At 42.5% G+C, this 121,951-nt stretch overlaps 1 protein-coding gene across 2 annotated transcripts; it reads left to right on the top strand.

Annotated features, from left to right (window-relative positions):
* Positions 1–1,693: 1,693 nt before the first annotated feature.
* On the top strand, positions 1,694–76,699 carry PAX3 (paired box 3). Of its 2 annotated transcripts, none has more exons than XM_059855256.1 (9): positions 1,694–1,870; positions 2,740–2,975; positions 4,382–4,508; positions 5,163–5,297; positions 51,812–52,017; positions 62,138–62,303; positions 63,380–63,594; positions 74,388–74,634; positions 75,167–76,699. In XM_059855256.1, exons 1-9 carry the CDS (start codon positions 1,786–1,788, stop codon positions 75,199–75,201), a joined length of 1,452 nt encoding a protein of 483 aa, XP_059711239.1. In that variant the 5' UTR covers positions 1,694–1,785; the 3' UTR covers positions 75,202–76,699. The 2 variants fall into 2 exon arrangements, with proteins under 2 accessions (XP_059711239.1, XP_059711238.1); XM_059855255.1 differs by having other exon boundaries at positions 4,379–4,508.
* Positions 76,700–121,951: the final 45,252 nt, after the last annotated feature.

Raw genomic sequence — 121,951 nt, 5'->3', positions numbered from 1 at the left:
GGTGCGGCATCGTTCCCGGGCAGCACCCGGTGTTTGGGTCTGTTTGTGTGCATTTGAAAGCGAGGGAAACCACTCGGTTTGGTGGCCGGCGCGTGGGGCTGGAGAGAGCGGGACCACGGGCCAAAGCCACCCCAGCGTGCTGTGGGTGTCGGATCTTCTGCGGACCCCTCATCCCCCACTGCGGAGCGGAGCTCGGTACAAACTCCGAGTTTCTCCGGGGGCCCCTCCGTGCTACTGCCGGTGCCTTGACGGCCGGTTCGCTCATTATTAAGGCTCCGGATTTCTGCCCAAATAACGCGAACCCCCGCCCACCCTGGGCCGGCCCCGCAACGATCGTCCGGCTCGTAAAGGGAACGCGGACTGGGAGCCCAGAAAACATTTTTCCTCTTCATTTCAAAGGAGGAAACCTGAGTGATTCTCATCCTTTTGATTGATTAAGGTCTTGAATAACTTGAAGCTCGGGAGTGACAGTTCCTGAATAGACGATTGCAAATAAAGAGCCCTGTGGAAAGCCGGGCTGGCACTTCGGAGTGTAAAGGAGGCGAGTTTGCTGGCACTTACCAAGTTATAAATAAAAGGCCGTGCACAATGGTACCTTCTCTAAGGACAGACAGTCTTTACAACACTCCTGGCGTCATATCCTGCTGTGGGCACTCCAGCTCCGAGGCAGACTTTACCTCTTTTATTTTTCCAGCAGTTTAGTTTGAATACTACAATAAATTCCTGGGAACAAACGCCTGTTAGTAAGACTTTAACATGCACCGCCTCGCACCCATGCACATATAAACGCTCACGCACACGCGTGAAACGCAGGGACACCCTCGTCCCGCTGGTTTTTAAATGCAGACATCCCCACGGAGATCTCACTGGCAGCTCTCGCTCTCAAAACCGTGAGCACCATTTGTTCCAGAGATGTTTCTTCTGGACGGAGAGAGATTTCGGTTCAAAGTAAATAAGTAAAAGGAAAGAATAAAGCAAGAAGTATTTTTTTTCTTTAAAATGAAAGAGATTGTTGCCCCCACCCCACCGCTGATGCTCGGGGAGCCGAACCAGGAGAAAAAACGCTTCGTGGCAGCCAGGCAGGGGCTGTCCCGCGGAGTCCCTCAGTGACACGGGGTCCTGAGAGGTGCGACGTCCAGGCCGGCCCGGTTGGTGCTTCTCTCCCGGGGCTGGGGCGGCCGTCGGGGTACCGAGTAGATCCCCATCGCCGGCCGCCCTCTGCTTGCGGGGAAAGGGTCCAGAGCGGCTCTGCCCGCGGGGTCAACGCGGGGCCGTGCCATGTCCTGCCGTGCCGAGCCGAGCTGCGCGGTGCCGGTGCCGGTCCGGCCGCGCCGCCGTCGCGCCGGCCGGGGCGATGGGCGAGAGCCGCCGCTCGCCCAATCAGCGGGGGGCGGTGCGGCCGGGCCGGACGGCGGTGGCCAATCGCGGCGGCGCCGCCGCCGAGCCGCGCCGGGCACGGAGCCGATAAATGCTCCCGGCCCCGCGGCCGCCGCTCCCCGCCGCACCGGGGACACCGCCGCCGCCCCCCGCCCCGCCACCCGCCCGCCCTCCCCGCGCCCAGCCGCGCCGCCCGGCGGGGCTCCGGCCCGGCCCCTGCCCTCCCGGTGCGGGGCAGCGCGGGTCACTGACAAAGGGGCAGCGGCGGAGCTGCCTCCTCCCCGCCCCTCGGCGGCATCCCCCACCCCCTCCGGGACCGCTCCTGATTCGGCGGGGCCCGCTGACAGCGCGGATCTCCCCTAGATCAGCCCTCACCTGGATATAACCCTGCCGGCCGCTGCCGCTGCGATGACAACTCTGGCCGGAGCTGTCCCCAGGATGATGCGCCCCGGGGCCGGGCAGAACTATCCCCGCAGCGGGTTCCCGCTGGAAGGTAAGGCCGCGCCTGTGCCGCTCCCGGTCGGGAAAGGGATAACCATTCCGTGCCGGGACTCCGGAACAAAGCGGCACCCCCGGCCCGCCAGAACCGGTGCACGGAGTCCTCCAGGGCAGCCGCCCGGCTTTCCCCTGGTCTGTCAGAGCAGGGTTTGTTCCAGGAGGGGGGCGGCTCGGACCGCTGCAGCCGGCAGCTCCGGCCTCGCACCCTCGAGCGGCCCGTCCCGCGAGCGGCAGGAGCCGAGCGGGAGGTCGGCCGAGCAGCCGGCCCCGGTTCTCTTAGTGGAGTAAAGGGTGGTGATATGGGGAGCCCAAAGTTGGGGGAAAAGTTAGGAAAAAAAATTAAATTCGGGTAAAAGCAATGGGAATCGAAAGGAAGTTTAGAGGCATGGGTCGGCCCCGGGCCGCTGCGAGTGGCCGCTCTAAAGGTAGCGGCGGGCGGTGTGAGGGCCCCGCGGTGCCGGGACTGCCAGGCCCGTGCCCGAGGGAGGACGGGCGGCGGCCGCAGCTCCCACCGCCGCTCCCGGGCCGGGCCCCGCGCTGCCGGGGACACTGCGGCCTTCCCGCAGCGCTTCCCCGTTCTCCGCCGGAGTCAGGTGGGCTCTGAAAGCCGGCTCCGGCTGAGAGCAACAGGTGAAGCCCGCGGCCGCCTCCCTGCCCTGCCCGCCGGGCCGGCGGCGGAGTCTCCCCGGGAGCTGCGGGACGCGGACGCGCAGCGGGGCGGGCGGGGGTGAGTTGCTTTATAGAAAAGCAACGACAAAAAAAAAAAAAAAAAAAAAGTAACAACAACAACAAAAAAGACGCAGCAGGATCCGAAGGAGACGTTAACACCATTTACCCCCCTGCCTCCCTTCCCTCCTTTTCTAGTCTCTACCCCTCTAGGCCAGGGCAGAGTCAATCAGCTCGGAGGAGTGTTTATCAATGGCAGGCCTTTACCCAACCATATCCGGCACAAGATAGTGGAGATGGCCCACCATGGCATAAGGCCCTGTGTCATCTCCCGCCAGCTGCGAGTGTCCCACGGCTGCGTCTCCAAAATTCTCTGCAGGTACCAGGAGACGGGCTCCATCCGGCCGGGGGCCATCGGCGGCAGCAAGCCCAAGGTGAGCCTCTACCGCCCGGAACCGGGCAAACCCCGGTCGCGGTGGCAGGGAGAGAGTTCCGACCGGGACACGGCCCAGGCTGGTCGGCACAGGGGTTTCCTGTCGGGACGGCGGCCCCCGGGAGGGCCGGGGGGACCGTGCGAGGCCGGGGGTGGGCGCAGACCCTCATAGGACACAGCACCCCCGCCGTGTCCCCGCCTGTTGCTCTCAAACTTCCCGAGGTTTTAGAAAATATTGTTGGAATTCTTGGAAATAATATACTTTTAATTAAGGAAATGCTATTATACAAACACACATACAAAAAAAACACCACCACCAACAAAAAAACCCCAAACGAAAATAGGGCGAAAAGGGCGGTTTTTTGAGTGCTTCGCTTCCCAGAGCCCCGCGTGCCCCACGCGCATTTTCCCCGCAGGAGCGCAGGCAGGCTCGGGGCTGCGGGACGGACCGGGATGCGATCGGTCCGGTGGTGGAGCTGACCCAGCACGGCTGGATCGGGCCCTCCCCGCTTTTGTTGAAAGTGCAGCAAAACGACCTGTATTTCTGTCGGTCTCTTTACTGCTCCTTCTCCTGCTCTGTTTACTTTTTTTTCTCTGCTCTAGAGCTGCGTGTATTTATAACTACGCCACCGAAAAGTTTGCGCTAGCAATAACGGAGACGAAATTTTTTCCCCAAGATTAGGCTTCTCCTTCTCAAGCTTTTCTTTCCCACTAAAGCCAAGTAAAGGCTTGAGTTTTTATTGGAAGTTGTTGCTAGATTCTCCCCCCCCCTCCTTCTTTGATTCTTCTAAAGTAGCAAAGGGATGCCCGAACTTTTCCTTTCCGTGTTAGGAGCAGAGGTAATTTTTTGTAAGCGTGCTACTCAAACGTAAGGCTATTGCCAGCCGGGAGCTCGTTCTTTTTGTTTGGTTTTTAGATTTATTTTTTATTCTACCGAAGAAAAATGCCGGTACTTCTCCGCGTTTTTATTACGCTGTTTTTTGTTTGGAACTGCAAACTTTGTTCAGCTGAAACTTTACTGACCTGGAACTTCGTTGCCGGGAGTCCTCCGCTGGTCGCGACCTGGTATTTTCTCGGCCGCACGGCAGCCGGTGCTGCCTAATTCGGGGTTTTCCATGCCGCAGGCTCTGTCCCACCTTCCCGGTAACCCCGGAGGGTTTTCTGGGACGTTTCGTTTACCGCGGAGTGTGTTCGTTTTATGCTGCCCGTTATTACCTTCTGTGTCCCCTCTTTCTTTACTCTGCCCGCTTTTGGATGTTTTATTTCGGCGTTTCTAAGCGGGGCCGGTGTCGGCTCTCGCTGACAACGGCGCGGGCGGCTCCGAGCGCCCCGGGGCTCTGGCGGCGGCAGCCCCGGCTCCCCCGGCCCTACAGACTGTGCCCGCTCGCCTTGTCTTCACTGAAGCAGGTGACGACGCCGGATGTTGAGAAGAAAATAGAGGAATACAAGCGGGAAAACGCGGGCATGTTCAGCTGGGAGATCCGGGACAAGCTGCTGAAGGACGGCGTTTGTGACCGCAACTCGGTGCCGTCAGGTACGGAGCGAGGGGTTCGCAGTGTCCCGGCGGGTCGGGGGCTGCCCGGGGAGGTCAGCGCGGTAGTCGGGTGAGCCCCGTGCCCTCTGGATCGGAGCCCCGGGCCGGAGCGGTGCCCACGGAGCGGCCGGCGTTAGCACGCGGTGCCTCCCTCCCGGGAGGATTCCTGATCTCGGCGGGGTGTTTTCAATTAAATTGCAACTGCATCCCCCTCCCCTCCTCCTCCCGACGCTTCCCCGCCGTCCCCTCCGGGCTGCTGCCGCAGGAGGGCTCGGAGCTTGCCGGAGATGCGGAGCTGGGGAGCAGCTCCCTGTGCCGGCGGGGTGTTTGCGGGATGGGGCGGGGGGCACGTGGAGCCGGAGCAGTGTTTGTGAGGGCTCCGAGGGTCTTTATCACCCGCCATGCGGGCTCGGGGGAAAGAAAGATTCTTGGGAGCCGCTGTGCCCGTGCTGGAGCCCGGTGCGGGACGGTGCCCCGTGAAACCCCCGCGGGTACGGGAGTGACAGGCTGCCTGACCTAAGTCCTTACGGGCAGTGGCCGAGGGACACAGGCCAGTGTCTCTGAGGGGGGACTCAGCTTCCCGTGCTGGCCCGAGAGCCACGGGGGGCTGCTGGGGACGAGCCGGTCACAGCTCTGCACTCCCCCTCCCTGAAGTGAGCTCCATCAGCCGCATCCTGCGGAGCAAGTTTGGGAAAGGCGAGGAAGAGGAGGCTGAGCTGGAAAGAAAAGAGGTGGAGGAAGGCGACAAGAAGGCCAAGCACAGCATTGATGGCATCCTCAGCGAAAGAGGTAAAGTCCCACTTGCCCCTGCTTGCCGTGGAGCCCTGTGATGGCCCATGCCAGTCCCAGGTGCTGGTGGCTGTCACTCCCCGTCTCCCAGAGGCTGTCCTGGGGGCAGCCCAGCAGGAAATGTAGGGCAAGTGATCCCTGCCAGCCTGGCTGCCACATCCCATCCTATCCCACTCCCCAGCAGAGCGACCCTGCAGAGTGCGGGAACGGCGCAGGGGCTGGAACAAAGATGGGAGGCACTGCTGGTTTGGTTTTCAGTATCCAGGGAGGGTTGGGGCCGCCACAGAGCCCCTCACCACAGCCACAGAGCCCCTCACCACAGCCGTGCAGGGGCTCCTCTCCCAAACCGAGCTAAAAGCTGCAGCTGCATAGAAGGGGCAGTTGTAGCAAAAGCCTGCGGAGCCTCAGGTCTCTGCAGTCTGAACAGGGCAGGGAGACACATGGTTTGTTTTTTCTGCTCTTAAAACTGCTGGGAAGAGCATGTGTTGGTGTTTGGCCCGGGACTGCGAGGAGGTTGCAACCTGAACAAGGCGGAGGTGAAGGGCTGCTGCGGGGGGACAGCTGCTGCTCCTGCTGAAGCCATGCCTGGCTCCCGGCCGGGCCCGGGTGCAGGGGCAGGCAAGGGCTCGGCCGGGCCGCCTGTGTGTGGAAGTCGCTGCCCAGCACATGCACAGGCGCTGGAGAAGGCGAGACAAAAGTACCAAATGAGCTGGTCAAACATTTGTACAACTTTTCCAGCTTTTACAAAGAAGGCCTTCTATACACAATCTACACTTGGAGATGAACTTGGAAAACAAAGAGGGGGGAGTCCATTGAAACTCACACTTTGGCTTTGCACAGACAAAGCTTCAGCTAGCAGCAGCTTGATGTGAACAAAAGAAGGCAACCTTTTTATAATTCAAGGAGAAAAGAAGAGAAAACAGCCCCACAAAAGGCTGAGAAAAGACATTATGGGCTTGCAATGAGGGATGAATTATTCAATGAGCCCCTAATAGCTGATGCTCCACGCAGTTTTATGGACTCTCAAACGTGGAAAAAAATAGCTGTTTTTAGAGAGAAAATGTTTATAGCATTTCTAGGCATCAAGGGATGCTGGTGCTGCGCAAGGACAACAGAAATCTGTTATTTGACAGTAGGACATGTCCTTGTTTCTTTAGAACAAACCCCTAAAACCTCCTAAAACTTAGTTTTCAACTGTTATTAAAACTTTCAGGGAGGCCTCATCTTCTGTGTGTTTGTGTTTGCAAGGAGGTGTGTAATACAGACACGCAGAAGATGCTAACAAAATTAGGGATTTTAAGGCAGAAGGCACAGTTTGATTGCCTGGTCTAGTTGCCCCCGTATGATGGGTCCAGAGTTCCCTCCAGCATACTCTTCAAGAGAGGATTTTTCAAGAGGGATGTGCACCAAGGAAAAATAGCTAAATTCAGTGCCCTAGTTGTCTAGCTTTGCTGCCTTCTTCAATTTCTTGACAGAGATTAGAAACAGAAGATAAGTAAGCCTTGATAATATCACCGCTTTATGGAAGAAAGAGTCGTTAATAGAGACAGCAAGAGAAAAAATACTGTTATCGATACAACCCATCCTTCTGTTTCCCTTTGAAACAGTCTTCCTGTTCTTTGCCTCTCTGCCCTTTAAAGTGGGGCTCCTGATTTATTATAAATCAGTGTCTGGGTGCCTGTCTGCCTTCCACCAGCCCAGGGTAGCCCCAAAACTCCTGCAGGAAAGCCACTGGGGCTGGTGATGCCTTGCTGCAAGAGTGGCTCGCTCGTGCCTCCCAGCACAGTCGCAGGAGGAGGCTGCGTTCCACCTCCCGACATACCCTCTCTTTCACTTTCTGAGGATGTGAATGTCTAACTTTATTTGTTTTGAGTTCAATCAGTAGCAATTTTCCCCTTGATTACACGGGGTAGTGTAGTCCTCTCCTGCCCTAGGCATGCAGGTTTTTGCTGCGTGAACGTGACCGGACAGTTCTGTGGAAACGGCAGCTTTGGTAATCCCATCTGTTCTGTGACAGTGGCTGGGAAGGCTTGGCAGTGTGAGGGAGAGTGTGCTCTTCCCCACAGCAACGCCTGCTCCCCCTCCCCGACTAGCAAGCTGTTGCTTAATCTCATTACTGGAGTGGCTGGGATGCTGCAGTGCGAGCGGTGCTGCTGCAGAAAACATTTGCCACCCTCGTGCCCTGCACGGAGTGTGCTTCTATAGCCACAGCACACCAGTGACACCATTACAAGAAAAGAATCACCATAAAAGAAGCCCACCACTACTTTTTGTACCTGACCAACAAAAAAAAGTTCTGCTTCAGCTCCATTGCCAGCCGAGGAGCTTTGATTTCACTCCATCTATAAAAACAATCCTGGTCTGTTACTAAAATAACTGGCAGTGCTCCTAAGGATTTTGATGCCACAGGATCATATTTGCCAGCACCCACCAGCTTGGCTACAAGGCCTGCTGTGGCAGAGGCTGCCCTCTGGCAATGCATCTCAGATGCCCTTCTGACACTTGGGTTGTTTGTGGAATGTCCAAAGGGTATCCATGTGCTGGGCAGCAAATCCCTTGGTGCCAGCTCAGAGCTGAGTGCTCTGTGTTACAGAGGAGAAAAAAGCATGGGGTTTTGTGCAATATGAGGAGTTTTTGTAGCTCTGTTCTTGGGGGCTTGAGGTATCTCAGAGTTTGGGTGCCAGGCAGGGCTGTGGGATAGGTCAGAAAGTGACTGCTGAGGCTGTCCACGATGGCTTTTCTGCTCGGGAGCACACATTAGTGCTGGACTTTTGCTGGCGCTGCCTGAAATCCCCTCCACACCATGGGCATTTGGGTGGCTCAAGGAGTGGCATTTTTTCCAAGAACAAGGACAAGAGTTGTCATTTTAATGGTAGTTAATTCAAGATTTAGGCAGTATTTACAGCAGAGTGGGATTAGAGAGAATGGAAACATAATATTAAAAAAAAATGTGTGATAGAAACAGTGAATCATTGAGCTCTCTCCCACCACATATATGGGTGTAGGTAAGCTTTTGTACGGCTGGTGTGATTCCATTTCATCCTCTCTTCTTGGACACTTACAAGTGATTCTCACACTGTTTACAGATGCCAAATGTGCAGCCCTGTACGTGCTGTATTTCAGTGTTTCTACCAGTGTCACCCCCAACTCTGATTCTGGGGATATATTTAAAGAAAACTCGATTGTCAGAGTGCGTATCAGGAGGCTGATAGTTCTATAACAGCATAACAGAAATACAGCGTATCTGTATTTCTGCACACGCGATAATTTTTGTCTGAAAGGCACGAGCCATAAATATAGAACACCAGAAAGTTTTGTGCCTTTATGTGGCACATCAGGGCTTATTTTTAGCATAACCACTACAGAAGAGGGGCTTGCTTGTACCTTTGGTGGGAGTTATGTGCAGCATGGTTTGCTGACTAATCCGATAACTCCCCCCCTCCATAAAATAGCTGTTGTTTTCTGGCAGCACCCAGCGGCTTTCAGCACTGCAGTGATGGGGCAGAGCTGCTCCCCGGGCTGCTGTGAGCAGGCTGGGGAGGGGGCTGGGGCTGGGACCCCCCCTCCCAGCCTCAAAGGGGGCCTCTGTTCCCAGCCAGCGGAATTGGCCCCCGGGCCCTGTCCCGGCGGATCCTCCCCCAGTCATGCGCGCCCGTCCAAAAAGGGCCCTACTCATCCCAAGCCTCTACCCTTGGCTCTACTGAGAGCAATTCAGGCTACAGCAGACTAAATTGCCTCCTTTATTTTCTTCTTACTTTCATCTTGGACCAAACCCTTCCCCCTTTCCCTCCCCTTCCTCTTTTCTTTTTTTCTGTGTGCCTGAGGCTCACATTAATACAATTTCGGCACCACCCCTATTTTAGTGTGTGTATGTGGGGAGTTTGAGGGGGTAGGAAAAAAAAAAGGACCTTAGCACAAAAGCCCTGCTCAGCAGCTCGAAAGTTCAAGCTGCTGCTGCCTCTCTAGCTGTGTGATGCTTTTCCTGTTTGTGAGTTTTGGGAAACATTTTTGCTTTGTACTGTAATGGAATTAGAGGACAGATGCTGACTGTAAATGGGACACGCGACTACCAGCCCCTAGCTTAAATATTTAGATGCAATGTTACAATTACTGACTTGATGCAGGAGGCTTTGAAGTGGTGGCACATGATCTAAAGGGTAGCTCAAGCTAGATGGGCTGGCAGATGTTTTGATTAGGGTTGGTCAGTATCACGCAGCCAGTTATTTTTAGATTGCTAAACTAATAAAGACACTTTATTAAGGGAGTAGATTAACTTGGAGGCACCAGATATCAGTTTGAGTCATTCATTTCTACATAGTAGACTGTTGGATTAGTGGCTGGAGCATGGAATGAGTCAGATGCTGAGTTAGAATTTGGTTGCAGGGGTTGTCTTGGTTTTTCTCTGGTGTCCTGTCCCAAAGTGCAGTGGTAGGAGGAGCACTCAGGTGCTGTGTGAAATGCTGCTGCAGGCTGAGAAGCACAGTTTGTTCCCCTGCTCAGTTTTCATGGTAAAGATTCACTTATTGAGTGAGATGTGATGGCTGTGGCTGCCAGCAGTTATCTACTTGATAACTGAAATTTTGTGCAGTACTACATATTTGGTCACTAGCTGGTCTAAGAAATCAACTCGTGTCACTTGAACAGTGTTGTTTCTGGGGCTCTCAGAACTGACAAGAAAATAGTACTTAATTAAGAAAAACTCCCTACTGAGTCCCGAATTTGGCTCAAGGGAGACAGTGCCAACAATATTTTCTGTCTTTTTCCCCTTTTCTTTCCTTGTATCTTAATAGTGAGAGTCCAGGCCTGGATAGAAAAGCCAGGTATCGCACAGATGCAAATTGGTGCAGGTGATTCCATGCAAACCCAACACAGCTTTGTTTCTTCTGCCTGACCCATCATCACTGTGGGGTTCTGGGCCAGGCTTCTACTTCAAAATAATTATTCTGAATAAATACTACTACTACTACTACTACTACTAAAAAACAATAGTAATAATAACAACTGACGACCTCAGCAGTGAATAAATGACTTCACCATCAAGTGAGAGTGTGATGCCCCAGCATGCTGAGCATTTTTAGAAAGGTGCTAAATGTTTGACTTTAGGGTGACTTCAAAGTGGAGTTTGCTCTTCCAGAGCTGCCGGGAGCAGCCCATTCCCTCCTGTCTTGAAGTAGGGGATTTTGAGGAGAGTGCTAATTGTCAGACTAACTGCAGGCTAATCGTCTGACAAAAGCACCAGTAATATTTCCAGCTGTGGGAAGAAAGGGTGTTAATCTAGCAGCGACTCTCTGAAGTAATATATGTACACATCATAGCCTTGGCTTGAAATCATGATTTTATTAGTGGCTTTGAATGTTTTGCCATCTGAGGGACGCTTTCTTCAACTTCGGAGTCAATGCCTGTTCAAGCAAAATTGCTGTGGGCATCCTTTCCAGTTTTCCTAATTGCATGTATCTAGAACAAAGCTGCATGCTATTTCAGCAAATGTCAGGATTGCTTCACACACAGCAGTCGATTAAGTTGAATTTGTACCCAAGTTAGCACCTTATTTGGTTGCTTTGAAAATCTCCATCCATTAGACTAAAAGGGTGTCATTCCAGAAAGGCAGAGGCAACAAACAGTTGGTTGACTTTGGTAGGGCTAGGACTTCCTCTGAGAGTGTGATTTTTCTGTTTGGCTTTCCAGATTCTCCTGTGATTGCAGGATCTGTGATGTCAGTAGGAATTTACCCTAATAGACATCAGGCTTTTCTTGGCACCAGCTCTGTAATGCGCTGAGGAACTGCAGCTCGGGGGAAATCCTCAGGTTTGGGATGTAAGAGGGTTTTACTCGCTCCAGCCCTGCAGATGCTGCACGGACTGTGCCGAGGAGTCCCCTCAAAGGGCCTATTCATGTGTGTTACGCTGCTCACGTGGGCTGGGACAGGCAGCAATGGGGCCCAAATTTGTTCTATTCTGTCAGTAAAAAGTACCCACTGCACCAGAGTGGGTCTTTAATCCCGAGAGAAACTCAGGCAAAACTCACACTGAGGGCAAGGATCTTTGTGTCTCAGTTTACCCCGAGGTAGCAGTGGAATCAGAAGACAGAGAGAGGTTTTAATTAGACAAAAAGCTAATTAGCAATTAATGCTGTAAGTAAAAGCCAATACCGATAAAATTCTTAAAACAAATAATTTCCCGTGTCTGAGTTTGAATAGTGATTCTCTGTTATATAATGCAAATACAATACTTTTATCTAAGACTTTTTTTTGGGAACGCTTAGTTTAGTTTGGGTTTACTTATTGATAAGGGTTGGAACAGGCTTTAGGAGAGGGAAACCAATAAAGCTGATAGTGATAAATTATCATGAGTCCCCAGTGCTGTGTAATAAAACTGCATTGGGAAATGAAGCAGAACTACAAAGTGCTCTCTGGTTAATTTAAGAAGAAATTGAGTGAAACACAAAGCAATAAATCAAAGCAAGCCAGTCAACGTGAATTTCTCCATGTAAATGTCACTTTAAATCCTATGCAGCAACATATGCAACATATGTGGCCAGAGAAAGTACAAAATACAGAAATAAAAATGCAGGATACTTCCAAGTGGTCCCTGAACGCTGAGCTTTCTGGCTAATAAAAATGATGTACAGTAATGTAATTCACAAGACCTTGTTTAGCCTAGTGTGAATGTGGCATTTTACTTTACTTGCCCTGGAGTACTCCTGCCCCATGCTGTTAAACTAATTCAGTTTAAATCACTCTGCCTAGAAAAAAGCGAAGCCTAATGAAATTAAAACTCACTGAGGACACATTAGGGTTAAAGTGTGTCATGTGCTGAGATTATTTAGTTAGGGGAGCTTGATGTAATTGTTGACAGGTCGTTTATTCATCCTAGTAAATAAAGATTCACGAACTATTAAGAATGTGCATATATAACTAGTAAGACAGTAAAAGGCAATTAAGCAGTCAGTTTAATGTCTTATCTTGCTGGTTGCCCTACAGTTGTTTTACAACTCGGAATTAAAATTTGAAAAGAAAGTTTTCAGTGTCCCTGGCCAAATATTGATTAAGTAGTTGTTTGCTGATGCCATTGTGGCACATAAAAAGGCCAGTGGTTCTGCCCCTTGTTGTTCATCTTCCATTGTTGCTGATTCTTAACCTCGGAGATCAAAGGAGGATCATTTCAGTTTATCTGTCCTGGAAAATCCTCCTTTGCTCCTAAACCAGTATGGATTAATGGCCAAATTGTCTTTAATGAGATGTGAAATTTGAATGGAATCCTTATTTTGCATGGTCTGTTGAATGTATACACTGTATGCTCTTACAGTTTTTTGGTTTTTTTCTTTGACATTACTGGATTTGATTTTGTTTTAATCACTTTATTTTTAGTACACAGCTCATTGAAAGGTTAATATTGTAGCAGGTAAAATACAATGTACTTAACTGAATTTTACTAAAACTATTTTTGTTGCATGTAATCTTTTTGATGAGTGTAGCCTAAAGTGGAAAAAAATGTTGTCTTCGAATACCAAATCACACAGGATAAATAGTCCAGGGCTGCCAATAAAAGAAAGGGAGCTTGAGAAGCCAGCCTGGGCTCCCAGAATATAGGGGACACAAACAAGCTTGCAACATTTGTTTGGTCATTTTCTTCAGTTTGGATTTTATGGCCCCTGCTTGCCTCAGCTAGAATAGTTGTGCTGTGCCTTCTCCCAAAAAAAGGGAAGTTGGATTGACGAGGCTGCGCAGAAAAACAAGCAAGAGCCCTTGAGAACAATCAGTTCCTTGTTGCATGGCAGAAAGCTATATTTATTTCAGAGACAGTAAAATGTATCCCACCACATCCTCAGCACAAGAGGCTGTGCAATCTGGATGTGTTTTCTTGTTATTATGGTACAAGTTTTCATCTGAATTGTGAGGTATGGGAGTGTTAGACCCAGGTCCCATTGCAACCCCCAGACACAGTTTATGAATTTAGCTTCACAAACAGTGGTAAGAAGCCTGGTGAAACCAGAAAGCCTCTCCTGGTGTTGCATTTTTAGGTGGGTAGGTGGGTCTCCTCTGCTGTTGTGAAAAATAGCTGAGTAAAGGATAGAACAAATTTTTAAATAATTTTCTCATTGCCTTTCTTAAATACATTCTGCTTCCATTCTGTCTGATACTGCTGATTAAAATATCAGTCCGTGCATGCTTTGCAAGTGCTCAGCTGCTTTAGGAGACATTTTGTCCCAGAGTAGGAGCCACTACTCTGTGAAAGCATTTTAGATACAAATTTCCTCAAAGTCTGTGAACTCATTTTTGTTTCCATAGAGAGCTGTGGTGAACACAGTGAAATCCATGCTATATTTTGATTTTTTTTTAACAGATATTTGCCTGGTTGTAGACTTTCTGCCAAACACGATCAATGTTTATATCATGCACAAGCCCATATAAGGACCAGTTTTAAGGATTTTTATATTTATGATATGCCTCGTGTTGGATGTCTGATCTAAAAATGACTATGCAGTAATTTCTTTATCAGATATATTGTCACATAGATGGCTGTGCTTTGAATAGTATGAGCAATAAACTGTCTGTGGCTGACAATTCTGCAAGCAGACAGCTTATTCAGACCCTGTCAAATCTTATTCACCTTACTTAAATGAGCAGGACTGTTCATGCCAATATAATCAGAATCTCTTCCATGTACTAGCCTGGAAAAGCAATAGCAACCGCAGCCCTTTTGGCAAAATTACCCTGCACTTTGTTAAAAATGTAACCCATCTACCCCCTGCGAGGCAGTAGCACCAACCATACTCAGTGTAACCAAATTGTGCTTAAAACTGGTTTTCATCTCTGTTTTTAACTGTCCCGGGAGGATGGAGAGGAGTACGGGCAGGCTTTACAGAAACCAGGCTAGCAAGTAGCAGGGAATGTTTCCACAGAAAATCCGTTTTTACTGAAGATGGTGTGGCAGGACTTCCTTTTCATTGTGACCTAAGGGCTGGCTGTTTGATCTGGTGTGAAGTGCTGAAGGGTCAGAGCTGGCGTGGGGGGATCTGTGCCCCAGTAAATACTCTGACACCTACCCAGCCCCTCCTGTCAGGCTGAGTGCTGAGAAAAAGCTTGCACAGAACTAGCTGGAAGTCAGGACTCAGCTGATTTCACGAACAGCAAAATAAGTTTTTTTCAGAAGGAAGGTGTTTTAAAAAAACAAAAGGAAATGGAAATTATTCAGCTAAAGAAAATGGGAAGTGAAATACATTGTTTCCCAATGAAATCCTGAAAAGTACAGATTTTGAAAAAAACCCCCAAACCTCTGGAATTTCATTTACCAAGGGATAAAACACGTAACTCCACTGCAGATGGTGAACTGATGCTGTTGTGTGAGTGAACGCTGAATTAAATTATCAGTATTTACATAGAAGAAGAGATACTTCCAAACAACTGCTAGCTAAGGAGTGATGGTTTAAGTGAGCAGTTATCAAATCTTTATGGAGTGATGTTATAGATGGAGATCTACTAATTTTTTTCTGCAGACTTTTAACACGTGTGGTGCAGAGAAAGGCATCGTGTGTACCTCCCTTGCTGCGTGTGGTGGCTATTCCCTATATGGTACATGACTTCACTGTGTTCTTTGTCTGTGGAACTGGAAAATAATAGAAGAAAACATTCAGGAATCTATTTAAAAGATTATACAATAGATGTCACAGTTAGGAAAAAGCCCTGTGGGTTCATCCCTGCTTTAGCACAGTTGATTTGACCTGCTCTCTTTTAAATCAACAGGCTGAAGCAAAACTGCTCGAATATTTGGCAGCTACATAGAAAACCACACAAACCCCTGTTGCTTTAGTACCCACAACTTGTTTTCCAACAAATACAGTGTTGTCTTTTGAAAACCACTTAAAGCTAACTGCTTGTCTACCTCTTCTGAACAGCTCTGAGACTGGTGTGAGCTGCATGTTGTGTGCACTGGGGCAGGGGCTGAAGCAGCCAGAGGCACTGCAGGGTCTCAGGATGCTCACATGTCCTGGTGAAAATGCAAAATGGCTGCATACAGCAGACGTGTTTTCAGTCTTTTTGTTATTTCTTTCTCTATGTTTTAAAAGTTTCTTGAGACCAAATGGTACTGGGGTTTACATCAGAACAGTCCTGTGCTCTCAGCAGGGCTGTGCAGGTTACTTAGCATTGAATTTGGCCCCGCATGAAAGTTTAATCACATTCCAGATTTGAGGGAATACCTTCACTTTCTCAGACTTAGCATGACCTTACTGGGCTAAACATCTATTTCTGCTCGTAAAGAAGAGACCTGACACAGCCAGTAAGTGCAGTTAAAATGCTGCAAGCAGAGCAAATTAAAAAAAGCTGCTTTAGAGAATGGCACTTAATTTTTCTAACATATGATTTAGCAAAAAAAAAAAAGAAACAACCCCCCCAGCTCTCTGCTGTAAGGAGCTCTGTAACCAATCTGCTCCATCAGTCCTGGCAGGGTGGGAGGCAGTGCTGTTCCCTCTGATTTCTGGCTCCTCCCTGGCTGAAGGGTATCAGGAGGGGAGGCACACTCTGTCCCCATATGCAGCATTCCTGTCCTTGGTCCCAGTCGACACAACAAATGAAATTTTTGGAAGGACACCATGTAATTTGAATGGTTGTCAAATCTTATACTATGATGGGTGTAAAGAGGGTTTGTCCCCAGGCTGTAAGAGGCCACTTAGTCAAGGAAGAACTTATATCAGAATTCAATGTTACTGTGCTTCTCCTGTATTGGCAGTCAAAAAGATGGAGTGATGATTGATGACATAAATATTTCTCTTAATCTGATACCAGAAACAGAATTTTCAGCCCTGGAAGACTAAATCAGAGACAGAAATTTAAAGTGAATGTTAAAAAATCATAACTATAGCTAGTATCTGAATTCTGGTAATGATAGTTATAAATAAAACACCCTAGAAAAGTGTTATGAGGGGGGGAACAAAGGTCCTCCGGGTGATGAAATTGTAGGGGGAACTCACTTGTTCCTATTCTTGAGTGCTACCATGCAGAAAAGTGACCCCTATTAAAGAAACAGGCCAGCTGGTGCTAATTGCTTGGCTGCTGGTAGCACAGGGAGGGCCTGTGCTGCAGTGGCTTTCCAGGATGGCAAAGGGGGAACCCCTTTGGGTGCACTTCTGTGTTGCTCCTCCTGTGTCAGCCTCGGGGTTTCTGTGGAGTGCTGGGCCCTTAGGGTGCCTTGGGCCCCTTTTCAGGGCCAGATCCTTTGGCTGAAAGAGCCATTGTGCTTCTCTGAGTGTGAGCTGAAGCAGTGAGCAGAGTCCCTGCAACTGAGAGCTGGGTGCAGGGCTGGCTCCCAGCCCAGGTGGGAGCTGGGGCTGCCCTGCTTCCAGCCCAGGCAGCTCCTCACTCTGCCCTTTTCTTCTGGGAGGCTTGCAAGTGATTTTTTAATATTTATTGTGAGGTTTAAAGCTTGCACAGGACCGTTGTGCTCTCGAGGTGCAGACAGTGGGGGCACAGTGGTGCTTTGCAGGTGGTGACATTCACTGTTGGCCTCAGGTCCCTGGGATTTGGGCTGAAGGGCTTGCTCCCACCCTTGCAAAGCTGCTGCTGCTTTGCTGCTGTAGAAAAGGGGCTGCCCAGCCCATCTTTCCATAGGCTTTGACTTTCTTCTGACTGGGCTGTGGTGAGTGTGGTTCTGTGTCTTTGAATTGGGCTAAGGGATCTTGTTTAATACCCCTTTTGAGTAGGAAGGAGTGATCTTAGTGATTAATGTGCTTATAAGTAAGTGTACCCCTATACAAACAAGAAAAACGTGGTTTTGGCAAAATTGGTGCTGGAAGAGTTGGCTTTGGTTTGAAGGGGAGCTGGTTGGAGTTGGTACAATTTGCTCTGTGTTTCTTGCAGTGACTTTCTGCCTTGCTTGTGCCTGGAGCCAGCTGAGATAGGACTGCTTGCTCCTTCTTCCCTCTTACGGGTCTCTTGCTCCTTGTGTTTAAATTTTCTCCTTGTGTCTGTGGTGGTTTTTTCTTTTTGTGGTTTTTTTTTCTGTTTTGGTTTACTTTTTTTTTTTTTTTTTTTTTTAAGAAATGGGACCAATGATATTTTCCTCCCTCAAAGATATTTCCAAATGTCTGGTGTCCAGGAATCAAAAGTGTTCCATAGGTTCAGCTGTCATCATTCATCTGCTGAAACTGCAAATCCAGATGGAATGATACTTTAGAATGAATGTTTGTGGCTAGATAGGATTGCAGCCTGTCCTTGGAAGAGCAGTTGGGCTTTCAGCTTTGGGGTTTGCAGAATTGGGGAACACCAGGGGTTGTTTGTAGAGGGGACAGTGGGTCCCCTCTGCTCCAGTGGCCCGTGGTATGAATCACTTAACTCACCAGAAGCACAGAGCAGCAGGGGTGTGCTTTGGTGAAGTGGTAAACACTCTGCACCTTTATTTTTAGTAGTTTTATTACTATTCTTTTAAAGCTAAAGCAGATCAGTAGCTAGTGTGGTCTGGGATTAAGTCCAAAAATCTAGAAGTGCTACCTCAATTTACACTGGGGCTCTGAACCACCACGTGTTTACTGGAGTACAGCAGGAATTGGTCGATATTTTTTGCTGGTTTTGCTGAGTCTCCCATGAATACCCTGCAATTCTCTCAAATATGTGGTGTGAAAAATCTATTCAATAATATGTATGAATAATCATTGGTTCTAAGAAAGTATTCAATGCTTTTTGAAATTTATGTGGTTGCGACTGGGCACCCAGGTCTTGCACTGGTTTCTACAACTGCTCTTGCATTTACTTAAAGTGTGTACTCCCTGAATAACTGTTAAAACTTTTTTCCTTCTTTTCAAATTATATTTATTTTTTTACTGTTGTACTTGTTAAAACAGAAATATGTACTGAGCAGAAAAAGGAGACAACAATCATGCTTTAAGCGTTCTTTTGTTGTACATTGCCAGTATTTATAGTTTAAAACTGTAGCTTTCCATTCCTATGCAAGAGAATGCATTTCTCAGTGGGGGGATTTTGTGTTACACAGGCTTGCTAGAGATAAACTACTTTGGTTTGATTTTAAACTTTGATTAAATGAAATCTGTAATTTATTTTATAAGCCTTATTATTGGCAAAGAGAAATAGTCCAGCAACTTGGACATGAAGTTATGAGACAAAAAATGCTGGGAGCCAGTTGCAATTGGTAGACTGGCTTAAACTTGTCAACAGGTCTTAAACAAAGAAAAGTTTTAAATCTAAAAACTGCAGTACAACTTGCAGTAAGGCAAGATTTGATTTCTAGAGTTGGTGAAACAAATATTTTTTACTGATTTCTAAAATTTCAAGGAAAATTGTATTGTTACAGTCTATTCCTTAAACAGTAAATTTATAGGTTGGTTTTGTGTGTTTTTCTTCTTTCTTAGCATCACTAATTCCTCTAATTAATAGTGTCAAGCATGTGAGATTGCTCATAAATCTGAAAAAAGGCCTATTGAATTTAATAGTGAGACTTGCATTGTCTTTAAAGAAATTTGGTCAGACCCTAAACAGAAAGGTTTTTTTTTTTTCCCCGTCTCTCTCTTTGTTTTTTCTTCCCCCCCTCCTCTCCTTTCCTTGAGGCAGAAAAAGTTTTGAGTTTTTCTGAGGAAACTGAGGAATTCTAGCATTCCTGGGCATGAGAGGAGAATACTGATTAGAATCAGGCAGAGAGCAAGCAGGTGCTGAGCATGTTCATTGCTTAACCCCCTGCCCTGCTCCTGCATCCCTGCCTGACCCAGCGCTCAGACCCTGCAAATAGCAGCAAGTTGCCAGATGTTGGAGATGTTTTCAGTAGGGTGATTATTCACCAGCTCTCCTCTAAAACCAGGGAGTTCCTACAATGCCTGTATTTCATGTTTAAAGCTGGCCTGGGGGAGCCACGGGAGACAGTGCTGAGGAAAAATACTGTATTTCTGGCAGTGAGAGCTGGCTGTTCTGTTGCAGGCTGCTCTGTGGCATCCTCTTGCAATAAACTAACAAGCAGAGTAGATTGCCTGAGAGGGAGAAAGCTGTCTATTTTGTTTTATTTTTTTAAAGAACAGAAAAAGATTTTATGGGTTAGAAACAGTGCCACCCTAAAGAGAGGTGTGTTTAAAAGTTAAGACTCGAACGCTTTTGTCTGGAGAATAATACACTTGGAGTAAAGAGCTGCACAATGGAAGTCTTTTCTTCCAGTTATGTGTGGATGAGCATCAGTCAGCCAAGGAAGAACTTCAAAGGCCAATGTGAACACTTGCTAGGCTCTTTCTTTCCTGACAGGTTCTTCTTGAGGTGAGATGGGGAGAGCTGTTTGTGCTGGGAGCTGGAGCTCTCCTCCTGCAATAAATCATGTGCAAACTGAGGTACCCAGCCTCAGCCATCTCTGTCTCCAGATTTGCCTTTTTGGAAGTTGCTAAACCATCCCATTTCATGAGTCTTTTAATGCTTATTCATAAAGAGGTCTCAAATTCCACTTCTGCCTTGCTGGAAAGGCACCATGCCAGATGGAGGGGGAAGATGATCCATTTCTCTGCCTCCAAAAATACTCATTATTGATACACTGTAATTTGCCTTTAAGGTGGAAAAACAGCCCCAATGTGTTTTAATAGAAGTGGTCCAAGGGTATGACTGCTGGGCATTAAAACAGCAACGGAACTTCATGTCTGCAAGAAGACATGGAGACATGTCTTCTGTGTCTCTCTATGGAAATTGTCAGGGTTGGTAAAGGAGATTCCTCTCTAATATGGGAAAGAGAAACTCCAAATAGCATCCAGAGAAATCTCTTCAACTTGACCTAATAATTTCATTTTATGAATTTTAAAATGCTTTATTTTGGTTGGAAATTTATTTATGTTAAATACTGCAGTCTGGAGTAATTTATCTCATTTTAAAATGGGTTTCAGGAGCAGTTTTAGTGTTACCTGCTGTGCTCAGAGGCACTACTTTAGAGGTCTCTGTGTGTCACATCAGTCTTTGCTAAAGGCAGAGACACAACAGAGAAACCAGAGGATGTCTGATGGAGGAAGCAGCTCTTTTGAGTTCCCAGGAGCACAAAGCAGAGCAGTCTGTACTGCAAGCCCAACCAGGGCTGATGCTCCTGCTGATGCCCACAGTGCTATTTGCTTTCTGGGGGGTGGGGTAGGGAAGGCCAGGCCCCTTCTGAGACAAAAGAAACCCTGCAGCATCTTGTCTGTAATATCTGAGAAATGCTTGCCCAGGTGAGTGGGTGACCCCTCTGCCAGCCTGTGGCCTTGAGCAGTGTGTGAGCACCCCTGGGTGCCACTTGTGCTGCCACAGAGCCAGGGCTGAGCAAAGCTGTGGGAGCAGAGTGCTGGCTGTCCTTCCTCAGGAAATTTGTAGCAGTTTTTCTGAGGTTCAGGGAAGGGCCACGTAGGATGTTCTCAAAGTGTTTGTGGTGCAAGCCTGGATTTGGGACTTCACTGCTGTGAAGACGAGGCTCTGGGGTTTTTGTGTCTTTTCTCTGTGTTCCTATCCTGATCATCCAGCTCTGCCAGACTTAACATTTGAGTCCCTTTCCATGACAGCCCTCATTCATTTAGCTATGCACAAGGAAGGGAAGAAGAACCAGTAATTATGAGCAAGCTGGCAATACTGTGTTCCAGTAACTGTTTCATGGTGTGTTTGAGCTGATGGCTGCAAGAATGGAAAATAAGTCTTTGGGATGATGTGGAAGATCTCTGCATGCTCTGTCTCTTGGCTTGAGCTTGCCCTACGTGCTCAGGCATCCTTGGCTTCAGTCAGGCTGTTTGAAGGAAATGGGGTTTCTCTGAAGGTTAGGTTCAAAATAAATGACTTGCCTGCAGCAGCAGCAGTTGTGATATTCTCTAGGAGTGCTTTGCATGACTTATCTAGACACAGTCTGTGAGCTGCTTTGAAGCCAGCAGTGGAAGGTGGCAGAAAAGTCAGATTAGTGTTGGCTGGCTTAAATTTTCTGTATAAGTGTTTGCACACATACTGAGAAAAAATTCTTTAAGTGAAAAAAAGATGGGTTCCCACTGCACTCATGATTTCAGGTGAGTTCAGTTTCACTGCTGAGAACATTTCATTTAGCAAAGCAAAGGGGTGTTTCACTCAATAAAGACATGCAGTTGGGGAAAATGGTCATTTGAAACAATGGGACTGTGTAATAAATTTCAAATGTACAATCCTGCAACCAATTTTTTTTTTCTTCCTTTCAGCATATCCCATTGCCATCTAACTACCTGAAAATCAACTATATGAACATTCACTTACATTGAATTTTAGCTTTCATTTCAGGAAAAGGGTGAAAGAAGAAATAGGATTTAGAGATGAAAACAGGACAATAGAATTGAATTTGGTACAGTGTTGTCAGCAGGATTTTAGTTTTTCAAAAGCAAGGAAAAGAGGAGCATTTTGGATTTTTGTCATGTTGTGGGCTGACAATCTTAGACCATTATAGGTAGTAGTCCTTGTTTTGCATCAGCTGTACATGGCTTAAAACGTATTTGGGAAATGAAAGAATTTGGTTCCTGCTTTCCTGGAACAATTTTAGACTCTTTCAATGTGAATGGAATGTTTTTGACCATGAAAATGTCTCTGTAGTCCCATCTCCAAAGTGCTTTTTTTAATAAAAAAAAATAAATGTCCTTTGACTTCCCTGCTGGAAAAATTCTAGATAAATTCAGGGTGTTATTTTTTACCCTATTCTTCATCCAAATTTAAAGCAGTCCCTGTTTGCTAAAGATTGAGATGGGGAAAGTTAAGGACCAGGAGTAGATCTTATTTTGCTGCCACTTTTCATCAGATGTTCATCAGTTGTGGAGTGCCACTGGCACTTGTAGAATTAATCTCTAACGATACCAAAATAGAATATAAACTTGAAAGTTTGTCTGACAAGTTTCTGTTACACAAATATTCAGGAAATGTTTGGGCATTTATCTGTCTCTGCCTTTCATTGCATGGGGAGGAGAGCTGGGTAAGGAGCTCAGCATCAGCTTCAGTCCATGTAGATTCAGCCATTATCTCCTTTCTCCTGTATATTTCTGCAGTTGCTGTGTATCCCTGATTTGAATTTTAGTAAAAGAAAAATTTTTAATTTCCTTTTGTTTATTTTGATGGGTTACAAAGAGTAAACCAACATAATCTGAGGTATTGTCTTAATGATTCTTGTAGAACAAGCAATAGTGGGCTGAGGAATTACAAATTTGTACTTTCAGGTAGATTTTTCCAATAAACTGTCAGGAAATAATGGTACAGTATAGAATATGTTTTTAGATCAGATCCTGGACCATGCATCAAATCAGAGTGGTTCCTTTGTTGAAGTTCCTTGATTTCCAGGAATATAAGAGATCTCAACTTGGCTAATGGAACATTTTATAGTTGGAATAATTGAGAACTCTTTCCTGAGCAAGGGCATACAGAATGCACAGCCAGATATTGGATTATTTGTGTTGTGAGGTTAAGTTAGTTTTCTAATTTTTCTTTGGGGATAATAGTTGCTCTTTATAGAGAATCTCGTTCTATTTAATAATATAAAGCAAGTTATGGAATCAACAACATTCTGTTTTGGGGAGAATCTGAAAGATTTCTGGTCCCTTTTAATACAGCTTCTGTAATAATAAGGTGGTAAAGCAACTTTAGTGTGATGTATGTGCCTACTGATATCAATGCATCGTGAAGGAATATTGCAGATTTTGAGGAATGATGCTTAGCAACTTCTGCTTGTTCTGTGTGTGCGTCACATTTCACACACATGGTGCAGATACACACAAACTGTGAAGCTGGCTTTCAGAGCTAGGTCTGCCCAGGCATATTGTTTGTGCAGCCAGAAGAAATTCGTGTACTTGGTACAAAAGATGAGTTTGTAACTATTTAAGCCAAGCTGTACCTCTTTTTATTAGTAAAAGAATGCAAATGGAGGATTTTATGCAGATTAAGAAGCGTTTCTTTTACTGCTTAGAGGGCTTGCTGTCAGCAGCCATTAAAGCCTCCAAATTAAAATAAAAATAAAACAAACATAGCAACAAACAACCCCCTCCAACCCTCAAATTTCAAACAAAACCAATCCTATGGATATGCTCTGTGTGGTAGATAATTTAGGAAAGTAGGTTATATCCTCAAGACATTCCTCTGGCACCTCTCCATGTGAACACTGCTAATATCCTTTGAGTTACTTGGTGCTATTGTCTTTCTAAACACTGTTTGGAGGTTGTGCTGCTCTGGAGATCTCAGAATTGTTTTTTTCTGCTGGGAAGATACGAGTCCATTGAATGTGAAACTCTGTCAAATCGTGACAATTATGGCAACATTTTGTTCTAAAGAAAACAAGAGGAAGAATTCAGACTACATAAAATCACTCTTTTCAACATTTGGCAGAACTAAATATTTTTGTTCGTTAATTTTAAAATTTTGTTTGTAATTTAAAAATTTTTATTCTTAGGAAATGAAGATTAAAGACTGTTTATTATTATGAATGCTTTTAAAAAACAATTTTCCTCTGCAGTTTTCTACTGTTGAGACATATTTAGATTTCTCTTAACCAGAAGGAAAACAAATGCTGAGATACTCAAACCCTTTGGGGACAGTTTCTTACTCCACAAAGTCTCCTTTAGAGGGCTGGCTGAGAAGAAATGTCAGAAACCATCTTTTCACTTTTCCTTGCCCCAGCACTCGGGCTCTGGTTTGCCCAGGTCACTCAGCCCGTGGGATGAGCAGAAGCTGGCAGCCTCTGTCAGGATGAAGGACAGGAGGGATTTTTGTGGTGCTGCTGAGCAGAGGGAGAGCCGGCAGCAAGGACCCAGAGTGTGAGCTCTGCCTTGCCCAGCTGGGACAGTCCCTCAGAGCAAACAAGAGGCTGTCACAGCAAACAGTAGGAGCACTCATTTGCACCAGAGCAACAGATTCTCCCCACCCGTGCAGTGTTAGTATTGAGCAAATTTGGTTTGCACTCAGCTTAAAAAGAAGTGATTTATGCAATAACTGTGATGGGTTTTTTTAGTTTGTTTTGCAGAGTTTTATTAACTTAAAATCGTTGGAGCTGTTGAGGGAAATAGCAGAAAACTTAGCAGCAAAGCAGTTAATTATGACTGTGCAGTGGTTTGGAATAGAGACATGAATATTAATTCTTTTAAAGCTGCTTGACGTATAAGCTGAGTTTGATTGGGGCTGCTTCTTTCTCTCTCTCCCTTTAGCATTCCTTCATTTTTTCATTCTTTTGTCCACTTGACACACAGCCTCTCTAAAGTGGTTTTGCAGAAACTGTTGGCATGATCCCTGAACAGTTTTTCCGCGGAGTAAATTGCTTCCCCAATGTATAGCCCGACTTTTAATTAAAAGATCTGTCTACACTGTTTCAAACAGATGAAGGAATATCTCTTGGTGTGAAGGTGTGAGTGGAAGGACAGGCTGGTACTGACAGCGCTGACCACCTCTGTGGCTTTTGGATGTTGGGGGTAAAGAAGGTTTGTGGAGAAAAAGATGTGGAGTGTGTTTTTTTGTTTTTTTTTTTTTTTTTTTTTTTTTTTTTTTTTTTGTTTTTTTTTTTTTTTTTTTTTTTTTGCTTTGGTAAGATTTCTGGGGCTGCCAGAAGTTTTCAGTGAGGCTATACTCAGTGCTTTTGAAATTTAAATACAGGTTGAGAAATGAGTTTTATTAACTCAAGTTATGGGTGCTGCCAGTCTTCTGCAGGGGTGGGGGGGGGGGTAAGGAAAGAAAGGTGTAACTTTAAGCACACACTGATTTGTTCTTATTACATAACAAAAGTCTATTTCTTTATCATGTTATCATTCAGTTAATAAAAATTAGCTACAATAACAGCATCAACTTAGAAACCCCTCAAAGTCCAGGGGATTTTCTTTCACAATGAACATGAATACTGTTCAGAAATACAAACAGTCAAAGGATAACTTTAGGTCTGAAAGAGAAACCTGGCAAGGGTAATTGAATAAGCCTGGATCTCCTGAATATGTCATGGTGAGTGCAGTCAACATGTCATAATTAGGTTTATTGAGGGCCATTCCAACAATCTGCTTCTATTCTTCCTGCCTTATTGTCCACAGCTAGGCAAATAGCCAGGGGACAAAAGGAATCAAGTGCTGACAAAACATGAAAGAGGAAAAAGATTTAGCTGCTTTTATCAAAGAAACTGAGAAGGACTTTGTGTAAATAAAGTAAGTAACTGGCCATCCTGCATTTAGGCAATGCCGTTTTCATTAGAATTAATTCTTGACATATTGGAAGGGTTCCAAGGGAAGGATTTCTACTTCTGACAAGTTTAATTTGTAAATTAAAAACAGTTGGTTAAACATGAGCTGCCATCAACAAAACTTAACTAAAGCCATACATGGTCAGTCCTAAGCAGGTGAAAAAGAGAATTACTTTGAAAACAAAGTATTCCCCAAAATTATGCAAATTCTTAAAATCTCATAACAAATGTTTTCTATTGAGACCTTCAGCAGAGAGCTGTTTGGAAATCTTTGGATCCTGTTTATTTTGCCATTTAAATCCTGTTAGCTTGCAGAGTACTTGCTGCTGCTTTTTAGGGTGGGTAAGAAGAAGAGACCTCAAGGTCTTGAGATCTGCTGGAGTCTAATAGTGGGGAAAAAAAAAAGTAGGGCTGATGCAAAATGCCTGTGCTTTGGGTAGGAAGTGAAGAAGAGCTTTTCAGGTGGGTTTCTCCTGCCTCTCCTTTAACTCTTCAAATGGTGATTCAAGGGATGGCTTTGGGCACAGGGACAAATGAGGTATTCTCTGGATTCACACATGGTGGTTTGGTTAAGAGCATCTCAGCACTGCTGTCCTTGTCTGGGAGCTGCTCCTGAAGAATCCTCCTCGTACTGAAGTCAATGTCAGCTTGCTGCCTTGATGGGAGAAGGATTGGTCCCTCTGGGCTGAGCACAGGCCAGATTATATCAGAGCATGTGCTTTGGGGCCATTCCAGTGGTCTTTTAAGATTAAAGAATTAACATATGGTCACATTTTTGTTCTACTGTACAGCTTTTAATTTTCCTTCAAGAAAATTAGGTTGTGTTGTATGTGTGAAAGCTAGACACTGCTGTTCTATAACTGTCTGAAGTGTTTGTTTTCTGAAAAGTCTGCCACTGAACATTTCCAGACCAAAAACCTCCAAACCCTTTTGTTAATTTAGTCTTAAGGTTAAGCAGATGTAGTTTGAAACTTGTAGGGAAAAAAAAAAATTGAACACACATAAATCCCTTTCTTCAGAGCTTTTGAATGTCTTGAAATTAAATAGGAAGACTGAATTTTATGAAATAAAAATTCAGTACAGAAAACTTCATAAAATGTGTCCAAAGTCTTTTGGTGCTTCCTAGGACTCTGTGCAGTTAGAACTAGCAGCTTTGGGAGAGCAGCTGTCCTGCTGGAATGCTGACTGCACAAATCCATTTATCTGGGTGCTTTCCCTTGGATTGGAGTTTTGCTGGAAATTCAAACTTGTCTTTGAGTTTATGTTTTCTAAGATTCAATTTAATTTTCAGCTTCAGTGATCTTTCAAGATTTTTCTTTTTGGTTTTTTTTTTTCTTTAAAAAAATATTCCAGACTTGGTTTCATTGATCTTCTGTCCAGAAACATCCTGGGCTCTTACAGACAACCTAAAAGTTTTGATATGATATCTGGCAGTTGGTAGGGCTTGAGCAGGAGATGAAGGAGGATGTGCCCATCTGCATCAGGCTCTGCATAAACCCCAGGAGTGGTGGAACTCTTAGTAGCAAAGTGCAGATTATCTGGCTTTTGGGACTGTATTTCCACCCACAGGACATAGATGGTAGGGGAATGCTGTTCTTCAAAGTTTAAGTTGGCTGCTTTCAGTCAATTCCCTGAAGATAAGATTAAATGGTGCTTATTAAGCTCTAAAGAATTTTGGTTTATTTTTTTCAGTTTATGTATTTAATTTCTCCCCTCCCTCCTTTTTTCTTTCTTTTTTTTTTTTTTTGTTTAGTAACAGTAATAAACCCACAGCCAGTATTAAATTACTTTGTATAGGATTTACTACTGAAGTTGCAGATAATAAGAAAAGCTGGATAATCAGACATTCAAGTGTAGTGGTGAAGCTATTTACATGAAAACCAAAACCAGAAATAATATTATAAATGACAAAAAGCAGAGAATAGCTGAATCCAGTTATTACAAAACGGTCTTGTGGTGTTTGTCACACAATTTTCAGGAAAATATTGTCCAGGAGCACGCATGCCCCAGGCAGTGCTGGAAGGACAGCTAATTGCAGGGGAGCAGGGCTGGTTGTGTGCCTGCCCCTGTCCAGTGTGAAGTGGTTTGTCTCTATGAATGGCTCTGTTCTGCTTTGTATCAGCAAAGAACTGATGTAATACAAAACAAATCCATTTGCTTATGTTTCAAATTTTATGGTGGTTCTTGATAATTCAATAATGATAATGACAATAATCAATGGTCCCTTTGCTTCACAAAATGTAGCGATTTATCTGTTTTTATGGTAGTGAATATGTAAGATGGCTTGACTAATATTTTTCTGGCTTGCCCAGCATTAGGCTATTCTAGAACTCCTATTATTGTAACACTGTGTATGTTTTATGTAGTGATAGAGGCTGGAGTGACAGATTGGACAAAATACAGAATAAATTTAATAGGGAAATAAATTTTCCCCCAATTTAGTGTTGGGGGGGTTAATGTATAAGGCTAAAGCAATTTACCAAAATTTGAAAGATGGAAAGCATCTAAGCTATTTGTTTTGTTTTATTGGGTTGATTCTTAACATGTTCCAAATGGAAAGTTTATGTATTCTTGTTGGAGACTTGTGCTATAGCTTTGCATGTGTAATTTATACATTATAGTCAGGAATTATTGTGGCACTTTGCTGTATTTCTAGACTGTGTGTAACGAGTAAGAGCAGTTGGTATCAAAGATCTCTACAGGCTGTAAACCCCATGGTACTGCTAGTTAAGAGAGGACAGTCTGTGTGTTTGGTGCTTGTTTCAATAATGTAATAATTGTGTGTGTGTGTGACCTGATGAGGGCCAAATGCAGGTCTCAGCTCCTGTAATGGCACCATAGCATCTGTCACAGGTGAGATGCCTCTCCCCTCCTGGTGGCAAGGCTGGGGCTGTGCCCCTTGGGAGCCCATGCTGCCTCTATCTGAGCCTCACCTTTGCCTTGTGAAGCAAACCAACCTGGTGGCACCTGGCTGGGCCTGCTGCTCTGCCTTCAGTGGGGCTGTGGCATGGAGGAGGCTGCTGGGTGCATGGTTCAGAGCAGTCCCTCAGCCTGGAGCAACCCTTGGGAACAGCTTATCCATCTCCAGCCCTGAGCTCCTGCCATGTGTCAGGCTGCTGCACAACTTGCTGTCCCCACTGCATCCACAGCCTTGCTCTGAAGTGCACTGCAGCTGGGAAACATTGCTGTTCTACAAGTGAAGGTGGCATATAAATGATTATTTCTAAAGGTACTGTGGCACAGTTTTACTGCCAGTGCCCTTCTGAGGCTGTGATTTCTAGAAGAGGAATTCAAGTGGGGCAGAATGTTTCATGTTGGTAGCTAACAGTGTAATCTAGCCTGATGTACAGAGCTGCCTGTGAATATATGAAGAAAAGTGAAATTAATAATGTGAAGTATGGAAAATATAGGGAAAATAAATTAGCTAATATTTTTTGAAAAATGTGTTAGAAAATATAACACTTCTGAAACAGAAGAGCATCAGGTGTTAGAGGAGCACTGTGGAAGTGGTGTTTAACATTAACTGAAACAAATCTCTGACTTAATCCAGAGTTTTGGGGGTCTTGACTAATGTTAAAGCAAGATTGCAGACCAGGGTAGCTCAAAAAACCCCATCCAAATTTCAGTAGTACCATTAATTTAATGCAGTGCAGTTGAGCAGTTTTTTAGCAGGCTGGTCTACATATGGCTTTGTATTCCAAAAAAAGAGCAGTTTAACCATGCTGGTGCTGGCAGTGAAACCTCCAAATCTCTTCTGTCCCTCTTCTGCAGCTGAGACCTTTTCTTCTGTTGCATGTTTTTCATTACTGTGCTGCTTCTCTTTCCCTTCATAAATGCAAGATGCTTTTCCAGAGTTTGTCAGTACTGAGTTTCCAGCTGGATGTTTAAGGTCAAAGTTCTCCACGTTCTGGTGAGTAAGAAAGATTCTGATCCAGGGTTGGGGTGATGAACACTCTTGCTAAGCAAGGCAGGGTAGCAGTGGAGGAGTAAAAAAAATAAATCCCAGGAAGTGTTGGTGAGGGAAAGTCTCGTGACAGGTTGCACATAGAATTAGGCTTGAGTGGATGCAATATTAATGAAAAAAAACTTTTTGAAGAAGCGGGGCTAAAAATGTGGTATGTTTTTCCAGGTTGTTTGTAGTCCTACAACCTTGTTAGTTATGGGAGATACCAGCACAATTCCTGGTGTGAATGCACTCATAAGTCACTTTTGCACTGTTATGAGTATAGCTAATCCTCTTTCATGGGGGAGTAATTCTTCTGCAAGGAAACAACCTTGTATTTGTTAAGTAAATTATTTCTGTGTAAGGAGACGTCTGAGTCTATAAATAATAAGTCAGAATTTATAAAGAGGACACCTGGGAACTTCTTGTTTCTGTGTACTAGCGTTGTGGTTGTAATTATATTGCATTATATTTTATGTTGAAGCTGCTCATTTCAATTTTATATTCTTGCTATTTTAAAGAGAAAAAGAAGACTTCATAGGCAGAATTAAGAAGTTCAATAAGTTTTCCTAGTGCAGCTTTTTAAGTCTCAAATAATCAAAACTTATCAAGTCAACCTGACAAAATCCCCAAGTATTGTAATTTAAAACAAAATATACGAGACCTTTAGGCAATTAAGAAAGTTGAACAGCCACACATTTTAACACGGTACTGAATTAATTAGGAAAATGTAAATCAGTAATAATTTAAGTAAAGACTTTTTTATTCCCTAGGCACTAAAATGCGAACTACTGAATATGCTTTGTCTCAGAAAAAGAAATAAGCAAAGTTAACTTGCTGATTCCTTTTCTTTGTAACCCTGGAAAAAAACCATATTAAAACTATTTGTTTCTTTGGTGTGAGTTGAAGGGTGAAAGTTTAAACCCTAAAGTGGTTTTTTTTGTAGAGGGTAAGGGAAGCAAGCAGAGGCTGAGCTGGACCCCAGCATTTTGCCAAGGGTTAAAGCCTTATAAACACAATGGGATGTTGATGCTTTTTTAACACATTCAGCCATATTAACTTATTTTCTGTTGTGGGGATGTTTGCGTTGTTTTTTATTTGTTTACTCTTGTTTGTTTGAACTAATCACCACTTAAGTAAAAGCCTCACTGCCTGCCCTGCCTCCTCTTCACCCAGCATTTAGCCATGGTGACCAGTCAGGCATAAAAACGTGCTTATCTGCAAATGAATGGCAGCTCTTTGCTTCATTAAAGCCTCTTTCTCTTCTGGCACTCGCATTGTGACCCTTTGATATTAATTCAAAGGGCAATTAAAGAATGCGGCCCATCTTTGAAGTAGAGCATTCAGGGCAAGGAATGGGATGAACCTGGGACTCTGATGGACTGTGCACATTCAACAGGCCTTTTCAAGGCAGTTTGAAGTGACTCAAAGAAAATGGGCAGGAGAAGGTCAAAGAGAAAAAAGGGGCTAAAGAAACAGTCTGTATTTGTTCGAAGTATTAGCCAAGCAAACTGCAAATAGCAACAAAATGAAACAGTTAATAGAGCAGCCAGACAGAGGCATGTCAATCACTTAACTTGAACAGCATTGGGCTAACCAAGGCTTCAGTCCACTGTGTTACCTAATTATCTTGGGAAAGCCAGTAGCTGGAAGTAATAGTATTGTATTTCTTTCTGCTTACTGCTCAGAAAAGGTGATAAATACTCACAGCTTCATAATTATTCAACGTATATACATAAAGAGTGGTGGGTTGGTGGATTGTAGGCAAGCTGCTAGTAGAAAACCAACAAAAAGCCCTTCTCGATTAACCTGAGATGCAGAATGTGAGCATTAGCATGTTTAAAATCGTGTAAGGGTTTGCTTATGGAGCGAGCTAAGACACGCATGGTTTCCTCTGGAACAAACCTTAAAGACAAACACATTTACAGACCTTGGAGCGTTGTTTTCCATCTTTCCTCCAAATATAGTTTTAAACCACGCATAATGTGAAGGGTCAGACTTTAAACCACAATAAACAATGAGATTAAGAGCCAAGACAGCAACTCTCCTAGCTTAGCATATGCTGTTTTACCTAAGCGATGTAGCACACATGGTATGAGATTCCTGCCTTATTTTGCCCTAACAGGGTAAATTAAGGACAAAGTTTCACATTTGCCTCACGATTTTTTTTGGTATTGTTGGTTAAATTATCCCCATGGGGCTTGATTTTCCACTGGCCCGTATTTGCATATGAAAAGCATTTTATTTTATTTTATTTGCCCAAATGGATGTGCCTATAAACAGGCATATTTTAAAGTCCTGGCGTAAGAAGAGATTCCTGAACTTATCTTCATAGTTGAATTAAATTGTCAAATTATTGAAACAAGAAAATAATAATGAATTTGAAATGTGAGAAAGTGTTCTGGCCTTGATCCAGATGATGCAGAAGATTGTATAGTAGGTCAGAGCAGAAGTGTGTGGCAAGAACCATCTTGAAATATGTGAAGTTTTGCAACATTACCGAGCTACTTGCATCTTGGAGGTGCTTTTTTGGTCTTGATATTTTTATCTATCTTTTTTTTTCTGTCTGTTTTTAATGTGAATGCATTTTAATTGGAAAGAGTGGCTGTTGCTTTGTACTGGTTAAATCTACTGCACAGGTTTGCATCAGTTTGCGGGTTCTGCTGTGACCACCTTTGTGTAAATGTAACTTCAATTTCCAGCATGATCCTGTCTGGTGGGATACCACTTGTGTTCACAAGCCCTAAGCTGTGTAGCAAAATTGGGTGGTACATTTGGTTTAACATGGTAAAGGATTTGTAGCAAAAAGTGCTCCACGCACATGAAATGGACAATATACAATATGACTTAACGCATGTTAAAAAAATACTCCATCAACAGCTGGTAATGGTTTACTGTGGAGGAGAAGGAAGAAATAATTTTTTTGTTGCTGTTGTTGAGAAAACAAAAGCATTGGCACAGTCAAAAAAATCACTTTTGTTGAGATCTTGCATGCTAAATTTTAACCAGAGGGACTATTTTTTTTTTCCTGGCTACATTGCACCCTCCTTTGAACTTCAGTCTAACAAATAATCTAAAAGGCTATTCAGTGCGGTTGTGCTTGCATGAAGGGTTGTGCCATCATACAAGAAGAAATATCATCTTTTCTTTTATAGTGGCCACTGCATTTTCTTTTTAGGAGCAGAAAAAAGAGGAATTCTTGTATATGTTAGGCATAGCACTGTTTTGAAGTTACATAGTAATAGAAAAAATGGCACTGTGTGAACACTTCACTGTCTAAGAATTCCAGCTGGAATAACTGTACAGAACCAATGACCGTTGCTTTGTATGGGTCCCTCCCGATGTCCATAGGGTTTTATCTGCAGTTCATTGGAGTCAAAGCCATAAATTATATTAGTTCAGTTTTAAAAGATTCTCCTCTTACAGGAGGGATAAGGCTTTATAACGATCCCTCTGATTATATAAAGACTGAAAAAATATCATTTCATCAGCTGAAAATAGAGAGGATTTCTACAAGAAGCATGAGCTGGTATAAGTTGCCTTGCCTGTATCTCCAGCTGGACTTAGACCAGGATCCTTGGCAGTGGCAGTCCTGTTAGGTGTAGCTGACTAGTGGGCTGTTATCATCACTCTCCTTTGCTTTTAGCTGTTTCCAATATTATCTGAACTTCATTCTTCTGCTGCAAATGGAAAGTGCACTGTTCTCACTCCCTGGAGTAGCTGTATTTGCCCAGAGCAAGGAGGGTCAGTGCATGTTCCAGAGGGGTGCTTCCCTCTCCTGCTGGATAGTATACCTGTTCAGTGAGCTCTGCCAAGGTAAAATTGGGAGGGTAGGATTGCAAAAGGAAGCAATAGTCTTCATGTTATGACCAAAGCAAAAGAAGGATGGGTGGATGGTGTCAACTGAGCTGACAAAAGGAAACAGAAAGCACTGAAGTCCCTTGACACGTGTTATCTCTTATCTGAACATACTGCAAACCCCTTGGGGTTTGAACACCCTGTTCTGAGGAAACTTGGAGAGTTGGGATATCTACCCAAATCTCATTTGCATGAGTTTTGGGGAGCTTTACTTTCTCCTTAGATTTTGGTTTCAAACCAAGTGAGCCCTGGCTGCAACATGCCTTGGTGGGACAGGTGCTGCAGCCAGGGCCTTGCTTGGAACAGGTTTTCTTTCTTTGTTGCAGTTGTATCTACTCATGGTTTTGTCCTACAGAAACCTGTCCAACTGCCTGATCCAAGGGAGCCATCAAGCCCCCAATCCTGAAAAGACTATTCCAAACCTCGCATTGTTTGGGGTATACTCTCTTTTGGATGGAGGAAAGAGCATTTTAGGTTTTCTCAGATGTGCATAAGGATTTAATAAAACTCCCAATCATTGATTTTTGCTGCTTGCCTGGTAGAGTTTCCTAGGTGCTGTGTGTGATTGAGTCCTCTCTGTTCATGAGATGAGTGTGCTTTGAGGCTGGACACTGCCCTGAGCCACCCCTGATTGTCAGCCAGGGGACCTAAGATGTGGTGGGTACTTGGGATGCACTCCTCAGGGGGTAGTGGGATGCTTGAAAGCATAAAATGTATCTATTTTCCCCACTAGCCACTATGGGGGCTATTTCCCCACCCAACTAAACTGAAGTCTAGTTTAACTGTGAGGCAAGAGGTAGAACCAAAGCATCTTTTCCATTTAACTGGGGCCTGTTTTTCCTTGTTGGTACAAGTGCCTGATGTATGTCATCTATGATTTCTTCAGTGAGTGTAGGTTTGTGCTATGTGGATTTAGCTTTATAAATGCAAAACTTAAAATTAAGCTGCTTTTCCCAAAAGCTCTGAGAGAAATGTTTTTGCCTAGCAAGAAAGCAGAGTCAGCTCTTAGAATATGAGGCTAAACTGCATTTTCTGAACAAAAATAGAAGGTAGTCTCTTTGCTTTGCTAAAACCCCTTATATGCCATGTCCCAGGGCTTCTCCTGGAGACTGGAGGCCTTTTATTTGCTGGTGCTCCTTCCCAGATGCTGGTTGCTGTAGTGCTGTGTGTACAACGTACACTCTATATATCATCTAAGCACTGGAAAACCTTCATTCCCTTTGTGCATTTTCTCAGGCCTGATGTAAACCAGGCAGAAGTGCAGCAATTCCTGCCATCATGTAACATGATTCCAGGAATTGGAAATTTCCAACTCTGAATGTACCAGGAAGCAGCAGCACGCCCTGTGCCGGCGGGGATGGGCTGGCGGTGGGCTCCTCAGCCTCTCCTTCTAGTGCACAGTGTGTGTGTATGGCTGCAAGAACAGAGGGTACAGAGGGGAGGAATAGATGTCAATATAAATGGATCTGGTTTTTTTTACTGTAGACTCTGAAAGTTCTTCCAGGAATTAAGTGTAAAACCACCAAGTGTTAGCTAGAAAGTGCTTCTGAGTGCCTCAGCTGAAAGGCTGGATCCTGCTGACATGGGAATCTATGGAAGTTTTGCCTTTGGCTTTTATGGCTGTGGGACTGCATCTGAAAAATGCCATAAAGTGATCTGAAAAAAGATGTGAAGCTGCAGAAATACACAGACTAACCTGAAAAGCATGAAAGGAGGCTTTTTAGAATATATTATCATTCATGGGGAGTTTTTTTTGTAATGTCCAAGTGCTTGAGCATTACTGGGAGTTTTACAAAGCTTGGAAACAAAAGATTAAACTCTAAAGGAGTATTTTAGGTTGTTTTTTTTTTAATCTAGAAACCCACTACTTGAAGAAAACATCAATTGTACTCAAATTCAAATAACAACAAATAAAGAGGCAAGAAATGCTTAATAAAACATGCCTAAAATTAATTATTGCTAGAAAATAAGTTTTTTCCACTTGAAAACAATTGACAGGGTTTAGGAATCAAGTCTGGGGTCAAAGGGTCTTGATGGCCAAGTCAAAGGGCACCCAGAGATGTATATTAATGCGTGTCAGCTTCTAGATCCTAGAGTCAAGCAGAAGTTCATAAAAGAAACAAGGCATCTTAAGAAGAAGTGTTATTAGCAAACATCAGGTCAAAGTTTATCTTTGGGTCAGTGTGTATGAGAGGGTCATCCATTCATGCTCCTAACACAGGCGATATCCTTAAAGCTGCCTTGGTGCAAGGTGTAAAGGGAAAATAGAAAAACTGTGAAAACTTGGTGATTTATTAGAACACTTTGCAAGACTAAGACTTAAATTGAGCATCTTTAATGGAGCAAAGGGAAATAGGAATTTTATTTCAATTACTCTTGGTAGTGTTTTTTGTTCAATTCTTTTTTAAATCCAAAGATAAAACTTTATTTTTGTAGGGATGTGTAGGATTCTCAGCAATGTCTTTGCACTCTTGCCTGAGTCAGAGTTGATGCTATAGGGGACAGACACGTCTTTCTTTTGAAAGGACCAGTATAGCCAATGTCAAACCCTTTGATGTGGAGGTATTGTAAATCTTTACACGTGATCCTTCCTGGAAGCCATGGATTTCCTAAGAAGCGTGTTGACCAGTTCATCCCATTTACAACGCTACTTCTGCAGCTCTGCTTTCTCCTCTTCCCACCGCCTTGGGTGTGGGAACCCCGGCGCCCAGGGCAGCCGTGGCCGGGGGCGCTCCGCCACTCAGACCTGGAGGAATGCTCCTGCTGTGCCGCAGCACACAAAGGCTGCCTACTTGCTTTGACAAGCCCATGCTGCAGAAAATCCTTGCAATCTTTTGTGCTGCGTGGTGTTGACTTATTTTAGTTCCACGCTAAGATGCTCCCCATTGAAACAAGCTAAAAAAAGAAAAAATGGAAAACAGTTCTTTTAAAAACTGTTGTTCTGATGCCTTTAGGAGGCACTTTGCCTGACTTTCTAAAGAGAAGTGTTTGAACGGTGCAACTTTGCTTATGCTTTGGAGGAGAAGAGAATGGCATGGTTATAGGAATAATAAATATGACTGTTCACTAAAGCCCATTATGTTTGCATTGAATAGTGATTGGAATATAATGTGCAATGATAACTGAGTATTTCTGGGAACCAGTGTGACAAGAGGTGACAGAAAAGAGATTATCTGTTGGACTTTTATTTGTATGGTGTGAATATTGTAGACCTGAATTGTGCATTTAGTACACATGTTAGCACTGGAAAGTCCTGGGTTCCAGAGACATCAGCAAAATGTAAAGCCTTGGCATGCTTGGGAAAACAGTCATGTGCTTGCTGCTCTTCAGTGCAGTTATAACAGAAGAGTCCCAGCCTCTAAATTAAGTTTTTCATTAAATCTTTCTGAATTTTGTGTTGGTAAAATATATGAGGAAAGTCTTAAGAAAAAGCCTTGAGCTGTAACAGTCAAACTTTGATGTTTTTTAGACAAAATGCTTTTCCTGTTGGCCCGTGGCAGTTGGAAAAAAACTGACTTTTTTTGGGAGCACTTATTATTTGCTAGAAGTTTCTTGACTCCAGATGGAATTCCTGGTTGGGAGTAAGTGCCTGTCCCGTCTGCTATGAGCAGGGCATGTCTCTGCATTAGGAAGAGAATGTGTTTCCCTGGCACTGTGGTGAAAGCTGTAACCAGACCTCTCTAGGTCCTCCAAGTTCCTCCACTTCATCTGTTTAGCTACGCTCTACTCGGTCTTTGGAGTGTGGGAGAGTCAAATTCAGATGCTTGTGGCTTATTTTGGGGTGTGTGTTGGGTTTTTGTTTGGTGGTTTTTGATCTGTCTTCTTTCAAGCACTCATTGAACCTTCTGAAGAGTGGAAACAGAGAAGGAGCTACTGGTTCCTAGACTGTTCAGTTGGTCTCCACTCTAAAGCACCCTGAGTGAGTGCCATGACCACATGCCTCTCCCTGTAGAAGACAAATGATTCCTTCTCTCTTTCCATTTTTCACCAAAGACTTTAACTAGATTTTGGGGTTTTTTTCTGCTAGCACGGAATTGGGAAGGCAGGGGAGAAAGCTTGGAAGGAGAAATGTGAAATGAAGAGAAGGGCAAATATTCCCTTTCTCACCAAGTTGCAACCATGGTCTGAAAGCATGAAATGACATCAATTGGAAACATACCCAAAAGGCAGAGCAGCTGAACCTTTGCTGCTATAATCTGTCATGGCTCCACCGAAGTTAATTTGAAAGTCTGCCTGTTCCCAAATAGGTGCTAAGGCCTTCCAGTGAATTGTGTGTTACCACAGGAAATCATATTAAAGAGAATGGCATTTTGGGAGTCACTAAGTCATTTCTTCTAATGGTAGCTGCATTGAGTTTGATATAAGCTCTCAGGAAATTTGTGGTGTTGACTTTAACTTTGTGAGAATATCTTTTCTGCTAAACTGAGAGTTGAAACTCTGTGAAATACTTTGTGCTAGAGCCTGGTCCTGACAGAGTTCTGCTAAAAAATTTGAACAGACTCCTGAAACCATGTTGTATGTGTGGCACAGAATTCAGGAAGCCAAATGTTTGTGTGGTGTCTTCATGAACTCCAAGACTAAGGAGGACTGTGGCAGTCTTTCTTCCTTCAGTGTCTTAGCAGGATCAAATTCACTTCTAATTCTTTCTCCCTAATCCTGGTTGCAAAAATTAACCAAGTAACTTGAGTTTATCATGTTCCTAATGAAGATTATGGCAGCATTAATTTATTACAAGATGGTGCCCACTAAAATAATAAACAATTACTTTAAAAGAGGAAAACAACTGAATGCCAATTAAGACAAGCATCAGAATGACAATGTTCCATTTTCCCACTGTACAGAGAAGGATTTGTGGCCAAGGGATTACTTTTGAAATTGTTTTGAATTCTGCCCTTTAATTTACTAAATGAATCCTTCTTAGGAACTTGATTGCTAATTCACTTTAATTTAGAAAAGCCCCACTGTCTTTGGATGTAGGCAGAGCCCTCAGGGGTCTATAAAACTGTCAATAGGGCTGTTAATTTGGCTTTTCTTTTTTTTTTTTTTCTTATGGCTTAAAGCTTAATTGTGAGAGCTGGGAAGATGACACGGTTTTGGTTTGCAGGGACTCAGTGTCTCATGGGTTTCAGATCCCATCAGAAGTCATAGGAATCCTCCTGCTGCTGCATGCATGCCAAGCTAGCAAAGCTGCAAAAATCTGGGAGGACCAGGGGTTTGCTGAAAGTGAGTCCCACCTGGTTTTCGTGCTGGAATCAGAGATGGACAAGAACCAAGTCAGTCAGTCTAAATGTCCCTCAGCTTTGGGTGGGTCTGGATCCTGATCAGGATCTGAACTTTTTGTGCCTTAGGCTTGTCTCTAATTGAATCCATGCAAAACCAGACATTTCACATGACTTTGATGCAAAACCATAAATAGGCCCATTTTTTATTCAAAACCAAGTCCAGGTTTGCTTAGAAAGATCACAAACCTCCTACTGAACCTTGATGGTCCCAGATTATAATGAAAATTGAAGTCTCCAATGCAATAGCATTCCTGGAGGCAATGATGCTTGATATTTGTCTTTCTACTTAAATGTGTTACTGTTCAGAGGCAGGCAAGGATGTCCCACTTGCTGCAAGTTGGACTGAAGATGGTCTAGACCCTTTCTTACACAGACCCTGGTTGTAATTAGATTTCTTGGGTTAGATCCCAATCAAAATAATCTTAATGGCACTTCTAGTGGTTTTGTGTCTTATATAGAACAGTACAGGAATAATTCCAAGTGATATGGGATTAAAAATGCAAAACAAAGCATGGAAGCTTGGATGAGATTTTGTTTGGATTGAAACACTTTTTGCAAACTCTTTTTCTGAGCAGTCAGATAGGAAAAAACCCCCAAAACTGGATGTTTGAATTTTGCAAAACAATTTTCAAGTTGAAGGTGACTTTCAAAAAGTGCAAGGATTTTGGCAATACAAATTCTAGTACCTGAGCAGAACAGCATGACTGCTACTTAATTTTAATGACAGATGCAGGCTCTTCTTTGAAGATCCCAAATCGGAGCATTCACGGTGAAATTATCCACTGCACATATCAGCTAATCCATTTATTTGTGATCATGTATGTTAGAATTAAGTGGATGTTCATCAGAACACAGCCTGGGTCAAAGTTTGTTTGTAAAATATTGTTTGCAACTGCCCTTAGACTGTGATTTGGAAAGTCTGATTGGAGTGTCTGAATAGGTAATTGTCACTGAAAACATTAGAAATGTTTCCAGGCCATCTGTCACTCAGCCACTTGTTGTTATTTGTATTTCTATGGTAAACAGGAGTCCTGCTCATGGACTGCCACTGTGCTGGGAGCTGTACCAACACAGATCTTGGGATTTCTCTGTGAAAAGAACCTAATGATGTAAGCACATGAAGGTGCACAGACATGTTTAGACTTTTAAGCAGAGATGGAGGATGTTGAGCTCTATGATGAGCGGTTGTTTCAGCTCACTGGTACCCAAAAACTGCAGCAGGTGATGGCAAGCTGTCACAGTAGCAAAGCCCCTCTGGAATTCCTGTCTCATTTGATGTCTATTGAGACAACAAATGTTCTAGGCTTCTGCTGTGAGCCCAAAGGCACATTTATATGCTACCAGGCACAGAAGAACGCTGATTACTTGGCCAACAGTAGATGAAGGCAAAAAGTCCACTACCCTCACAGGGTAGCCCTCTTGCATTTGTTTCTGTGCTTTGTGATCCCCTTGGGCAGGATTAGACATGGGACCCTGGATCTCCCTGTCCTGCTTGTCTAACAATAAAAAGGAAGCCACTTAGAAAAGCTGCCAGGAGCTGGTTTCTCCGTTGATGCTGGTTTTCCTTTGCAGACACAGGAGGCTGGCTGGCAGTGTGCAGCTTTTATTCTTTTCTGTCTCTCTGCTATTGTGCAGGGTTCACTCTGGCAGCCTCCCTCTGGACTCATCTGGGGCATCTGTCAGGCCCCTCCTTGGGCTCTGTCCGGCTGGCTTGCAGGCCAAGTTTTGACTTCCTAATCTGTATTAACCACTTTGATGTGGCTCTCAGCAGGGTTTGACCAAAAGCAGGCAGAGAATCACATCTCACAATCCATAGGGTATGAATTTAAGGAAAAAATTAGCATTTTAAAAATTTGCTGTCAAATAAAAAGAGCATGATTTTTGCTGAAATTCAGTTGGGTTTGAATGCTTGTCTTTTCTAAGCTTCCTAGAAAAGTCCAGCAAAATGTGTGCTGCTTGTTTGCATAGGAAGGGTAGGCAAGCTTTGTGTTAGTGGTTGATGTTCTTCCAGTGTTCATCATGGAGTTATTTCTCTTTCAGTCTGGATTTACAAGTTAAGATACTCAAGCTTCCATTTTAGGACCTGTTATGTTTTCCTATGGTGGCAAGAAAATGCCAAGCACTCTGCAGAGTCTGCTTTTGAGAAGCCCTCTTGGTTTTGAATGTGCTATAATATGATGCTTTCAGGAGAAATTAGAAACAAGGAGGACTACTTTTATTCCCACCTAAGAAAGCCCTCTTGTTGCATGTTTTGTGATGGAGCTTTTAGGACTCTCACTTGTGATGTTCCTGGGTACCCAGCAGTGCACATAAGAGTGCTTGCAGGCTGTGGTGCTCTTAGCTGAGTACAAGTGGAAGCAAAAAAGAACTCTGAGTGGTGCCAGAGCACTGAAAGGCAAGATGAAGAAGGAGCCAGGATTTTTGTAGCTGACATGAAGCTTCTCCAGATCATCTCCCTCTGAAATGTTGAGGACCTCTGGGGAAACAGAGAGAGCCTTTAAATAGATGCTATCAATTAACCCTACAGCCTAACAATTTAAGATAGCTGATTTTACAGAGATGAAAGAAGCTTACAGTAGCTAAGAAACTAGGCATTTTAGCTTTTCTGGATTCATCTCTTGGTATTTTGGTGATCCCCCCCCCCCCCCCCCCCCCCCCCCCCACCAATTTTAAATATTGCAAATCTGATCTGGGGCCACTTTCACTGTAATCTTTGAGAATTTGCCCTATTTCTGGAGGGTAAAATAATCAGTTTTAATGAAACCATTTATTTTCAGTCTGTGGGAGATCATGAAAAAGTGAGCTCCTCTTCATGCTCCAAAAAATCCACAGGAACTTTCATTGGGTTCTCCGTTTGGGTAAAAGGAACTAAAGTAAAAACCTTGTGTTTTCTGAGTGTGGACATTCCTGATGCCTGAGGGTGGGTGAGTGCTACATCTGAATATTGAGGCTGGATCCAAAGACCACTGACACAATGTGGCTTGCATTTAATACTGGGAATGTAGAGCTAGATTCTTCAGAATCTCTTTCTTTGGGAATAGCAAGGAGCAAATGAGTTGTATGTGTGGTTTTGTACCTTATATATCACTTAAATACTCTATTTAGACAATCACATCATTTTAAGTCCTTGAAATTCTGGATGCTTATGTTGTAGGGACACTGTGAGAGTGAAAAAAAAAGGGAAATGAGTGAAAATACATTCAGTAATGCTAGTGTCCAAGCAAAGCCTACAGGACTGATCAACAGGCATCCTGCCACTTCTGCTGTATGTGATGGTGAATAGTTAAGAGAAGCCAGTGTGTTTATTGCCCTAAATTTGGTGCAGAGTTACTTTTTTAGGTTTTGGGACTGCTAATAATTCACAGAGACAGTTATAAATTGGTTAATATATGTAGAGTTTTCAAAGCTGATGATATTAAGTATGTGTATATTTAGTCAAATAATTTTTGCCATATCTGCCATTAGGCATTCACCAGCAACCATCTTTCCTGCAGGTTTTCAAGAACATTTATCAGCATCTGTCAACAAGCAGTAAATGAGAGCAAATGTAAGGGGATTACATATGTCTGTGGTGTAGAGACTGGATCCAGAGTGACTCCCAGCAGGCACATTTTCCATATAGGCTATAAAGGTGCTGTGGGGTTGGCTGCAATCCAGTACAGCCCACCACTCCCTTTCACTGCCTGCTCTGAGGTCAGCTAGTGCAGGGCTTTGTTCTGGTTTTTTTTTTTATTGGACTGAAAAATTGAGTTTTCTTTGGAAATGAAGCTCCCCCTGTTTCTTTAGAATAGGTAGCAAGCTGTATACCTTGCTTCATTATTAGCAAGCCAGGGGCCATGTCCTCAGAGCACTGTGTGTGCTTTATTTTCTTCTGTTTGTTTAGTGTCTGTATTATGGCAGTGTTCTGGTCAGGTGACATCTGTGAGCTCCAATAGCTTTTGTGAGTTTGGTAGAAGACAGTCCCTGGGAAATGTAATTAAAGGATGATGCCAGGAGCTCATGGGAGTGCAAAGCTCACAGGGTGAGGAACAAGGAGCATCTGCAGGTGACCAGTTCTTGGATGGACTCAAGGTAATTGCTGTAACAGCATCAAGGCGCTGTAATGAATGAAAGAGCATTGTGTGCTTCAGGGAGTCTTGGGCACAGAGATCTGCAACCCCCCCCATGCTGGCACCCAAGGTAGGGGCTGGAATGAGAAACCCCACAGGGAGTAACACAAAGAGGTACTGAGCATCCTGCTGCTATCCTGTTGTAGGGTCCTTTTATCCCAAACACTGCAACAACCATAAAGGCAAGGGCTGTCTTTGACCAGTGGGACTGGAGGGCTCAATACCCAGTAGGACCAGGTTTCATGACAGAAGATGATGGATTTTGAGGTCAGCACCCCAATTCTTATGTAGTTGTGATGGAAGTGACCTGGAGTTACTAACAGCTTTGGCTGGAAAATAAGTATTTGGCAGGAGTAGGTGGTGTCTTTGGAAATCAATCATAGGAAAAATATTTGATGAAAAAGATAAGCTGTTTTTATTGACTGAAATCTGAAAAATGGGGGGAAAAAAAGTCAGTACTTCTAGTTTTCTTTCACAAAAGTCTCCTGCAGAGTTAAGTAATTTCTAGAGGAAATTGAGTTGTATTCAATGACAAAAACCTTCTGTTTAAGGAAAAATAAAAAAACTGTCTGGAAATGTTTTGGCCATTCCTAGTCCTGAAAGCAATAAATAGATATGGTCATATACTCAGTGTACCTCTGTAGTGGGTAAAAGTGGGTTGAGGGGTGGTCTGGCTGCAGCTGTGGGTTTAAGAAAAGATGATAAACTTGATTTCCCACTGAGACTTTGAGGACTGTAATCATGACATGGAGATGAAGCTATCTATAACAGCTTGCTCTGCTACTGTTTTTTTGAATCAAGAATGTTATTAATTCAGATGTTAGAACTAGTTGAGACAAATAGGTAGTTTATTAAAGCATTCTAATTTTTTTTTTTTACTTTAGCCATTTGTGCCGTTTCTGTTTTCTTCAAAAATGTTTTAGCACTACTACAAGTGGAATCAGTGAAGAAATACAGAACTGATATTAAAAAATACTTGTAAGCCTTTTCTGTCTTGGTGTGCTCAGTAGTTTGATCAACACGTGTAATTTTAGGAGTTCTTTTTACATGGTGTTGTTGCAAAGGATTGAGGCAAATTTAATTTATAGATTTTTTTTCTTCTGAAAAATCCACATTGCCTTAGACAATTGAGAGATTGCTGACAACTCAATTATTTGCAGTGCTTTAACTCACTAATACAGTCTCATTATTTATCCAGAGACTCCTTCATTTGCTTTATTTAATTTCTCAGCTGACAAATTCCATCTCCCAGGATACTCATGACACCAATCCTTTCTTAATATGTTCTGGGATTTCTGCAAGGGAGATCTCACTTTCTTCCCAAGTCTCCCTCTTATTTTAAAATATCACCTAAATTCCTAAGTTTTTTGGGAGAAAACCTCATTTGGATTTATTTAGTTTCCTTTTTTTTTTTTTTAATTTAGGAGGTAAAGTTCTTTAATCCTCTGGAAGTTTTTCCTTGAAATACCCTAGTATTCGTAAGCGAACAGACGACATGCCGCAATACTTAAATACAGTACTCGTGTTCTCAGCGTTACCAGGGATGCTCCTTGTGGGAAGGGCTGGAAGAACCCCCAGACGTGGGCACTCGTGAGCTCCCGGAGAGAAACAACGAGCTGTGTTTTTGCCTCGTCTTGCCGCTTTTGCGGAGCCGCTCGGGGCGGCCGGGCCGGGCCCGGTCCGGGGGTGCGCTCGGCACGGCCGCGCTCGGTGCGCCCCCCGGTCACCGCAGCGCCGGCTCCCGCTCGCTGGACTCGGCCCGGGTCCGCTGGGAAAGGAGGGACAGACTGAGCGAGGGGCAAAGCTTGCGTGGATCCAGCTTTGCTCGTGTACGGGTAGAAACAACAGAGCAGTCTTTTTGAAGCCAGTGAATGGAAACTCTGCACAGTCAGAGAGGAAGTCTTGGCTTCGTGGAGAAAACTGTAGCAACTTAAATTTTATTTAGTCATTAAACCTGAGCTAACCCTTATATAAATACCAACTTGTGAAACCACAGGGAAACCTCTCACAGGCTACATGACTTTTATCGAATCACAGTATTTATTTGGCTTATTTTTTTTTTTTAATATATGTGTGTGTATTCCCTGGACACAGGATCTAAGTGCTAACTGCAGTTCCTTTATACTTAGCTTTCAGTGTAAATAATAAGAATTAATAATAATAATAATGTCAATAATGAGAGTGAGATTAATTATAATAATGACAATAACAGTAATAATAATACTAATCCCCCTGTGCAAATTTACAGCAGTGAAAGTTGGGATCAGACCCACATGCAAAGCTGGTAAGTACTTTAGCGTTACTTGTATCAACAAAGCAAATCTCTTTTTGGCAAAGGAGGTGGGGGAATAAGAAGAGATTTTTGTAGTTGTATTTGCAGTTTCCTTTTCCCTTCCTTTCACTCTAGAAATTCTTTATCCTTTCATGCACAGTTGAGAATTAGCCATTTATTCTTAGTGCTGGCGAAGCAGTCTTTGATATTTAAAATGGAATGTGTTCCTTTTTGATGCTCTGTGATTTTGAATGAAGTACATGCTAGCAGATTAATGGTGCAGAACAGTTAGACACTGTGCATTTTTTTCTTTTCCATATTATTTCATCATTGCAAAAAAAATTTAACGTATTTTTTAAAAAGAAGAGCCTGTGAATTGTCTATTGTTTATGCGGTGAAATTGTTTTCACAGTGTTGTCATTCTCTTCTAAGTTGAAATCATTGAATAGCTATGAGCTGTCACATTTTTTGTCACTTATAACTGCATCAAGCTGTGCTGACAAAATGTCCCTGCATAACTGTTAATATGCATTGTCATTTTAAGCATGAAACAGTTTAGCTAATGATTTATCTCTTATAATGCAGCACTTGGGGCAGCTGTATGATTTGTCTCTTTAGCAAGTCAAGTAATTTCTTTAACAAAATGTTAAGCACAGATGGGCCATAGGCTGTCAGTTAACCTTATTGTGCATGCATCTGCTTGCCTTCAATGCACTGTTTTATGTATTCAGCCACTTACTTAGGCACAGTTCTCTGAAAAGCGGAACCTACTCTGATTGGCAAATAAAATGTTCATTTGTCTCTTCTTCCTATTGTTTTGTTTTGGTAACACATGTCAGCAGCTCAATTACCCAGTTCATTAACAGCTCCCAGTGGACATGATGGCCAACCCATGATAAGGAGGGCGATTGTGGCACATATGGTCAATAATAGCCTGTCTCTTGGTAATTGTAAATAAAAGTCACTGTTGGCCTTTTCCTTTTACTGCAGCTACTGTTTTCCTTTTCACTTTGCCGTACAAAGCACATTTCTCTATGTGAATCAGCCCAAACAAAATAAAAATACCATCCATTTTTCTCAAGAAGATCACTTTTATCACTGCTTTGGTGGTTGTTTCCTTTCTGTGCTGACTTTTCAGCTTAGAGCTCTCAGGATATGGGCTTGATCTTTTCCAATTCCAGCAAGGGATTAATTGCTCTTATTAACGAGTTTACTTAAGTAGCAACATATTTTCTCAACATTTCTCTCATTCTCTCACTGCAGACTTTTTTTAAGTGCCTGTGGAGTTAAAGTCATTTACAATTTTTTTTTGTAAGTATGCCCTTTACAAATAGCAGCGGTTTTCAAAGGAGTAATTGAAGTGTGACTTAATCCCTGTTAGATGAGCGATATTCCTGTCTGGAACAGAGGCTTTCTTTTTGGTTTAATTTCTCCTTCTTTGATATATCATAGTCAAAATGCCAGTAGAACTGGTTAAAAGCAATTCTACTACTTGTGGGTATTTCACATTGTAGCAGGTACTCTGCTGCTTTCTAGCAAAGTTGAGAATTTCTTTATATATTTGCTGATTCCTAAATTTTCACTTTTAATAGGAAAAAAGAAGCATGTAGCAGCATTAGCATGTTTTGTCATAAACCCATCTGAGAAATCTTTTGTGGCTTCTTGTTTCATTCTTTGTTTCTTGAAAACTGATTTTGTTTTTCTTCTCAAAGAAAAGGAGTCCAGTTGATAACAAGTTCTGGGCTGTGATTTAATAGGGTGAGACTTACGGTGTCCAAATCTCTCTTCTGTCCTCTTACCCCACGAATGTTGAAGCACAGAAAATGAACGTTGAATTGGGTAAAATTGCAGCTCTGAGTATCAGTAACCTTGCCCGAAACTGCTTTGGGGGGAGAACCTAAACTTTAGGGGCGCTCTCCTGTTCCTTGAAGCATGCTTTATCTTAGATAAACACAGCTTCAGTTGTGTCTAAAGAACTCACAGGTGGCTGTGGGGTGACTCGGGACCCCTGAGCTCATCCCCTGCTGCCTGCCATATTCATAACTAATCTGTAGTCTCCTCCCCGGGCTGCAGGCACTCGGGGAGTTGTTGAGTGTCAGAGTTTATTTGTCCTGGTTTGATTAGCACAGACCTGGCAGGGCGTATTTTCTTTTTAATGGCTCCTTGCTGTGACAGCGAGGTTTTGGGAGGAGGAGGAGAGGGGGAAGCCTGGCGTCATGTTACCCCAGGCAAACACAGAAAAACGAAGGGCTGATGTGCTGGGAGGGAGGGAGGGAGGTACTCTAGAGCCTTCATTATATTTTGTATGGATATAAGATTCTGCCCCTAAACAGGACTGCTGAGAGGGAAGGAGAGAGAGGGGATGTTAGCATGAAATAAGGATGCTGTTTTATCTTCCTGTGGACTTTATTTTGAGGAAGAAAAGGGTGCTTGGTGTGTTTCTCTCTTGTCGACTGTTAAAAGCCAGCTGCTGAAAGCCTACTCCAACACAAACAAGGATGCAGGCAGGAGTGCCCTACTGGCCACCTACTGCTGCTCCTGGCCATGGTGGGGAGCCAGCACCAGACGTGTGTTTGGGGGCACCTCGGGTGCCTGTGACACCCCCATCCTGGGGCAGTTCTGCCGCTCTCCCTCCCTCCCTTTCCTCCTTAATTCCCCCTCAGCGTGAGGAGGGCTGTTTGAGCCCCTCACCTCTGATGGAGGAGGCAGTGTTGGAGGGACGCCTCCAGGTGCGGAGGTTTGGGGAGGGGGAGCTGGATTAACCCCTGCTGTGCATCCCCTTCACCCGGCTGCCCTCCCCAGCCCCCCGGCCCAGCGCCCCCGCCTCCACGGCAGCCGCCTTTGTGCCTCCCGCATCCTGCCAGGCAGGTGTCAGAGCCCTGAATGCGGGCAAAGGCCCCGCTGATGGATACCACAGATGGAGCGTGGAAATCGGCCCAATAGGCCTCAGCCACAGGCCATTTCTTAGGACCCAACAAAAGCCTCCAAATAAGTCAACAAAAATCCCAAAGATCACAAAGAGAAAGTGTCATTTGTCATTTGCTGTGGGTTTGTGTGGGGGTGGCGGCCCCGCTGCACTCCCCTTGCCTGCACCCGAGCAAACACGAGGAGGTCACTCGCCTCGCCTCGCCTCGGCCGGGATGGCTGCGGGGATCAGGCAGGCGCCAGCAGCCACTGCTGCCACGGTGAGCCCCAGGGCCCAGAGAGCCCCGGGGCTGGCAGGGAGAGGGCCCCGGGGAGCCTCAGGACAGCAGAACACCCCAGAGAACCCCGGGGCCGGCAGGGAGAGCTCCCCGGGGAGCCCCGGGGCCGGCAGGGAGAGCTCCCCAGAGAACCCCGGGGCCGGCAGGGAGAGCTCCCCGGGGAGCCCCGGGGCCGGCAGGGAGAGCTCCCCGGGGAGCCCCGGGGCCGGCAGGGAGAGGGCCCCGGGGAGCCCCAGCGCCGGCAGGGAGAGGGCCCCGGGGAGCCTCAGGACAGCAGTGTGAACACCCCAGTGAATCCCAGGCTGGCAGAGAGGACACGCCAGGGAGCTCCAGAGCTGCAGTAGTGCAAGAGGGAGGCTGTGAAATCTTGCTTAAATAAAGAACTGAGAAGATGGATGTGTGGGGTAGCTAGCTAATAAACTGCTACCAAACCTCTTCCTTTGCTATTTTGAATTTTTTTAATTTACTAAATTTTAGTGAGATCCCCAGCTAGACAGATTCGTTCTGGCTGTTACACTAGGAGGAAGAGACTGTGTAACTTGTTATTTAAATATGTTACAGAGTGTGAAGAACTATGAAAGGGGTTCTGCTTCCCCAGGACGCAGGATGATAACCTCTCCATGATAACCCCTCTGCCTGCCTCTGTCAGGTGCACTGTGTTGCAGCCCTAATGCATGGGCTTTAAATGGTTGTCATGTTATTGTTATTTAATTATTCAAATGAAATGTCTTGCTGGGAGGAAGAACAGCCCACGGAATGACCCCTTGTGTGTCATTTTGTTGTTCGATTTTTGCCCCATGTGTCTATTTACAGTGTTTGGAAAAGGGATGGTTGCAGAACTCCAGGTGACCAAATGCCTGTGACATTGGGCAGTGGGGTTGTGCATTTGTGGTGATAATTGGCATGCAACATTTCCTTAGGCCACCAGATAGGTCATGAGCAGTTAAGGGACGAATAATTTTTCTTTAATTCTGCAATTCCTTTTTTAATTACTCTTTGTGACTCAGGAGCTGGTAGTGCTCTTGACTATCTCTCCAATTTTGAGCTGTATACTAAGAGGGGTTCTGGTGATCCCAAGGAACCCAGCCAGCAATCTCCCATCTCAGTGAGTCTCCTTCTATTTATGAGTTGAGGGCTTGGAAAATAAGGATCAGTAGGACACATGTAAGAGGTGATGGATGTAGAAATAACCCAGCTAAAATGTCACCAGCTTTGCCAGTGCTGAATAATATCTTTGTATATCATGGAAGTCAGTAGAACTATTAGTGAGATACTGCTTAGAGAGAGGGCAATGCACTGTGACTATTGAACATATATAAAATATATATTGCTTGTCTAAAGGCTGAGGTGTATCCAATTTTTGTGCTCAGGCAGTACTCCGACCCTTCTCACCTATACGAAAGTCTAATAATAGTATTTTAATAGGAAAAAATAAGAATAAAGGCTTCCTTGATGATAGTGATATGTAAGAATACTTTGTAAGAAATAAGAACAGTACAGTTTGTAGTACAGACGTGTAGTTATCCTTTGAGATTACATTTGTCTGACTTTCATATCACAGGGCAAATAAGACAAAAGAAGCCAATGTTTTCAATAAAGCTGTACATAGCAGCCAGGTCTGGCAAAAAGTAATGCCAGTGAAAGCAGATAGATATGAAAGTAGTTTCATGTGATATACATTTTATCCTTACTTTAATTTCATTACTTCCTCTTTAAATTCTTGCCCTTGATTACACGTGTTGTTCCAAACTCTTAGATACTATAGAGCTGGTTTTTTAACTTGGTTTACCTCTGTGCCTTTTATATGCTGCTTAATGAAATATAATGTGAAAATAAAATGAAGGCAGGGTTTTAGTTCTACATTCTTCTGCAGGAAGGAATGAGAGCATAGAAACATGTCAAGTTTTGCTAAATCTTTATAAAACATTTTTAAAAAGATAATGAAATGTCTCCTAATACTTCCCACTCAGCTGGTGAGGGAGTTCACTTCAGGAATTCAGCAGTAAATATCCCCTTTAAATTGCACAGTTTAAGCTGGCTTTTTATAGGCAAATGCATAGTTGTGTGAAGAGGCTGTACTCATACACGTGGAGTCTGTAAGAGCATTGAAAATGTTCCTGGCATCTTCCCGACAACTACTTTTTCTTTTAACTCATAGTACACAATTTAAGGTAGCTTTTATCAGAGAAGTTTCTCCAAAAGGGGCATTTCTGAGCTCTGTTTCAGACCTCACCACACCAGGTAAGGGCAGAGTGCAGTGGTAGCCAGTGTGACCCTGGTAGTGTGGCTGGTGTGCTCTCCTCCAGCCTAGCTGGGCAGTAAGAGGAATGTCAGAGTATGACATTTGTATGTCAGAGTGACAGTGGGGAACTATATTTAAAATAGCCTACATTTCTTTTTGCTCCTGGATGACAGTGTGGAGCCAACCTGCAGGGTTGTGACTTGGCAGTTGCTGAGGGAGGCAGGTGTCTAGCTGAGATGATTTGGGATTTGTCACTAATTCAGACAATGTATAATGTTAATTTGGGGATACTCTAGATTGCCTGTTTAATAAGGACTGGACTTGAACTGTTCAGGATAGGATGTTTGTGCTGATTCTCCTTTGTTCTGGAGAACAATATTGTCAAGAATGAGAACCTCTTAGTCCAGTCTTGGGACAAACCTTCACTGCAAATAAGAGACTCTGGGAGCTGATGTTTTTTCAATATATTGATGCTGAGATCCACAGGAGTTTTTCCTTATGTCTGTGTTTGCTGGGTCCAAGATATTGATGCTGTCTGGAAAATGAGGACATGTTTCACAAAAGAGCCACTGATGTAGCTGTAATTGTTCTTTTTTTTTTTTTTTTGGTGTGCAGAAATTAATAAACTTTTCAGCTGAATTTTCTGAAAAAGCACTTTGTGTTTTTCATGCTCTAAGTAAACAGATTGGCTGTATTTATTAGCTCAAACAGCTTGAGTGAAATTGGAAATGTAAGATAACTAGAAATGAACTTGGTGGGGGGTTTTAGCTAGAGCTTGAGAAACAGTTTGCTTCCAAATAAATTACATTAAAAGGATTATATTAAATCAATGTCTATATCAATAATTTCTTTGGCATTGTTGAAGTAGCAGGAGCAATGCTTGTATTTCCATTGAAGAAGCAGTTTCAGCATCACTGGGGAGTGTCTGCCCTCTTTAGGTGGTTTCCCTTGAAGACTCAGGCAAGAAGGAATGCTGGTTGCCTGGACAGCAGCTGGTGCAAGTGAAGACTGGCTTTGAAAGTCTACTTTTTTGGTTCATTACCATTTACTGGAGAAAGTGAGTGTGGTTGGCTGGAAGAGGTTCTGCTGCCTTCACAGTTGTAGCTCTGGGTTCAGCTGTAGCTGGAGTTCACTTGATGGCCAGGGGAAACAAGCAGTGCTGCTGGCTCTGTCTGGCCCTGTCTGTGACCTCACTATCTGCATGACTGTGAAGTCCAGAAGGAGTTTCCATATCGATTTCTCTAAATTGCTGATTGCATGAGTTGGTAGCCCCTTCCTAGGTCATGGTAGTGCTGTATGTGATTTGTTTCTTTCTGACTTTTCTCAAGTTCTCACTCAGGGTTTGTGAGGGGCCTTTGGTCCATGACAGCCTCCATATGAAAGGATGTCATTGATTGATTCAATATTTTGCTGTTCTTTCTCCTTAACTAAAGCTAATCTTGGCTTTTTTTTTTTTTTTTTTTTGAGCATCGGCACCTCAGTCTGATGAAGGCTCTGACATTGATTCTGAACCAGACTTGCCTTTAAAAAGAAAGCAGCGTCGCAGCAGGACAACCTTCACAGCAGAACAACTGGAAGAGCTGGAAAGAGCTTTTGAGAGGACACACTACCCTGACATTTACACCAGGGAAGAACTTGCACAGAGAGCCAAGCTCACAGAGGCTCGTGTCCAGGTATGTATAATACAAGCTGCCTAACGAAAGGAGTTTCCTTTTCTGTTAGCATGTGAGTTCTTTTATATTCTTACATGATCCTGCTCTGGAGTAGAAGGAAAATGTGAAACAACATGGTTTACAGCTGTAGAGTTTTTACATCTGTACATGGACATTTTTTTTAACTGTTTAAGAGAACTGTTTTGAAAAAACTTTTGTGTCTTCCCATTAATTGTTCCATACTTACCATGAATATAGTACAGAATCTTTGAAGAAGATCTGATATCCCCATTTGTTTGCTTTATGCACTTGACAGCACTCTGCGTGTAACAGCTCAGCTGTTGGGCCAGTTTATAGTTACCTAACTGATTTCATCTGTTGTTGTCTGGGGCTCCCAGGCATTAAAAGAGGAGAGAAAAACATTTTTTAAAGGAAAATGTGTCTACAGAGCCATGCAAGTGAGGAAGGTGGCTGGTGCAGAATCTACAGTTCACTTTTAGGTTAGATTTTGGTTAGAAGTTGACTTGGTATAAATTCTGTAATATCTCTTTTATAAATTCTGTAATATCTCTTTTATCCCCACTCTCAGTTTAATTCAAAAGAAAATAAGTTCTCAAATAACTTCTAAGTCTTCACAGCCTCATGTATATCTGGGTTGTCTAAAGCAAGCTAATGTACCAGAGCAGTAACATGGAGTTGATTTAAATTTTTTTTTAAAAGTATGAGCCTGGATTTTTAGCTGTCTAAACTTCGGAAAATAGCTGCCAAATTATCCTGGAATAAACTGCACCTCAGAGTTCAAGTTTTGATTAGGACTTCTTCTGTTTAATATCAAAGAAACACATGCTGTGAAAAGTTTAATACTGCAGGCAGAATCTTCTGCTGCTCTTTCACCACTTAACATCTATCAATTGCTGGGGAAAGTATGCCCCTTTTAAATCAGTCTGAGTTGCAAGGGTTACCAAGCCAATACGTGGTTGGGTGACAAGCAAGCTGTTGAAGCATGTGATCTAACAAAGGAACAGAAATGAGTGGTGACTTGTGGTCTGACCAAGGATACAGGTGAATTTGGTTTCTTTGGTAAAACTCTTATGGTTTGACCTTTGAAACTCCGCCTGAGGCATTCAGACTGTGCAAACTGAAATAAGCAATACAAAACATCTCTCTGACTTTTTAAGACAATCACACCTATTGCAGCATGTCTGTATTATTGAGTGTCTGTCTTGAAAGGCTCAGACTTTTTACCTGCTAAATGTTTTTGCAGAAGACTTCACGCCACATTTCTTGTAAGGGTTTATTATGACTGTGGGAGAAAATCAGATGTGTGGATGAATTTGTCTGGAAGGCAAACTCAGCTGTGCACGACTCTTTTCTTAACATGTTTACTAAGTGAAATGCTTGCAAAACAGCTCCGTAGATAGACTGTGGCCAGGTAAGACCAAATCAAGCCCCAGGAATCATTTGCACACAAACATAACAAAGATAACTTGCTTCACAAGGGTTGTTAGCAAGACTAATGGGATCTCGGAGATGATGTTTTGGTCTATGTTAGCTTCAGTGGAAAAATACGATAAAATGAAAAAGACCTTGTTCATGTTTTTCTAAATCAATGACCCACAGCTAGAAGAAAAGCAGAACTCTCATTAACATAACAGCTGTCTTAATGTGGCTTTAACCCTGTGACTTTTTGCATTCCTCATGGCTTCCTTGGTTCCCTCGAGACGCATCCTGTCTCACACCACTTGTATGATCTACAGCCTCACGAATTCCCCAGTACCTCTGACATGGATATTTTACCTAACCCAGCATGGAAGAGAGTTCTCAGTCAATCAATGATTAAAATACCAGAACAAAACCTTTCTGGATTAAAGATGAGCTGGGGTTGAAGTAACCAGCCTGTGGGCAGTTTCCTAGTGCACTCCATCTGTCTGGTACACTTGAAGGCTGGCAGAATGATTTAGCAGTGGATTAAGGGATACAGGATTTGCCTTATCAGCATTCAGCACCTCTCTATAGCCCCTTAAAATAGCCACGTATTATGGGCATGAAATAAAAGACGACCTGTGAAAAGAAAATAACCCTAAGAGACTTGAGGCTGAGAGGGCTGGATAGCCATACTGAAGTAGCATTCAAGCTTTCTTAGTCACACTTCTTTTTTGGTAACATTATGATAGAGATCAGAGATACCAAATTTTATATGGATATATACACAAAGATGTCTTTGACTGCTTCCCAATAAAGCATTATCTAAAAGGACTGGCTCTTGCAGCCTGAATCCAACTAAGCCCAGAAATTTATTTATTTATTTCCTTTGGAGCTGTAAGGTCCAATTCTGTACATTAGTTTTATTTGGCCTAGGCTGTTATTTAGTTGATAACAACTGGATCAGCCTTGCTATTCCCTCAGTCCCTCTGTGTAGTACTTGCATCTCACATTTTGTTTTCTCTACTCTGCCACCCTGTGCTTCCCCTTTCCTTCTGCTCCCTGAGGCTGTCTATTACTCTTGTGAAAGGAAGAGTCTTACACCACTGAACCATGGTTTTCCTCACTTTCCCACTGCTGAAGGGTAACCAAATGCATGTTTCTAACCTGGTTGTTTGAAGGTGGAGGAAAAAACTTGCCTCTGGTCTGGGATCAAGAGTAGAATATGTCAGCCCCTAAGGGGAATTTTTTGAGAGCAACAAGCAACTGAAAACAGACTTTACACTGTGAATGTTATTTGTGTACCTAATCATGGGAACAGGAAAGGCTTCTGGGGAAAGAAGTGTTCCAACAAACTCCACATTGTAAGAGTCACGAGATGTGTAACTGCAATCATGGCAAATATTTCAACACGGGGTGTAATAACGAGTTAAAATGCTCCCTGCAATTCCTCCTGCAGCACCTCTCCCCTCAAGGACCGTTGAGTTTTTTCCCCCAGTGTTTGAACCTAGATGTGATATAAACCAGGAAAACCTCTTCTGCCGCCTCTTCCGAAGGCACTTGCTCTTCTCTGCACATTAGATGCAGAAGGAGGAGGAGAGTTCTTTGGTCTTGTGAGTTTATCAGATAAAATTCAGAAAGATAAGCACCATTCTAAAGGAGGACCTTTCCTTTAAAAACAAAAAACAAAAAAATAGTGATACTCTGGGAATGTGAAGTTAAAGATCTGCATGTTTTGAGTAAAAATTGCAACCCTGCAGTACTTTACCTGTCCAGTTTAAAACCTCATTAAAACCATCATGATGTTGCATTGCAACAGAGGCCCTTAAGGTCTGTGGCCTGTTTTTGCTGACAATCTGAAGGCAAGTTTGAAAAGTGAATTTATCTCCAGTGCAGATCAAAGGGTCTTTCTGAGCTTCAGAGCTGTGGAGTTATGGTTTCTGTAACAAATGGTGCATCAGGAATGAAGTGGGTAGTATCTTTTCTGGCCACCTTTAATTCCCACAGCAGGCTTGTTTTTAGACCTGGACAAACTGGGCAAGCTTTGGCAGCAGCTTGGGCCTGTTTCAGATCGATGGTGGGGAGTGTTTACGTCAATCTTTTGGCAGAGGATTTTTAAATAAGGTTCAGGTTTGTCCTGTGGCTGGCCAGGAACCTGCCTTGGCCAACAGGGGCTGGCCATGCAGGCAAATCTTTTGGGGCTGTGTGTTGATGGCAGGGATCCCAAATTGCCAGAAATGTGGGGCATGAGACTTGTGTATTGGACCGTGTTAAGGAGTACCCCAGCTGTATGGATCCTTGGGGCAGGAGGCCCTGCTGTGAGAAGCAGCTGGCACATGGCCCCCCTGTTTAATTCCAAAATGCAATAGGAAAAATTTGTTTGGATTCTTTTTCATCCATGAATAATGGTGAAAAAGAAGGGCAAGTCAGGAAGAATTCTGAATCATGACTATTTCCCACCCTGAAGAGTTTCTTCTCAGCCAAATCCCTGTTTTAAACTGTTTTGCTTGAAGACATTAAAAAAAAAAAAAAAGTTGTTTATCAACAGAGCATGTCTGAAAATTTAGGCACATCTCTCCAGGCTACTAGCATGGAATTGAATGTTCCCATGTCAAACTTGTAATCAGCTTGTTAGCTATTGTAAAAATCTTATTATAACCTCAACAAATAAGTCCCAAGAGCTCAGATGTCTTGAGTAGCTAGAAGAAAAGTTATTAAAAATTTATTTTAAGTGTTGTGCTTGGATATTATTTTCTGTGCTTCACTGTGGTAAAGGGAGGGCAAGTTTGGAGAGAAGTAAGGGGAAAGGTGAGAGAAGTTATGACTGTTGAGCTAGCAGTAAAGTTTAAAGGCTCTGAAGTCCAATTTCTCAGCTTTAGTAGTATTTTCTCAGTAGAAAACAGTGAAAAGCACTCTCTGAGAAATCACTGGGGAGGGGGAATCTGTGCCAAGGAAAAGTCTTAATTTGCATTCAGCTCTTCTGAAATGGTTTGAGCATATACTGAACTGCCCAGTCCTATGGGAAGATGGGTCAAAGGGAATGCAGGATGGATTCAAGAACACTCAAGACCCACTTTCATCAGACCTTTAGTTATTCCTGATGTGGTTTTATGGAGAATTTCTGATGCCTTTTCTTGAGACTGAATCTCTTGCATCATAAAAAGGCTAAAGAAAGAAAATGCTGTGTGCATCCTTGCAGTAGATAACCCTGTAATTGCAGGTTCCCCCCTCCCCTGTAAAGGGGAAATTCTTATGTGTAAATTAACCAACAGCATTCATATGTGGGCCCAAGAGGACATTTTTAAATATAAAGGAAAAAAAGGATGTGATTTTGATTCTCTTTCTGGTCCCTGCTGCCTAAGGGCTCTAATTAGTGTCACTTTAACTTATGAATACACAGATCAATTTGCTTATTACTTAATAATTTTCAGAACTATTCAGCTGCAGATTTTTAGAAGTATTTTTGTAGGACTGAGTCAAAGTTTTCTCAAAGAAACCAAAGAGATCGGAGTATGTTGGATCACACTGGGAGGTGGTTGGGTGTCCCTACTCCCTTTGGCATAGGCTAGTGACTTTTTGGTCTGTGTGTTTTTTTTTTTTTTTTTTTTTTTTTGTTTTATTTTGTTTTATTTTGTGTGTGGTGTGTTGGGTTTCATTTTGACTTTCTTCGCTTTTGGATTTTTTGGTGGGTTTTTTTGTTTGTTTGTTTGTTTTGTTTTTTGTTTTGGGGTTTTGTTTGGTATACTTTTCCCTTTTATTCCCACCTCCCTCCCTCCCCCTGAAATGTTTTCAAAGAACTCTGGTTTCTAGCACACTGGTAACTCCTAGCATCACTTCCCATCGCTTCCCATGCCCATAAAGAGCAGGCTTCAGCAGGCAGAGAACCCTCAGCATTGTGACATTCCCTCTGGTGGCCATGGCAGGCTGCTCTCAGCAGGCTTTGGGATGCTGTGAGGGGACATGGTGTGCATCTGTATGCAGTGGACCTTATCCCTAGGAGGCTGGGCGTGTGCAGATGTCACAGTCAAGCTGATTTTTCAACTAGTTATGCTAAAAAGCAATTCCATTTCTACTCTTTCTTCATCCCATGGCTGCTCCCTGGCAGTGCTCTCCCTGCAGCTCATAGTGCTGATACCTTGGGGAGCCAGGATGGAAACTCACCCTACTGAAAAAAAAAAAAAAAAAAAAAAAAAGGGAGGATAAGAAACTTATTTCCTGTACATGCCCCTGACGGACCACTGAAGTAAGTGAGGTCTGGCATCTGTGGGGACTGCAGGAGCAGACCCTGAAGGGGTCTGTAGCAGTCACACTGCCATCTTTTGCAAAGATAGCAGAGTCAGCTCTGCCTGGGCTGGTGGAGCTCAGCTTTGTTTGCAGTTTCCTCTTCAGCCTCCCCTCTTCCCAAGGCACCCCTGCTGTTTCTGGCACAGCCCACATTCTTTCCCTGGTGGAACATCCGCTGACTCTGGCTTCCAGGATGGTCAGACTTTGTTTTGAACATATGAATTTTGTGGGAAGGGAGAGGTGGGGAATAGTAGGGTGGGGGAGGCAGTTACCATGAAAAATATCATGAGGAAAAACCAAACCAACTCCTCCCTCCCCCCATCTAGAATCCATCTAAAATTAGAAGTGCCATTAACAATACATCAGTCTCTCGACTTTTGTGTTTCTGGCACTCGTGCTTGCAATGGTCAGGACTTTGTATAACAAAATATCCACTTTTTTTTGCAACATTCACATCTTGAATGTTCTTTCCTGTTGAATCAGAGATCTTTTTGCCTTAAAAGCGCATAGAGCACGCTGTGTTTATGATCAGACTGTCGAAATGTCAAGGCTAATTACACTAGTGTGTTCCCAAGTGAATAAATGCATCTTCTAAAGAATATGTTGTTGAGATCAACAAAATAAGATATTGGCATGATCACTTGCAAACTGCTTTAAGAAAAAATGATAATAAGAGGCAGGATCCAAACATCAGGAAATAGAGATGGAAGAAACCTATTAGTTCACCTTATCCATCTACATTGGTGCAAAATACAGTTTTTATGTTCTGTGTCAGAGTGATTTCTTTTTTGTTCAGTCCAGTCCCAGGTGCTTGGAAAACTGGAGCCTCCAGTACTTAAAACGCTACTTTCCCCCTGTTTGGTTCTGTATTTCATCTTCTTCAGTTCTATTTTTGAGCTATAAATGTTGGCCAGACATTGGGATTCAAGTTTGTTTCCAAATCATCTGGATCATTTACATTCCGTCTTTGAAAGTGACATAGGAACTGAGGAGTCCAAGCCTCACTACGGTGAGTGTGACTTGGCTTCTGTGCAGACATAGTTTCTGAATGCTTGGGTCCCTCAGCCAAGTTGTGTTTCCTCTGTCCATTTTTAGATAGTTTCGAGCTTGATTTCTGTTGTGCTCACTGCAGGGTGGCACTTTCTCTCAGGATGATATTTGGGATCTCCTCCAAGGGCTACTTTGTACTGGAAGCATCCTTGCAGCCAGGTGATGATTGTGCCTTTCACAAGGAGGTTGTGGGAGAAAGGAGCATCTTATGGGGACCTGCTAGATTTGAAGAGGCCACTCATAAGATGAGAATTTTGTCATGTTGGTGGAAGTTGAAATCTGTTGCACATAAGGGGACGTTGCATTTAAATCATATTGGAAATGTATAAACAAAAGAAAATATTCCCCCAGGTTTTTACAATATGTTTCTAAGGAGACACATTGGCTTGTGGTGACTGGATTTATTTTTAAGTCTTGGCTCGAGATTAGCAAAGTTTTTCAAGATTTCTTTAGTGGTAGTATTGTACATGGATTTTTCGTGATACGTGAAGATTTAAGAAATGAAAAAAAATCTGGACTCTTGAAATAGATCAAGGCAACTGACTGTAGTCTAAGGGAAATATTATGATTAAAAACCCCAATTATTTCAGTTAAAATAACATTCTGAATATGTTCTGAATTCAGCATTCATAATTCTGTTCAAGCTTCTGAATAAAGCGTGGGATTTGACTAATTTTAATAAGTATTACATAAAATGTAAATAAAATACTTAGGTTTCAGTTATTTAGGTTTCAGTTATTTAGTTTTTAGTAACTTTTTCTTGATTTGGTGGCTTTTTAATTTTTGTTTTCTTATGTGCCTCTACCATTCTGTAGTGAACTTGTGTGGTATTAGTGGCAGCAAGGCTTCCTCTGCAGTTTTGAACTTGTTCAAGGGGTTTTGGTGAGTTAATTTTGGACTAACTCTGGTGCTAGTCAGGTGCCATCTGCCTTCCTGCCACTGGGGAAAGCAAGAGGCCAGTGCCAGAGGACTGTGCCAGTGCCATGTGACACGAGTGCCCATCAAGTAGCACTCATTTGGCACATCCCAATCACACAGGACTGAGGTGGCAGTACACAGCCTTGTTTCTGCACCCCTGCAGAGTCCCACTCAGTATAGTGGGGCTCCAGGTGGCAACAAAGCTCTGTGCAAGGATGGCCATTGTGTGCCTGCTGCAGACTTTTTGATACCGTTGAGTGTGTTCCTTTCAGAGACATCTAATACACAGCTGCAGTTGTGGAAAAAATGCAAATCTACAAAATGAGCCAAAAATCTTTCCATAAATAAAAAATAAAACTTGTCATTTATGTAAATTGCTTACTGCTGAATTAAAGTTTGGGATTTTGACTCATTTTAATAAAGAGCTGGAGTCTGAAGGCAAATGCTTATTTGTTGAGAAAATGAAATCTTGTTACCTCACTTTCCTGAGTGAAATCCATTCACATAGCCTAGCCTAGTTTGTGTTCCCAAAGCACTTGGAGATCATGAGATAACCCTCTTGACCTGAAGAAGAGAGAGTGTCAAGGCAAAAAGCCAGAGTTAATGACCTGGGTCAGCTAATTACAACAAGGGTTTGCTGTTCCCTGGTCACTCTTTGACCTCCATTATCCTTTCTGAGTGTTCTTTGGATCTTTAGCAAGGTCCCTTTCTTGCACTACAGGCTGAATCTAGACCCATCCTCAACTACTGCTTGTTGCAGGTTTAGCATCTCCACCCCAGTGCCTTGTCCCTGCCAGCTGCTTTCAGAAATGGTTCATGTGGAGACAGGGGAGGTTAGTATGTGCAGCAAAACAACAAGAGAGGGATTTGTGACATGGAACAGAGGCTTCACCTATCCCTCTTTCCTAGATCTTAAACTGGAGTGGGTGTGTATCATTGAGGAGTAGAGTAGTAGAGTTGCAGCCAAAGGAGGAGACAGCTGTGTGAACTGAGCTTCTCATTCTGAAAAGAGGATGTAGTCAGAACAAACTCCATGGTGACAGATGGCCTATGGCAGAAACCAGATGGCCCAGTGAGTCCCACCACTCCTGTCATGAAATAGCAAGCAGAGGAGAAGCCCACAGTGTAGTCCAAAATGTTGTTACTCTCTAGTGTGAGGGCCACTCGTGGTTTCTAAATGGTGTTACACTTAGAATCCCAGTCTGTGATGCCTGATTCCTAAACCAGCAAGGGCTGCTTGCTCAAGGGTTACCCATCTGAGCCCATATAAACACTTCTATATGTGGCTCATCAGCTAACATGCCTCAGTGGCTTTCAGGCCAGGCTGCCTTACAGGCTGTGCAGATCTACTTTATCAGGTATTAACACTCAGCTGAGGTCTTATCTACTGAATTGTATCTATAGATGAGCACCACAGCTGCTTCATGGTGTAGGATTATGAGCAACTGGCTGCTTGTTTACAAATGTGTGCAGTCTCTGTTACCTGGACCAACCATTCTTCCCCTCAGTGCTCCACCATGGAGCTGAGAGCTGTAATCAGGAGCCTGCTCTGACCCCACAACAAGGCAATGTGCCTGACCCTTCTCCAGGCGCCCCTGCACTTTTTGCCCTTCCAATTTGTGATGTGTGGAATTGCTATAATATCAAAATTAACAATTAATGTGTTTTGCAACTCCTATTACGTCTGCATTTGTGATGTCTTGCCTCTTTGTATCTTGGTTGTAGTAAGAACTATCCAAGACTTGGAAAGCTTAAAATACAAACTGAAAATGATGTGAAGAAAAGCAGATTTATAGCTAAAATGTCCCACAAATCTAAACCCCATCTGGCTGGTGTGCTGTCCTGGGAACAGATTTCAAAGTGGTTCTGAAATGCTAATCTAGTACTGAAGTTCTGACCTACCGTTTTGTACATATGTGAACACATGAAAACTTGCTGGGAGGGATTTGTGTATTTTGTACATGGGCCTTGTATTTTTCTAATTATAAGCTTGAGGATCTGTTGGTCATTAGGGCAATATATTATCCCAATATATAAGTACATACACCTTCTAACAGTGCATTAAGTGATGCCACTAACTTGTCAGCTACTTAAAGACAATAGAGTACAGATGAAATAGCTTTGGCTGGCACTTAGATTAAATGGAGAGGTTTCCCCTTTGTCATTAAATCTGGCACAGTAATGATAGTGATTAAAACCACTAAAGCTTGAAAGAGTACACAGCTCTTTTTTCTCAGGAGAGGCTGAATTTGAGAGGAAACTAGGGATCAGAATTCCTGTGTTGAATCTGTTGGACCATGGAAATGTGTGCCAAGGGTAACTTTTGTCTAGGAGTATTGAGTTCAGTGTGCATCTTCTGCATCTCTCGTCTCAGGCACTGAGCATGTTTGAAATGCAATGCCATTCTTTCAGATACATCTGTACTAAATGTGCAAAAATCAAATGTTCATGTTTAAAACATTTGCAGGTCTGGTTTAGCAATCGTCGTGCCAGATGGAGGAAACAGGCAGGAGCCAACCAACTGATGGCTTTCAACCATCTGATCCCTGGAGGATTCCCACCCAGTGCCATGCCAACTTTGCCAACGTACCAGCTCTCTGAGCCCTCCTACCAACCCACCTCCATACCCCAAGGTACAGTAGCCCACAGGTACTTGGTTAAAATAGTGTTACTGGGGGGGTTTCCTGTGCTCATCCACTGCAGAAATATTTTCTATTCTAATGAGTTGGCTGATTTAGGGTCTGACTCAGGGAGGACGCTGCAAGCCTGTTTATTTTAAGCACGTAAGAACTGAGATTTGTTTTGCTGCAAGAAAGGGGTGGTTCCATGCAAAGGGTGCTCTCCTTTGCATCACCTTCTGCCCAGCAGGCATGCAGCTTTGGTAAAGTGATGGGCACTCATCCCTGTCCTGCCACTGCACTGGCCTCCTTTGCTGGAGGTGTCTGGTGTGATGTACAAGGAGACAGGCACACTCTGTCTTTGTTGTGACTATCATTGATGGAGCATTGGAACTTCTGTAAATACTCTGAATATTTATCTGAGGGTGGAAAAAACAGCTATTCAGACCACCTTGTTTCACATCAGTCAGCCAGTCTCAGTAGGGTAAAAATTTTTCTTAGTGTTATCAGAAATTCTGTGAACTTTGATGGATTTGAGTGGAAGGGAATGGACCCTCAAATCTAGGCTTTGTTAGATTTTCATATTAAATAAAAACCTTATGAATTAGATTTTATAAAATAAGTTGTGTCCTCTTATTGCTTCCTCTTTGGGATTTGGATCCTAGCTCTCAGTGGAGGTTCTAATTGAGGTAATTTTTCAAAGCCCAGGGGTTCTCCCATCCGTTGCTTGGCTTGATACAAACCATGGTGGGATTTCTGAGCTGTGAGTAGGAGGAGAAGGCTGGTCCTATAAGTAAATAAATATTTTCCTTAATTTTTATATATAAACATATTGCTGACAATATGTGTTCACTAAGGGTTGTCTGAAAATTGCATGCCTGTTGTTAAGATATTTATAGTCTGTTTAAGAGTTTTTGTGTAAACTCACAGGCTGGTTAAATATCTAGCAAAATTATAGATTTACTTTTCTACTTAACCAATATTTAGATGCAGGTTCTGATGCATTTCTCTTAAGCTGAGCTTCACATAATGAACTTATTATGCCAGAAGTAAAAGAGGAAAACATATCAACATGTTTCTTCTTCTTCCAGCCGTGTCTGATCCAAGCAGTACCGTCCATAGACCTCAGCCTCTCCCTCCAAGCACTGTACACCAAAGCAGCCTCCCTTCAAACCCCGAGAGCAGCTCTGCCTATTGCCTGCCCAGCACCAGGCATGGATTTTCCAGCTATACAGACAGCTTTGTGCCTCCATCCGGGCCCTCCAATCCCATGAACCCTGCCATTGGCAATGGCCTCTCACCTCAGGTCAGTCCTGTGTTTTCAGACAGAGGATTTGCTGTATACCAGAACCAAAGAGTCTATTCCCTCAGGCCACAGCATAATGAATTGCCAAATTTAAACCATAATGTATTCTTTATATAAGCCACATGATTTCAGTTTGCTAGTTTCCTTTTTTTTAAATTTTTTTTTTCCCTCCTACTGGCTGAATAAAGAGTCATAGCTTATATTTAATTTCATCAGATTTATAATGGAATCATGCAGACTTCATGTTTGCATCCAGTTGTCAAGCATTTGTAATGTACTGCTCTTCTCCTGAAGATCCATGGCTAGGTACAGAAAACAGAGTTTGTGTTTTTTCTGTGAAAAAAAAAATCTCATTAAAATAACATCATCAAGATTTTACCAAGTGGTCCAGGAAAATTATGTGCAAGTAGTATGAGAAGAGTTCCAAGGACTGAGAAATGTGTATTGAGATGAGCTGTAATCGAGTTATAAATACATAAATGAGAACTATTACTGCTCTTTGGCAGTATATAAATGCATGAATACCATAGTTGTTTTTCTAATTTGCGTGAGCTCTTTTAAGGAAATCAGGTTAATAAATTGCCTTGATAATTGAGTGTCAAAAGATTGGTTAAATTTTCCTACACACAGCATCTGTCTGAAGCTGACATTATTAGTTAAAGCTTGAATAGATGGTAGTTTATTTTATTAGCAAGAGCTTTGCCCAGGTGCTTGGAAAGAGATGTCCACTAAATTCTGGGGAGTCACAAAGAAGATGCAATCTATAATTACAATCAGGAATCTCTTCAGGGCTGAAAGTGAGAGTTTTAACAGCTTTATCTCCTTTCTACCCTTTTTTCCTCTCAGTGCTTAGAAAAACAGAGAGAAGCTCAGAATGACACAAATGAAAAGTGAAAAGACAATTATACTCAATTACACACTAATCACTGACTATCACCACTGCCTAAGCAGGGAGAGGGCATTCTAATAGGCAGAAAATGAGATTTTAATGGCACAAAGGGTGGCCAAAATAACGACTCGTATATCTTTGCCTCCTTCGTTTTCTTCAACTTGTGGTTTGCATCTCGGGAGTGCAGTTCCTGGTTCCTGTGCAACGGTGATAACTCTGTGCAGCTGAAAAGTTCAAAGGCTCTGGAGTTGAAAAGAATGAATAACAAAGGCAATGAAATAAACATTTTTGCCCAAAGGCAAAAGTTCATAAACCCTTTTTTGTAACGGTAAATGTAATTAAGATTCACAGATTCCTATAGCATGGAGTGTGGTACAAAACTTCATGGCTTGAAACCTCAGGAAAAAAATACCAACAGAAAAACAAATGGATGTGCTTCCAACAAGACTTGAATAGATTTTGTTTGAAAGAATTCTGATTTCTAAATGCAAACTTCAACAAAATCCATGACATTATATTAGTTGTTTCTTTTTTTTTAATGGCTAGTTTCATAGTGTACAAGGCTTCCATATTTTTGACATAATTATCTATCTGGTTTTCCATGTAAATCCATAAAAAGTAGTTATTAGTGTCAGTTTAAATGTGTGTTGGTTCTGGCTGTGGAAAATGTGATCTCTTTTTTCCCCTTTTCACAAAGCTTTTATTGTCTGTGACACAGAAGTAGAGCACAACAACAGTAAAGAAATCTTGTGATGGCTGGGTAAAATGGGACAAAAATGTGAGGCTAGGTCTCCTCCTGCCAAAGTCTTGCTGATTTGAGGTTTGATGTAATCCAAAGGAGATTCTGTGCTTTTTTACACCTAGCCCTGTCTTTACCCTAGGAGACTTCTGTTGTTTTATTGTTTGTTTATTTGTTTTCCTTAGACTTCTGAAACCTTTTTCTAACCCAGTGCTTAGCACCTCTGGCTGTGTCCAGCAGCTCTACCAACAGGTACAGCTAGGTTTAGGGGAATGCTGATCCTTTAAAGTTGACATCATGCTTTCACTGCTCAGTGCATAGAGGAGATAATTTATATCCATTTAGATTTGGAACAACTTCTTGGCAACTAAATGATTACCTTCAACAGATGTTAAAAATCTTCCCATCAAATAAACAAATTAAAAACCCAGACCTGAATTCATGTGGCATTGCCAACAACTCCTCTATATCAGTTTTGGTGCCTAAACAATGATTTAGAGACATACATAAAATGTAGAGGTATATAAAGTGACACATTCAGATTTTGTGTTTATATTACGCAGCAATACAGCCTCAAACATGTAAATTGTGTGCAACAAATTGTGAGACTGTAGCAAACCAGTGAAACTCTTGATGCCCAAAGGAGCCTCAGCTGCTGCTCACAATGTTAGTGTGTGAAATGTCCCTTAGTTGTGGCATGTGGCACAGTGCATCCCCTCTCCATGATTGCTCAGGGCTCTTCCTGCGGTGCTGAAAGAGAGGCTGAGGTAAGGTAAAGTTGAAAGCCAGCTCTGCATTTGGGGTTTCATGAAAAAGGGAAACAGGAGTTTTCCTGCTGAGTGGCCATGTTGCACTGCCCTGCCTGTGTGCACGGAATTTAGATGAGAAAGAAAGAGGGTCTATTTACTGGCCAGTGCATTTTTGACCACAATAAACCTGGGTGTGTGAGCAATTAACATAATGTTTCCACCCATCCATGTGTCTCTTGCTGGCAAGTGCTCCTGACAAACTGAGTCTAAAGCTGAATTCGTGGCGACTGTAGCAGGGAGGGAGAAGGGGGGCATTGTCTGAAGCCCAGATAATATTTTGTGATTAAAAAACCCCATCCTTAGAACATATAGAACAAAATCTAATACTAAAATACACAGGATCATATTCTTAGCAGACTTAAACCTCTCTCTCCTCTTTGTCATTGATTTATTACAAATGGGGGTCTGACACAAAGACACCAGGGAAGCTTTATTTTCTATGTAGAATGGTTCCATTCTAACTTTTTTCTTGAATATGATGGACAAAAGTGGTGTTTAAGGCAAACACTGGTAAAGGTAAAAGACAATCAGAGACACCTAGGGTGATGTTATTTTATTTTTATTGTTTTAGCCTTGAATTTTGGCATGAGAGGGGACTGTATTTCTCAGTTCTCGGAAGAAGAATGCTCCATTACATACCTGTCTTGCAAGCTGGGTGTTGAAAAGTTGTTGATCTTGTTTAAAAATAAAAGAGAACAGAAGGAGTGCCACCTTGTTTAATACTTTTTAACATCAAGACTAGATCTGCAGATATCCTTCAGATGACTGATTATTCTCCTTGCTCCTCTGGTTTATTCATTACTACCTGGATGTGGTGAGAGAACCTCTGTCTTGCAGGCATGCAGCGGGTTGACTTTTGCTGGAAAAGTCAGGGATTAGTGTCTTGGGGAGATGGCAGCCTGGAGTGTTTGTATTTCATGAAAAAGCAACTCAACTGCAAGCATGCCATCTCAGCCAGGGCTCTTTAAATATAGTGTCAGAAAAGAGATTATTAGTGTGTAATATATGTAAATTGCATATTTTTATGTTTTCTATGCCTATTATGCAGCTTCTTGCCTGTCATGCATACATTTATGGGAATATTGTATTTCCTTTTCAAATTAGGTTTTAGTTGCTCACTGAATTTTCTTTTAACAAATGTTTTTAAACTCAGAATTATGAGGGGATAGCATATCTGGATGTTAATGTATATACACAGGATTCAGGCATGCTTTTGGATTGGCAGGGCACTTTATGATTAGTGGCCATCACTGGCTTTTTGCTGTGAACCAGAGCAGTGACTGCAGAAACACTTGTCTCCCACCTGCAGGTGTATGCTCTTGGTGAAGGGCAGATTGTTTTAAAGACAGGATATCAGTATTTTGAACTGCTTCATTGAAGATAAGGAAAAAGGCTTTTCCGGTGTACATTGGCATCCCCTGACCTCCTCATGTGCTTTTTATTAGTGTCAGAGCAGCAGAGTTTGCCCTACACCTGGTCAGGCAGTTTGCTGGTTTGGAGAGTGCTGCTCTGGCTGCTGTGGATCCAGGTGGAGCAGCAATACTCTGCTGGGATTGCTGCTCTGTGAGTTTGTGTGCTTCCTGTATTTAACCTGTAGGATGTTTAACCTATAGGATAATCCAGGCTTAAACAGCACTTCAGTTTTAAGATATTACTGGGAGAAGAACAAACATGTGTAACCTGTCTCCTGCTAGGCATAACTGTTTTTCCTCCTTGCCCTCTAGAAAACTTTTCAGATCTACTGTTTCCTCTTCCTTGCCTTCTCCCCCCATAATTAAATCAAACCCATAGCTTTAAAGGCTGCAGTTTTAAAATGGGAAGTGGATTGAATATTGAATTGGCTGTGTAGGAGATCATAACAGTCTTTAACAAAGTTTGCAGTTTCATGCCATTACCTGGAGCTCAGGAATAACCTTGATAAGAAAATCCCAAACTTTTCCTTGAACAGTAGTAAAGAGGCAAGCTCTTTCAAGGTTTCTTTCCTCTACTGTCAAAACATTTCACTGCCTGAGTTTAAGAGTTACCCTGTAACTCCTTTTGGTGAGATGGATCTTAGGCATGGGCTTCTCTCAAGTCTTTGAGAGCACTTGGTTTTCATTAGCCTGACGTATGGAACCGATGGCAGCTGTCGAATCAGTTAGATATGTTCATAGTGTCTTGTTAACTCTGTTTTTAGGGGAGGCACAGGAACCAGGGCTAAACATTTTCATTCCTCATTAAGAGGGACAAGAGCAGTGAAAAAAAGCAACTATTAATTCATTATACTTTTCCCCATACCTTCTGTTGGATTACCTTGAGCTGGTTGCCCACAGAAACATTTCATTTGGGTTCAAGTCCCACAGCAGTGAGAAGCTCATGATCTTTGGCACAATGCACTTGGCTTTGAGAGCTCTTTGCTTGATGACCCAAGAACATGAGACAGGGCATGGATTCCTTAGTGAGTAAGAAAGTTAATTCACATGATATAATCTTCATGAACACGAGTTTTTTTTTTTTTGTTTTTTTTTTTTTTTAAACCAAAAGTTCAGACAATAGGGTTAATTATTTTTTGTTTCTCTGAGTAAAATAGATGAGATTCAACAGTTTTCTAATTGTTACTGTGTGAAAATAACAACAAATATTATTTATTTTGTAAATATACTCATATTTTATATAGAATATTCTATATTTTATAGAAGTATACATTTGTAGATAACATACTTACTAAATACATTAATATAGCAGAAAAAATAAACAGGTGACTGTTTAAACTGTATCTTTTTGAATGTCCACCTTAACTTTTCTCTTTTGGTTTGTTTTGCTTTCAGCCATAGCAAATCCATACATCCCAATTGTTGAGGGAAGGTGTGTAAGAGCTGATCTAGTGACAGCTGGGCTGGTGTTCATAATAGCCAGAATCCTTCTTTTGTGTTTGGGGCTGAATAGAAGGTGGGAGGAGGAGAGTTCACAGGGAAAGAGCAACTTAATACCAAATTTAGGCTTGTTATGAATTCTTTTGAGTAATATTGCCATAGTTGAGCATTTAAAGTCATGAGACTCCAGTCTCTAGGGCTGCCTGAAAAAGCTGGGAGATGTTTAATTGCATAGATATGATTATATATTCATAAATTATATGTTCATCTTTGAGCTTTGTTTTACCTTTTCATTCATCTTTGGTTGCTTTTCATACCAGGGGCTCAAGAATTAGCTGATCTTAGAATTATTTTGGTGATGTTACCGAGTTCTGGGACTCTGTGATTTAGCACTTTAAAAAAGACATGAGTTTTGTGACAGATTGTAATAATGTTTTGAAAATTGGCAATTTTCTGTAGGTAAAAATGTATTTGATGAAAGAATCAAGTTATCCTCTTAATTATCCTAAAGGAGCACCAGTGCACCTTTTCTAATTCCAGTGTAGGTACCAGGGATACCGGGTGGTGTGAAATCAGTATCAGGTCTCATTGATATGAGTATGCAGAGGGTCAGATCATCAATGTCCAAAGTCTGGACTTTTGCTCTTATTTTCATTAACCAAGTATGTGGTTGCCAGGTCTTGCCATTTGGCAAAAAAATTTATTTCTGTCAGGTTTTTTGTATTCAATAGAAATATTTATATATATAAAATGTATCAACAGCGTGGTTCTAGGATCCTATAGCTATAGATCCATATAGCTAATTAACTTTAATCCTCTAAAATCTCTCATTATAGTGAGTGATAACAATCCTTTTTGTGTTCTTTCTTGTGCATTATTTTGTTTTTTGAGAGTTTTCTCTACAGTGAAGAGAGCTAACAGCAGGTAATGCCATTCATCTCGGAAGGAGTTTAAAATTTTCAGTGTTAGTGATGAATGAGGGTATCTGACCCACATCTGTTTTACATTAGAATGGAACATTGCCCTGACATCGTTAGGAGCATTTGTCAAGATTCCCTGGACAGAGCTTCTGTAAATTACATGCTGCAAATGTGTCAGGGTCAGATAAGAGGATATCATTAACTGTGCTAAAGTTTACTCATGGTTCTGTCAGTTCAACTTAATATGTTAACTGCCAACCATTTTCCTTGAGCTGTTTCATTAAATCTTTCATTCACAGGAGGGGAAAAATAGTATCACTGTACCCACAAAAATATTGCACATGTTCTTTTCTCATAAATCATATTAATTGCAGGCATGGTCACAAAGCATATTAAACACAAGCATGCGTAAATGAATTAAAACACATGAGAATTTTATTGTGCCTATGGAGGGTCCTACAATCTCAAATACTAACCATGCTAACAGCCAGCATGTTTCATTTCAATAAAATAAGCTCTTTTTATTAAATTTTTTTTGTAGTTTAATGGCCTTTATTTTGATGATAATAGAAGTGTTTTCCAGCAGCTGATAATGGAGCAGACATTGTGTTCATGCCTTTAAGGCTTTCATCCCCTGAGTTCTCTTTCTCGATGGCAACCCTCAGCTGGTGATTCTATGCTGACTCCACCAGCAAGGGATTTGTCCTAATGAATATTTTGGGTTGCTTCAGATGTGTTCTCTAAAAACTTTTCTGCAGACTTTGGTTGTAGCAGTCCACTGTGTTCTATTTACTTATTCCTAATTTCACCTTTGTTTTTTAACAGAGTGATTTCATCAATTTTATATTGTATTTTATTGTATAAGCACAAAGACTGTGCCTTAACATTCCTGTGTGTGTTTTGTAAAAGGTGAGAACACAATATATGTCGCTAAAAAACTTAAATATGATTTTTTTTTTTTTGCATTTATGGGAGTTCTACTCTAAAACAAATAGAATAGTTATTGTATCACTTTAATGAGGTGTTAGCTCAGCCCTTGGATTCTGGGTTAGTGAGGCTGATAATTACTAATTTAGCTTTCCCAAAGTGATTTAGAAGGAAGCACATATTTTCCAGTAATTTGGATAGTATAGAAATTAAATAACTTTATTTTCTACCTTAACTATTATAAAGCAATCATACCTGTTTACTTAGAACAGCACTGCTTCACACCCACAGAAGATCTGAGCTGCAAAATCCAGATCCTTGCGTGTCTCCTGTGCAGCTAAGCTGAGGGTGCTGAGCATCTTGCAGACATGGCCCGTTAATGGATTTCTAATTGATTAGGTGAAAGTCAGCCATGCCCTTCCTGTAACTCCTTGTATGGGTGAGAAGGTCATGGCACATACCGTAGCAAAGACTCCTGCCCTGAGGCTACTTCCCTTGGAGCTTTCAAAACAGACATGACCAAAAATCGAATTATTTAGATACTAATCAACTGCAGGATGATTCTGAAGGCTTCTGAGGAAGATATTTCTGGGAAGTTGGTTACTGTTCAGACTTCAGATTTCTCCAGCTCAGAGACAGACAGCTCAGTCAGTTCTGTTTCAGAATATTTACTAGGTGCACATCCACTTAATAAAACTATGCCTAATTATTTTCTAATTTAAAAAAAAAGTTAAAGTAAGTCTCACTAAATGGTAATTTTCATTTGTCAAAGAAAAGAAATCTCAATCCAAATAGAGTTGCTACTGATGTTTGAGTGGCATTTGAGATTCTATCTAGACTCAGGTCTAAATTCCAAGACAAATCTCCAATTTTAAAATAGCTCCTAATCTGAAATTTTTTGAGCTCACTCTTTTTGCTGGCAAAGTCCAAATAAATTTGTCTCGGGTTTTATTCTATTGAAAACATTAAATTAAAACAAACTCTAGTTAAAATCTGCAGTTGGTAAAATAGTTATTTACCCAAATTAGCAATTGGTTCTAAAAGTGCTGGCAGCCCAGGCAGTGATGTGAGAGCCCTGAGGCAGAGAGGAGCTCCCCAGGGACATGAGCCCAGCCCAGCCCCTTCTCTCTGCTCTTGAACTTGGAACAAAACGTGGGGAAGTCCTGCAAATATCGGTGTCACACTGGCCCTGCATGGCAGTGCAAAGGGTTGAGCACTTGAGATTTCTGATAAACCCCTGAGCACTTCACACTGTGGTCAGAACCATTATACTCCTGCCAACATAAATATTTCCCAAAATAGTAATTTTCAATGTAAATGTTTAAGTTATCCTTTTATTTATTTATTTAGTTAGTTAGTTCTTTCTCTTCTTTTAACTCTACTAGTGTTAATTTCAAAGGACAAGGATTAATATAACCAGAGTGAACATAGGTTCTAATGCTGTGTTCTGCTGGTGCATGTCAGGTCATTAAACATGCTACATTTTGGACCACATCAAATTCCAAAGTTATAAGAAAAATATTTTGAATTTCTGAAACAGAAAAGCTTGCTAAAATAATAGAAATTTTAAAGTTTTCACAACCAATTATTAGAACAAAAACTTGAGAGTCCAGTATTTTCAACTTTTGGGGAGTTTTGGCATAAAATGATGTACAGATAACATGATTTTTCAATCTGTGGTGATTTCAGAGTTGTTTTATTATTAACCACCATTATTATCTTCATTATTATTTATTATTATTTATATATTTATTATTATTTATTAACAAAAATTATTATTATTATCTTTTAACAGGTTTTGCGCATTGAATGTATTTGTTGAATTAAATAGAAAATGTCTTACATCCTGAATCCAAATTCATCTTGTTTTTTATAAACTTTAAAAAGTTGTAAGATTTCAATATCTGAATGCAATTTCTGCATATATTTTGGAATTTGGTTTTGCATATATTTTGGAATTTGTTTTTGCATGAATACTTCAGTTTGTGAAAGATTCAGCAAATACCACTGGTTAAACTCATGGTTTTCAGCTCAGTGAATCAGAAGTGAACATTCCAGTGCTATATGTAGTAACTGAACTTCTTTCTCAGTGGTTTTTTTTCAGTGAGATATCTTGGATACATTTGATGCAAGCTTATTTTGTGTTCTCAATGCAGGGATCTGGGTTTCTCTTTCTGAGCTACTCTGTTTCTACCTCTTACTCCTTTCCTAATCAGACCTGTAAAAACTGGGCAGGTCTTCTTTCCTACCTAAATCACTATCTCTGGATCATATTTCATATGTTTATTAAGAAAAAACCCCAAACCAACAATAAAGCAAACAACTCAGAGCTGGAAACACAAGCTCCCTGCAATAATAACACTTTTTAGTTTGTGATGGAAAATAAGTACAATTCCAGGAGGAGCATCAGAACCTTAGGAAACAGATCTGTTCTTATGAGGTTTAATTTAGTCTTTAAAAAATAGACTCCAATTAAAAAAAACTCTCTTTTGTTTATGGCAAGAATTGCTGCAAAGCAAAATGATTATCAAATAGCACATGTCAGATAACTGTAATGCCTTTTTGGAGCAAGAACAGCCTGTAAATTATCACAATATGCAGTTTTGGCAGAAGCTGGATGTCACCCATCCATTAGAAGCTGCAGAATGTTTGTCAGGCTCTGAAGTGCAATTTATTTCAGCAAAAAGTAGGCAAATCTCAGTCATACACTTCTTTTCAAAATGTTCTACAGTGGTGTACCAGGAGAGGAAATGTTCACCAACTTGTAGTGGGAGAGATTTTTGAACAAGAAGAACTTTTCACTGTAGTTCTGTGCTTGAAAATGCAGATGCTTTTGAAATTTTTTCTTGCTCTTCTACTGGAAATGATGGCCTGGGGCGCTGGGCTTTTATAGGGACAAGCATGTATTTTCCAGTAAACTCTTTTCAGCTACTGATTTCGTAACTGTCCCTGTAGAAGCAGCTAAATGAAGGAGTCACAGCTGACCTGAAGTCGTTCCAGAGTGCCTGACCCTTTCTATTGTGTCCTCTAGCTCAGATGTTGGAATCAATAACTGCTGTTACAACCAGCACTTTACTCTTGCACGTTCACCTCTTTACAGCACACAGGGCATGCAGCAGTGGGGGTACAGCTGCTCTGCCCCTTTCCCAACCCCAGAACATCAGGATTCTGAGGGGTTCCTTGTTACTTCCACCAGTAGTGCTACTGGGATATGCTCCAAATTGATTTCACTGTAATGGTTGCTGGTCCTGGAGAAGAAAATTGTGTGACCTTTTTCACAGCTTTTTATGTTTCCAGATCATGCAGGACATCATGGTTAAACAGCCACTACTTGCTTTTTATTCTCTTGTAATTTTGTCCTCAAGAACTCCCAGCTGGGGCTGGGATCAAGCACTCTAAAACCATTAAAGTTTAAAAAAAAAAAAATTCCTTATTTGCCCCAATATTACTTCTTATTGCTTGCTAGCCATCAGATATTCTTTTGGTGGATGATGCAACCAAATTCTACTTCCTCTTGGGATTAGCTACTCAAAGCACAGTTCAATATCAGGTCTACCTGGTTTAGGAAATCAAATTATAGATTTGAGAACTTCTGTGGTTCTGTAAGCAATGGAGTTCCCAATCTATTTTAACTCTTTTTATTATTCTACTTTCTAGGTAATGGGACTCCTGACTAACCACGGTGGCGTGCCTCACCAGCCCCAAACTGATTATGCCCTGTCCCCTCTAACTGGGGGCCTGGAGCCCACCACCACTGTGTCAGCCAGCTGCAGCCAGAGGTTAGAGCACATGAAGAGCTTAGACAGCCTGCCCACATCCCAGTCCTACTGCCCACCAACCTACAGCACCACGGGATACAGCATGGACCCCGTCACGGGCTACCAGTACGGCCAGTACGGCCAAAGTGAGTATGGCACATTGGCACTGGGAAGGGCACCCAGCTGCCCACAGCCTGAGCTGTCTGTCTGTCTGTCTGTCTGTCTGTCTGTGAGGAAGGGAGTTCTGAGCAGAGATCCTCAGGGCTCACTGCTACTTCTCAAAGCCATGCACTGGTGAGATAGCTGATTGTTCGAGCAGGATTTCTGCTGCATAATTATTTTCTTAAGTGATGTCAACAACATCTTGATGTTATTAATTGTTGAGACATGAAACCTGATTGCCATTAGGTAAAACATAAGAGTTGTCCAAAATGAAATAACCGCTGGCATTCCACTATTAGAAACACATGTTCTTAATGAGGTCAGCTCAAGAATCATTACAGTATATAATCCCAGATACATAGAGTTTTGTCAAACTTGTCCTAGGAATAAAAATATTAGTCCCTTTCCTTTGATACATCAGTATTAAATATGACATTGTCAACCTGTAGTTGGCATGGCCCCATGCTGTGAGGTTGTCACAGCACGACTTAAAAAGCTTCTTTTGCTTTTTTGCAGGTGCCTTTCATTATCTGAAGCCAGACATTGCATAAATGAACTGTCCACTTCAAGTTAAAGCTGGTCTTGTTTTCCGGTCTCACTCCAAGGCTTGGATACGAGGGATCTTCTCCACACAGTGCAGCCTAAACTGGGGCAGTCCCAGTGAGAGAAACAAGCTTGTTATATTCTCTCCAGTCATAGCTTTTAGGAGACTTTTGAAGGCTGGACAAAGCTATACAGAAGACAAAGGCCAAAAGCAATAATGAATAAATGTGACATGCTTCGTTATGAGTGGGTATACAAAACAGAGCAGTATTTAACATCACAGCCTGGCAAACATTCCATTTTTTTGTTGTTGTTGAAATTAATGTGCATTGATTGGGACAAATGGAACATTTTGAAACTAAACTTAGAGCGGTTGAGCTCTGTGTACTCTGACTCATCTGACATCCAGTGCTGACTTTAGTCTAACTTTAAAACAGCTCAGTTTCTGAAGCAAGGTTGGAAGAGCCTCTCACTGTACACACTGGAAATTGTCATCAAGAGGAAAGGTCACAGTCCCTAGGAAGCTGGATAAGTGCGAAAGACTTCCCGAGCAACTCATTGGTTACCTTGCTGTGCTTTGTAATCACCTTGTCAATAAATGTCACTCACAGGTTTGGCTTTACCAAGAGAGGAGACCTTGTGTAACATGAAACCCAGATTTTACCTTTTTGTACGTGTTTTCCCAGTGTGTTTTACCTTTTTAAACAAATATGGGAGACAAAAAACCCCACCAACAACGCGACTGATTTTTCATAACTGCCTAGCAATGTGCAATACTGTGTACCTCACACAAACTTTGGGATCATCCAAAGTCATAGATATAGAATCAGAACTATATTTTTGCAGGTACTTTTATTTTTGCAGCGCATAATTCCTGATGATAAAATACAGAAATGTTGCAGTCTGCTGGATTACTGAAATCCAGCTTGCTAATCATGATTTAAATGTCATCTTCAGGAATCAATAGGAAGAAATTACGTTTACATGTTTTTTAGTGCTGTACAGGACATAGACAGAGATGGACCTGTATTTGATACATCTGTTTAAATTATACAGCAATATCCAATATAGACAGTATAATAATAGGAACCAAGGTTTACAAGAAGTTTGCATCGTGACATTTTAGAATGTCAATAAATTTGTGTTTTGTGATGTTGAGAGGAAGAGGATGATGAAAGGTGGGATTATTTATTTCTCTCTATTCTTGGAACAAAGAGGGAGGCAGAACACAAATACATTCCTTTTAGAGTTAAGGACTATGAAGTAGTGAGTTAGACTAGGTTCAGTACAGAGGTTAGTTCACACAACGGTCTTAAGGGTGATGGAAAAATGAAATATTATCTTTGTGTTGCAGCCTCTACAACAAAATGTGTTGTAAAAAAAAGAAAAACCCAAACAAAGGAACAAAAAAAAATCAAAAAAAGAAAACAAAAAACAAATGTCTTTCATGTAAAAAGTTCAGTAAATATTTACTATTTATAATGAATAAACATTATGACTTTCAAAGCACTGATGATTTTGTCCTAAAATGTAGTATTGTGATAAATACATTGATACATTTTAATCTGAATATCATGAAGAAATAAACCATGTTATCTTCGATGCAGCCTGTATTCATTATATGAGTGTATTCTGCACATGACCTGGGCTGGGGGGGCATTGGCAGCCTCTGTGCCCAGGTTCTGCTTGTGTGCCCTGTGGAACTCTGTATGTGTCTGGCTGTGGGTGAGATAAAGAACTTTGCACTTTCTGAGTGCCGTGGGTACCAGTAGAGCATCTGCCCAACAAGGGAAAAGTCCTTGCCATGCATTCAAAAACAAATAGCATAGGTTTAAACCCAGAACAATCAGGGCAACTGGGATGGCTTAAGAAAATGCAGGGACTTTGCAATCAGTTATTGGTGGTATCTATCCTGAATTATATTTTTTTTTTTCTCAGAAACCTCAAGAATTTTTAATAGGCCTACACACAAGCTGATTGTAACATGGGGAAGACCCTTCAAAATGGGTGGAATAAATTTTAGTGCTAAATCAGTGTGCAAGGGAATTTTACTTCACCCTAAGCTTGGTGAACATTTTATTTCCTCACTATTTTGTAGGGGATGTAACCATCTTTTATTTCTTTCTGCCTTTTTTCTGTGTGCATTTTATTTTTATTTTGTTCTTTTAAGTCTAGCCCACTTCCACTGGAAAAGGAAGGAATTTCTTAAACAGAGGACATTAAAAAAGGGAAGAGGAGATTTTTTTTTCTTTCCAGTTTCTGTTTCTCTGATACACTTCTTAACTTCTGAGACAACTGAAATTTAAAACTCTCTTATTAACACCTATTCCCTGCTCCAAACTGCTATTTTTTCTGATTTTTCTCAATGTTGCTTCCAAGGACTTGGCCCTTGACAGGGGCCTCATGTCCTAGGCTTGCTGCAAAGGCCATGTAAACTTTTATTTCCTACTTGCAATCCCTTTTCTGAAAACCACTGGATAGAATCCTGCTTGCTTGCACAGTTTGGAACTGGGTGCTCCTTCGCAGGAGGAGTGTACCCTTGTCGGAGGGTGATTGAAAAATGTCACCTTCCTTTTCTGTTCCAGCAGCTGCAGGGTGGGGGAGCTGTGATTTCTCCCCATCCCCACAATCCCACTGGGGTGCTTCACTGACCTCACATTAGGAAATTTTGGGCATTTTGGGCATTTTGGCTGCTCCATCCTCTTCTCAAGGGTGTCCCAAGCACTTTCCCGTGTGAGAGCTTAATGCAGAGCAGGAGAGACTGGAAACAAGACAGACAGGGAGGAAAGGCCCTGTCCCTGCCCATGGTGGGGCGCTGGAACTGGATGATCTTTAGGGTCCTTTCCAACCTCAACCACTCTATGATTCCTTGAAAATCATCCATTCTTCTCACAGTCAAGCCATGCAGGGGAGAACTGGGAGGAGCTCTTGTTATTTAAGTCTCCCTTTATCTAGAAATGACTTCTACTCCCATCACAATACCCAATGTATGCACTTTGCCATACTTTAGTGTCTATTGCTATTCCTTTATGCAGGCATTAATGAGTGAGCTAGGAAAAGAATAACTTTTAATGACACCTATTATCCTTTTCCCTAGATATTTCAGTGTTTCTTGTTTAAATAAAAGCTAGAAATAAACATTTTCTCCAATAATCTCACAGGGTTTTCTACACAGTGTTGCTAAAACTATCTATCCAAATAACAAATGCTGTTGAAGTGTATCTTTCTGGGCTATTTTGAAAGGTACAAAATGCCTTTCCCACTCTACAAATCTTCACTGAAAATAGCTGATTGTCCAACAGGTTCTGTGTCCTCAGAAATCTGCTTCTGCACCTATATGCAGAAGAGTTAGGTTTTTAATCCTTAACCCTAGGTGAAGGCCTGTGCAAATTCACAAAATATCTGGCTACAGGTCTGTAACCGGTATCTCCAAACGCAATGAAAAAATACAAAGCTACTTAACTTTGCTATTCCAAACCCCAACCCAAATTATCACATGCTACTAATATTTTTTGGTAGCAAGGATGTCTGCATTTTCTCAGAAGTATGGCAGACAGCAGCATGTAAACTATTTGTTATGTCTGAATTCTGAGCTTTATTCTTGCACATTTAAGAAATGCATTATCTCTGGTTACTGCTGATGTGTATAGCATACATTTTTGCTGTGTTGCTAACCATGAACATTCTCAACATTTGCTATCCATAAAGTCTTCTGGCCTTAAAGTCTATAAAGTGGATTACTAGAAGATACCTTTTTATGAAATAAGAAGAAATTAATTTAAGGCAATATCAATGCGACCATCAGAAACCTGGAACAGCTTGAATTTATAAACTTTTTTGTATTGCTCACTTCAATGTTCTGCTTAATTGCAAGGAAACCTGAATCCTGATTAGAAGATCCCATTTTAAATTTATTTTCGCTTTTCCAATAACATCTAGATATTCCCTAGAGCAACTGGAGAGTCCTAGGGTTACTTAAAGAAGCATGTGAGTTGATTTGAATCTGTTCAGGATATTTGTCTATTGTAAAATAATAAAACTTGCAGTCTGCTTCTGTGGTCATTGCAGGTAAAAGGCCATTTGACTTGCCATATTTTCACTCCTAGCATTCTGGGCAGCTCATCACAGGCTGGGAAATTCTCATCAGTCTTGGGAAGCAAAATGCTGCAGCTAGAGGATTAGCCAGGTTCAAAAACTGAAGGGTATTTGTCATACAAACAGGCTTCAAAATCAGGATGTGTACACAGCGCTTGGCTCCGTTTTGCCATCGTGGTTCCCACAAAAATACTTTGCAGTGTTCACACACAGTTTAAATCTTTGCTTAGTGCATTTACATTGCCTCAGAACCAGTGGCTGATTAACCCGGGGTGGCTGTGGACAGCTTGGGCACTGCAGCATTTTGACATGCACTGTTTATTATTCAGCTACTCAGGCAATGTCATGAAAAATCATAATAAAACTAGGAAGACACATCACATTTGACCTTTGCTGAATAATTTAATAAAGCCAGCTTGATACACAAATATGAAAGAGCAGTTGCTGGTAAGAGCGGAACTATTGCTTCCTTGTCTGAGAATTGGAAACAGTTCAGAAGCTTTATTAACCATTCAGTGTCTTCATCCTCAGCAAAGTTTGTCCCTTAGGCCATAACCAAATGTTAAGCTACTTGTTTCTCCCCACACTCCCCTCCTTTCAGCACTCACACGGGTATCTTTGCTTATGCTGTACACAATTATGGACTCAGTTCTTCTCATGGCTCTGAACAATTATCCAATTTTTTTCCTCACAGACTCAGTTTTATTTACACAAACATTTTTCTCCCCATATATATGCATTTATTCATAATGATCTCAAATGTACATACCCTTAACATTTTAGCTTTAAAAGGGTGATGGTTACAGGTACTCTGCACACTCAAACCATGATGTTTTGTAACTCAGAAATTCAGAGGTGGAAGAAATGTCTTTGGGACCATTCTCATGCGAGTGTCCCCACAGTCAGTAACAGAATAATTAACTAAGGGTACAAATCTCCTGAGTGTTTTGAAATGCTGTTTTGGCTGCACTTATCCTGGGGAAGGGTCTGTTGGGGCTGGGGGTGGCGTGGCTTGCAGGGACCATCTGGTTCTGCACTACATCAGCCATGGAGCATCACTGGGGTCTTGCCCCTCTGTGGAGCAGTGTTTGACTGAGCCCTTTTCCCACCGTCCCCATCTGAAATCTCCAGCTGGTGGAAGACACACGTTGCTCTCAGCATCATGGCTCTCCTCATTGCATCCCTTTCCCTTGTGGCTCTCCAACAAACTTGATCCTGCCACTCTGCAGGTGTCCAATGGCCACACCTTTTATTCCAGTGCCTGCATCAGCTCGACAGAATTTCCCTTTCCCTTGCTCTTCCCAAAGACTCTGACTGGCAGCACCAGCACCAACTGCAGCGCTCCCAAAGCATCACATCACTGTTTCACCTGGCACTGAAACCTGAGGGAAATATTTGCACAGTCATGGCTGCCTGACCTGAAAAGGGGATAGTGAATGTGTGTGAAAAGGCAAAGAGGAGCTCAGCTTCTCCTTCAGAGCCCAGAAGGGTTTCTGAGTGCAGTGCAGCCTGCCAGGCATGGGGTGGGGATGGGGGGGGGGTGGGGTCAAGGGGGGCAACTGCAGAGTATGTGGGGAGCAGCCAAAACATGGCCCTCACTCTGGAAACCCGGGGCACTGGAATGTTTCTCTGTCTGCTCTGGGGTGCCCTGACCCCCAGGGGAGCACTGAATCTGACCCTCATCCATGGAGAAAGTTTCCTGGACTTCCAGATAGACTGGAATCCACAAAAGTGTGGAACAGATTATAGAGAGCAGTGTAGGTGTGTCACTTGGTGAGAAATTGAGGTTTGGGATTTTTAGGATGTTGTGGATGGAAGCAAGATGGAGGGCACAGAGTGCTGTCCTGGGTTTCTTCTTCATGCTGCTTCTTCCTCTTTCTTCATGGGTTTGGGTGGCATTTTGTAATTGGGCAGAAAGGTCTGCACTGGGGGCTCTGTGGGATCAGTTATTGGGTTAAAAGGAAAATAATCCAGGTGTCAGTTCTTCATTGGATAGTTTAGTCTTAAAAGCCCTTGTAACGAGAGATTGTTGGCATTTTGTGCCTTCTAATGAAAAGCTGCCCAACTCACAGCAGTGAGACTGTTTTACTGATAAAAAATAATAAACACCTGAGTCCCAACATGAAATACTGTCTCAAGTGCCTTCAATCCAGACCCAGGGAAACCCACAAGTGGTACCCCCACGCCTCACCAGCTGAGAGGACACAGCTGTGAGGAGAGCACAGAGCCACTGCCAGGAGCAGCTTGTGGCCTGCTGGGCTTGGGGCACATCAGGGGGGCAGCCCTGGGCTGGAGGTGCTGGGGCTGGGCTGGGAGTGTGGCAGCCATCTGGTGTCTCTGGTGCCAGCGTGTCCAGATGCCACGTGCAGCGGAAACAGCACAGCCCTCCCCGTGGGTGGGTGCAGAGACAGCAGCAGCCCTGCTGGGAATCCTCTGAGAAACCCCAGGGAATTTTTCTGCTGAGGGTCAGCCCCAAATACACTTTTCCACGTGGGTGGAAAGGCTATCCCAGGGAAGGTGTACAGTGGGTGGGAGGGGAGATGGTGCTGTGGCCCCTCAGTGTCCCTAAAAGTGCATTTTTCTCGTGTGTGTGGGGTCAGCAAGGGATGGCTGAGGGGAGCAGCCAGGGCAGAGGTGTTCCCAGAGGTGCTGCCTTGGGGTAGAGCTCAGTTCATCCTTTGAGAATGGTTGGGAACAGCACGTGCCATTTCTGGAGTAGGCTCCTGGTGCATGGAGCACGGTGAAAATTAAATCCCCCTCCCTTTCAGGTGCTCCTGGGATGTGGCAGGGCATACCAGTGCTGCAGAGGTCCCAGGTGATCCGTGGGGGAGCAGCAGTGGTGGGAACAGGATCTCTGGGGGCTTGCCCTTGCCATGTTCACTGCTGTGAGCCTGTGCCTTGGGCTGGCTTTGGTTTGGAGCATTTTGCTGGAGCCAGCCATGACCCAGACTGTGCCTGCCGTGCTCAGGGGGGAGGTCTCTGCCTGTCCCAGCCAGGTGCTGACCCTGGGGACACGGACAGGGTGCAGGGCTGGCTTGCCCTGCTTTGCTGAGAACCAAGCACAGCAAATCCACCTGTGAGACTCAGTAAAGATAGTTGGTTGGGCTGAAATAACCCTTTAGATTCTGTAAATAAATCCTGGGGTTTAGACAGGCATCAAACTTGTGGCAGACACCCTTACCTGCCTCCTTTTGTAATCCTTATTCTTAAAGGGCTACATAAATCCCAGATATTTAAAAAAGCTGGAAGGAAGCATTTTCTCCAGCCCTCATCTAAAGGAAAATATAATCTCTACTAGTGTGGGTAACATCACAAGTGCTCTTGCCAAAGAGGAACTTGGAATTGTTAATTTTTTTACTGCTAAATATAAAAAAAATTCCATAAAAGAATACACAGAATAGATAAGGAGCTCAATCTTATGCCCATGTGCACCCATTTCCCTTTGATTTTTAGTGGAAATTTTAGGTGTGTGGGGACCCAGAGATAGCAAAGAACAAGGCAATTTTAATCTGTGAAACGGCAGTTCTGTTACTTCTATTCTGATTCTGCTCAAGATCATCAGGAAAGATTAACTTTGGCAGCTTGTTCAGTGACTAAATCTTGATATTTTTGTGGCTTAATTCATAACATAACTGTAAGCTATTGCCCTGTGTTTATATTTCCCATCCATTTCTCACATTTCCAAAGCATACTGATATGTGATCCTGGCAATTTAGCTACCATAATTGGCATTTTTCTAGGGCCAAAAGGAAACAAATTCCTTATCCTCCATACTTCTTTAATTTCTGAAAAACAACAAGTAACATGGTTAATCCTCTTTTTTGATCTTTCCCCCCCCCTTTGAGTTTTTCTTATGGTCTTTTCCTTTTAATCTTTTACTTTCTTTTTAATCTTCACTCATTGTCCCCCTGCATTTGAAGAATTTCATGTACTTACATCTCTAAAAAGAATTGGATCACTTTATGGAAATAGCTCTTTAGGATCTTGTTCAAAGCACCATTATGTACTTTTAACTGTTTGGGGGAGGGTGAAAAAAGGAGAGAAAAAGCAACTTTAAAAGCCCTGTTTGTTTGTGTAACCTAGCAGAGCACTGATGCCTTCCACAAGATGCAGAAACAGTGTCTGGAAACACCCCACCTAAAATAAGACCAGACCACTCTAGATGAGCAGGAGGATGAATGAGCCTCTGCCTTTGATAGGGGTTGGATGCCATCATCTGACTGGGGTGTGCTTGGGCAAGGGCATTGCAGGAGGGGCCAGGCAGAGCAGCACAGGTGAGCCCTGTGCTTCACCCTGAGCAGCTCCTCCAGCCTGGAGGGGATGAGCTGTGCTGTGTGCATGCAAACCCCTCCAAGCTTCCCTGCAGAGGCCCCCAGTACGGCCCCAGGGAAGCCTTCCTTTGTGCAGCAGCCTTTCTCAGGTGGTGTGGGGGCAGCTCTGTGAGCAGCCACGTGGAGCTGGCCACCTGCAGGATCGGTTTTGCTAAGGGTGGCCTCGAGTGGCCTCTCCTCTGGGTGACCTGGGCATGTCACAGCCCAGGTGCTGGACAGGGAATGTGTCACACTGGGTTTGTTGGGTCGGGATTCTGGGTTTGGGAGAGTCCAGCATGGCCCAGTGTTAACACAGTAATTTATCTTCCAGGCTTAGGCTGATGTGGCTCTGACTGTGAATGCTGGAGAAAGAAAGTTTTTTTGTGCCTTTGGTCAAGCACTAAAAAGCTGCTTAGATGTGTGAGGACGCCAGTACCCTGCATAGCATCAGATGAGTTGAAACTCTTTATTTCTAGGAAATAATGAGTATGCATCTCAGGACTCAGGTGAAGCTGTGTTTTAAGGGGCAAGGTGAAGCACAGCATTCCTTGTTCATTGCATACCCAAAACTGAATTCACTGGAGGGATTTTTGTCACTCAATTCTCGACTCCCTTGTGGTGTCCTACCCCTCAAAAGCCCCTTTAATTTTTTAAAAATTTTATTTTACCAATCTCAAAAGCCCCAGAAATTGGCCAACAGAGGTTATGTGTTTCTCAAGCAGGCAAGAAATTTACAGGGATTAACATGTGTCCAACTTAATTTATGCAGAATTACAGGCTTCTTTTACTGAAGCAAATTCCTTAAAAAACAAACAAACAGTAAGAATTTACAGAGTTCTGGAAAAGTTACAAAACCTAAATGAAAATCCTTTTCCAGTTACATGACTATAAATTGGGCATAGTTCCCCTGAATATTTTATACTAGTTTAATGTATGTATTTTATTTGTAGTTTGACTGCTGATAAAACTTTTCTTCTGTTGCCTCAAAACAAGATTCAGTCCCCTGAATCTCTTCTCCTTTACCCACAAGAATAGGTGAATCTGATCTCTCCTATAACTTGCCCCAACCAAGAACAGGATTTGGCATTGCTCTTTATTGGAATTTTAAATCTTTTTTCTTTCTATTATTTCCTTTTTGTTTTTTTTTAAGGGCTGATTTTAAAACAAATAGTTACAATGTGGAGCTGAGCATTTCTTCTAGAAGTTGCATATTCTAAATGTACTTATACCGTAGTCTGCTGCTCATATAAAATTACAGACTTCACTTTCATCTTTCTTTTTACAAGAAACCCTTAATGACAAACGCAGGCTGTTTAGTGATACCGATATACTGCAATCTTAGCATGTGAATTAGTCATCATACAATCAGTTCAGGGGGTCAGGCCTAAAGAAACAGTGCAGAGTTGGCAAACTGCTAGTCTGGTGATGTGCTCTCCACTTCAAAGTCATGGTGCTTATTCCCCAGAATTCAGATCACAGAAAGAAACAGCTGGTATTGTCGTTTGTGGCAGTAAGGACTTTTTTTTTTGTAGCAAGATAAGGTTTCACTACTTTGTAAAACAACAATTTACTTTAGAGTGACCCAGCCTGTAAAACACAATAGGAAGCAGGAACCCACGGAGCACTGCTCTGCTATTATTATGCAAGTAGACATGACCTGTGACAAACCACTCTGGAGAAGACTTAACCTCCTTGCTCCTTGTCTGAAAATATTCAGTGTAGTCCACTTGTCAGTGGCAGTCAAAGGTTTCATATTCCAGAATGACTTTATAAGCAGCTCTTTTCTGTTTGGATATTGCCCTCTTGAATATTTCCAGTGTGGCACGTATTTTTGGCAGCACACAGCGACAGACTGCCAGTCCTAATGCTCAATGCAAACACATTACAAGTTTCAACTTTACACCTAAGCTCCAAGGCTGTCAAATTTGAGTTCAAATTAAAGTTTTCATGTTCAACTTGTAGATAGCAGTTGACTGAAATGCTTTTTTTTTTTCTTTTCTTCTTTCCCTAAACCCCTACTGGTGCTTTTAAAGTCATTTCCCCTAGTAACCTGAGCAGATTTGTTGCCCAAATATTGTGGGGGTAGGGGAATAAAAAATTAAATCACACATTTTAAACTTTCTGGCAGATGTGTGTCTCAGGGTTTTGTTATTGTTCAATTATTGTTATTATTCATAGACTTCAGAGGCAGACAAGGCAGGCTTATCAGCCAAATGCCTCATTATCAAATGACTGAGACCCAATAAGTGCTTAACAGCATTCCTTACCAAAAGAGGAAATGGTTCCAGGCCAGATCCAACTCTGCCAGAGCTGGTGGACAGAGTCCCACTTCAATGAAGCATCACTTGGGGCCCCTGGATGCTCACTCCCCTCTCTTTTCTGACATGCTTTCTAACTCCCCAAAATGAACCAAACAGCTTTAGCTTCTCTCATCTCGCAATGTGTTCTGCAACTTCTGGAAAGGAACCTGGACTCAAGGAAAAATGCTACAGAACAAAAAGAGCCACAATACAAACCATATGACAACGCCTATTTCTTCATCCTCTTTGTCATGTTGTTTTACTCTTTCCTGGCATTAACTGTCTTCTTTGGTTATGTACGCTCGAAGAAAGCAGTTTCAAAGCAAGATCCTTACCAGGAGTTCATCGAGGACAGGAATCGAAATAAGAAGTGGAACATGACCGGGCCAGCGGTGATGAAATTTGACTTTGAAGAAGAAAGTATTCTTTGAACTCCTTAAACCAAAATACTCTGCAAAATGCACCGGGCTGTCTCTGCTGCCAAGATCTCGAGTGAGGATCTACACATTTATCTTGCTCAACTGTTACCCTCACAATAGGGCAGAGTATTGCTCGAAATAGGTAAAGGAAAAAGAATTTTCTTCCTTTTGCTTTCTTGTAATCCATTTGTTGATGGAATATGTATTTTCTAAATTTAGGAGAAATCCTCTAAACTTTAAAATGAGGGTGAAAAGTGGACAGTTTTGGCTTTTGTTTCCGGTTTGGTGCAACAAGAATGGGAACCCATCCTACACCGAGACCCTGAATTTAAGACAAAGGACTATGCATATACCCACTCCAGTGGAATGCTGTTGCTTCTGAGTCCTCAGACCTGGGAACTGGAGTGTAGTATCCTTGGGAAGTGCCTCCCTGGAATAGCAGAATGCATTTTGCCTAGACCAGCAAATACTGTTTAACATGTAAATACAGAAAAGCTCCTCTTGCATTCCCTCCCCTCAAAAATTAATTTCATATGCTATGGCAAAAGATTGAAAAAAAACATCTGCAAAATGTAATTAAAATGCATCTAGTGGAAAAACAGGTTGTGTGTTCAGGGAGTTTAGAGTCCTTGCCTTGTCCTTGTTTTGTATGGATTTATTCTTCACCAGTTTCTAATTGAAGTGTACGTTTCATTTATGGAGAATGGTAAATACAGCTGATCACAAACCTAACATGGGAAGGGCTTCTCTGTGTCTGCAGTAAACATTTGTTAAAATATTGCACAAGCTTTGCTCAGAGTTGTACTGAGCACATCAACTTACCATCTGACTTATTTTCTCCTGCTTAAAAAGTATTGAAAAAAGAAGAGTTCTGATACAAAGCATGTTGCAGGGCTTAATATATAATATAAAAGAGCAGTGCTGAAGTGCTCGGTGATATCCTGCCTGTGCCATGACACACTGCTCTGTGATAGCACACGTGCTCATCTCCTGAGCCTTTAACTGAGTCCCCCTCAGCCAAGGTCTGCCATTAATGCTCTCCACTTGTATCCTGTGTGTAACTGCTTGGATGCATTACACACAGGCTGCACCACAGAGCCCCTGGCTGCTCAGAGCCTCTCTGAGCATGGTAATCATTTCCAGGCAGTAGGTAGGCTCTGATTTTTCCTTACCAAGTATACAAAGCCAAAGTGGGGCAAATAAATTTCCATGTATGTATTAACTTTTCCTGCTAGTGGAGTTATAAGGTTAAGGATTTGGTTTTTCTAAAGTGTGTGGTGTTCATCATGATGTATGAACTGTTTTAGGGATGTGTAGATTTTTAATTCAATATTCAGAGAAAGATTTTATATCTATTCAGCCTGGGCTAAATGTTCAGATGTTTCTGTTTCCTGGTGGGATGTGTTCTGGTGTGTGTACAAGCAGGGAGGTGGATGCTATCCATAACCCCTTCTCATACAACTAATATTTTATGCTTACCAGCATGAATGTTTGTAGATATACGTGTTGATTCAGCTCAGAGTGCTCTGTCTCTGATAATAAGAAAGATATTAAGAATATATAATAATAAGGAAGATGATAAGAATAATAAGAATGAGGTGATACTTTCCCAGTTGTACTTGCTCAGCCATCAAGGATTTGTTGGTCAGACAGGGGCCATCTGAGGCAGAGGCCACTCCTGTTGCCTAAATGCAGGGGTGGGATATGTGCAGAGCACTGATGTGGAAGGGATGAACACAAGCCTTTCAACAGGCCAGAAAATGTTCACAGATGTACTTTTGCTCGATCAGTCCAACTCCAATTTAAATGGTTTTGACTATATTAACAAGAGCAGAGCTGCAGTTCTTGCACAAATCACTGTTTCGTCTCTGTTATGCGTGTCCTGGCTGCTTCATCTACAGAGTTTGGAGTGGAAAAACGAAAGTTCAAGTTATCTGTGCTCACATCATGCTCCTGACTTTGGAGTATGTGAAATTGAAATCACTCTGAATTAAGTGGCTTGTTAGGGCTTGGAGCAAATGGGCAGACCGACTCTCCCAAACACAGAATTCTGGCTTCTTTTTGTGCTCTGAAAAACTGTGTAAATGTGCTCTCCTGACAGAAGATCTTTTACTGTTTTTTTCTTGTAGTCAGTGTTTTTTCATTCTTTGCAGTGTATGCCATATAATCTTTAAAATTAAAGAAACTTCCTCCAAACTCATGGCCTTTATTTCTGTAAGCTGTTTCCGCTTTTGTCTTACCAAGCAATTATCAGATCCGCCTAAATCCCTTAAACATTCTTCGGCAATGTGCTGCCATTGTCTGGAGTTCAGGCTTTTTGGAAACATTCACAGCTCGCTTAACAGCGAGACCGAAAGTTCTTCAAACAATTTTACATCGTTGGTGCCTGTGTGTGTGTGTGTGTGTGTGTGTGTGTGTGTGTGTGTGTGTGTGAACGAGATGAAGCTTTTTCCTGTCCTATCTCTGTGCACTAGTAAAAACGTCTCTTCGTCAGTGTTAGCCACAGGACACGCTGGTGGCATTACTGGCACTTTTTCTTCTGTGTGTCAAAGCCTGTTCATCCCTGCCCAGGAGACCTCATGAGTAACAAATGAGAAGGACAATTCCATGCCACAGCCCCATAGGCAGATCCTCAGCCACGACAGATTTTCTGAGCCTTCAATGCAGCCACATCCCTCTGCCTTACCGACTACCCTGTGAACCAGCTGCAGCTGGAGAAGCTTTAGCTTTGGAAGTGTGGCACAAGATCTGTGTGCAGTCTTGGGAGCTGAATGCCATCTTTGTAGGACAAGCAAGATCCCATCTGACCAGTGGTGTGCATAGAGAAGGAGGTTAAAAGGCACAGTGTAGGCACACAGTTTGTGGTGATTGGGATGGGGCTGGCCCAGCCTCATCCCCAGTGGGCACAGCTGTGACAGCAGGTGAGCAGCACTGACAGCAATGAGCCATGGAGTGCCCAGGGGCACTGACCAACCACCAAAGGGAGCAGAGGGCACACAGGTGCAGTGCAGCAACAGGAGGGGATGAAAGGCTGGGCTGAAGAACAAGAGGGGCAGAGGCTTGCAGCCTGCTGAAGTGACCCGGTGTTACTCTGTGTGGGCAGATGCCTGAAGCCTTCTGATGAGGTGAGGTGTTGCTGTGTATGGGTTGAGGCTTTCTGATATTGTGTGGTGACACTCTGTGTATTGTGGCCCTCTCAGCTGTGCCATGTGCTGTGACAGGACATGTCTTCCCTCAGTAGAAGGCTGCATGACAAAGCGCTGCAATTTTGGTGCCTCCACAGAACCATGTGTTGGTTGCCTGCTCTGGAAGCAGAAGGTGGTGAGGGTGGCAAGGGCAGGGACAAATGACACACATACCATGATGTGAAAGTTCTGAGACTGTTAACCCACTGCCTGTAAAGTGAGAATTATTCACCTCATTCTGTCTTCTATGTATGAAACCAGCACAGTGCTTCCAGAGCTCACAGAGCCCTCTGATGTGTAACCCTGTCAGTCTCCTTTACAGCCACCTCTGGTTTTTTGTGTGAGGGGTGTGAAACAGGACTAGGAGAGCCAAAATGACTCCATTAGTGGTGAGCTCTGGGCTGTGAAGTATGATTTGCACCTCTGAGATAACCAGAACTGGAGAAGGAAGGGGTGTGGGGAAAGGAGGGCATTACAAAGCACCATAACGAGGCCTTAGCCCAGGCAAGGGGCTGTGATGCTGTGGGAAATGGAGTTGCAGAGCTGTTTGTGGCAGCAAGACTCAGTTCTACTTATGCTAATAAGTGCCTTGAACGTTAAAAGTTTTAGCATTGCAAGAAGAGAGGGATTCATTAATTGTCTTTGGTTCGTATTTTTTCTCTCTCTGCTTACTAGTGTTCTGAATTAACATCACTCATCTGATGATCTCACTAAGATCTTTCTTGTTCCTTCTTCCTTGCTAGTAAGAAACATGCTAAAACCAATTAGATCATGGGTCTTGCTTTAGTTCCCCAACTTTTTGCTAATTCTTGTGGCCCCCTGTAACACATTGCAGCTGAAGTGTGTGGGCTGCTTTTGAGGAGGCGTCCACTTTGAATTCAGCTTGAGCATTTTGAGATACTCTAGGAAAGGCTTCAGTGAAATGCAGGCATGTTGCAGTTTCCACTCAGCCTTTGTGAATTAGCACTGCAGCTCTCTCAGACTGGTTTGCAAGGTCTACTTCTGTTGAAACTCCTGCTGAGAAATATCAGTTTCTTCTCTAATTTTATTTGCCTGTGTGTATACCCTTGTGACACATTTTACCGTATTAGGGTTTTTCTTCCTTTGAATGCCAAAATTGTGACAAATCAGCTGGATCAGCTAGAATGGCAGATATGTTGTGGTGCCCTCATACTGGTGTAAATCTGGAGTAAGTTGATTTGGCTGTGTGAATTCTGGTGTTTGCTGGTGTGTGAGTTACATCTAGAACAGAATCTTATAGGTGTATTTTTACTACTTACAGCTCTGAACTCCACAAATGAAGCTCTCTGCACCCATGTGGAGCCCCAAACACATATTGGGTGACCAAGTGTTCCTGCAGCCTGTAGGCAGCTGTAGACATTGAGCATTCTTTTGCTGTAGTTACTAATGCATGGAAAACTTCATGGCAGGGGCTGCTGTTGCAGGAAAAGTTGAGTGTGCCTGAATTAAAGCAAGCCTGGCTCTGTTTTTGTCTCTACCTTGTTTAGTTAGCATGGCAAACGTTGCAAGCTTTTGGCACTTTGTCTGCAACATCCCTGTGTGCATAGACAAAAAGAGCCTGATCTTTAGTAAGGAAACACTTTTCTCATCACAGGAAGACATAAAATGACTTCATGGAATTGTTCAAGTACCTCTGGCCTGCATTCAGAGGAGCACACAAGTCCACACTGAAATCTTCTGTCAGTCATGTGCACGAGTGCAGTGAGACTTGGAGAGCACATGCTGAAAATTAAACACATGCTGCCATGTTCTCCTGAGCTAGCCTGCTTCCTGGGCTTGGAAACTCAATAAGTGCAGCAATCTGTACTACAAACTTCAGCAGCTAAAATAGCCTGGTTTTTTTTTTCTTTCTTGTGTGGGATGTGTATTAGCAAATCCTTTGCCATGTAAGTAAGGTTAGTGAATTAATAGAGTTGATACTTCTGGGAATAAGTAAATTCTGGGGGCTTGTTTTGAATCAAATTAATGTGAACCCTGCAAGGACTCTTTTCCTCTGTAACAGAATGACACATTTGGAGACCTATCTTTTCTGGCTATTCTAAAAGAAAAAAATAAAATTGGAAGGCACAGCAAGCCTTGACTGACAACTTCTTGTAGTGTAACTGCACACTGCCTTCAACTTGTTTTATAAATTCTCAGCAACAGAGCCTTTTTTTCAGCCTGGGAATGCTATGTGATCTAGCACATGAAACTGCAGTAAATACAGATGACAGTGCCCCCTCCCTGCCATATATTTGCTTTCATCCCCCAAAACAAAGGACAACCAAAGGGGTCATGAAATTAACACAAAGCTAAAATATTCTGCCAATTGAGGTCACGTGGCTGGGTTTCCTTGTGTGTACAAAAAAATGCTCAATGTATGTTCAATAAGTCAAAAGAAAATTGTGTATGTTCAATAAGTCAAAAGAAAATTGTGATTTCTTCTGGCTTGTTTAGAAGCATGTGGTCAGGCCCAATATGTTTGCTGGGGTGGCTGTCCTTGTTTTCTGCCCTAGGCACTCCTTACCTTGTGGCTGCATGTTGATGACATAATTCCTACCTCTGTGTCTGAAGGGGACTAAACTTGGATGTAGTTTTTGTGGCATAAAGTGTCAAAAGCTTACAAGGGATGGCTTTGTCCTTTGCCTTGGGTCACTGAGGTGTCTCGGTGTGCTAACAGACCAAACCTGTGTTGAGCTCGTGGTGTGGCTCCCCAGGCTCACAGGGAGCTGACTGGACCCTGGATGTTCCACAGGCACATCCAAATCTGTGATTTGGCAAGGACAGCCTGTGAGGGGTAATGTGCTTCTGCTCTCCTTACACTGAGCATGGGCTTTGCTTCAGCAAAAAATGCAAAAGCTGTGTGGTCCAGTGACCTTGAGGAACCAATGAGTTCCACAGGAATTTTTTTTAGGAGAAGAGGAAAAAAATAAATGTTTGACATAATGGCAAGATTCTAGTTTTTCCCCTCCTCAAAATAAAATAGCTTTAAGTAAAGCTGCATTAGTTTTATTTTCAGCAGAGCATTTTTACTGAAGAAGTCTTTGAAAGCTTTTGATGCACAGAATCATTAGGTAATCACATAAATAGCTTGGTCATGCAGTGTCATGTGGTTTTACTTATACACAGAAATTCTGTCGAAACCTTTTCTGTCTCTTCTTTCTTCTGTCTCTGTGGTATTTGCTGATTCATCCAAACTGCTGTGCATTGAGGGAGGGAGTTAATTGCAGTGGAGTGGTTCTGTCAGAGCCTCACATGGGTCCTCTCATGTTTGCTTATCAGTGCTGATCCTGATGGGCTGGAGCAGAGGGAGTGTAATCTGCCCTCAGCACTGAGCACTATCAGCCTGGCAGGGCTCCTGCCTTCCACAGGAGCTCTCTAGAAAATGACAGTTCTCATTTTGTGGTCATTTGAAGAAAACTCCCCCTGCTGAATGCTGAAATTTGTTTCCAGTCTTGGAATTGTGAGCTAAATGGGAGCTGTTTGCCCCTTACTGTCCTCTCAAGTCACTTAAACGTTGAAATTTTTAAATTTTATTTTTAGGAAAGGAGGGGAAAAAGAAAAATGTATTTTTCTAACTTTCAAAGCTGTATGCTTTGATCCTCTCTCCTTCTGTGTGTAGATTTATTTCATTGCTGCAAGATCAGGATGTGGAGGATATTAGCCAGCTTTTTTTTTTCCAGCTTTATATTGGTGTCAGCTCAGACGAGGAAATCATGATTTAAATGAAATCATTTAAATTTGGTGCAGGGAGGTTCCTCATAGCAACCAGCTTGAGGCCCTGAGCAGAGTGGGCTGGTGAGGAGCAAGGCTGCAGCTCTCACCTGCTCTTCTTTCTTACTGGCCCTGTAGGATAAACACACTCAATCCAAATTCACATCTCTAGGTGGGACGTAAATAAATCCCTCCTGGTAGACTGGTAGAGCTTTTCTTTAATAAATCTTTATTTATATCAGCATTTTAATAATTATTTGTATTTAATAAAATGCTTTAAAAAGTATCTGTATCCTGCACCATGTGACATGATTTTAGCTGCTTTGTTATACACAGTTGCTATACAGCTGCACAGAAAGCTGTAAGTAAATGAGTTTAATCAAAAAGGCCAACAAGCAACTCTGCATTGAAAGAATCTCAGGGAATACAAGTTTTTCAGCTGTTCCTTCTTGAAACTTACTGCAGTCAAAATTAAATGGCCCCAATCTCAGAAGAGCATACCTGAAGCACAGATGTGTTCATTGGAGTGTGTTTGGTGTTTTAAGCTTATCCCAAAAACTGTGGTCAGAATGTTGTGCCAGCTCTGAATTACACCATTGTGCCATGCAGAAAACCAATTTCCTTTAGCTGGGTAGGATGAATGGGAGGCATCACACAGGTATTGCCCTTGACTTGTCTGACTGCACAATTGCACTGGAAGAAAGTACAAACATCTCAACACTTCTAATCATATTCTCAGCCATCCCACGAGCTGTTTAAACAACAGATTTCTCTTTCAGTTGTGTGTTTATGTCCTGGCATGACTCGTGATTAAAATTTATACACTCTGTGAAGAAGAGGTGTTTTTGCTGGATGGGACTCTTGCCTCTTTGTGTGTGACCATGGAATTGCAGAGTTTTGTGCTTGCACAGTTCTACTGGTTAGTTCTCTTTTCTCAGGTCTGAGTTGATTCGGGTCCTCTCCTGGAATGCAGAGCTCTTGGCAAGCACTGGCTATTTGTGCCAGAGCTGGTTGTGTTGCTGTTTTGGCTCCCCTGTGCAGGTTTAAACCTCTGTCCCCTCCCCTGCTCATGCACTGAGCAGTTCCTGGGAAAGCTCCACTGCAGCACTCTGGGCCCTCGCTGCCACCTCTTCACCACGTCAGGTGTGATGAAGTTGGACTGGTTATCTTGATTATTCAATTAACTGGATTTGATTATCCTCATTTCTTATTGTCACCTGATTGCCAGATTTTGCTGCACACAATGGAGCCATGTGCAAATTAAGAGGCAATTTGGCCCATTTAGTTTGCCTTTTTTTTTTTTTTTGTCTGATGAAAAACTTTTTTTTCCCCCTCTTTTGATTTAAACTTTTAAAATTTCTATTGGAATGGACATTGCAACCACAGGAGAGGTTATGTCTTTCTTACTCTCTTATGCTGCATTTAGCAGAAATTTGGTCTTTTTTTGGTACATTTTTCAGAAGTTCTTGGTACTTTGCAGAGAGACAATAAGCAGGATTATGTGTACCAGACAGCATGAGGATTTCAAATCCAGAACATTTGTCATTTCAGTTAATGCTGTGTGACTGAGGGAGAAATTTGATCTGTGAGTTTTAGTTTTGAATCTCTCAGTTCTGTTGCTGACTGTTAATTTTGCATCAGCATAGACCAAAAATGCCATCCTTTATAAATACCTGCTAGAGGAATAGACAAAAAAATTTTTAGAGGACCGTGTCATTATAATTTTACTCACATCTATTGCAAATCAATCTCCCTTTCCTGAAGCCAACATTGCATCCTCAGTTCACACCAGCTGAGGATCTGTCCAGTGTTTATTATTGAAAGACACTTCCTTCACTTCCATTGAGTTAACTATTTTGTTCATGGAGTACTCTAAATTGCATGTGGCTTTTGTTGAAGGAAAGAAAAGGAAAACTTTGGATATTGTTTTTTATTTACTTCTATTTTTCCATCAATTCCTACAAAACCTATTTATTTGCTTATTTACGTTATTTTTAATCTGAGTCTCAGCTCTTCCTCCTTTCCTTCATCTCTAATTCATTTTTCAGTCAGAAAATAGGACACCTGTTAGCCAACTGTGAGCTGAATTTCTATAATTTACAGAAAGACTGGTCATAAAGTCCTCAAAGCTCTGGGGACTTGGGTACCACCCAGTGCAGAACAGATTAATTTCACGGTGTTTTTCTGCATTTGCACAAATTAAAAATATGAGAATCTGTACTTTGTTTGTTTGAACTTCTTGAATTAAATTTCTTCAATTTGTTTTGAGCTTGGGTTTGGGCAGTCAGCATTTTCAGAATCTCCAAATTCCAAGTTCAATGCCAGTTGGATGTGCAGGCTTCTTTTTTGCCTGTATCCCATTAGTTTCTGATGAAAAATGATTAATTTCTGTAGCTTTTGTTCCTCACCAGTTTCCTCCACTTGGACATTACCTTTGTTTGCATGTCTCAGCCCTAGTGTTGCTATATTACATTTTATTGCTGGATGGAATGCTAATCTCTGGGACTTAAATGTGTGTTCACTCCCACCTCAAGCAATGCTGCTTCATGTTGGAAGTGGTGTTTGAAGAGACAGAGCTGGGGCTTCAGGGATCTCTCTTGGTTGTTTGGGGGAAACTGCTTTGATGAATAATTCCCAGTGGTCCAGTGATGCAATGGAATTCAACCATGCTTAAATTTAGCCAAACCAGTCCAGATCTTTTGGGTTTGCTTTTTTTTAATTCTCTTCTCTCCTTCCTTGTAGTGACAGTGGATGGGAGTTCACCCCTTGGCCCTTGTGGGAGGTTGCCATGAAAACAATACCTTTCAAACCTGCTGAAACATGGAAAACCCACACATGGAAAACTTTTGGGCCAGAAAGAATAGCTGCAACAATAGTTTGGTAACTCAGAACTTATTGAATCACATCTCCCTCTAGGGTTTAGATGTCCCTGGATGGGGTCAGGCTGCCAGTTGATGACTTTGCCTTTAGCAAGTTTTGCCATTTATAAAATGTTTCCTTGCAGTTCCCATGATGTTTTTACATGCAAGAAACTGTTCTGAGTTAAAGCATCTCCTCACTGCTGGCACTGTACAGGAGTTAACCTGAATCATCATCCTGATGACTGAACTGCAGCTTTTGGGTTTTCCACAAAATTTCGCCTCTGAGTGTGGTTTTGTTGGTGGTGTGGGGTTTTTTTCCCTCTATTTTTTTTTTTTTTTTACTTTGGTAAATTTAGATGGGTCTTCTACTCTGCACTGAGCAGTTCAGTCAGAACTGCTCAGATTAGGCTGAGGATTAGCATTAACCCTCTTTGGTTAATGAAGTGAAATAGGAGCCTTCCTGAAGGCATTTATACTGAATTATATAAAAATTTATTTTAAGACTGGTGTATCAGCTTCTGGTGTATCTCTGCCCACTGACCAGGTAGGCTAACATTTATTTACTTCACTTTATCAAATTATTAGGAAGGGGTTTTACATATGAAACAGCAAGCTGTGGTATGTAACACTTAGAAGAGCAGATTATTTTTGTCTGAGATTTCTTCATAGTCATAATTTCTTTATATACTAAACTGAAGAGAGACAGCAGTTGGGGAATCAGTCTGCTTTTCTGTTCTGAGATGTGGATCATTGCTTTGTAGGTACTTAGTTCTTGAGGGCTGGCAATGCATCTTTACTACAGGAGGGTAGTTTACTAAATATCTAGTAGCTGTTGCCTAATTTCATGCCTCTTCATTCCACCATAATTTGACAAACTGCAGAGTATTGTGAACTTGTTACCTGTTTTGTTAACTAAATAGAACTGAGTCAATGGTGTGATCAAGGCCAAAGCAGGTGACAATGTGAATTGGCTGCTGCTACCTGCTGGCATAAATCACTTGAATAGATCAGCCCTGGGGTGCCCAGACTAAATAAAGCCAAGTTGGACATGACCTACATTTCAAAGGCTGTTCTGAAATTGGGAAGTAATTCTTTTGTTCTTGCTGCCTGTCCTTTACAAAATCACTGCAATGCACTGCTTTCCTTGTATGAATAAGAGTGCACAGGTACAGGCACAGTAGTACCTGGGTTTTGCAGACTCCAGAAATAGACTGTTTGTCTTTCCTGCATTTATTCCATAAAGGAGGGCTAATCTACAACAGTGCTTTTTTTTTTTCCCCAGACCATGCCTAACTCACATGTACAACTTTTCCATTCTAGGACTAATTAGTTTTGGTTGAGTAACTCATCAACATTAAGTAACAATAAGAATCACATTTCCAGGAACACTTTCCTTGTTACAGAAAGTTGGAATGAACTGTGGAAGTGTGGTTACTGAATCTACTTACTTTTTACAGTGTGTTTTGTATTTTTTTGAAGACAGAGCTTCCTCCTGTAATACAAAATCTTTTAAATGCAGTTGATTGGGTGATTGGACTGTAGTTGTAAAATTTTAAACTTTGAATGTAAAGTTTTGTTGCTCTCTGATTTTAATAGAAAGATTTGCATTTTCCGAAAAACTTCCCAATATGAGGAGCAGTTCTGCTAACAGAGAAAATTTTAAGAAAACTCTTCTCTGGAATCTTTTAAGAATAGATTAGATAAGTGTTGGCTCAGGGTAGAGCTCTGAAAATCCCTCCAGTTTCACACTTTCTGTGAGCCATGCAATCTGTTTAGTCCATTTGTCTTACACAGGACTGCAGCTGGTTTCAGTTACCAAAGTTTTGTTTACCCTGACTGGGCTTCAACCTTCAATTTAGGGGCAGATTCTGCCACTGAAGAACCATATACAGTGCCCCTCTCCCTAAAAATCATCCTGGACTTCCTTTTTCATCCTCTCTAAGGATCAGGCTAGTGTCTACCACCTGCTATTTCTTCTGTACCAGAGAGAAATTTCAGCCCTTCCCCTTTTGTGCCTATTTTCTCCTCACCCTCTGTGCCAGAGGATGCACCCTCTGCTGGTTTTACCCACCTGAAGGCTGCTTCCCTCTGTCTGCTCCTTTGCTCACTATTGCTGGCTGTCTCTGAGGAGGATGCAAGGATGTGTGTCTTGAGGTCTGAGTTTTGGGCTGTTTGATCACTCTTGGGTAAATGATTTCTGTGTATTCTCTCTTCTTGGTCTCTTGAGAATCTTCTGCTGCAGTTCTGCTTTGATTTCACACTCTGTCCATTTACAGTCAGGCGAGATTCCAGTAAAATAAATGGATTCCCCCGATGCACTGTGGGACATGTTTCTTTTGAATGGTGTCATGTTCTTTGTGACTTGTTTTTTCATTACTCAGAAAAGAGGGAGAAAGGTGAAGACCTTGGGCTTTTACATTTCTCAGTTGTCTCCTTGCTTTTCATTTTAACTTTCACTTCTTGTCTTTCATCATTATACCACCCAAATGTGCTTAGGTCAGAAGGAAATGCTTCACCCTGTCAGTGTTTTACATTCAGGCTTTGCTGCAGAATCCACAGTCCAGCACATCAACCTTTAAAGCAGGTATTGAGGAACAAAAGAGCCTAATCACTTTTTTCCTCCCCCCCTCCCCTTGCTTTGAGTGTCTAATGCTGTTAGTTTACTTACCACTAGAATATACAAGTGAGAAGCTTATTGACCCACTGAGGCCTGCCCTTATTAACCCGGAAAAAATCTAATCAAGCAATCCATCACCACTGTGAACTAACAAGTTCAATTGGTGGCTGCAGTTTCTGGTTTCTTTCACAAACATGGATGCAAGGCTCTTTGAACTGACCATCGTTGTTTACTTTCCTTGCTGAGTGTGTTCATTTGTTTCTCAACTCAGCTGTGTGATGGGGGGATAAATTTTGTCTGTTCCTTTCTACTGTTTAACTTTGTGCTGCCTTCTTTTTGGCAACAACGTAATTCAAGGAGTTGGGTGATAACAACTTGTCAAATTCCTGTAATGCACGTGTACCACGTTGCTCCCACAGGCACAGGAGCAGTGCTCATTTCTGGAGCTGCAGATCTAAAACCTCACTGCAGAGTTACCCTGACCTGAGCACACTCGTGACTCCACCTTCAGCCTGGCAACTGGGAACAGCTACAGTGGTGGGCAGCACAGAAAAGGAGAGCAGAGGCTTTGCAGCAGCTCTTGTCTTGGGCTCCCAGTGCTAATCCTGTCATATCAGGCTTGAACATTCACATTTCTGTCTGAGACTCACCTGTGCTGTGCTCAGCCCATCAGCCACAGTTCCAGGGAAGCTGCAGTTGAAAAAACCCTGAAATTTCTTCTGGTTTCCTCCTGTTCATTCCACAATGCCCAACACCTTCCTTATTTGCAGAGCCTAAAGGAATTGTTTACTGGGGCAGCTTTCCATGACACAATAGAGAGTGTTAAATCCCAAGGAATGTTTTACAGTGGAGAGAAGGGTTGTGTAGCTTCAACTTTTACAGCTCTGCCTTCATGTGACTGTTTTTTCAGGAGAACAGGAATGTCACTAGCCTGAAGTTGGGGTTAATGTGATGGTAGCAGGTCCTGCTGTTCTGACTGGCTCTAGGGATGCACTGTGGATCTCAGGCTGTGTTTCAGCTGGAGTCGAGGGAATCTTGTTGGGCAGAGAGAAGAAATCATAATTAATCAAAAAAAAAAAAAAAAAGCAAGGCAAGAAAGCACAAATGTAGACCAGCAGTTTTCCTGGGCACTGTAGGTTTCCAATACTGCCCAAGAACAGTCACACCTTATCTGTTCTCACATCTGGGCCAAACCTTTAGTTCATGTGGAAAGGGTACAGCTGCACAATGCCAAAGCAGCAAGTGAGGATCCAAGTCCCCAGTTTTCCTTTTGCTGGTTACTGTGCATTGCATGTCATGTATTCCAGGCAATGTGTTTCCTATTTGCATAGCTGTTTATATTTTAAACAATCCTATCTCAGAGCAACAATGTGTATTTGCTTTTTAAATATTTGTTTTGATATGTTTCCCAATTTCTGGTCCTGGCACATCAAACTCAATAGAATACACTCTGGTTTTGGGAAGATGAAATCAGCCAGTGATGTAATCTTTGTAACTGATGTCTCTCTTTGCTTCATGGCTTGACTAAGTTTGCTTTTTTAATTTTATCTCTCATAAATCCAGCAACAAAGGATAGACAATAAAAGTTAGAGATTTCAGGCGCTCCCTGTGTTTTAGATTTGTAGGAAGATCATCTCAGTGACTGAGCTGGGGTAGAAGTCAGTAAGAAACAGAGCTAAGACAAACAACCACAGACTCAATGCCTGTCAGTCAGCAGAGATGTGTCCTCAATGTGGAAAGGGATTGTTACTTTAAATTCCCTGCAAGGATTCTCCCTGTTTGCAGGAATGCCCCTTATCCTGCAAACCACGGCTGGTAGCCAGGACACAGTGAGAGGAGGATGCTGTCCTCTCTGCTGAATGGTTTGAATCTGATGTGCCACGTGTTACTGCCCAGTGGCAGCCAAGCCTTGGGGCTGGCAGATCAGATCCTGGGTAGTTATTCTGTACTGCTGCCATTGACTTTACAGCTGACACTTGCAAACCTTCTGGTGAGCCCTGACAGGAAAGCTGAGGGACTATAAGCAAAACCTTCAAGAAGCTTCAGCACTGTACTAAAAGGAAAATTAATTTTTTCCCCTAATTACTTTTGTTAATTTACCCGTTTTTGATAACTCAAATTAGGAAGCTCACTTTAATTAATTGTCAATCCCCTCCCACTGCTGGCACACTCTAACCCAGGGATCTCAGTATCAGTCAGGATCCATCTGAAGACAGCAAGGTCTTCCTGACTATTGAACTGTTCATTTATGTAAGGACCACTCTGCTATTGGAGATGTGGATTTAACCTTTTTCTGGTTTCAGAAAACAGGCCCAGATCAAGAGAGTGAAGGTGATAAAACATTTTTCCTGCTACAAATGTTATTTCCTTTGAAATATCACCTCATTCAATTTATTCATTTATAATTGTTATGCCTACACACACATGTGAGAAGCAGAACAATCTTTTTTTCCTGCAAGGAGAAAATACCATCTCTTTTAGCAGCATACAAATTGTGATGCTTTGAGTGATATTTTGGCTTAGGGTTTTATGGGAAATGATGGAAAATAGCTAAAAATATTTAAGGAAAAACAACAGCAGACAAATAACACTCAACAATACAGCTTTTCTAATTATCTGGAATTCAAAGGAACAGATGTTAAAAAGAATAATTTTTTCCTTTATTCTTTCCCTTATAAAACCCCTAATTTCTAACTCTCTTCAAAAACCTACATAAAACAAAAGTAGTACTGGGGCCAGAAGTCAACCAAACCCATTTGTTGAAACATCCTAAGTTTAGTGGAAATTATGAGACACTGAAAGGAAACCTGAGTTGTGAGACATCATATTAAGGGTGGAGGAGCAGTAACTGGGTGCAAGGAGGCAGGGGCTGTTTAGTGGTATCTGAGCAGACCCTCTGAGTAGATGTCATTGTCACACATTCAGCATTTCCCTTTGTGTTGCTAGAAGCTCATCTATGAAAAATGCAAGCCCTTCATGTTGCTTTGACCCCAGTAATGATTAAGGTAAACACTTTCAAAGTCATAGGTGAATGGCCACATGTGGCTTCTGTTGACTTTAGTGGAGCCTCTGCATGAGCTTCTGTGTTCAGTGTTTGGTTTGTCTGTGAGAGTGTGGAATCCTGCCTGTTCTGCTTCAGCTTGGGCTGGAGACCACAAAATATACATTTTTGAAGTAGTGGCCTAAGAAAAAGCCACAGAAACGTATTACAAAGTTGCAACAATATTCAAGGACAAATACAGAGATGATATGACAGATGGAAATGAAAGCAGAAAAAGGAATGTAGTCTGGAGACCAAATATGTTGGGTAAATTTAGCCCACAGTGGAAATTTTGAACTTCAAGCAATCACACCAATCCCATCATCCACAAAGCTTGGTTAAAACTTTTGATAGAATTCCAGTGGTATTTGTAAAAGGTTGATTTTAGTCCTAGCAGCATTTTTCCATAATGAAACAGAAAATAAAATGAGATTTATAGTTATGTTTGACATTGACAAAAAACCCCCAGTGCAGATTTGCTGATCCTTGCCCTGGAAATCCATGGAGTCTGTGAGTTCTTGTTAAATGGGACCCACACCAGCTCACATTCTCTCCCTGTACCTCCCCCTTTTGTTGCTGCCAGCTTTGAAAACAAATTCCAGAGCTATGTGGTCAAAAATCTTCTGAGTAGCCCATATAGCACAGGTGTAACTCAAGAATGCCTCAGTGTGCTTCCTAACCCTGCTCCATCTGCTCCTAGCACCTGATTTATTACAGCCCACAGGTCAGACTTGTCTCTGCTGCTTGACTGCTCATAAACTCCTTTTTGTCTGAGGAAGAGGGGATAGTATTAGCACTCAATAAATCATCAAGTGAAAGAGGAGTAGGAGTAACAATATCACAGAGTTTAGCCTGGCTTTGAAGGCCCATGTTGGGCAGCAGAATGACAAGAGTTTTGGCCAGAGGAACCCGAGGCCACCTTGGGTGCTGAGGTTTCCTGAGCCTTGGTTGCCTTCCCTTGGCTGTGGGATGCACACTGCCCTGGTGCTCCCAGGGCAGAGGGAGGAGTTGGGAGCTGCCTCTCCCTGGCAGCAGGAGCAGCTGCTGCTGCAGGGTGTTTAGACAGCCAGGTTGGCTTTGCCACAAATGGCCTCCGAGCTCCTGGTGACCCAAGCTGTCAACACTTCTCTGGGAATTCAGGATGGGCTCTCCTGAGGAGCCCTGTGGAGGCTCAGCTCTGCTCCCCTGAACACTGGTGGTGATACTTCATTGATTTTTGTTGGAAGTGCTGCTGCAGAGGCAGAAAAATCTCGATGTCTTTGTGGTTTTGATGGACGAAATAGAGGTGCAAAATGCTGGTGTTTAATCTCACATTTCCTTTTGCTTTGGTGCTCTGGTGAGTTGTTTATTTTCAACCTTTTCCTCACTGGAGGAGTAGCTGGAAGTTTTTTCTCAAGCTGTCATGGTACAAGCTGAATAAATAGAGCTGCAGAGAGCTTTATCCTGAGCCTGTTTTTTCACAGTGCTGAAGAAAACTTCAGACTTAGGAGAAGATCCAAAACAGAGGGAAGTCAATGAAAGCATTTTTGTTGTTTTCACTAAAATTTGGGCTGGGATGGCTCTCATAAAAAGTGAAAAGCTTCCTGTACTAAAACTCCAGCAAAATAATTAGTTTTGCTTAGTATCACCCTTTCCTGTAGTGTAGTAACATTAGAAAATTATAGTGATTTTTTGAATGATGGAAAGGGGTCAAGTCCAGCAATTAATTTTTCACTCCATCCTCATTCCTAGTAAAGACTGGAAGAATTGCACTACTGTTCAGTGTGAAGTTTGAAGACTGAAGGGTGGGTGACAGGATTGAGATGATGATACTCTACAAGACTGAGATGTGAGTGGATGCTGTTAATTCTGCTTATTGGGCTGGATGGTTCCTCATGCTCAAATAGCTGAACTGACTGGCTGTATTCATAAAAACAGACAGAAACAACCCAAAACACAAGTTCTGATAAGTGGCTGAGGAAGGATTTCATAAATCTGCTTAATAGTATTTTCTCTAAAGGTATTTTTTAGTAGCATTTTCAGACAGATATTTTGTATCATGGTAAATTGTAAAGACGAGCAGGATTGCTCTGCAAGGCTGAAAAATGAGCCTGCAAATGTCATCCCGTGGTTCTGTGTGCACTGGGGCTTTGCCTTGGGAGGCAGAAGAGTAAGTTCTCCTGCTGGCATTCTGGTAACCTTACCACAGCTTGGAAGAGTTTGTTCCAAACCCTGGCTGTACTTGAGCCCTGATTTTTCTTCTGTCAGTTTTGATGATAAAACAGGAAACTGTGTGAATTTTGTCTCAATGGCTTATAGATGTGTTGAGTATCAACTGAAAGGGGGGGAAAATTCACAAACCCCTCTATTTGTAATGGGCAATTCAGACTTTTCCTGTTTTCAGAGATTAAACTATTTTCCAAACCAGCAGCAGGATTTTTGGTGCCTCACTTGTCTGCCAAGGTCTCTGAGCAGAGAACTGTTTTCTCTAAATGAACAGTTTGTGCTGAATGGTACAACTGCATCCTCTGAAGAGGGGATCTGAAGGGCAGAGGCTGATATGTCCTGCAACTCTCTGGTGCAGGAGAGTCTATGAAATACCCATGTTTTTATCTGATACCATGAAATTGTGGTAAAGCCTGTTCTCCTGTAAGCCTGGGTGCTTTGGCGTTTTCTTGATGTCTTACACACAGGACCAAACCTGATGTAGCAATAGTCACTAACAAAATACCACCAGCACTAAACCCTCTAGTAATGTCCATTTTGTTCTCTGTTTTCTTAAGTATGATGTGAGGTGCAACAGGCTCATTTTGTTCCACAGCTGGAATTTAGACATTTGCTTCTCTGGCAAGAGAGGTTGTGAAGGTACCAGAACTGAGTTGCTGTTAGATTATTCTGTGTGCTCTCATCTAATTGAATCAAGGCTCTTTGTAGCTGCTACAACACAGTTGCAAGCTTTTGTATAGATTTAAACACTGATGTAATTTAAATCAATATATCAGATCCCACTGGAAATGTGGTTTGGGAATTCTGTTAAAACTTCCAAAGGAAGTGTCCCCACGGTCACTTTTGCTACTTGCTGGAAATGATCAGCAGTTGTACCTCAAAAAAGTGAGGTGAGTACTGCAAGATCCTGTGGAAGGACAGGCAAAATGTCTGAACAAATCAGGCTTTACAATTCAGGTGATGGAAAAATCTGTTTCACAATCAATATCCATTTGGACAATATGATCTAATTTTTGAGAAACACAGATATTGGTGGATTTTTTTAAGTGATCAAAAATATGTATAATAAAAAGCCATGATCAAACAAATAAAAACCACAAGCCATCCAGAGTACTTGGATTAGTTCACTCTCCTTTCTCTCCTGTGGTACATAAAGCTTGTGTGTACTTCCATGGCTGATGGGGAATTAGCTCCTCTGAGGAGGGAGAAGGAAACTTTCAGAGGCATGGAGATAATGAATGTTTTAAATTTGAGTAGCTCTGCAAAAGGTATGCTAGGACAACTTTATAAACCATGTATTCAAGGGGATTGCAACACATCATGATTTTAGGTAATCTAGTGTGGCCATGGATTACAGTGCTAAATGTCTGGGAAAAGTGGAAAAAAGGCAGCAGGGGAAAAGAAAAAAAGCTGTGTTCTGACTAATCAGTCCATCAGCCACTGCACTTGTGTGGTGTGCCATGCAACCATGCTCTTCCCAGGCAGAGAGACTCTCACATGACATGAGATATGCCCGGGGCCATAAATCCTAGCAGTCACATTATACACCAAAACAAGAGATAAATGCATGTTGTGTTTATCTTGCTGTAGCCTGTAGTTTACAGTTGTTCTGTCTTTTACTGCAGAGTGTCTCACTTCAGCCTTTCCCAGCCCCATCTCCCACATGAGTGATTGGTACAGATTGAGAGCAGTAATGAATATCTTCTTAGGTCCATGGTGAGATCTGTTCAGGCTGCCAGAGAAATTGTACACCTACACCCATGGAATAAATGGGCTATAAAGAAATATTAAATATCCTTTTGTCCTCTCCCCTTTCATTTGGACACACAGGTTCAGTGATTTTTAATTTTTTTTTTCAAGGATAGCAGTACCATGGCTGAGTCAGGCCATGAATAATATCTGTGAAAGCTGCAGCCTTTTACTCACACCAAGGGGAACTTGAAACAAGTCCACAGATACCATCCAACTGTGTAATCACAGATGCTCCCCTGAAAAACCTCTGTGCAGCCTCTCACTAAACCCCTGTTGGAGTGACAAGAGCATGAGGTCTCAGTTGTTCTGCTTTTTGGGAGAATTATGAGGTGCATTTATTCTCAGGCTGGAGGACAGCAAGTAACTTCTCTGTGCTGAGAAGCACTAACACACGAAGTGCTTTTCTGGGATAGCTGTGAGCAGTTTCATCAGCTTTTCCATGACTGTCCTGACTCCTTGTGGCCACTGAAGACACTGGCCATGCATAAGCTAATTCTTCAGACCACAGGTTTTTCTCTATTCTAAGTGTTGTGTGGGTCAATGCTTGGTGTATTTAATTGAAATTTGTCACTCCTTATTCTTCAATCCTGTAGAAATCTCCACCTACCTGCCTAGAGGGCTCTGTGAGTTAGGGGGTGCCTCGTGGATCTTCATTAATGCTTCATTAAAGCAACTTTTGCTTGCTGTAAAAGCATTTAGGGCAAGGTGGAAAATGCTGTAAGTGTTCTTTGCTGTTAGTTTTGCCCAGTCTGTGGTGAGTACACCTCCCACAGCTACAGGGGCAGCAGGTATAAAAGATTGAGAGAATCAGAGATATTTTTCTCTGGAAAGCTCTGTGATACAAGGATGTAGTGAAAACCACACAGGTTTCCATTCCTGAGTCTTCATTTTGCATTGGTTTTATTTTGTTGGATTGTTTAGCAGGACTGAAATTTGACAGAAGGGAAATTATCTGTGTAATGCTGACAGGAGTTTTCCCTAGCTCCATGGGATTAGTTTGCAGTGGTAAGTTGGGTTGTTTGCTTTTCTTTTGGGCTCTTGCCTGTGTAAGAATAGATGACAAATACCCTGACTGATGCAGTTACCCAAACATAGTAGCAGGCACTGCCAAGGATTATTTCAAAATTGTAAATGTAGCTACAGAGAGACAATATCTGAGCACTTCCAACATCTGAAAACTGCCTACACTTCTTGGGATGTGCTTAGGACAGCTTCTGGGAGGAGCTGGGAGCAAAACAAAACAAAGGAGATCTCACTCAGGTCATTAAATTAAATCCTAGATTTAGCAATGTAAGCAGCTCAGCACAGTTCTGTTCCTACAGAATTGTGGGTGGTTTTTCCTGGTGCTGACTGTTGTAACTAGCTCTGATTAAAATGTAACACTCAAAAACTGCTGATGGTTGTAAGTGGCTTGGGTAGAGACTTTGCTGTTGTCTTCACTCCCCAAGGTGCATTTACATAAAATGACAGTCTTTTAATATAAATTCACCTGTCACTTTCTCCTCCTTCCTCAGAAGCTGAATATAGCCATTCACAAGGTAGCAATATAGAATTCAGGTAACATTTGACATTTTCCCACTTTTCCTGGCTTTTACATGGATGATTTGTAAACTAAATAGCAACCTCTAAGTTGTTATTTTTATGCATGCTTTCTGAATGTGACATTTTAGTTGCCACAAGTGAACACTCACTATCCCACTTTTAGTGGATTCTGATAAGGTCCTACTTCACAGGTATGAAAATATGGACAATTATAATGAACAGGGTGCAGTAGAAAGTATCCCATTGGAAATTAATACTTTAAATTTGCAGCTCAACATTCAGCTTTTGCAAGAACCAAGTGAATGTCTTGTACCTCCTTCTGTAACAAGGCAAAAGAATTGCTGGCTGTTACTCCCAAAGTGATTTCTTTTTGTGATAGGTCCTCTAATTTATTGCTGAGAATGGCATAGGTGGGGGATCAATCATAAATACCTGTACACTTTATGGAAGCACAAATTCTTCCTTTACTGTAATCTCTCTGGAGAAAGATTTTTGGAAATAAATTCTTTACTGACTACAGAGTGGATAGCCAGCCCTGCTGAAGGACTTGGTAAAGAAGGTGTAATATAGAATAGCCTAATATCCTCAATATGTCCTGGCACTCCAAATGTCTGTCTAGAATCAGATTAAAGTTTTGCTTAATAAGAAGTTTGCCCTTTTCTCTGCTGGCTGCCATCCTGCCAGCTGCCAGATCCCATCAGCCTGTTTTCACTCTAGCATCTCACATTGCAGGTGCTGGAGTGCCTCAGGCAGCCCCAGAATGTGCTGAGCAAGCCAGGGGATGCAGAATTCCCCTGTGGGTTCCTCAGCTGGCAGGAGCTCACAGGACATCCCTGGGGTGACACTTGGTCTGTGTGAGGGGAACACCAGCAAATGGTCTGTGCAGCTGTGCTGCTCCTGCATGGCATGGGGACAGGGGCTGCTGAGAGCTCAAGGCCTTGATGCCTTAGGATTTGGCTTTTGTTTTTCACATCCTGCCCTGCTTTAGTGTGTAACCCTGTCAGCTGCTGCTCTCCCACTTTATTCAGACAAAACCACTCCTCTGTAGGCCTGGGACTCAAGGACACCTCACTGTCTGAGGCTCTGAAAAGTATAAACAAAAGGGAGTTGGAGGGAAGCAGACTGGGGACAAATGATTTCATTACCCGGAGCTGTAATTGGAGGATTAACCCCTGGTATGTAAATGGACCAAACTTACACCTGTCTGAAAAACCTGTGATTGTCCATCCTGGGTGTAGCCCCTTGGAGGCTTTGGACTGCCCAAGGTGTACCTAGTGAAGGCCTTTAATAAATACCTGCTTTTCATCTTGTCTAGCCTCTGCTCCAGGTAGCCACTCCAAGGCATCAGCCTTCATTGTCCTAACTAAAGAAGGGGTGGAACCATCAGAAAATGAAAGGTCGGTAGCAATGCAAATTTTACACTACATCTTCTATCTTCCCTCTAAAAATCTAATGTCACAGCAACTTCTTTCAATGGCCTTTTAGGGGGAACTCAAAGACCCTTAATAAGAGTCAGGTATACAAGAAGTTACTTCTCACTAACTGCATTAAATGAATGGTGGAGCTTTATTTTGTTTGTGCTGGCCAGTTTGAACAAGCCAGAAATTTCCTTCTTCCACTGGACAGCAAAAATCTGAGGTGGCCAGGAATCATGGACAGGTAGGGGAACACTCAGGAACTGCAGCAGGGCTCGGAAGCAAAAGAAGAATTTTGCTAAGTGTTAGTTTGTACCTTCGATTGCATTTGTCCCTTTGGGTCTGAAAGAGTCTGAAGCAAGGAGTTTGAGCCAGCACCAGCAGATCCAGCTGCCAGAGGGACAGAGCTGCTCTTCCCCCCAGCCTGTGCCTCTTGCTGCCCCTCTCTGCTCCCCCTCCCCTGGCACAGCCCTTTGGGCACCTGCAGGGAAGGTGGGAAGGGGAGGAGATCTGGTGAAAAACTGGCAGAGCTGCACATCCAGCTTCCCAAAACTGTGTTTCCCAGGAGCTGGGGGAGCTGTGTTAGTGCCTGGTGGTGAGTAGGCAGGCCTTGTGTGACACACAGAAACTTCAGGAAATCTGCCTGGCTCATTAAAGGGGGTGCGGAGGTGGCAGTGAACAAAGGAAATATGTTAAAGCCTGCTCTGAGGAGTGGGAAGGAGAGTGGCAAATGGGATAAGCAATTGGCAGAGGAGTCTGGAGAAGGGGTTTGAAAAACAAGGAAGTTTGGGAGAAGAAAAAAGGAGTGGCACATACTTAGGGAAGAGGGGATTGTTCTTGCTGGAGCAGGTTTAGAGGAAAGGAGGGGAGTCTGGCCAGGTCTATGCCAGAAAGGGAGGTCCCAAGTGCCTGACAGAATTCTAACCAAATCCTGGGAACTTCTCCATGGTGAGAAAGTGTTAATATAGGACTTCATGTATATATTTTTAGACATAAATTAAAAAAAAAAATTAACCTGTGTGCATGTGCTCAGGGGTTGAAATTTTGCAAGGCAGTAGGCAAATAAGGAATTTTCATGGGCAGCCAAGGAAAATGATTGAAAAACATGAATATGTCCAAAATTATGATGATGGGGGTGTTTCAATTAAAAAACCAGCCCATGTTCTTTAGTTGTCCAGAGAGGTGTTGGCTGCCATTTAATGTAACTATAGGAAAAAAAAAGTGCCTCGATTCAGGATGCCAGCAGTGCTAAATGTGTTGGGCTGCTGAGGGGAGACTGGAGTGGTCTCAGGCCTTGCTTCCTAATTCAGAGCCCTGGCTTAACTTTCAGTTGGTGCTCCTTGTGTTAAAAGAGCCATTTTCCTGACCTTCACAGCTGCTGCTGAGACTTGAAATGTGTGCCCCATCTCAGAGAGAATATATCCCCTCTTATAAATGAGGCATGAGAAACTCGGGGGTGGAAATGTTGTTTTATAAAGATGAGATATGTGAAATGCTCCAGACCACAGAGCAGCGTGTGTGCTGTCCTGGCTGAGGCTGCAGCAGGATCAGGAGCCACTCTCAGCTGCATTCTGAGGGGCCTGCAGGGACATGGCTTGGGGGTTGTGCTGTCCCCCTGTGACAGCCACTCTGTCCTTGGGACTGTCACAAATGCCCCATTTTCTGCTGTCACTCCTTCCCTTGCACTGCAGCTCCTCCTGCTCTTCTTGCTGTTTCTGTTTATGCAATTAAGTCTCTTTTGAGACTGTGCTATAAGAAAATTTCTCTGAAACCAGATGTCCCATGTGAGTGCAGGCATTAACATGCCTTGTTTCACATCACAAACTGAGACAAATGAGACAGTCCTTCCCCTCTGCTGGCTGGCCACTGTTCTTCCTTCCCAGAGGAGCTCTGATATCAGTGCTCCAAACCTTGACAGCTTTTGCTGTGTGCCTCTCACGGTGCTGAGGCTGCCCAGGCTGTGAATTCAGGGCATCCCCACCCAGCTGCTGTGTCTGGGACCTGTTTGGGACAGCACTGGCAGTGCTGGGAAGGTCACTGCCCCCAGCAGCAGCCCTGCTCCTGCTTTTCCTAGCCTTGGAGGGACCTCTGCAAACCCTGGGAAGAGCTTTTGCTGGCAACTGTGCCAGTCTCTAAATGCAGCTGGAAGGTGCTGGGGGTGGGGTGGTCTTATTCTCTGACTGTCTCCTTGGCCTGCACTGAAGGAAAGAAATGGGGTTGTATTCCTTGGTCTGACACTAATGATTCCCAATGCCTCCACTGCTGAAAAGCTCTGAGTAGGGAGAGAGAAGGAAAACAGTGGTGGGGAGAATGAAAAATGTACATTTTCTGGGGTAGGAAAATTAAACATGAAATATTTGGTTGTGGAAAAACACATCTTTTAAAAGGAAAAACCTTGCTCTGTTTTGGAACAAGTTGCGTGCAAGTCTTGGTCTTTGTTTGCTTGTTGCCTTGTGCAAGATGGTTGATTTGTTTATTTGTCCATACAAACTTTCTGCTGGGGATTTTTGTTTTCTGAGCTGACATGCAAGACTATCTTGCATCTGAACCTTCAGCTGCTTTTGATGGCTTGAGCTGCTGTTGTGCTTTGGAAGCACAGGTAGCATGAGACATGCAGGAGAGGTTCAAACCATGCAGTTGGTCCTAAAGACTTTTGAGCAGGCAAGCTGGATGGTCCTACTGAAGTGTTAGCCTGCCTTTGTATATAACTGTGCATATTTGTGTCTTGAACTCACAGTATTTTTATGTAAATATTCTAGACATAAAAATGCCCTCAGTTTAAAAAGACATTTCAGCTGCACTTTATTTTTTTGCAAATTCTTATCAGTCAAGGAGGAAAAATTGAAAATGTGTAAGAGTGGAGTGTTCCAAGCTGTGCTGGATCCTGCAGACAGTGCAGATAGGGGGGCACAGACAGACAAGTCCATTAAGGTAACATAAGTGGTGAATCATTAAGGTCAGGGAATTAGTTATAAATAGAAGTGGCAGCAGAAGGTTATTTCTGTGAAGGACTTCAAAGTGAGGGCAAGAAGTTTGAATGTGATGTTGAGCAAGTCAGCCAAAGGAGAGTGACAGGATTGGAGCACGGTGTCCTGCAGCCAAGAGGTTGGAGCTGTATTTTTAACAACAGGAAGAGAAACTGTGGCACTTGATTGTAAATTGTTAGCTTGTTGAAGCTGACATCATTAAAATCTGCTTAGGTTTGGGGAGTTGGTTTGTTGTACAAGCAATTAATTTCTCAGGTTTATAACTGATTTAATTTTCTATAGGGCTCACATACTGAGAGTTCTCAGAACAGATGGAAGTTGAAAAAATGTTAGAATCTTATTGTTAATTATGTTTGCTGGCCCTTTCTATGGCTTCAGCCCCACCAATTAATTAGCTTGGGGAGGATTTGTCCCTCTCATGTCAGGTTCTGACAGAGTGGTTCTATCATGCATTGATCATGACCTCCTGACAGGCAATTGGACCCCCCTCACTTTCTGAGGCAGCAAGAAATATTAAGAAATATGCCTTCAAATGAAGTCTGGAAAGCACTAAAGAAATATCACTACAGAATAAATATTAATTAACTATTAAATGGGGTGATGTAACAGGTCCCTGTATGAAATTTCCCTAATACATATTGTAAAAGTGCAGTAAGAATAGTAATAGTGTGATAATTCTAGCAATAATAAAATGTGAGGGGAGAAGATGACATCAAACAGCACCATCTGCTGTTCCCACTTGGACTGCAAGGTGAGGAATGTTTGCTCCAAAGGGATATGGTCACAAAGTGGTTTTTTATATGAAAACTTTCTTAGCAGTCCTACTGACTTGTGCAGAAATTCGGGCATGTCACGTTTTTATTTTGGTAGTTTTGATAAAACTGTTTTCCTAAAGCCTGAAAAGCTTTGGTTGTATCTGCATATATAAATATATATGCATAAACATATGTATCATATATAAATATGAGAGTCAGAAATTTGGTCATGGGAAGATCAGTATTTCCCTTCAGATAAATATATTGGGGTTCATATAGACTTATTTACATATTTTTAAAGCATACCCAAATTAATACTTGCTTATAAAACAAAGCATCAAAACATACAATAAAATATACAGCAATGCATGTAATAATTAATACATGCAATAAAACTTAGTTACTGTCTTCTTGTGGCAGTTCACACAGCCTGAAACATGTTCTGCACTGAGGCTTATTGTAATTTTGGTAATATCCAGCATTTTAAACCATTGTAAATACATCCAGTTAAATAGGAAGGGGAATGTGAACAGGAATTTTTGTATTAAATAATACAAGGTCTGTGGGAGAAGGGATTCCTTCAGCCCCCAGTAACAGCAGCTAGTGCCCCCCTAGAGGGAGTATAAATAAAAATGGGATATTTAATGGCACATGAGAATAGAAAAACTGGCCACAAGAGCAGATGAGTGAAAGGAGGAAGTTGCAGAAACTCCCCTGTTACTCATGCTTGCAGTGAGTGGAGGATGAAGACATGCCATGAAACAACAACAATCTGGCAGTCAGGTTCCCAGCACTGAAAGGAGACTCATTCCTGCCGTCCTTCCTGGGATTACAGCTGGCTTCCCTGGGAGCAGTGAGTAGGAGTGAGGCAGGGTGAGGGCCCAGGGGCACTGTGCACCCTGCAGGGGTGCTGCTCTTGGCTCAGCAATGGGCAGGAGCTGGGAGCCAAGGCTGGGTTTCAGAGGCAGGTGTTGCAAACACAGGGTGTTTGCAGAGGAGTGCTGAGGCAGGGCTGGAGGCAGTGTGTAAACAGGCACTTAGAGGGTTCAGCCATGTGTGCACAATTCCTGGAGCAGAAACTGGGCTGCCACGGCTCTTACTGTGCTCCCACTGTGCAACGAGAGCTGCTCAAGGGCAAGGTGTTGCCACTGGCACTGCATCCTGCTTATGGCAGAGGAACAGTGTGAAGCTGCCTGCAGCAAAGGCAAAGCTTGTTTGTATCTGTCTGCAGAAGACTCTGGACACATCCCCTCAGTCTGGCTTACTAGAGAAAGGCTTGCTGGGAAGTGCAAAACTGGGTCAAAACTCTTCCAGACTGGTTAGATGATGGGATCTGGTTTTGATTGAGTTCCTATTCAAAAAGCACATTTACTCCAGATACTTATTTTATGGATGAGATGATAGAGTATCTTGTTTTTGAGGACTGCACAAATGCATTTAATTGCTTTAAGATGTATTTACCACTACAGTGTAGGGACTTTCAGAGCAGACACACAACTTCAGGAAAATCCTCCAGTCTATAATGATACTTGAATGGAACTAGAATGTCATTTAATAAGGCCATTCAGCTGTTCAAACAGCTCTGTTATCAGCATCACTGTCTTGTGATGCCCTGGGTTCTCCTGTGGCTTAATGATGCTGTAACATTATCAAAGCACTGAACTGGCAGAGAGGATGAAGGGAAGTGGTAATTTGTGCCTTCTGCAGCTTGTTGCTGTGGGTGTTGTCACCTCAATTTGGTTCTAAATGAACACCTTTGATTAGGGAGGCACACTGATTGTGATTACTATTACTTGTTTTCAATACTGCTACTGTGAAGTTCAAAACAGAGCTTAAAGGGATGGCTTGGTGGCTTTATCACATTATCTAGAAGTCTAACAAAGAACTAATATTTGATACTAGTGACAAGGGACAACTTTGTGACTTAGTGGTGAGAAAGTACTTAAAAATATATTTTTTCCAGAATGGATGCATTGAACTATTTTAACTATTCTTTTTTTTTTTCCAATCAAACATGTGGGTGAAAACAGAAATTATTCAAGTCAATCTTTAAGCTCCTGTTAATCTAGTTGGATGGCACATTAAGTTTTGATTTTTTGTCTCAAATGTAATACTTTGCTTGACTCTCAAAGATTCTTTGCTGCGAGTGAGAGGGTTCATTTAAATGTGAAGATGGAACATTGGAAGTTTAGATTATCCTCTTTAATTTTCCTGAAAATCTAATATTTGCACAGCTCTAATTATGAGGTCTGACATAATACCAGACTCTGTACATTGCTTTTCAAGAGGAATGAGTAGCTTGGTTTAAGAGGACTGTGTTCCTGTGAACAATCTGGCCCTGAAACTTGAAGTTCACACGTAATTTCCAGTAATGTGCTGCTAGAATAATTACAGAATCTCTTAAGTGTGTGCAAGAGGGGAAGAGCAGTAAACAAGTTCCTAGCATGTACTTTTACGAGCAGGTGGCTTAATCTTCCCTTAAATAGAGCAATAATTTCAGCATATTCTGGTGATTACAGATAATAGTTATTCAGGTAATATTAGCTTTTTCAGGTGTGGCATCTTGTTCTAGGTGTTGTAACCTGTCGTTTACTCCTTCAGTGTGTTCAAGTTTACTTAGTAATTGCTTTGCTGAAAAACAGATTATGTATTATTTAGCTGTCAGTGGTGTTGGAACAGCTCCAAATAACTCTTAAACAACCAAATATTAGCCAATAAACATCAGTGAGAACACTCATGCATGAAACAAGGATCTGACTTATTTTCTTGTTGGATGGTTATTATTGGAGAGAAGTTCTGAATCAGGTCTTTCTGCCTTTGCCTCATTGTCCAAGTAACTCATCTGATGGCCTTGAAGACATTTAACTCTGAGACAACAGACAGACATCCTAGGCTGTCTCAAAAAGACCCTCAAGCAAGGGAAAACCCCAAACAGCCCCAGATCAGCAAGGTGCTGCTACATTAAGTGCTCCTGCAGTAGAATTTCACTGTGAGCTGTTACACTTTCTTAGAACTGGTTGGAAAGAGCTAGTAGTCAGTGTTTGAATGTGAGTCAAACCCTGCTCAAGCTTCCCTTAGAGCAGAGCAGAGGAGCTGTCTGACCCCAGCTTAACACTCAGCTGCTTTTATTACCTTGTATTTTTGTATTAATGCAGCAAAGACAAACACTTCTGGGGACAGTGACTTCCTGGCCAAAACCAGGACTGCACATGTGCTCACACTTGGAGGAAAAAGTTCTTAGCCCAAATTTTATTGTAAGCTACTGAGGTTTAAATTTTGCTTAGCAGGGAATCTGGTATTTTATGGTGTGTCTGTGACTAGCAAATCCCCTGGGGTTTGGAGTACCCCTGTTATTATCAGCTCTTTGGGATAGGGAAATTCCATCAATGCTGTGATGTGTCAGGGCAACAGAGAGAAGACCACAAAGGAAAAAAGTGACAAGGTAAGGACTGGGAATAGGTGTCCAGTCTTAAAGCCTAATCTTCAGAGTTCTGAAAACCTTCAGGGGCCTTGGAAGGCTCTCCTGTAAGGATGAGGCTATTCTGGGTGAAACAACTGAGCCCCTGTCCTTCCAGGCTGTCTCTTTTCCTGCTCCCCTGCAGTGTTCCTCCCTGGGGAACACTGGCAGGGAGCCCATGGCAGGAGGGCTCTCTGTCCAGCAGGTCCTGGCAGCCTCCTGTGAGCTTCACGTTGCAACAGCTTGAGGTCAGTGAGCTGAAAGCAGGAGTGGAAAGTATTTGAAGAGTGTGCTTCCCACCCTTCCCTCCTGCTCTGCTCTGCCTGAAGCAAGTTGTTTGATTCCATATATATTATTTTCCCTGTTGGAAAATGACTCCCACTCAAAACAGGATTAGGGAGCTTGGCAAAGGGAGGCTGAACTTAATTATAGGACAAACCAACATTCCCTCCCCCAGGAGTCTTGGCCTCACTTGTCACTTCTGGTGCCTATTCTCTATAAATGGTATCTCCTTGGCCTGTGTTCCTTTTCATCTGATAAGATGACATCTTTTTCACTCCTGTGTTGTTGCCCCAGTGTACAGATTTCAGATATTGATGGATTAACACAGGCTGTCAGCAGAACAGTGACTGATGCTTTTAACTGTACTCAGATTATGGCATTAGGTTGAGATCCCATCTGACTTTAGACGCTAAGAAGCACTAAAGTATGGGGGGAGTCCCTCCAGGCTTTTCCCATTTGAGGAAGCAGGACAACATCTCCATTCAGGCATAAGGAAAACTGAATAACTTTCTGCACATAAGCATTTTTCTGTCTAAGGAAAGAACCTACAGGAACAAAAGGCCTAAAGACTACTGAAACAAATCTGGATGTTATGCAGAAATACTTAACTTTTTGGCCTTGCACCTGTAGGAGTTCTACATGTCCTTAGCATAGTGCACAGCAAAGCAAACAAAGTGTTTACAACATCTTGTTTATAAACATAAATTATTTTGTGATGATTTTGTTAATCTTAATGATCATATTAAGTCATGAAGAAAAAAGCACCACAGGATAGAGGGCATGCTTGTAGCTGGCAGGGTTCCTCCTTGCCTTCAGGTAGCCTGGGCAGAAAGCTACATTATTTTGGCTTTTTCTGTCCTTAACTAGAAGAGGCCTGTGGAATACTTTTCATGCCATCTCTGCAAAGAAGTTGTCTTCATTAAATAGATGTGGTCTTGCCAGATTGCACAGCTTGATAGATCTTATTATTGCCAGCCTTCAGTAAAGCTTTTCTTGATGTGTATCTACTACTGAGAAGTAGTCCATGTTAACAGATATCTGCCTGAATTACAAAGCAGCCATCAATTAGGAAAAAAAGGGAACATGGGCAATGAATGACATATAAAGAGATAATAGAAGGTCAAGTGAAAAACAGAACAGGAATTTGAGCACTGCCTGATGGCTCTTGAATGGTTTTCCATTTCAGTGTCCTGCCAGTGAAAGATCATGGTCTTACCCATCACTTGCTACTTGCCCCATTATAGTTTTGGTGCCAACCCCCCTGTTTAAGGAAGGTCAGTCCCTGTGCCAGTTGTGGAGCAGGAGGAGGGCGACCTGAGCCTTATAGCCCTGGGCATGAACAGATATCAGAGGGGATTCAGCTCTGGGGAGGAGCTCAGACCCACCTCACATGGTTCTGCTGTGTTTCTCTGCCCTGCTCTAGGGCTGCCTGAACTAAAGCAGGATTCCTCACAAATACACTAGAATTCAGTAAAGCTGTTGCTAAGAGCTGGCTAGGAAGCAGAATTTGTCTACTGGTTTCATCCTGAATGAAGCAAAAGGAGTTTTAACCAAAAGAAGCAATAGGCTTTTTTAAATCCTTATCAGAATATTTGATAAGGTTTCTATGGTTATTTCTTCTTACACAAATTTAAAAAGTGACATGGTTCAATATTGTAAGTGAAAAGACATTTCATGTGGGATATTTTAATTTAATCAAATCTGCATTTTTCATTGGAGAAGCTATTGTGTATGATCTTTTTTTGATCATTGTACGCTGAGATATTTCAAAATGCTGCTGTAATTTAAGAAAATAGGACTTTGGATTAGTGGTGTTTTGGTTCAGAGTTTCTGCTATCCAGCACCAAATATGCTGAGCAGGAAAAGAAAGAAAATGACAAAAGTAACTTTGTGGGTTCTTTTGTTTACATTAAAAAACCCAAACCAAACAATTCTACTCCAGAATTCCACTTTAACAACAAGAAACAATTTTTTTGCTATCTTCATTTGTCACAAGAGGACTTACAGTCCTCACAGGGTAATTTCCTATCAGCTGTGTTGGGTGCTTTGTGTTTTACAAGTGTAGAATTAATTTAAAGTTTTTATTTGAATTTGAAACTTGACTAATCTGTGAGTGTTTAACATTCCTGTTTCAATGAATGAGTACTTGAGACAAAACTTATTTTATTAAACCTCATTTTATTTCTTTCTTCCTTGTACCCCATTTTTATCTTCTGTTTCCATATTTCAAACCAAATAGCCATAGTTCTTCATATTTACACTGTAGTAAGTGTTTCCTCACATATAGTAATTACTGTAGAACTAAAATTATGCAAATTAGAAGGCAGGAAATATCTGTTTCTTTGTGTGGTGGAGGATCAAGAATGTTGGATGAGTTGAGTTTCATGAATTTTGTTACCAGGAAGGTATTGGGAACTCTGAATTAAGAAATGCTGCTCACTGGGACGTGCAATGTATTTTCTTACTTTTAGGTATTTGAGACAAGAGGAGGTTGAGCCTCAAATATTATTGATATTACTGGCTCACTGATACTGCTCCTTCAAAGGTCATGAGGTACAAGCAGGGTTATAAGATGTCTAGGATGCTTTGGTTCCAGTCTTGGCTTCCCCCAGGCTCCATCCATCAGTGCATCTTTCAGTGCTGGTATTTCATTTATGAATCTCCAATAATTCTTTTACCTAATACATTTTTTTTCTTTTGGCATCTTCCTATGTGCTGTTCTTAACATGCAATGAGGAGTTCTCCTGTTGGCTGGCCAAGGGTAGAGACCTTGCTGGGGCTGGTTCTGCTTCCTCCCTTTCTGTCTGACATTCCCCTGGAGTGAGATTGGTTTAGCAGGAGTTGTCATCTGGGGGAGAAAGGAGAACTGGATGACCAGTTCCTTTCTACCAACAAAAGAGAAAAAAAAAAAAGAAAAAAATACAGAAATTTGCTGTAGTTATTTCCAAGAGGAAATACAGAAATTTGCTGTAGTTATTTCCAAGAGGAAATATAGAGATTTGCTGTAGTTATTTCCAAGAGGTAAGCTCCTAAACACATTTCTTATTTGAACTGAGCTGTAATTGGCCAAGAAGGCCATCAGACATAGTCTGTAATGAATCCTCTGTGGTTAATTGCAAATCTTTGCAAATGGGCACAATCTGGCCTTGCTGTATGACTTTAGTGCTCGTGATGCAGTGATGTTCATGTGGGTAAAAAGTCTTGCTTGAATACAGATGATTACAAATTAACCTGAAATGTGTCACTGGAAGCTTTGTGGAGCAGGTCAATCCAAACATTTATTTCTATCTAATCTAAGGGTTTTTATGGCAGATCAAAGTGGGGCCCCCTGAGGCTCCTGTGCTGGGCAACATAGATGCACTCAGCAAAAATACACTGCCCTGGACAGAACATTGCAATTCAGAGTAAGGGAAGAAATAGAAATAAGTGTGATGGGAGGGCAGAGGCCGAGGAATTACTTGTTTCTCTCTAATGCCAAAGAGAGTCATCACCCCAAGTCCGTATCTGGTAACTCCCTCTCTGAACACAAGGGATGGCACTTATGGTTTGGCTATTGAAAAGATTTCCTTCTGTCCTTGCTGCTGCCTGAATGTGTGTGCCATGGCCAAGGTGATGAATTGTGAGCTATGATCATGATTCAAAACTCAGTAAGTACTCTTATCAACACTGGGACATTCTTTAGGTGCCACAGTGTAAAGCACTGTAAAAAGCACAATTTAAATACAGATGTATAGCTGTAGTGTACATTTATACACCTCAGTGGGATCTCATATCACAAATGTTAAAAATATCATTGTCTGGGGACAGAACATTTCTCTGTTACAATAAGGGAGGGATATATCTTTCTCTTCTAAAGTGTCTTGAACTGACTGATATTTACTGAAGTTATTCTAAATGCAGTGAAGCTGCCAGCAGGTTTTTAGCAGCAGAACTGGTGGTGTTTCACTCTGGGGACCCAGGGCTCCAGCAGATGAGCTGAAAGCCACACAGCATTGCTCAGGGGACAGGTTTTGTGTCACACACTGCTGTCAGCAGCACTAATGGCTCTCCTTTCTGCCAGCCCTGCAGAAGTACAACACATTTTCCCTCCAGTCCCACAAAAGCACAACACATTTTCCCTCCAGTCCCACAAAAGGCCCTGTCAGAGATGTGCCCAAGCAGAGGGGGTGGCTGTGGAGGAAACCTGAGGGGTCTGCCAGTCCTGGTGAATAGATAACCTGCAGGGAGGAAAGGAGATTGCAGTGCTGCTGGTTCAGTGCAAAGACTGAGCACTCCAAAGGCATAACTTCAGTGGGCTGAATGCAGGCAGTCCTGAGAAGAGTTATCCCTAAAGACACTTGGGTCTAATTCCCAGTGTTGCTGTAAATTCACTGTATTCTTTAACCCTTTTAAATTGAGGTTGCAGGCTGTAAACAGACATGAACATTTCCTTACCAATTTCAAGTTCCCTTTGGAGCCATGTCTGGTTGTTTTGGATTTTTTTTTAGTGCAGCATTAATCCAAATAACCCAGATGAGAAAATAAAGTCTGCAATAAAAACGTGTGACTCTCTGAAGGCTGGGTGTAAACTATCAACAGCTGGTACCATAAAAAATGCCATAATTATGCTATCTAGAAGATTTATGGTTCTGTCTGGTATGATCAGACATCTGAATTTTTTTTTTCCCTGTGGAGAGCACTGAATTCTTAGAATAAGGGTCAATTTTCTTCCAGAAAGCAGAGGGAGAAGCACTGTGCCACTTCTAGCATGCTGGAGAAAGGCTGCTCTCTAGTGTTCAGTGATGGGGGAATTCAGGGAACACTGGAGCCAAGCACACTGCAGCAGGCAGGCAGGGCTCAGGGTGGATTTAGGCTCGTTTGACTTGCAGCAGGAACAATTTGATGAAGAACATTCAGAGGATATATTGGCTGAGAATCTGAGACACTTTATTTCTTCTTGGGTTTTTTTTTTTTTTTTTTTTTTTGAATATACTTGATGGTAATCCACCTCTGAGTGATTAGGAAAAGTGAAATCCTCCTGCCAGTCTCAACTGGTTGCTGGAATGTGATGGGTAGGTGTGGGCTATGCCAAAATTTTATTTTATACTTTAAATAGGAGTGAGTTAAAAAAAAAAAAAAGGCAAAAAAAATCACACCGTTCCTGGAAGTGTTGACAGGGATTATAAATTCTGTGGGTGAGCAATTGTTTGCATCAAGGCAGAGAGGCAGAGCTCCAGGGGAATCAGAAGTTAAGCAATCCTAGCAGAAGGAAAGCTATCACATTCAAAGACCTAAATAAATTTTCATTTACTTTCTGCTTTGACCTCTGCAGAACGTGATTCTGCTTGGTCCAAGCATTTTACTATTTGCTGCTATGGTGATGGCTATATGAATAAACAAGTAAAGGATAAAATGAGAAATATTTATTAAGTAATAGTTTATAACTGGAGCACAGTTTTGGATCACTCTTCCCTACCCTGCTGTGGGGTCTGGGGCACTTAGCAGCTCAAACAGAAATTAAGCTGAGCTTAGTGGAGTGATAAATTGTGCACAAGGGTGCATTTGCTTTGTGCTCAGTTCCAGTGCACTGCTCTGCTTCTCCCAGGACTCTCATTGCTAAGGAATTCCTATGCATGACCTAATCTGGTGATGTTTCACAGCACACTCAGTGATGCTCCATAATACCTCCTGGATAAACTGAGGTAAGTGCTGTGGCTTCTGCATCCTAGTACAGACACACAGAAATGTAGGAACTGTGATTGGCAGCAGCACCTCATCCCTGTCTGATGTTGCCTGAACTGTAATGGAAAACCTCCAAGGACTGAAACACCACCATCTCTTGT

The sequence above is a fragment of the Haemorhous mexicanus genome, chromosome 10 (assembly GCF_027477595.1).
Source record: "Haemorhous mexicanus isolate bHaeMex1 chromosome 10, bHaeMex1.pri, whole genome shotgun sequence".
Classification (NCBI taxonomy): domain Eukaryota; kingdom Metazoa; phylum Chordata; class Aves; order Passeriformes; family Fringillidae; genus Haemorhous; species Haemorhous mexicanus.
This window is presented reverse-complemented; position numbering and strand designations above follow the sequence as displayed.

Coding starts and splice junctions, on each gene's coding strand:
- PAX3 (XM_059855255.1), top strand. CDS start 1,786: ATGACAACTCTGGCCGGAGCTGTCCCCAGGATGATGCGCCCCGGGGCC. Junction 1,871..2,739: donor CAGCGGGTTCCCGCTGGAAG/GTAAGGCCGCGC, acceptor CTCCTTTTCTAG/TCTCTACCCCTCTAGGCCAG. Junction 74,635..75,166: donor GTACGGCCAGTACGGCCAAA/GTGAGTATGGCA, acceptor GCTTTTTTGCAG/GTGCCTTTCATTATCTGAAG.